The following is a 128,909-nucleotide window of genomic DNA, read 5'->3' on the forward strand; positions in this document are numbered from 1 at the left end:
TGTGCTGAGGTTGAGAAACCCTGGCTAGATATATGAGTTGATTATGCTTACATCTTGAACTAGGACAGCAAGATGTGAAAACTCTGGAATTAGACACAGCTGGATTCAAATCTGAGCTCTTCCACTTACCCCACTCTGTGACCTTGTGCAAGTTTCTTAACCTCTCTGAGCCTTAGTTTCCTCAGCTAATAATCACTCTAATATACATACGTATGTATAATCATCTTATATATATATATATCTAAAATCATCTAATATATAATATGTGGCATAGTGACTGACATATAGTAAATATTCTAATATTAGATCACATAAACCTAGTTGATAATGATATCCTAATAAAAATAATAACTTAGAGGGTTTTTTTTTAAGTCAGGTTTATTGAGTTAATTTACTTAGGGTAAAATCATCCTTTTTTTAGTATACAGTTCAATGAGTTTTGACAAATGTACACAATTGTGTAACCACCAAACAATCATGATATTGAACAGTTTTATCACCCCCAATTTCCCTCATACCCCTTTGTACAAATTCCCCACCCCACTGATCTACTTTCTGTACCTATCGGGTTTTTTGGCTCTTTTAAAACATCATATAAATGGAATCGTAGAGCATGTAGCCTTTGAGTCTGATTTCTTTTGCTTACATAATGCTTTTGCAATTTATCTATGTTTTTGCACGCATCAGTAGCCTTGGTCCTTTATATTGCTGAGTAGTATTTCATTGTTTGGATGTGCCACAGTTTGTTTATCCATTTACCAATTGATGAACTTTTTCTTGTTGCCAATTTTTTGGTTATTATGAACACAGCTGCTGTGAACATTAGCATACAGGTATTTCTGTGGACATCGTTTTTATTTCCCTTGTAACTGACAAGTTTAATACCAGGAGTGAGGCTTCTGGGTGCTGTGGTAAGCGTATGTTTAACTTTGTAAGAAGCAGCCAAACTGTTTTCCAAAGTGACTGTGTCATTTTGCATTGCTGGTCTACAACCTGGCTAGCACGTGATGTTGTCAGTTTTTGTTTTGTTTTATAATTTAATTTTAGTTAGTCTCGAAAGTAGGTAGTGGTATCTTATTGTGTTTTTAATTTGCATTTTCCCTAATAACTAGCAATGTTGAGTTCCTTTGTTTTGACTTCATGCTTTAACATACAGATGATTTTGGGTGCTTTAAATCTCACATAAACTATATTAGCTGGGTAGAAATAAACAACATGTTTATACTGATGAGAATTAAATGCATGCCTTCTCTCCACCCCACCATCACCAAAGTGACTGCTTCCCCATTTCCCATAAGAAAAGAAATGTCTGGTTTTGTACACTCTAGCAACCCAGAGCTGCAGCCAATCTGCGTCATCCTCACTGTGTAATTAGAGGCTGGAGGTGCCCACGTGTCTCATTTTTAGGATGCTGTGGGCTACATTTGGCCCAGATTAGGTTATACTTTAGGCATTTCACTGCATATCTCCTTTTTCCCCTCAATGTTCTGGTTCTCAGAAGGCTCTTAAAAGAACAAACAGCTCAACTAACACACCACTGTAAAGCAATTATACTCCAATAAAGATGTTTAAAAAAAAAAGAACAAACAGCTCTGGGTTGGAGTGAAGAGTCTCCCTCTCTGAGGACAGTGGGGTGATAGAGACTTCCCTCAGGCACTCTCTCTAAGGCAGGAAAGGAAAGAAAAACAAGCCCCACCAGCCCTTGAGGGCGCAGTGTCTTAGGCTCAAACCCAGCCACAGCATGCTTCTTCATATGATAAAATCATCTGTCCACAAGAATTCTGTTTGTTTCACCAAGTGGACATTGTCCTGCCCTCCCTTCTTCTCACATGGAACCCATCACCATCACCACTTTTCCTTGCTCTCCTAGTTATGGTTGCCAGAGAAAATAGAGGATCCCCAGTTAAATTTGAATTTCAGATAAACAACACATAAATTTTCAGTATAAGTATACCCCACATAATATTTGGAGTCTTCTTCCACTGCCAATGTTGGAGGCACTAGCTTATTTTTATTAAGGGAGTCAAGGTCTTACTTGGGGAGAGAACCAAGAACGTACTTGATTTCTTTTTAGCCCTATGCTTGTTCTTCTCCCCCTCCAAGAGGCAGGGTATATAGACAACTACTTATTTTCTCCACCACTACATCAGTTAGGGGACTTCAGAAGCATAAAAGACCAGAGCCAGATGGCAATGACGTACTTTTCAGTAGCAATTCCTGTTTCAAAAAAAAAGAAAGCTCCTTCTGGGCTGGCTCTGTGTACAGTCAGATGAAAAACTGACCACCCCACTTGTTCAACACAGCATGGCTGGGGAAGGAAGCAGGCCAATCCTTATTAAAGGGTCACTTAAACTCATTTCTGGAATCAGCCTGATATAAATTCATTCATTTAATGTTAAACTTTTTGAGTCAGTGCACTGCTAGCAAACCCACTAAGAGTGAGCTTCTCCTGCAGAGAAAGGCACAAGCAACGTCAAACCCTTTAGCCTCTTGTATAAGGTTAACGGGAAAATATAAATATTTATAAATAAATATAAATAAAAGTAAATGGAATAAATGCTATTTTTAAAATAAGAGGAAAAAATGTATTGACTGCCTCCTATGTCCAAGTTCCCTACTTGCATTACCTGAATGCATCCAATTTTTTTTACTTAACATACTTGTGGGCTGGGTGTTACAAAATTCTGAATAGTTAAATAATTTCCCAAATGCTAGTGGAGTAGCTTGGATTTTTATTAGGATCAGTCTGATTCTAGAATTAGGTCTCCCTACTAATCCACGTAAGTCTGACAACCATAATTACCCGAGAGAAGGAAAGAGGAACTTCCCAGTGAAAATGCTTGGTAGTGTATGGGAATTCTCACAATGAATCAGCCCCACAGTACATGGCCTATGATTCCAACAGCCAAGCAGAACCCACGCAGGCAGCTTTGACAGTGACATGAAGGATGGGCTCCAGGTGCCGCGGCCGTGGATAATTTAAGCCCCTTCATTGGAGCTCCAGTGAAGGGCCAGGACTGGAGATTAGTGTCAAGTCATTGACACAAAGGGAAATAAAACTATCTTGTAACTTCCAGAGGCCAGGGCAGGGAGGAGATGAGGAATCCAGGCAAGCGGAGAAATCCAATCATGTTTCTAGCCACCAAAGCACCATGAGTGACTATGACTCTGAGGTAACGTCTGGGCCAACCACAGCTTGGTCCTGTGGCCTGGGACCTGTGTCCTCAGGTGTGATGCCAACAACAACAAGAGTTAACATTTACATGGCACTGTCCAGGTGCCAGGCTCTGCTCTAGGTGTTGCACAACTTTTAACCCATTCAATCATCACAATAACCCTTTGAGAAAAGTACTCTTATTATCTTCCTTTCATCCTTGAGGAAATGATGGCAGAGAGAGGTTACATAACTTGCCCAAGATCCCTCAGTGAGTAAGTGGCAGAACTGGAATTCAAACAGAACAGTCTGGCTCCAGAGCCTGTGCTCTTAACCATCACACCATACCACTGTGTGCTAAGCATCTGCACCTGTCCACGAGGCAGACCAAGGCAGTGCTGGTAAATTCTGAGGAAAGGATTGAAATTAGCAGCTGGGATCAGCTTTCCAAAGGAGGGCACTGAATATAGAGGAGAAAGTCAGTGGAGAAAACCACGGTGAAAGGAGGGATAGAGAAGGGAAAGCCACAGAGGTAGACAAAGAAGGAACAATCAGAGAGATGGGAAGGGAAGCAGGACTGTGCAAAGGCAGGGGAGCCCAAGGAGGACGAAGTTTCAGGAAGATAGGTCATCCACAGTGCCCAGTGCTGCAGAGAGATCAAGAAGGGTGGAGCCTGAGAAACAGACATTGGAATTGGCACTTTGAAGCTTGCGTTGATGAAGGTATGGGTTATTCTGTTTTGGTTTTTTTTGTGGTACGCGGGCCTCTCACTGTTGTGGCCTCTCCTGTTGTGGAGCACAGGCTCCGGACGCACAGGCTCAGCGGCCATGGCTCACGGGCCCAGCCGCTCTGCGGCACCTGGGAACTTCCCGGACCAGGGCATGAACCCATGTCCCCTGCATCAGCAGGCGGACTCTCAACCACTGTGCCACCAGGGAAGCCCGGTATGGGTTATTCTTGAAGGATACATACTTGGCTGCTGTAATAAAGGCCAAAATAACAGTGTGAAGCATACTTCCCCTTCATATAACAGTCCAGCATAAGCAGTTCCAGGCTAATACGGCCCACCATCTTATCTTGGTGCATGAGGTTTCTATCTCATGCATGAGGTTTCTCATTTTGAGCATGAGGTTTCTATCTCAGGTCTAAAAGTACGGTTCCTGTCATCCCTCCATAGTCTAGGCAGCATAAAGGTTAAAAGCTTCATAGAAAACGTACGCCTTCCTTTCAAGGGGATGGTCCAGAAGTTATGAACCTGGCAACACCTAGCTGCAAGGGAACCTGGAAAATGCAGTCTTTAGCTGGGAAGTTTGGTACTCAGCTAAAACTGATGGGTTCTATTTCTAAAGGAAGAAAAAGATGACACACATTGGGACACAACTCTCTACCACAGAGGTCACCAGTCACCTTTGCAGTTAGTTTCACCTAGTGGGCTGTAGGGAGTTCACAGGGAGAGGGTGGAGTGAATAGAGAGGAAGAAGGACCATGTGAGAAGATTAGTGGTCACTGGAAATAGAGAAAAGAGATGGAGTTTGAGGAGTAGCAGAATAGAAAGATGGTCTGTACAAAATGGGGGGAACTAGGTATGTTTATGGAGAGCAGAAAAAAATCAAGAGGGAAGAGAGAGACCAGATGCTGAAGAGATCAGCCTTGGACACTTCTTTCTTTGAAACAAGAGGGCAGGAGAAGACAGCGAGTAAAGATGTACATTTCAATGTGCAGAGTAGGGAAGCTGAACAAGCATGGGTTCATGTGGCCCTGACGCCAGCCATGTAGGTGAGATCATCCACCTCCATAACTGTGTGTTTCCAATTATGAAGGCTGCCGGGAGCTTACAAAACGTAAGGGTGATGCCTCATGTGCTTGACTACTGTCCTGTCGCCTGTCTCTCAGGGGGATGTAAGTAACTATGCACTATCTCTCTCCTACAGAGTTAGAAACCTACACAGAGCTCCTTCTCACCTGGAAAGCCAAATAGACACTGTGGATACAGAGATGGCCCCCAATATGTTAAATCAGTGAATAAATGAATGGGTGAATAAGCGAATGAACAAACACATTTCACGATTCCGAATAGTTGCATATGCCAAAACATTTAAATTCCTCTTCAAGCAGCGTAATTCCTTACAGGCTGACATTCGTCTCAACAGATTCCATTTCCAAACCTGCTTCCTTCTCCTCTAAAACATGAGAAGGATATGTCCCCTGGAATTTCTGAGATGTTGTGGATATTGTTAGGCAGTATCTATCCAGGTTTTTGTTTGCGCTGTTAGAGGAGCTTGTGAGGATCCACTCAGGCTGAATGTTGACTCCTTCCAGTTTAAAGAAATAGGACCAAAAATAGGCTGCTTTTTCCCCAAGAGGAAAATATCCTTCCATGGAAGTTTCCAATTGCCATAATGTCATATTGTTTCAGATGTCAGGCCAGCCATGTCAGAACTCAAGAATCCAGATATTTCAGACGAGGGAACTGCCCCTCTCCTCTCTCCCTCACCCTCAGTTTTTACAGTTAATTGTTCATCATCTCTACTTTGTATTTCAGGAGATTACTTCTAGGAAGATGGTGAAATTAACAGGAGAAAATCAGATCAGAAGTGGCCGTATCAGCCATCAAGTCCCCACAAAATCAGAAAGTCTTTCATCGTGAAGTTATTGTACGTGGTAATGTGTTGAGGACTAAACAAAATGACAAAGAGCTAGTGGCTGCTGCCTGCGCTGGTGTCAACATAGGTTCAGAAGCCTCCTGCTGTAGGATGGTCCCAACCACATGACCACTTGAGACCCTGCCCTGAGTTTTTTCTGAAACAAGCCCATTTTGTTGGTGAGTCACAGAACACCTTCACTGTAGAGGGAGAATCTCCAGGTTCAACTATTACAATTGCAGAAATTATAAGCAAGCAGAACGATTCCCTCACTTCTAATTACAATTCCTCTTTCGGGCTCCAACATGAGGAAACAGTGTGCTAGCTTTTATCCTCACCTCCAGATTGCCAGCTCCCCAAGCAGCCCTTACCTTCTGAAGGACAAAGCTGCCTCTGGTTTTCTACCCTTGGAAATCTCCCTTAACTTGTCTCTCTCCAAGACAAGACATTCTTTGAAGCATTCTTTAAAGCCCAGACTCTCTGGCACGAGACAGAAATAGGGGTGCAAGGGACGTGAACTAACTGTCCTCTTCCTTCTCCAGGAAAAGTGGCTTTTGGTGAATCTATTTAGGCGCCCCTCACCTCCTCCGTGCTCTCCTTGAACACTGAGCTTCCCACTGTTCTTGGCAGGGGACAGGGCACTAACACCAATACCCACTATTGGTCTCAATACCCCCTGCCTTCCAGATTACTCCACTAGCTCTGGGGGACTACCAGTCCTCCTGTATCACTTTTCTTTGACATCAGAGCCTCTGACTTCTCAGTCCACATGCCAGAGTGGCCAACAGGATTCTTCGTGCCCAGGGCACAGGGAGCACTGTCCTACCTTGCTTTTCCTTCTTTTGCATCTGTGACCTCCCTTTTCCCATACTACAAAGACATCACACAGAGCAGACCACACATTTTCAAGATGTTTACTAAAGAAAATTAAAGGAGTGATTGTACTAAAATTACAAAGTAGCATTTGTGTATAATCCTTGATTACAAATCAGTGCTAAATCCTGTCCATCCTTCTCTGATCACGCAGTTATAGTCACCCAAGATTTGTGCCTCTCCCAGGTCTATCTCAGACTATGCCAGAGTCCCCATGCTGACCCGGTCTCGGCCCGTCCTCCTCTTGTAATTACAGAGAAGCTAGACTGTGGTGGTCTTGTGTCTGAATCTTGCCACTTGATGCACCTGATATTTCATACCCTGTGTTTAGTCCTGGGTGTCATCATTTAAAAAGTATATTGACAGGGCTTCCCTGGTGGCGCAGTGGTTGAGAGTCTGCCTGCCGATGCAGGGGACACGGGTTTGTGCCCCGGTCCGGGAGGATCCCACATGCCGCGGAGCGGCTGGGCCCGTGAGCCATGGCCTCTGAGACTGCGCGTCCGGAGCCTGTGCTCCGCAACGGGAGAGGCCACAACAGTGAGAGGCCTGCGTACTGCAAAAAAACAAAACAAAACAAAACAAAACAAAAAGTACATTGACAAACTTGAGAGAACAACCAAGTGGTGAGGGATCTGAAAGCCATCTTACACCCAGAATGGTCAGAGAAACTGAGGACATGGGCTAGAGAAGAGAGGTCTTGGGGGGTGGACATGGCTGTCATAGAGACTGATGAGATACCTTTGCTGCTTTCAGCCCAACCCAAAGATGTGTCTTTCTTACACTAACTCAGCTGCACTAAAGGGGTGCAGACTGTTCTAGAAAACAGTGTTTCTTTATCTAAATTGTTCTAGCAGCAATGTTCCTTCCAGCAGAGATGTTCCACACAAGATTCGTGTGCTGGGTGAGGGCTGGCCTTCCAACTCCATAATTGTCTATTTCTGTGGAGAACACAGAGAGAGGGTCCAGAGGTTTTTGGTTACTATAATCCTGTTAAACCTTGCTGCCTGTTTGACACTAGACATCAGTCAGCTTTCACCTATTATTGTGAGCTTTTGAAATTCTGACACGCTCTCCAGGAGCTTAAAATATTCCCTTCTACAGGACGGCACAGCCTGCTAGCTTTAAATTTCAAACTTCAAAGCTGCTTTGGAAATAAAAATTTGCTTTTACAATTTTAAAGGTTTCTAGCCACAAGAAAGGTGACTTGAACTTTGGAAACTGGCTTTTGAAATGTACACCTATTGACCAATTTAGTGGTGAGCTTGGAAGTCCCTCTGCCAGCAGCCTGTTTAACTTACCTTTGTCCTCTGGTAGGTCAGCCCACCTCCCGTCTGGAGCAGACTACAGCAGTGGTTCCCAACTGGGCTGGGATTGGGTCAGGCATCGGTCATTTTTTAAAATTCTTTGGGTCATTCTAATGTGCAGCTAGGGGTGAGAAGTTCTGTTCTTGAAGGTTTGAGAATTGCCATTTTAAACCATGTTCCTCTCAGACATCATTTCAGAACAAGCCAGTTTGCTCACGTTCTAGAAACTTAACGGTGTTATCATATCGTAAAACACCATTCCGGAATCAGTGGATGAATTCTTTTTATCTGTTGTCCTGACTCTCAGAGGACCTCGTGCCTCAGGTCCACTAGACCCAACTATGATGGTGGAGTGAGAGTGGAGTGGAGGTTGAGGGATGTTTTTATGTTTCTAATGACAAACTTCCGGGGCGGGGCAGGGGAGGGTGCTCAAGCTACACTCACCTACAGGTGTTCTGAGAGTTTCTCTTGGGTGCCCCTTGCTAACACACAGCCTCCCCAGGCCCGAACAAAAAGATCTTTCTCTGAAGCTTCCACAGTCTCAGACAAGAGAGCATTGCTTTAAGGAGGCTTTTGACATGCTGATTCACAGCTGTTTATAGTCAAGAATAGCTACCCACTGGGGAAATCACATCTGTGCTGACTATTGGAATAAAACTGCCCACAGAAGTTGATGAGCCAGCAGACTCATCCTTTTGGATGCTGCTAGATCCCTGTCATCCCCGCACAAAAGTAAACTCTATGAAGGCACAGATCCCATGGGTCTTCTACACCCTTGTGACCTCAAAGCCTAGAACAACATCTGACATGCAGGGGGTGCTCAAGAAATGTATTCAATAGTTGTATAAATGGATAATAAATCAAATGTCAACCAGGGCCCAGAGAGAACGCCGGAGACTATCAATATTATGTAAAAATAAATGAGTAAAGGGACTTCCCTGGTTAAGAATCCGCCTGCCAATGCAGGGGACACGGGTTAAAGCCCTGGTCCAGGAAGATCCCATATGCTGTGAAGCAGCTAAGCCCGTGCACCACAACTACTGAGCCTGTGCTCTAGAGCCCATGAGCCACAACTACTGAGCCCACGTGCCACAGCTGCTGAAGCCTGCGTGCCTAGAGCCCATGCCCCACAGCAAGAGAAGCCACCGCAGTGAGAAGCCCGTGCACCGCAACGAAGAGTAGCCCCTGCTCGCGGCAACTGGAGAAAGCCCGCATGCAGCAACGAAGACCCAACGCAGCCAAAAAAAAAAAATTTTTTTCAATAAATTTATATAAATAAATAAATGAGTAAAATACTTATTTCCAGATTCTGGTTTCCCTAGAGCTTCACAGAAATCCTCAGATACTAGCAGAGGAAGACCTTCTGGACAACTTTACACATTAACTTAGGGAGGAACAGAGAAAGACGGCTCAACCTATATGAAGCCTTAGACCTACTTCTAAATGACCAGCCCAAACGCTCCCATTGCCAAGAGTTCCCCAACCTCCACCCCCTTCAGCCTGAGCATCAGGAAGCACCCCTCCACAGAGCTGCCTCCCCCAGCTCCGGGATTCCCTGATATTAGCCGTACTAACTAACCGACCCCACCCCCAGGGAGGGCCCCTCTCAAATCCACTCCTTGTGTCCCAGGTCTCAAGCCCGACCCCTCACACCCTTGCATAATTCCAGCTTTACCAATCATAGAACACCCTGCCCTGCCCAGCTGGGTGATGCATCACCAAGCCCTTTTCCTCCTCCTCAGAAGCAGTTTAGAAAATCTTTTTCAATTTGTTTTTTCAATTTTTTTTTTTTTGTGCCTCAAGAAATTAGAACTAGGCTTGTCCAGCCCTGCCAGTGTTAGCAATCATCTGCTGGAGAAGCATGCAAATTTGAGGGAAAAAAGCCAAGCAGCTGCATTCTCCCAATCCCCAGGGCCCTAGAACACACCCCATAGAGAGTATAAATCATTTCTTGGAATATGGAATGTGGGATTGAATGAAGAGATTCTGACCTAACCACCTTTCTCCTGGCCTCTCACATCATCCTCCCACCCCCAGAAGTAGCCTGGGCATAAAGGGAAGTGTTCACATCCATTGCTTTTGAGTTTCTGCGTGAGCCTGGCCACCGACCACGTGACTTGGCAGAGCCTAACAGTTTTCCCTGAGCCTCTGACTGGTACAATAAGGAATTTTTACTTTGAGGCTCAGTCAGCTTTCTGATGAAAAGAATTCACTATGTCTCAGTATAAGCACTGCCTGTATCAAAATGCACACATGGAAAAATCAGGTGCTTGCACTCAATAGTTCATGTGTTGGATCTCTTGTATTTATCACATTCTCTGGCTGAGATTCAAAATGAGGGATTAAATGCTGGTGACCTGGGAGCTAGCATCATCAGTGGCTCTAGAAAAGTCCCCTCTATGATGTATTATTTAGACTGGGAAGATTGTTCCCTATGGACCACACCTCTAACGATGTGCATCTTAAATGAAGAAGGAAATATTCAAGCAGCTCAATCTGTAACAATAACCTGTGATTGTTAACTGCAGTTTAATGCTTTAAGAAGAGCAGCGTTCCAATTTCTAATCAAGGGGGCATTGTTACTGATAATAATTATCCCCTCTGTGCTTATCCCTCTCTTTGAAAAATGCATCTTATACAGGGTGGAAAGTGATCACTTGTTTAGTAAACTTCACTCTGTCCACATTATCACCGACACTGGGAGGTTCACATAAATGAGATGCAGGGATTAGGACTGAGAGGCAGACATTACATTTAAAGTAGCACCTGGTTAGCAGCCGCCTGATGGAACTCTCCCCACCCCCAAAATACATGCAGACACAGAAAAAGATTAAAAACTCTAAGTCATCCAGGGATTTAAAAAATACTCATCTGACAAGCACTGAATAGTCACTGCTTTCAAGGAATTTCTGGTCTAGTCACTAAACCAAATTCTGTCTTAGTTAACTATTGCTGTGTTACAAATTACCCCCAAAACTTAGGGGCTTAAAACTTTAGTTTCTCACAGTTCCTGTGGGTCAGAGTCCAAGCATGGCTTAGCTGGGTCCCTACCTCTGGGCCTCTCTTCAGGCTCAACAAGACTCACTTCCTCCCTCACTCACATGGCTGTTGATGGGATTCAGCTCTTCACTGGTGGTTGGACTGAGGATTCCTTGGTTCCTTGAGACATGGGCTTCTCCACAGAGCTTATCACAACCTGGTAGCTTCTGAGGAGTTTTAATAATAAAACAGAATGGAGTAAACCTGGAGACAAGCAGGAATGTTCCAAATTCCCCACCCGTTCCCCACTCACAGCTGATTTGAGGAGTATCTTAAACGTTTCATGCCTACCCATCTGCATCTAGACATCCTTCTTGTTCCTTCCTTCACTGATTCATCCATTCAACTAATATTTGGGGGCTCTCTCTATGTGCCAAGAGCAATTTTAGGTAGTCGGAATACAGCAATGAATAAGACACATTTCCATTTCTTACGGAGTTTACGTTCTAGTAGAGAAAACAAATAACAAATAAATAAGAAATGTATAGTATATCAGAAGACAGGTGTTATAGAAAAGATAAGGTGGGCTAACTGGGAGAGGGAGTGATGAGGGCTGTGTATGCATGTGTGATTAGAGGTTATAATGTGACATTTGAGCAGAGAACTGATAGAAGGTAAAAGTCTTCGGGCGGCCGTGTGCTTGGCATATTCAAGGAAGAGCAGTAAAGTCAGTGGGACTGAAGCAAAGTCCGTGAGGCAGAGAATAGCAAGACAGAAGGTCAGAGGGCTGGTTGAATCATGGAAAGTAGTGGAGCTCACTGCACAATAATTTGAACGGCTTTGTAAGTCATTTTAAGACTTTGGGTTTTACTCTGATGTAGGAGACAGTGGGCAGATTTGGACAAGAGGAGTAACACGATTGGATGTAAGACCACTTGGTTGCTAGGTTTAAAAAGAAATGGTCTGTGGGGCAAGGTTGGAAGCTGGGAGACCAGTTACAAAACTATGGAAATCATCCAGGCAAAAGTAGTAAGAAGAGACTGGATTCTGGTTCTATTTTAAAGGTAGAATAAATAGGATTTAACAAAAGAATGAATTTTGGACGTGAGCAAAAAAAGAGGCATTAAGGACAACTTCAAAGTTTTTGGCCTGAGCAACTGGTGCCATTGATAGGGAAGAGGAGCACTGTGGGAGGAGTAAGATGGGGAAGGTTCAGAAATCAAGAATTCTGACAGGACCAGAACAAAGAATCCTAAAATTTATACAGACCCACAAAAGACCCTGAACAGCCAAAGCAATCTTCAGAAAAAAGAGCAAAGCTAGAGGTATCATGCTCCCTAACTTCAGATTATACTACAAAGCTACAGTAATCAAACCAGTATATACTGGCACAAAAACAGACACATAGATCAATGGAACATAATAGAGAGCCCAGGGGGTATTTCCTGGCAGTCCAGTGGTTAGGACTCTGTGCTTTCACTGCCAAGGGCCTGGGTTCAATCCCTGGTCGGGGAACTAAGATCCCGCAAGCCATGCAGCCTGGCCAATAAATAAATAAATAAATAAACATACAAACTCACACACCAGTGGTCAATTAATCTACAACAAAGGAGGCAAGAATACACAATGCAGAAAAGACACTCTTTTCAAGAAGTGGTGCTGGGAAAACTGGACAGCTACATGTAAAAAGCAAATTATAACATTTTCTCACACCATATACAAAAATAAAGTCAAAATGAATTTTAAAGACCAGAAACCATTAAATTCCTAGGAGAAAACATAGGCAGAACACTCTTTGACATAAATTATAGCAATATTTTTTTTGGATCTGTCTCCTAAGGCAAAGGAAACAAAAGCAAAAATAAACAAATGGGACTTAATTCAACTTAAAAGCTTCTGCATACCAAAGGAAACCATTGACAAAGTGAAAAGACAACTTGCTGAATGGGAGAAAATACTTGCAAATGACATGACTGATAAGGGGTTAATATCTAAAATATATAAACAGCTCATACAACTCAATATCAAAAATCCAAACAACCCGATTAAAAAATGGGCAGAAGACCTGAATAGACATTTTTCCAAAGATGACATAGGCAGCCAACAGGTACATGAAAAGATGCTCGACATCACTGATCATCAGAGAAATGTAAATCAAAACCACAGTGAGAGGCTTCCCTGGTGGCGCAGTGGTTGAGAGTCCGCCTGCCGATGCAGGGGACACGGGCTTGTGCCCCAGTCTGGGAAGATCCCACATGCCGCAGAGCGGCTGGGCCCATGCGCCATGGCCGCTGAGCCTGTGCGTCCGGAGCCTGTGCTCCGCAACAGGAGAGGCCACAACAGTGAGAGGCCCGCGTACCACAAAAAACAAACAAACAAACAAACAAAACCACAGTGACATATCACCTCACTTCGGTCAGAATAGGTATCATCAAAAACACCACAAATAATTAACACTGGTGAGGACATGGAGAAAAGGGAACACTTATACACTGTTGGTAGGAACATAAATTGGTATAGCCACTATGGAAAAGAGTACTGCGGTTCCTCAAAAAACTAAAAATAGAACTACCATATGATCCAGCAATTCCACTCCTGGGTATACATCTGAAAAAAACAAATATACTAATTCGAAAAGATGCATGCACCCCAATGTTCATAGCAGCATTATTTACAATTGCCAAGACATGGAAGCAACCTAAGTGTCCATCAACAGACAAATGGACAAAGAAGATGTGGTATATATATATATATATATATATATACATATATATATATATATATATATATATACACACAATGGAATACTACTCAGCCTTAAAAAAGAATGAAATAATGCCATTTGCAGCAACATGGATGGACCTAGAGGGTATTATGCTTAGCAAATTAAATCAGACAGACAAAGACAAATACTGTATGTTATCACTAATATGTGAACTCTAAAAAATAAAAGAAACAAATGAATATAATAAAACAGACTCACAGAAAAAGAAAACAAACTAGTGGATAGCAGTGGGGAGAGGGAAGGGGAGAGCAGTGAGACAAGGTTAGAGGATTAAGAGGTACAAACTATGATGCATAAAATAAATAAGCTACAAGGATATATTGCACAGCACAGGGAAATATAGCCATTATTTTATAATAACTTTAAATGGAGTACAATCTATAAAAATATTGAATCACTACGTTGTACACCTGAAACCAATATTGTAAATCAACTATACTTCAATTAAAGCAATAATAAAATAAAAATAAATAATTAATAAAAAGAATTCTGTTTCAAATATGTTAATTTGAGATGCCTATTAGACGCCCAGATGGACAACTGGATAAATGAGTCTGGAGTTCAGGGATTGATTCTGGGCTAGAGATGGAAATCTGGAGTCATCAGTTTATAGACATTAATTAAAGCCCTAAGAGTTGATAAATTCACTAGGAAGCTAGGGTAGATAGAAAAGAAAGATTCAAGAACTGAACCCTGGGACACTCTAACGTGGAGAGGGGGATGACGGGAAAAGTGCAAGTGGCTAGTAAGGTAGGAAGAGAATCAAGAAAAAGTGGTGTCCAGGAAAACAAATGAAGAAAGTATTCCAAGTTATTGAATCTTCTTTTAGTTTCTCTCAGTTTTTTCCAAATGCCCATGTGCATAAGAATCACTCTATGAAGCATCTAGACGATACCTTATTTGTTATTTTGTGGGAAATTTAAAAGATTTTCAAGGTAATTCTGACTTGGCTTGATTTTAGCCATAGGTGCTGACACAAGAATGTAACTGCGATGGAATGGGATCTACTGTAGGTCCCAGTGAGCTGGGAGGATTCTAACATACTATAAGGACAGAGGTAGTGTTTACTGGGGGTCAAGTATAAGGGTTTACTTCACTGAATTTTTTTTTGATAATTGCAATTTTAAAAACTTTTTATTATAGAGAATAGCAGATGTGCAAAATTAGGAAAATAGTCTAATGATATAATAGGCTCTGTGTTCCCATCACCCAGTTCAGCAATTACCAACTCATGGCCAATCTTGTTTCTTTTCTATTCCATTCACTATCCCCATACATTTTGAAACAGACTCCAAACATCATACCATTTCATCTACAAAAATACTTTTTTTCACATTAATACAATATCATTATCACCCGCAAGAAGTTAATGTAATTTCTTATTACAAAGAAATCCAATCAGTGCTCAAGTTTTCAATTGTTTGATAAATATCATGATTTTTTAATAGCTGGCAAATTTTTTGTGGAAGGGAGCAGGCAGAGTTTCCCACCATCTGGATTTTGATGATTGCATTCTCATGCTGGTGGTGCTGAAATGCTTAGCATGCTTCTCTATCCTCTGAATTTCCTATAAAAAGGAGTTGAATCTAGAGGCTTAATCAGGTTTGTTAGATTTTTTTTTGGCACGACTACCTTATAGGTGCTGCTGCTTTCTTCCACCAGGAGTCCCTTAATGTCTGGTTGCTCCTCTTTTTTGTGATGCTGGTGGCTGTTGATGGTCAAAGCCTAGATCCATTATCACATTGGGGATTGCAAAATGGTTCTAACTCTATCCATCCTTCTTCACTAACTAACTGTAATACTTCTATAAAGAGAAACTTCCCACAATCTGTATTTGGTTTCTCCATGATACAGTCCAAAAACGGAAAGGCACTATAATGCTTAATTTCTTATTTATCAATTTTAAAAATAATGAGTTGGTGTCTAGCATCCTCCCACAGAGACCAACTAGGGTATTGTGAATGCATGGATTTAATTATTTGAGTGTTTCAATCCACTGCAGTTATCCTCACTGATGCTCAAATTATCCATCACTGGCCAATGGAAGCCCCTTCACATAGGTTCCTGAATCCTTTTGATGTATAATCCTCACTATCTGGTGTGGCAAGATGTTCAGGTTTACCTTGTATATTTCCCATCCAGATCTAGAATCAGCCATTTCCCCTAGAAGCCCTGGTTCCTTTTAGTGGAAAAGGAATTGAAGTTGTTATGTACCATATAGGGTCACAGAATCAAAGAGCCAGGCGGTAGGTGTTGAAGGAGATGTCACTTCAGTGAGCAAAGCTATACTAGAGTCCTCTAGAACTCAGAATTTGACTGGGAACCATTCACACCAACCTCCTCTCAAGCTGTTGATCTAAGAAAAGGATGCTATTATCTCCCAAGCAGACAGTGTTGGGCCAAGCTGACGGCATTGTTTCATTCAATCCAAGTAAGTAAAAGGAGAAGAAAAATGGTGTCCGTGAAAAAATGCTACTAAATAAGGGAAAGGACAAGGGGAAGGGACAAATCCCTGAAAATGCAGACTGCTACAGGACACAGAAAGAAAATACTGTGAAATTATTTGGCATCCTCAATAAGGCGGAAGAAGAGATGTCTTTCAGAAAACATGAGCAGATAGTCACAGGATGAAAACAAGCTGAAAAGAAAAAGAACAAAATAAATAGAAAGGTAGATGCATGAGATAAAGAATTCTAAGGGAAAAATCATAAACACAAGGGCAAGAATATGATCAGACTCTACATCTATACATATAATACTGTTGTTTTCACCTAACAATATATGAGAAACATCTTTCCATATGTCATTAAATATTTTTTACCATAATATTCCTAATAACTGGACTGCATGGGTAATTCAACATATGAAGAGTCATACTCCATTGAACTTACCCTCTTGTGTTAGAAAATTAGGTGTTTTCCAAGTTTTTCTGCCATTCTGAGCAATGTGAAGATATACACATTCTTGTATATCTGCTCAATAAATAGTTATTTACTGAGCATCTAATGATTATTACTGGGCACATGCTGGGGTGCATGGTAGTGAAAGAGATGGACGCAGTTCCCATCTTCATGGACCTTGAAGCCCAACAGGGAAACAGGGCAATTAAGTAAGAAATTTCAACACTTTTGTGATAAATGGTAGAGAAATTGTATGGTAATAAGGAAGCACATGGCCGGGAAGCCTAACCTACTTTAGATTTTCCTGAGAAAGTGACATTTAATCTGAGACGTGACAAATGAGAGGAGCTAAGCTAAGAAAAGAATTGCAAATAATATTTTAGGGAGAAAGAACAACATGTGCAAAGGCCTGAATATGAGAAGAGCAGGACACACTCAAGATGAAAGAAATTCAGTGGCAGGTCACCAAGGGCCTTGTCACTGAAGGATGTTAAGCATGGGTGTTCCGTGGCCAGTTTTTTTTGCTCTAGAGGAAGCACCCTGGAGCACAATGGACATTGGATTAAAGTGTAGCATGACTCAAGGTAGGGAGGCCATTTAGGAAACTGTTCAATAGCCCAGGCAAGAAAGGGTGGTTAGCCAGAGAGGGTGCTGGCGGTGAGGACTCAAAGAAGCAAATGGACCTGGAAAATATTTAGGAGAGGCTGATTCATCTGATAGGGGTGGTAAGAGAGAGGGCAGTCAAAGCTGGATCCCAGGTTTTTGACTTCAGCAACCAGGTGGTGCCATTTACAAGTATCGGGAGAAAGAGATGAGAAAAATTATGAGTTTGGTTGGGTAATGTTGAGTTTGAGGCTCTTACAAAATCCCCAGATGGAAATAGCCAAAATGCAATTGGATATACAGATTTGCAGCTCAGGATCCCTTCTGAGATCTGGACTGGAATTCTAGATTTGGGATCCATCAGCATATGGGTTGTACTCAAAGGTTTGGGAGTGGTGGAGATCTTACAGAAAGAATATGTAGAGAGAGAAAGAAAAGCACCTAGGGCAGACCCTGAAGAACAGCGCCAACACTGAAGGGATAGGCAAAGGAAAAAGACACTTAGAAGGAAAAGCCAACAAGATAGAAGGAAAACCAGGGGAAAAAATGCAGCCTTATAGAAGCTGAGGAAAAAGCTTGTGTCAAGAGGAAGGGAGTGGCTAACAGCATCAAATATTTCCAAGAAGTTAAGAAAGACAAGGGCTTGTCCATCATCGGATGAATGGATAAAGAAGATGTGGCACATATATACAATGGAATATTACTCAGCCATAAAAAGAAACGAAACTGAGCTATTTGTAATGAGGTGGATAGACCTAGAGTCTGTCATACAGAGTGAAGTAAGTCAGAAAGAGAAAGACAAATACCGTATGCTAACACATATATATGGAATTAAAAAAAAAATGTCATGAAGAACCTAGGGGTAAAACGGGAATAAAGACACAGACCTACTTCAGAATGGACTTGAGGATATGGGGAGGGGGAAGGGTAAGCTGTGACAAAGCGAAAGAGAGGCATGGACATATATACACTACCAAACGTAAGGTAGATCGATAGTGGGAAGCAGCCGCAGAGCACAGGGAGATCAGCTCGGTGCTTTGTGACCGCCTGGAGGGGTGGGATGGGGAGGGTGGGAGGGAGGGAGATGCATGAGGGAAGGGATGTGGGAACAGATGTATATGTATGACTGATTCACTTTGTTATAAAGCAGAAACTAATAAAAAAAAAAAAAGTTAAAAAAAAAAAAAAGAAAGACAAGGGCTGAAAAGAGTACACTGCATTTAGTGACTACCTACGCGACATGACAAGAGCAGTGAGTGACAGGGGTGAGTTGGGCATGGTGACCAGATTTCACAGTAAAGAGTTATCTGAAGTTGAGGAAGCAGCCAATCTCTCATTTGACACTTGACCCAATTTGAGAATCACTGTCTTTTACTCAAGCAAGTTTAACTCATCTCCATTTATTTTCATAATAGTTTTATATGAGTTTGCTTCTTTCATTTTGTTCTTTGCTTTCTAGTTTTTATGTGTCCTTGCTCTTTCTTTTCTATTTTATTTTTTGCTGAGTAGACCATTGTGTTTACCATTATCTCATAAAATGAACTGGAGTGTAAACAGCCTGCTTTTAATTCTACTCAGTAGTGGAACCAGAATCTGAACCCAGGCGGAACCCAGTGGAACCAGAATTTGAACTCTGGGGTCCACAGTCTCAGCCACTGTGCTGTACGGCCTCTCTTGTGACCCCAAATATCCTAATACCCATAGAAAATTAACTTGCCCTTGAAAATAGTTACACCATAAGGGCAATAATTTCACTTGTAGAAATATACTTTAGAGAACTAATCAGAGAATTATGCACATAGGTATTCATTGCAGCATTATTTATAACAAAATGAATTTGCATAGGTTTTCCTTTTTTAAAAATAATATCCATCAGCTGTTCCTCTTCAGTGCTTATCTTTTTGTCTGTGTTAATAATTTTTGGTCTTGTATCTGAATTTTGGTTGTAAATTGATCACATCCCTTTAAATGCCGATTGAAAAAAATATTTACATTAAAATCTGTGCCCTGCGTGCTTCCTGAGCTGGCTGACTGTTTACAACACAGAACAAGACTTGACATATAAGGATGAAAGAGCTCCGAGTCCGTCTGAAGGAGGCAGAAGAGGCAGGCATTTTCTGGCATCAAAGCGGACATGTTTTAAGACCTGAGAAATTCGGTTCTAAGATGTCTGGCAATGAAGCAGAAAGAAACACAATAAAGTTACATAATTTCCATTGTCCAATAAGACAAAGAATTCAGAGTTAATTCTTTTGTGGAAGCAGTTTTTTCTGGGATCTAAAATCAAGCAGGTGTGGGAGGGTCTGAAGCCCCTACCCACCATCCTCTGGGCAGTTCAGGGGGAAGGGCTTGGTCAGTCCTTGCTATAATTATGCCAGAGGAAAATGACATTTTTCTGGGATTCCAATCTTTCCTTTATGACTGCTAATAAAGCTAATAATATATATATATATATATATATATATATAAATAAAATAAAATCAAGCAGGAATTTATGTGAATCTTCATATAATGGGTATTGAGGGACACTGAAGACTGGAACAGAGTTCCCCAAACCCTTGGAATTTCCTGAGCTACAAGAGGCATGAGAGCATCTTTTGTTGTAGTATTTGGTCGCTTGTCCTCAGTTTCTGAAATTACTTCAGAGCCATAAAGGTGAAATGGGTGTCTTGTTATTCGTAACAAGTCTCTTTCAACCACAACTGACTTTATGTTAATGAGGCAACTTTTGGAAAGCACCTAAAGATGGGGGGCTGGCTACCAGAGGAGCCAACCTCATGATTAGAGGGTTGAAAGTTTCAGTCCTACTCCCTGACGGCTGGAGACTGAGTTCAATCACCAATGACCAATAATTTAATCAATCATGCTTGTGTAACGAAGCCTCCATAAAAACCCAAAGGACAGGGCTCGGAGAGCTTTGGGGTTGGTGAACACATGGAGATGGCGGGAGATGGAGAGGGCAAGGAAGCTCTGAGCCCTTTCCCATGCCTTGCCCTGGGCATCTCTTCCATCTGGCTGTTCCTTTCATAATAAACTGGTGATCTAGTAAGTAAAATGTTTCTCTGAGTTCTGCGAGCAAATTGATTGAACCCAAAGTGGGGGTTATTAGAACCTCCAATCTATAGCCAGTAGGTCAGAAGTACAGATAACTGGATTTGCGACTGGCACGGGCGGGGCGGGAGACGTCTTGCGGGACTGAGCCCTTAACCTGTGGGATCTGGCACTATCTCCAGGTGGACAGTGTCAGAATTGAATTGAATCGTAGGACACCCAGCTGGTGGGGGAGAATTGCCTGTGGGGAAACACACGCCCACATCCACCCTCCGACACACATTGGGACTGGGTGCTCAGACCCCTTACTATCTTTGAACAGTTTATAAAGAAATCCTGTTAAACCCATTGGCCTGGAGGGCTCTCTATGAACTTGCATAAAAGCACATGGCAAGATATCCTCTCCTAACCTGGGGAAGGTATCTATGCAAACTGATGAGAGTGGGGTCTGGGTATTTTGGCTTCTGGTCATATTTGTGTCTTCCTCTCATCCGGGGAGCTCTACCACCAGCAAGGCGCTTTCAGATCCCATGCTTTTTCAGCTTTGCCATGAAAGCACCCTCACGCGAATACGAGTTGGAGGTGGGTGAGAAGATGTTGTAGCCCAAAAAGGCCAGCTGTAAGCTAAAATGTGTTTGAAGATTTGCAATTTATATTTAAAATCCATGCGAATTACAGTCTGTTTCATAATGTGTTATAGGTAAAAATGTGTCCCCCGCCCTTAAAACTTCTAACAAAATTGGTGCTCCAGGAAGATGGGCTGTTTTTGTCTTATCTGAGTATCCCTTGGCCAGCTGCCTTGGACCTCCCCACTCCCACAGATACACCATTATTTTAATTTGATGTTGGGCCAGTGCTTTCAGAGTCTAGATTAGTAAACTGCTCTTTTCCAGTATTAGATGTCTTGGAACAGAACATCATGTATTCTTCTAAAGTACAGAAAAGAGGGTCTATATAAGCTCTGGTTGACAGGTTTTGTGTTTTGTTTTTTTTTAAGTGACATTAGGTGGTGAACATGAATGAATTGGACTTACTGCTCAGCCACTGTTTTACACAGGCACAAACATCCAGTGACCACATTAGGCAAGGACCAACACACTTCTCAAGAAGGATCTTTTAATCTCTAGCATTCATGATCGTAACCTACCTGAAATCCTAGGGGGGAGATGCCTGGGTGGTGGACACTTGGCGAGGCTAATCTCACTAGAAAAATGAGGCACTAAGGAGAGGTTTGAAATCTCCAACCTGCCACTCTGTGAGAGCAAGCACACTCTAAGAATTTTGCACGTCGAGTCTTTTTTCTTATAAGCTCATTCCTATTCAGTTGGCCCTTTCTCTGCCTAGGACTCCTGGATCTTACAAGCCTAGGGTTAGCTAAAGCAACCCTGCAGGGAGGGGTGTTGTGCAAATCCTCTAGATGGATTTAGGGATGAGCTGGGCCATCATATGTGTTTATGGAAGGCCTGAGATCATTCAGAAAAAGATGTATTCTCTGGAAATTGGAGGCCACAAGCTCCAAGAGCAAGACTCATAGAGTGCAGGCCAGGGGTAGGCCAGTAGGCATCTGGAAAGCTCCGTCGAACAAGGAAGAAAATATTTCATTGTGGACAAGTATCTAAAGCAGATGCTGGCCACCTCTTCCATAGAAGAACCTCAGAATGGTCTCAGCAGTACAGCTATTTTAAGAAAAATGTCCTCTCAACTACAATGAGATATCATCTCACACCAGTCAGAATGGCCATCATCAAAAAATCTAGAAACAATAAATGCTGGAGAGGGTGTGGAGAAAAGGGAACACTCTTGCACTGCTGGTGGGAATGTGAATTGGTCCAGCCACTATGGAGAACAGTATGGAGGTTCCTTAAAAAACTACAAATAGAACTACCATATGACCCAAAAATCTCACTACTGGGCATATACCCTGAGGAAACCATAATTCAAAAAGAGTCATGTACCAAAATGTTCATAGCAGCCCTATTTACAATAGCCCAGAGATGGAAACAACCGAAGTGTCCATCATCGGATGAATGTAAAGAAGATGTGGCACATATATACAATGGAATATTACTCAGCCATAAAAAGAAACGAAATTGAGCTATTTGTAATGAGGTGGATAGATCTAGAGTCTGTCATACAGAGTGAAGTAAGTCAGAAAGAGAAAGACAAATACCGTATGCTAACACATATATATGGAATTTAAGAAGAAAAATAATGTCATGAAGAACCTAGGGGTAAGACAGGAATAAAGACACAGACCTACTAGAGAATGGACCTGAGGATATGGGGAGGGGGAAAGGTAAGCTGTGACAAAGCAAAAGAGAGGCATGGACATATATACACTACCAAACGTAAGGTAGATAGCTAGTGGGAAGCAGCCGCATAGCACAGGGAGATCAGCTCGGTGCTTTGTGACCACCTAGAGGGGTGGGATAGGGAGAGTGGGAAGGAGGGAGATGCAAGGAGGGGATATGGGAACATATGTATATGTATAACTGATTCATTTTGTTATAAAGCAGAAACTAACACACCATTGTTAAGCAATTATACTCCAATAAAGATGTAAAAAAAAAAAAAAAAGAAAAATGTCCTCTCAATGAACTAGCAAAATGAGTAAGCTACAAATTAGATCCCTAAAGAGCTAACAGATAGAACTGTTTGGTACCACTTTTAAAGAGTCATTTAAATACTGGCAAAACCAATATTTGAGACTACATGTGTTGGCCAATGGGAAGACCCAGAGGAGGTAAGGTCGGGTATTCCTTCCTCTAGAGGCCTCCTTGTTGGTTGGCGTGGCTGCATTTCTCTACAGAAAGCTACAGTCCTGCTTGAAGCCCTCCTACAGCTACAGCTCTCACCAAATTCTGGCAACTCCTCCCTCCCCTGCCTCTTCAGGCTTGGGGGTAGTAATGCTGGCTTGAGGTGTTTCGCCATCCTTCGCTGGTTTCTGCTAAGGCTGCCCAAGCCTTTGTGGATGGACCCTTCATTAAACTCTCCTCAATTCCCCTTTTGCCTATGTCATCTTTCCCCTGCTGGACCCTGACCCACACACGGTCCTCACTCCAGGGCCAGACTGATGAAGGTGTCACCATCTAGAACCTGTCTGGGAAAAGAACACAGTGGCGTGTACCTTGTTCTTAAGGGCTTCTTCCTAGAAATGACACGTGACACTTCTGTCCATTCTTCATAAGCCAAAGCAAATCACAGGTGTATTAGTTATCAATTGCCATATAACAAATAACCCCAAAACTCAGTAGCTAAAAACAATGAACATTTGTGATCTCATGTAGACTCTGAGGGTCAGGAATCTGTGAGCCGATTAGTTGGGTGGTTGTGGCCCCAGGTCTCACACGAGGCTGCAGGCATTTGGAGGCTGGACAGGGGCTGGAGGATCTGCTTGCAAGGCATCTCACTCACACGTCTGGCAGCTTAGGACTGGTTGTTGGCAGGAGGCCTCGGGTCCTTACCACATAAAACTCTCTAAAGTACTCCTTGAGTGTTCTCATGACATGGCAGCTGGCTTCCCCTGGAATGAGCAAGTCAACAGAGAGTCCAAGAAGAAGCCACAAAACCTTTAAGGACCTAGTCTCAGAAATCAGAGACTTCTAAGTGAGTCATTAACTCCAGCCCATGCTCTATGGGCAAAGCTAAGCTCCACCTCCTAAAGGGGGGAGTATCAAAGAACATGTGGATTTTTAAAAACCACTTCACAAGCCTACACCTAACTTCAAAGCAAAAGACGTGGCTGGGAGACGAAGCATAAACATTTGGTGTGTAGTACTAATGTTTGGAAGAATCCTAGGAGATTTCATTGGCCACTTAAGAGTTCAACAAGATCTCGATCCGAGGTTTACTGCTGTGTTTATGAGTCTTTACTATATGAAACTTGGGGTTATGGTGTTGAAAATATAATTTGAACCCAATCCAGGAATCCCTTGGAATGGGGAAGCCCAGCATCCAGACTTCCTTGAAATGATGTCATTCCCAGGACTAATCCCCTCTGGGAAGAAGAGCTTCTTCACTTAAAATGAAGCCCGAGGCAGGCGGGAGTGGGGAATCCACTTTTCTCTATGATCCTCATTGTTCCGACCTTGGGGCCAAGGAGGTGTCCACCCTGTGGAACTGGGAGGACTGGGGTCAGAAAGAGGGGCCTCTCTGTGTCCATTGCTCATGTGTATGGCCTAAGCTTTTGGTCAAACCTGTTGGAATGGGCTAGTCTTGTCTCAGCGGTCCAGACCATGAGAGTAGGCGATGTATCCACACTTGGGTCAGAGCATCAAGGGGAAAGAGTGCATGGGAGGCAGGAGTAGCTGAAGAGAGCCACATGGTCCAGCCCCCTCCCCAACAAGAGAGTCTGTCTCATGAGCAAACCTAGAAATTCTGGGTTGTATCCTATTAATGTATCCAGCATTTTGTTACTACCAGCTACCCCCAATCTGCCTGACCTCACAACCAGAGCTGTCAACACAGCAGCCCAAGAATCCAGGCAATGTGAAGATCTTGGCCCATGAGTGCCAAAGTCATATCTGTGAGGGAGGTGTAGTCATTTCCAGACCCAAGGCCTGAGGCAGACAGAGATGGAAGACACCTCCAGACCAGGACAAGAGATCCAGAAGGGTCGGAGATACTTGCTCTATCTGTTGGATCTGAGGCCCTGCAGGGAAATGAAAACTACCTTCCCCAGGATCTGGGAGAAATTTCTGGTGAGCCTCTCCCCGCTGCAAAGCAAGGTCACAGGAACAAACATCCTGCACACCACCTAGTGCTCTGCCTGCTCTACACTGTGGCCTTTGGACCACAGGGTTGTGGCAGAGTTCCAACCGGGCCCAGGGTTTGCTGTGGCCACAATCATTGATTGTACCTGTATGAGGAACAAGCACGGTTTGTAGCCAACTGAACTTTCTTTTGTCTCCCACTAGCCTTTAAATTTTATTCAGTGGGTAAAACTTTTCTTCTGCCACAGGATGAAAATTCAGCAGGCCTCATGATTTTTCGTGGGCTCAGTTTTAGGGAAGAGAGAGCCTCGCAGTTACTTTAGGTCGGAAAGTCACTCTTGTTCTGCACTTATATATTAGTCGGTCTTCACTCTTCATTTAAAGGAGCCTTGTTCCTCTCTGCCAGCCAAGGCTTGCAGTTGGCACTGCCACCTCTAGGAAAGGCTGCTTCTTCCTCCAACCCGATCCCTTCTCCTCCCCACCCCACAGCGGCTGTTTCCATCATCACCAGGTGAGGGAGAGGGCGGCAGATGAGGTAAGGTCACACGCCACTAGGCTAGACAGCGTGGTACTCTCTGGGTTGGTAGAGAATTCAAGATGACTTTCAATTGCAGGTACTTTTGTGGATTGCTCCAAGACTCCCACCCCTAGGTCTTTCTCCTACGGTTCCCTTCCCCCGTGATTCATCTGTATCCTAAATGGTCACTGGCGACACCTTTCGTTCCAGCTTCCTGCTGCTTGGGCCCCACAGCCTCTCCCCTCTGCTCGGCCCACTTCTGATCCACGGGAAGCACTCACAATCCCCTTAGTTCTAATGAAGTCCCAGGTGATCCTAAGACACCAGCCAGGTTCTGGCTCTGCCTCAAAGACCCAAGTCAGCACATCTCTCTGTCATCCCCCAGAGAAAGGAATCAGACCCTGGGCCCCTATTCACCCCTCAACTCCAGAGGTCTTGTGGCCACTGTCTCCAAAGGTGGCCGCCACAAATTTCTCCCTTCCCTTTATGTGCGTGTCCACTCAGCTATCAAGAAGTAGAATCTATTACCCCACCCCCTTAAGTGTGGACTAGCCTGTGACTGCTTAACCAATAGCACAGCTGGAAGTGACTCAGCCAGTTCTGGACCCATTCTTTAAGAAGACTAGCACCTTCCCTTTCTTCCCTGTTGGTACCTGCATCCATGCTGTGAGGAAGCCCAGGCAGCCACATGGAGGAGAACCGAGCCCCTCAGCCAACAATCCCAGCTGACCTCCCAGTCATCAGATAGCACCAACTTGCCAACCAGATGACCGAGCCATTTGGAGCACAGACAAATGTCCCCACTGAGCCTGGTCTAAATTGTAAAAATGTGAACAAATCAGTGATTATTGTTTTAAGACACTAGTTTTTAGGGTGGTTTGTTTTGCAGCAATAGGTAACTGAAACGCTTTGCAAGTTCTCCAAGTAGCCCCGTGGAAGCCTTTCTCACTAAGTTTGAGGTGAAGTAGATGGCAGGATGGGGGATTCAGCATGGCAACACATCTCTCCAAGGAAATCTCTTTGCAAATCACCCACTCTCCACACACTCTAACCCATTTTCATATCCCTGATCTGTCTGAGGAGTTTAAAATTTCCTTTATAAGGTCAAAGTGTATGGGAATTCTGTCTGACACTCACACAGATGTCTACTACTGTTCATATTAATTCCTCAGTTAAAGCTGCGGCTCAAAGAACCTCACGTTCAGATTCTGTGGCACTGGGTCCAGGACTGGCTGGGACAGACACTGACAGTGGGAGTCTTCAAGCAGACGGATGGAACAGTGATTTTAAAGAAATTTTTTTAGCCAGGAAATCCTGGCAGAGTCCTATTTGGAGGTCCAAATGAGTCAAAAGCTATGCTGTAGTTGAAGAGGGAGGGGGACGTCCAAGCTGGGCCAGGGGACCCCTCCTTGCTCCTATCCCCCTAAAGCAACATAAATGGCCTGGGGTCTGCAGAGAACAATTTGAACACCACTCGTGTAAGGCAACCAGCTTGGGCTTCGGAGCAGGTGAACATCTCTGCACCTCGGTTTCTTCATCTGCGAAATGTGGAAGATGACAATGCCTGCCTCACTGTTTTTAGGAGAATTTGATGAGCCCAAGAGTGCAAGCACATCTGCTCTTACGTGGTAATCCACAATGTCTCTGCTTTCATTTTGATTCAAGTCTCAACTCAACAGTAGAGAGCCCTACGCAGCACCCCAGGCCTCTGCAGATCGTCACTCTGTGGGACAACCGAAGCCCCTCTTCTGGAGAGTGGCCTGGTAAGGGAGGGGTTAACCATGGTTTCCCTCCCCCACAGGATAAAATTCAGGCCAGAGAAAGGCTGAGGTGACTGGGAGGATCACAGAATTGCTGGGGTGCCCTGAGGCCTTTTCAGCGCCCCACATGGTGACCCAGGAACTCCTCCCTCACAACCACTGTTGGGAGCTTGCTGCATGCTAGGCAGATGCTAAGTGCTTTCCCTGCGCTGTTTCACTTAATCCCCACAACGACCCCACGATGCAGATACTATGACCCTGTTTTACAGGTTAGAAAACTGAGGTTCATAAATGTTAAACCAGTAATCCCCAAGTTTGGCTGACCATCAGAATAACTGGGGAGCTCTTAAAATGCACATTCCTAGGGCCCCACCTCACAACAACAAAACCAGAACTCAGTTCTTTAGGGTCCAAGGTCTCACACCTATCCAGTGGGAAGACGGGGCTGGGAATAGGGGGATGCAATGGAGGCGGCTAGAGCCAGGGTGCACCAGAGAGTCAGGCCCTCTTACAATCTTTCCGAAGGTGACCCCAGCCTCACTGTAGGCCCACCCACTGCAAAGCCAGAATTGGAACGCAGGCCACACTCTTAGCCATGAAGCTGCCATGCTACCATCCCAGGATCCCCTAGGGCAGAACTTCATAAACGTGAAGATGCATCAGAGCCACCAGGAGGGTGCTGACCCCACCAGCTGCGTGGAGTTTGTGATTCAGTAGGTCTGGGGTGGGGCTGAGAACTTGGATTTCTAAGTTTCCAGGTGATGCTGATGCAGCTGGTCCAGGCTCCACACTTGGAGGTCCACTGCCTTAAGGTGGAAGGAGGAGCCAGCACCTAGAGCAACAGGTGATTCTCTAGATTTCTTTTCTAAGGGTCTGGGATGAAGGGCTCTGAGCAGCCTGGATGCCCCACTCTGCAACCCCAAGGTACACATACCCCAAGCTGGATGAATTCCCCCATCTCTCCTGCACACAAGCACCTTGATGCCAGGCATCGCAAGCTGCTCCTTGTCTCAATAAGGAACAGTATCCTGAGGAAAGGGTCTACAATTTGCCAGTGCAGAGAAGTCAGGCCCTACCTGGGTCAGGACTGATGGGATCTCTGGTTTCCGACCACTCCGCATGGACCCCATCCATCCACGCGGGGGCTTCTGGCATGGTGGTGCTCATGTGTGTTTCTGTGCTTTTTGCAGCTCCGCATTTACCGCTGACCAAGAAAAGAAGAACCGATTTAAAGTTCTTAGGCTCTCACCGCTCCCTCATTGAGTAATTGTCCTGAGAGCAGTTGCAGACATTAGCACTAATTACTTAATTTAATTTTATGTGCTCCTTGTTAGGGTCCCAAATTCAATCTACTAATTAATGGCAGCTCACATGCAAATGAGTGGAATTCACAGTCCCCAGACTTCATGGTTTTGGTTTTGGTTTTTACAACAGCCCTACAGCCCATAAGCTAGCACTGGATATTTCCTTCTCATCCTCAAAAAAACTCTTTCTGATTCATTAAGCATCTAATTGCACAGCTCTTGAGGGACCTTTCTACCAAAAATGAATATCAGCATCCAGTGGGCCTTGGCCCCTTCATCACTCCCACCCCCACCAACTGCAGACTCACCCACCCCCGCAGCTCCCCTCAGTGCCCTGACTTAACTGACCTGTTCCTGACCCCTGACCCCTATCTGTTCCTCCCAATTTTTTCACTCGAACCCAGGCTCATTAGGGTTTGGGCTAAGAGCCCTACGTTGGGCGTCAGGACATGTGGGCCCCGCCTACTGACCAGCCGGCTGCAGTTTTCGCACCTAAATACAGGAGCAACAGGATGGTAGTTTCTGCTGAAGGAAATGGGAGGTGCTGCTGAGAAGAGAAATCTAGGGCTGTTATGAACTTAGGACTGGGGGAGGAAGTCCTTCCTCCGGGGGTTTTGGAACTCGGCTTGGAGATGTCGGGAGGGCAGGAAGCAGCTCTGGGGGTGGCCAGTGTGGGTGTGAAGCGCAGGGGGGATTCACAGCATCACTGGGCGGCCATTTCATTTTTGCTGGCGGCTGCAGTGAGGGACAGCCTCCAGCTTCCAGGGGGACCCAAAGAGCCCCTGGAGGATCCAGAGCTGTGGGGAGAACTAGCCCAGGCTGGACATAAGCTGTGTGGAGAAGCTCAAAGAGCTCTATCTCTGAAACACCATCGCCACGGGAGCCCAGGCCAGCCCCAGCTGACCATAACCTGCAGAGAGAGCCCTGAGAAACAGCTGTGGCCTTGGAGGCAAGCCACACGGAGAATGGTCCTTTTGCCTCTTTATCTTCTCAGACATGAAGTGACCACAACCGGGAATCACTCAGGGTCTCTAGACTCACTATCGGGAGGACACCTTTTTTTAAGCTTTACTGAGGTAAAATTGAACAATAATGGGAGACATTCTTAATAAGATGTATGTTGGGAGCTTGGAATCGCTTATTTGGGCCTTAAAAAATAGTTCCTTATTTTCATCCAAGTTGGTAAAGCAAGACATCTGGTTATTTGAGAGAACTATCCTGTCTTAGTCCATTCAGGCTGCTGTGACATCATACCACACACTAGGTAGCTGATAAGCAAGAGAAATTTCTCACAGTTCTGGAGGCTGGAAGTCCAAGATCAGGTGTCAGCAGGCTCAGGTTGTGGTAAGAGCCCTCTTCCAGGTGCCAATTCCTTCTGGGCCCTCATATGGTAGAAAGGACGAGAGAGCTCTGTGGGTTCTCTTTTATAAGAGCACTAATTTCGTTCCTGAGGGGTCCACCCTCAGGACCAAAGACCTCGCTTCTTAATACCATCAGGCTGGGCATCAGGATTTCAACATATGAATCTGGGGGGAAATGAACACTCAGACCATAGCGTAGCCTGATCCCTACGGGCCCATCAGCAGTGATGTTCCATGATTCCATGAGCTATCCCCATTCCTTACTCACCTGAACAATAGCCAACAGTACTGAACACTTAGCCCAGTGTGCCAGGCACTGTGCTAAGCACTTGACATGCATTATTGTACCAAATACAACATTTCTGCACAGGAGGGGCTATACTTATGCCCACCTTGCACCAAGGAAACCAAGTCTCATCAAACTCAAGTAACTTACCCCAAATCACAGAACTTGTAAAAGGTGGAGCTTAGAGCTCCACTCCTGGCTGCTTCTCCAGCATCAGTCCCACCCAGAGGTCCCTAACTCCTGTGACAGTCAGGAACTCACTCTGCCTGTGGAGCAGAGAGACCCTCCCCCAAGCATGAGGACAGGGCACTGGGAGCAGTCAGATTGCAGCAAGGGACACTGCTGAGGTGGGCTTGGAGTTCAACCCTGGACCATCTAGGCAGAACCCACGTGTGGCAGAATGTTAAAAAAAAATAAATGCTTTTGCTGTTCTATTTCTGTTGAAGGATAGACGCAGCTAGACAATGCAAATGTGTGCTTGTTCAAGGGGTTTGAAAGAGATGCTGCTAGGCAAGAGGGGGAAAGCAGCAAGAAAAGCCCTCGTGCTTGTTCAGGAACTCTAAAAGGAAAGTATACAACCCTGTTTCCTTTTTGTTTTTAAAGGAGGCAGAAAAATCTCAAACCATGACTGGGAGATTGACAAAATGAGAGGGGTTTGTGGACTCTTAGATCAGAAAGAGGCACATCTTCCCTCACAAGCTGGATAGGTGGAAGGGTGGGTGGTTGGATGGTGAGTTGAGAATTCTCTCCAAAACCGGGACTATCCCAATCCCCAGGAGGGCTTTCGGGCCACCAAGTTCCCCTCTCTAATATCCTTGCCCCAGATTCTGATAGGCTCTCCCAGCTGAGGATGGCCCCAAAGCCTAGATTACTGCTACGGGTGGAGAATGCAGGGGGAAGAAGCAGCAAGGAGTGGGCGGAAAGCCAGGGAGATGAGTTAGGAGCGGAGATTTCCCCCTGAGGAATCATACTGATGAAATCTAGGCTAGAAAGGTCCACGTTCAAAGGTCTGTTTACTTTATTATCGTTTTACCCCGAGGAATGTGCCTGTTGGGTTAATGTTTATTTTATTGAATAATCTAGTTTTAGGCATGTCAATGACAGTCAGTGCTACTTTATAGGAAGAAAATGCAGTTTGTGGCTGATTTCGTATCTCCACCAAGAGGTCCTTCCTGGGCCCATTGGCTCTACTGCCACCTGGTGGTGGATTCCTTTAGCGCGGGGCTGGCCATTTGGGTTGCAGACCAGAACCCCAGTCCAGGGTTGGAATCCTGGCTCCGCTCACCCAGAGCAGGATGACCAGTCCGACAGAGTTCCCCTCTGAATTTCAATTTCCACATCTTAAAGTGGAGACCGTAATACCGGCTTTTGGGGAATTTTGTGATGATCCAATGAGTTAATGTATGTGTAGTGCCTAGTGCAGAGTAAATGTTTAACAAACTGTTCATTAGTCGTATTGGGAAAGAACTTGATATCCCCGTAGGGTTCTGTTCTCTTCATTTCCATTCTGACTCGAGTGAAGCTATGGAAGGCACGGCCCCCGCATTGGTGGCTGAATCAGAGGCTGAGAGATGTTGGCATGTTGGGCCAAATCTAACAGGGGAAATGTAACAGGAATAAAGTTATAAATTATATTTATTGTCCACCAAGTGTCCACAAATGTGGGGGATGCCTAGCTGACAAAACAAGACCAGGCCTAAAACACTGAGAGATTTTTTTTTTTCTGTACGTGGGCCTCTCACTGCTGTGGCCTCTCCCGTTTTGGAGCACAGGCTCCGGACACACAGGCTCAGCGGCCATGGTCCACGGGCCCAGCCACTCCGCGGTATGTGGGATCTTCCCGGACCGGGGCACGAACCCGTGTCCCCTGCATCAACAGGTGGACTCTCAACCACTGCACCACCAGGGAAGCTCACACTGAGAGATTTTAAGAACACACAGCTCAACCACAACCAACTGGGTGACTCCACACTGAAAACTCTAATTTGATCAACAGCCGTGAAGGAGCAACAGATATGACAAGACTTTAAAACGTTCACACACCCTGACCTCTTAATTCCACTACTAGGACTCTACCCAGAGAGAGTTGTACACAAAGATGCTCATTACAGTGAAAAATTAAAAACAATAAATGTCCAATAATAGAGGACTAGTTAATTAAACTGTGGCTTACCCATATGTTGTCCTTCAAAACTTAAGGGGAAAACCTCATCATATAAATTGGGGTGTGGAATATAATTAGAACTAGAGGATCATAACATATTGATAAAAAGTTTCAATTAAATGAAGATAAAAATTAGAAGACTTCATGCACCTAATGAGACAGCTTCAAATTGTATAAGGCATAAATTGACAAAACTATCAGGAGAAATCGACAAGTTCAACATTGAAGTAGGAGATTTTAATACACCTCTTTGAGTAGTTGATCAAGCAGACAAAAAAAAAAAAATCAGTAAGGAAGAAGGGTTGAACCCCACAATTTAGAAGCTTAATAAGAACCCTGCATAGTACACTGCACCATACAGCTGAAGAAAACGTGTCCTTTTCAAATGCAGACTTGACCACACACACAGAGAAACCAGCAATATCAGTACTTGATGCTATATTCTAAGACTGGTGAGGATAGGGAGCCAGATGCTCTTTGTTCGGAACTCAGAGAAGATCTCCCACAGGAGGTTATGGCTAAGATGAGTTTGTGAAGACAGTTCTCCAGATAAATAAGATGGGGCTGGGAACTGAGCCTGCCTCAGGCAGAAGTCGCCAGTCCGAGGGTCCTGAGGCAAGAAAAAGCAAGTGAGCTCAGGGAACTACAGAGAGCATCCCTTGGTGTCTGTAATACCAAGCTCTCTTAGTCAGCCTGCTTCCAGGCAGAGGCTCTCTCATGAATATCCAGGCCCCACCAAAAGCTATGGTTCAGTTTCCGCCTCTAACAAGAGACGGGGGTCTTCAGTTACCTCCAAGTCGGGGCATGTCCCCCAGAGAGAAACATGAGCTGGGCCCGAAAAGGAGCCGTCCAGAGCTCAGGTGTCAGGCAGGCTTGGTGAGCTCACCACGAGCGGGAAGGTCATAGGACTCAGAGGCTCCGCCAACCACCAAAGAAGCTCTCTGTCCATCCCCTACGGGGACCCCTAAAGAGCCTTAGAGGCCTGCAGGCTGGGCCAAGCAAAGTGGGCGCCAAGACTTCCAGGCCTGGTCCAACCCAGCTATGTGACCCAGATCACCCTTCGTCCTCTGGGGCTCAGGCCACCTGTTAAACACAGGTATCACTGGCCTCCTGCCCACCCCACCAAGGTGTCACATACACAGGCTCAGGTTTAGGAGGGAACTCGAGGTGTTTGCAACAGTAACTGTCCAAAGCCCCTGCGTGGTGGAAAGCCAGTGTTCATCCCAAACATTCATTCAGCCAACTGCTTTCCCGTGTCCTCCCCACAAACCACTCTCCATGTGCCCCCCTGACCTGGTGTGGGACCTCGCCTTATCCACCTCTCAGTCCCCGTCCCTGGCTACTCAGCAGGTGGTGAGATGTGATAGCCAAGAGAGGTTTGGGCAAGCCACTCAGGCCTTTTAGCTCAAGAGACAAATATGAAGGGAGAATACAGGAAGGAATTTGGGAATCTGCTGTGTGACTGTGAGCAAGTCACTTCCCTTCTCTGGTCATGTCTCCTCATTTTTAAAAAGAGGGGAAATCATCTCTAAGCTCATTTCTTGTTGAAGATTCTGGGATCCTATCATTGAAAGAACTAGGTCTATTTCAAGGGTTAGTTGAGCAAATTCTTAATCAGAGGATATTGACTTACCAGGGCTGCTGAGAGGTGGAAGGAATCAGAAGTGGGGCTCGCTGAGCCACAGACCGGGAATTAGACCTCACAAGGGGCTGTTACCGAACCAGGTACCAGATTCGTTCTGAGCCCCACACAGCAAGCCAAAATGCTGAGACGCTGAGGTTTACAGCAACGACGGCGCTTATTCACAAGGCAGCCAAGCAGAAGGGAGAACACGCCTCACACCTGCCTTCCCACGGACAAGGGGCTCGGGGCATTTATGAGATAGAAATAAAGACACCTGGCGGCCCGAGGTGTGGGGAACAGGAGAAAAAAGGTGACTGGAAAAAGGTGAGGTAATCCACGTTCTGCGCAGGAGGAACGAAGCCACCGGCATCAACACGTTGAAAAATGGAAGCGCTTAGCTCCACCTGAGGGCGGAGTTTCCGGCCCTCTGACGTCAAAAGGTCAGCGAGTGGACACTCGCGCATGCCCAGTTGAAAGGTCGGTAGTCCGTCCAGTCTCAGGACACGTCCAGTCTCAGGACCAGCTCCGCTCAGACTAGACGCAGCTGACTCCAAGTTCCCGGAAAGCAAGTCGGGCAAAAACGTTATTATTTTGGCTACGTGCTGCGTGGAGGACGTGCAAGCTTTTCCTAGACAACCTTGACTAGTGAAGGCAGGTGAAATGGATTTTTGACTAATGGTTACCCACGGTCTCACGGCTGCCACCAGGACTTGGGGCAATAGGTCCACTGTTCTTCAGTCATCCCCACCTGCCTGAATCAACACAGGGGGAACACTGGTGTTTCTATCAGGCCTGACCAACATTTCTGATATGCTAATAAGTCCTAAGAGAAGCCAGTCCTTCACGTGTGTGCATGTGTGTATCTATAGATACCTATAGAGATACATATATGTAGAGAAACTTGTGATCTCTCTCTCTTCATAAATATACGAATATATAGTGAATCAAGAAAAGCAGAATTAGGAATTCCCTGGCAGCCCAGTGATTAAGACTCCGTGCTTCCACTGTAGGGGGCACGGATTCCATCTCTGGTCGGGGAACTAAGATCCGGCAAGATGCGCAGCGTGACCAAAAAAAAAAAAAAAAGAAAAGAAAAGTAGAATTATGTGATAAAATGTAGGTTTGGTTCTTGAGCATCTTTGGGGGTGTAAGGGAAACAGGGAAAATACACCGGTTCACAGTGGTGATCTTCAGCTTGCTGATGGGAACTTGTGGTGCCTCAACACCAGCAATGAGCAGCCTTCCTGTATCCTGCTTAATCTGGGCCAACCTCTGGAGGGTCATACTTATTTCTGGGTCCTAAGTTTTGAGAAGGATACTTCAAACCAGAGGCTCCCATGTAATATCAGCTCAAGTGGGGTGGAGTCTGGAAAGCACTGAGTGATGGTTGAAAGAACTGGGCATTCAGAGCCTGGACAGGAGCAGACGGGGGGGAATGTAGTAAAGGCACACACAAAGGCAAGGGATATATAGGTTAGCATAGAAATAGAGTTGAGTTTTTACCAAAATGTAAGTAGAAAGAAGAAAGATTAGTTACAATGGCCACGATCATATCCGCACATAGAGTTTCATCCTTGCGTCTCCTTTCATCCAGCCTGCTCTCCTCAGTGACTTTGTTCATTCCATCTATCTCCTAATGTCTCCCAAACCCATCTTCAGCCAAGATTGCTCCAGAGCTTCATACTTGTACATCCAACTCCCTCCTGGTCACCTTGACCTGGATGTTCTCATGCATACCAAGCTCTACATGTCCTGAAGTGAACTCTTCTCCACATCCATGACCATATTGGGAAGGGCGTCAACTTTTATGGGCTGCATTTTCACCAACCACATCTGGAAGGCAAGGGAGGGTATGGAATGTGTCGTTTATAACTAAATGGTAAATGGTTACCATTTCCATTTGCCTCTATCCTTAGAATGAGGTGTTTCCAACTTGGTTGCTCATCGGAGTCACCTGGGACATTTCTAGAAAATGCAGATTTTTTTCAAGGCCCCACCCAAAACTCCATGAATCAGAATCCCAAGAATTTTAACTTTTTTTTCTTTCAAATTTTGACTCCCACTAATGAGATCAACGAAAGTCCATTATGTTAATTAACAAGTCATAAATTTCACCACTGAAAATTCATTTCTCACATTTATTACAGTCAGTAGGAAAGATCAGGAATTGATTTCGAGGGAATGAATGCCTTGGCTCTTATCACCACTTTTAACCAGAAAACACACCTCTCAACCATTCTCTTGAAATTTATCAACTCTGGGAAGCATTATCCGCTTGATGCCTCCAGAGGGAATCTACCCTTCATTTGGCCTCTCTGAGCATCAGGTGGTTGATTGCACAGTATTAATTTGTTCTCACAATAATTCTGTTCTTTGGAGAAACTCTTTTTTTTTTGCGGTACGCGGCCCTCTCACTGTTGTGGCCTCTCCCGTTGCGGGGCACAGGCTCTGGACGTGCAGGCTCAGAGGCCGTGGCTCACGGGCCCAGCCACTCCGCGGCATGTGGGATCTTCACGGACCGGGGCACGAACCCGTTTCCCCTACATCAACAGGTGGACTCTCAACCACTGCGCCACCAGGGAAGCCCTGGAGAAACTCTTAAATCACTCTCTCTCTCCCTCTCTCTGCCCTGCCCCCCACCAAACTGGCAGCTCAGGAGTAGGGAAAGAAGAGGCAGGGCAGCCAGGGAGGTCCTAACCTCCACGTTGGCCCACACCAATTTTCAGTGGGCTCCCATACTGCCCCTTGGCCTGGGGATGGCTCTGAGTTTCCGGCCTCAGATATCTGACAAGAATCTGTCATTTTGTAGCCTCGATGTGCTGCTGGCTACCTTTCTGTACTTTTGATAGCTTTCCCCTTTGAACAAGCAAAATATGGCTATGCTCACCTTGTGGGCAGGGGTGGGGGGTGGGGATGAGTAAAATGTAGGCAGTTCTAAATGGTAGGTCATTGCCAAATTATTTTAAAACCAGCATGGGAATGTAATTAGACATGAATGTGCTAGAATATACCTCCATTCCTGCATCAGCCACTCCCTGGGTTACACACTCTGCTTCCCACTCTCAATCCCTTTTTTTTTTTTTTCTGATTTCCCCTACATTTCACAACACAAAGTTTATTAGCAAAATCATATATTTAATATATTCTGGGCCCTAGACTCTTATCAGATATATCATTTGCAAATATCTTCTCCTATTCTGTGGATTATATTTTCACTTTCTTGAATAGTCATAAATTTAGCTTTTGATAAAATCTTGCTTTCAGACAAATCTATAGATACAGTTAACTTAAATTTGTTACTTGGTATTACATACAGAATGGACGGACAACAAGGTCCTATTGCATGGCAGAGGGAACTGTATCCAGTATCTTATGATAAGCCATAATGGAAAAGAATATAAAAAAGAGTGTATATATTGGGCTTCCCTGGTGGCGCAGTGGTTGAGAGTCCACCTGCCGATGCAGGGGACACGGGTTCATGCCCTGGTCTGGGAAGATCCCACATGCCGCGGAGCGGCTGGGCCCGTGAGCCATGGCCACTGAGCCTGTGCGTCTGGAGCCTGTGCTCCGCAACGGGAAAGGCCACAACAGTGAGAGGCCCGCATACCACAAAAAAAAAAAAAAAAAAAGTGTATATATATGTATAACTGAGTCACTTTGCTATACAGAAGAAATTAACACAACATTGTAAATCAACTATACTTCAATAAAAAAAAGAAACAGACTCACAGATATAGAGAACAAACTAGTGGTTACCAGTGGGGAGAGGCAAGATAGAGGTAGAGGATTAAGAGGCACAACCATTAAGTATAAAATAAATAAGCTACAAGGATATATTGTACAGCACAGGGAATATAGCCAGTATTAATAACTTTAAATGGAGTATAATTTTTAAAAATTGTTAATCACTATATTGTACACCTGAAACTTTCATAATATGGTAAATCAACTATACTCAATAAAAAAAGAAAAAGAAAAACAAAACAAAAATTTGTTAGTTGGTTTTTGAAAAAAATTCTCTATAAATTTAGATATAATAGTATTCCTTATAAAAATTTACTTCATTGTATTAACACATATTCAAATTATCAGATAAATATTTCTTATAGAATGTGGCCTGAACAAAAAAGAAGAAAGCCTAAGTTGTGATGGGACAGTTACTTCTGGTTTTGTCACGCGATGCAGGTTGTCATGGAGGGTCTATCAGATTCAGCGGGAAGTGGAAGGTCAAGGGGCACCGCTGTCAGGCTGCATTCTTTCTTATTTCACCCAAGAAGTCATAGGTCTGCTCTGAAATGTCGAAAGGTTCATGGAGCCCCGCTGGCGACAGCAGAGCCTGGAGGGCGCCCTCGTTTTCTTGGTTTTGCTTGAGGAAGTCGGCGATGACCTTCCATCGGGCAGCCTCGGTCTCCTCCTCTGCCCACCTGAACGGGGGCAGGAGGGCGGAGTGGAGGAGGGGGAGCGCACGGTCGTGGTAAACCAGGAGGAACACGGCCTTCAGGAGCTCCTTGTCTCTCTTCTCTGATCTTTTTAATGTACTATCTTTCTCAGCCCAGGAACTCCTGAGTGCATCCATTATATCAGGCTGCTCCAGGAGCTTGGGGAAGGTGGCCAGCACTGGATTCCTAATTAAATCAGCACTGTGCATGTTCATCCTGTCTTTCAGGGGCACCTCTCCAAGAATCTGTTGATAAAATATCAACAAATGAATGGAGCACATACTTCCAATTAATGTTTCCGGCAGTAGACTTAGCATGTTCCTTGATCTTCTGTTCAAAGATCTCAGTTTTACTAGAAGTTGAGGCTGCCTTCTCACTGTCATCACCTGATGGAAAACACTACCATGTGCTCTTCTGGATACTGAAGGGTCCACTTAACACCTTTTTCATAAGGGGTGCCTCCATTCACGATGAGTTCAAGAGGCATGGACATATATACACTACCAAACGTAAGGTAGATCGATAGTGGGAAGCAGCCGCAGAGCACAGGGAGATCAGCTCGGTGCTTTGTGATCGCCTGGAGGGGTGGGATGGGGAGGGTGGGAGGGAGGGAGATGCATGAGGGAAGGGATGTGGGAACAGATGTATATGTACGACTGATTCACTTTGTTATAAAGCAGAAACTAATAAAAAAAAATAAAAATAAATAAAAATAAATAAAAAGATGAGTTCATAAGTTTTTGCTGGAATAGGAATTCCACTGGCATCAAAAAGTTTAAGAAACACCCAGCCACAACTTAATTCTCCTCTTTCACCAGTTGAATTGTGAATATAAGAAATTCCAAGTTCAAATAATATTCCAAGAGCTGGAGAAGAAGAATTGGACCTGATGAAACAGTCACCATCAAGTAAGCAGGGCAAGATGCCAGTAACCTGGGAGAAAAGGTCTATGTTTTGGGTTTCTTAGGTTGCCATGTGGCCCTGACTGTATGAATGTTGCTCAGAACCTTATTGCCGTCAAACAGACAGAAGCGCACGTGTCTGCTCAGAACCTGGATGCTCACTCCTGGAAGAGGAATCATCTTAGAGCTCCAGAGGGTCAGACTCAAGGAAACACGATTTGGTCTTGACCTAACAGAGCCCGTTTTAGCATCCCACATTAGATCTCTGAAGGCCAGTTGTGAAGTAGTGAGCTCTGGTTATAAGAAGTAACTTGCTCGAAATTGATTCCCTTGCTCTAGAAGCTGGAAGAGGGTGGAAGGCCTGAACCCGGCAGGAATAGCTCCCATCGTGGTCAATACGTCAACGGTGTTAATCTGCTCTGAGATGGCTTTTCGGACAGCACTCCAATGAGAATCCGGTCTTTGTTTAACTTCTGTTCCTTCTGCCGTTTCATCCCCTCCATCTACATCTGCTTCACTAGACTCCTGGCCTTCTTCTTTATTATAGGGCTCCAAGTACGTTCTGGGAATAAGACCTTTGTTTCCTTTGGCATTCTTAGCCATCCACCAACCATCAGGGTTTTTTTCAATTATAAGGAGAATTTCCCCTTTCTTAAATGTAAGGTCTCCGACTTGCTGAGCTGTAAAATCTCCAACAACAATGTATTCTCCACTTGTGGCTTCTTCTTCTTCTTCTTTTTCCTCTTCTTCTTCTTCTTCTTCTTCTCCTTCTCCTTCTTCTTCATCTTCTTCAGCAGAATTGTCATCGTCCTCTCCTTCAGTAAGCACCCCAGTTTCAGTGACATTTTCTCTACTTATGGACACAGCAAGTTCCTGCAGTTGGTGGGTAAGCTTATCCAAAAGATTGTGTTCCTCCTCTTTCGTCTGACTGTAACTCCCAACAGGGGCAGGTTCATCAGCCTGTGAGAGAATATAAGTTTTGCTTAATTTTTGAAGAGCATTTTTATTTTCATCTATTGCCTGTTTTAATTGGATACATCTTTGGTAAATATCTCGCCTTTTACTGGCTTCTAGAGCTCCTTTCAATCGACTCTCAGAAAGCAAATCATCAACCTGCTGCTTCAGCTCCTGATTGCGACGCTGCAGGGACCGGAGGGGATCACGCTGTTGCCTCGCCAGCATCTCCTTCGCCTCGGCCTCAATCCCTTTTTGACCAGTGCTGCAGCAGGAGGCTCAGCCAGAGCCGCTATATGAAAATCCTCACAGGGCAACCCTCTCATAAATAATCAAGAGCTGACTTTTCCTTATGAACACATGCTCAAACTGTAATTAGAACATGAAGTTCACTCAACGTCATTGGAAATACACTATGTACCATTTTATGTAGGATATAAACTTTATTTTGAAAAATTCCCACCAAATTTATCTTACAGAAGTACTCTTACATGAGCATAAAGATGAGGATATTCATTGCATCATTTACAATGGTCCCAGACTGGAACCCACTCTAATTTCCACCAATGTGAGGCTAATAAATTATGGTCTATATGGAATACCACATGGCCAAAAAGAGATAGAGGTATATGTATTGACATGGAGCCCTCTTCGAGCTATAGTAAGTATGCATGGTATGCTCCCCTTTGTGTGTGTGCAGGGGTGTATACACATGCGTGTGACAATTTCTGGAAGGATACACAGGAACCCAACAAGAGTGGTTACCTCTGTGGAGAGGAACAGGGAGACTGAGGGATGGGAAATGAGAGAGAACGACACAACTTTTCATGTATAGGCCTTTAGCACCATTCTAAAAAAATTTTTAAACATCTCCATATATTAACTTAAAAAACATTTTAACATTCTCTTGAAATGTCAAATATGAATTTCACAATCTACAAGAAACTTTGATATGTCCTTTAACATTTACATTTATAATACTATGGGATCCTTGATTTTAATACAGTCTTTGATTTGACCTCTTTTACTTCCCTGGGTGGGGATGGGGAAACAAAATTTGGCTTTTTCTTTTTTTGCCTTTATGTGCCTATGGTGTATTCTCTGCCTTTTTCTCTGCTTATTATATATTAGGAGGAAGAAGGAATTATTTTTACATTTTTATTACACATATTCTGAATTAGCTACTGCCTCACACTATTTCTCCTTTCTTCATCTTGTCACATAAAGGAGCGCAGCATTTGCACCCCAAGCAGTGTTTCTAACATGCAGTGTACCTCACTGTGGTTACTGGAAACCATCACTTTAAGACATTATCTATTAATAAGTGGGGAGGGGCAGCTGTGGACACTGCCCTTTCATTTCAGTATGCTGTAGCCATATTTTGCTGAGAGCCTAATTCCTGATACTTATTTGTTTTAATCTTCTGACTTTAATTTTAGTTAAAATTCTTTTGGGAGCCACATTTGGAGGGAAGATGTGTGGTTTTGTCACTTTCATTACCCATGTCCATATTCATTCCCAGTGTATTATGCTGTCTAGTACATGTACCAACTTTTTTTTTTAATTGGTGTATAGTTGATTTACTATGCTATGCCAATCTCTGCTGTACAGCAAAGTGACTCAGTTACACACATTTTTTTTTTTTTTTTTTTGCAGTACGTGGGCCTCTCACTGTTGTGGCCTCTCCCGCTGCGGAGCACAGGCTCCGGACGCACAGGCTCAGCGGCCACGGCCCACGGGTCCAGCCGCTCCGCGGCATGTGGGATCCTCCCGGACCAGGGCACGAACCCGCGTCCCCTGCATCGGCAGGCGGACCCTCAACCACTGCGCCACCAGGGAAGCCCCACATATTCTTTTTTTTTTAATATCCTTTCCCATTATGGTTTATCCCAGGAGACTGGATATAGTTCCCTGTGCTATACAGTAGGACCTTGTTTATCCATTCTAAATGTAATAGTTTGCACCTACCAACCCCAAACTCCCAGTCCATCCTTCTCCATCCTCCCCTCCCCCTTGGCAACCACAAGTCTGATCTGTGTGTCTGTGAGTCTGTTTCTGTTTTGCAGGTAAATACATTTGTGCCATATTTTAGACTCCACATAAAAGTGATATCATATGATATTTGTCTTTCTCTTTCTGACTTACTTCACTAAGTATGATAATCTCCAGTTGCATCCATATTGCTGCAAATGGCATTATTTCATTCTATTTTATGGCTGAGTAGTATTCCATTGGTATACCTGTAGTACATGTACCAGCTTTGATAAAGTTCCTATTGGGCCATGTTGTCTGAGGTAGTGATTACTGTTATTTTTCTTTTGGTTGCAAAGCAGTTTGGTGTATAGTGATATCTTTTCACAAATATTACTCCTATCATCAGCAGGTATTTAATTAACTATTAATTAAAAATTAAATAGTATATACTTATATTCAACTTCCTGTGATAAACCATAATGGAAAAGAATATGAAAAAGAATGTATATATAACTGAATCACTTTGCTGTACAGTACAAATTAACACAACATTGTAAATCAACTATACTTCAATAAAATAAATTAAAAAAAATTAAATAGTACTTAAAGGTATATGATATAAAATAAAATAAGATGGGATAGTGAGTGAGAGTATGCATGAAATGTGATTGGCCACGTCAGTAATTGTTGGGGCTGGATGAAGGGTACATGGAGATTCACTGTATTTTTCTCTACACTTCTGAATATGTTTGAGAATTTCCATAATAAAATGTTAAAAGGTTTATGATATAAAATAGCTGCCCCTTGCCTCACTTCCACCTATTCCCCATTCCTCAGTCCCTTCAATTCTTTTTGCCATTTCTTTGGACATTTATCTTCCTATGTCTTAACAATGCTTCTGGTACTATGTCGTGATTTATCAAGACATACTAGATGAGTATTGGCTCTCTTAACCTCCCCTCCCAAACAACTGCTATAGTTGTTAGCACCATGTTTGGATAAGCTGATTGTCCTATTTCCATTATTATAATCATGTAAATATTTTAACTTCAGAGCCAGGTAGTATATTCTGATTATGATTCTCTTCTTACAAAACATTTCTTTTTCTCCTGAGTATTTTAATAGACTTGTTTTTATTGCTTAGTTTTCTTTCTAGCTATGGCTAAAACATCCCACTTCAATAGCCTCCAAATACAACATTCCACACTTGTCAAATCTATACAGAAGCCTATAATTCCAACTTTTCCCAGGTGTTCTGCCTCCTGGAGCTCCCCATCTCTAGCTCACCTTTGGACAGTGCCTTCCCAGGACTCCTTCTGACCTTATCCTTGGCGTACCTGTCATCTCCCTTCTATGCTGGATCTTCTTTTTCTGTATCCCATGTTGTCCTGATTTTTCATCAATGCTCCTGCTTTGGTGAACCACATCCTTCAATAGCTGCTTTTTTTTTTTTTTTTTTTCACATCTTGGACTATAAATGCTTTACAATGTTGTGTTAGTTTCTGCTTTATAACAAAGTGAATCAGCTAAACGTATACATATATCCCCATATCCCCTCACTCTTGTGTCTCCCTCCCACCCTCCCTATCCCACCCTCTAGGTGGTCACAAAGCACTGAGCTGATCTCCCTGTGCTATGCAGCAGTTTCCCACTACCCATCCATTTTACATTTGGTAGTATAGATACGTCAATGCTACTCTCTCACTTCATCCCAGCTTCCCCTTCCCCCCGCCACCCTGTGCCCTCAAGTCTGTTCTCTACATCTGCGTCTTTATTCCTGTCCTGCCACTAAGTTCATCAGTACTGCTTTTTAAAATTCCATATATATGTGTTAGCACATGGCATTTGTTTTTCTCTTTCTGACTTACTTCACTCTGTATGACAGATTCTAGGCCCATCCACCTCACTGCAAATAACTCAATTTCATTCCTTTTTATGGCTGAGTAATATTCCATTGTATGTATGTGCCACATCTTCTTTATCCATTCATCTGTCGATGGACACTTATGTTGCTTCCATGTCCTGGCTATTGTAAATAGAGCTGCAATGAACATTGTCCTACATGTATATTTTTGAATTATGGTTTTCTCAGGGTATATGCCCAGTAGTGGGATTGCTGGGTCATGTGGTAGTTCTATTTTTAGTTCTTTAAGGAACCTCCATACTGTTCTCCATAGTGGCTGTATCAATCTACATTTCCACCAACAGTGAAGGACGGCTCCCTTTTCTCCACACCCTCTCCAGCATTTGTTGTTTGTAGATTTTTTGATGATGGCCATTATGACCGGTGTGAGCTGACACCTCACTGTGGTTTTGATTTGCATTTCTCTAATGATTAATGATGTTGAGCATCTTTTCATGCATTTGTTGGCCATCTGTATGTCTTCTTTGGAGGAATGTCTATTTAGGTCTTCTGCCCATTTTTGGATTGGGTTGTTTGTTTTTTTGATATTGAGCTGCATGAGCTGCTTGTATATTTTGGAGATTAATCCTTTGTCGGTTGCTTCATTTGCAAATATTTTCTCCTATTTGGAGGGTTGTCTTTTCGTCTTGTTTATGGTTTTCGTTGCTGTGCAAAAGCTTTTAAGTTTCATTAGGTCCCATTTGTTTATTTTTGTTTTTATTTCCATTACTCTAGGAGCTGGGTCAAAAAGGATCTTGCTGTGATTTATGTCATAGAGTGTTCTGCCTATGTTTTCCTCTAAGAGTTTTATAGTGCCCGGTCTTACATGTAGGTCTCTAATCCATTTTGAGTTTATTTTTGTGTATGGTGTTAGGGAGTGTTCTAATTTCATTCTTTTACATGTAGCTGTCCAGTTTTCCCAGCACCACTTATTGAAGAGACTGTCTTTTCTCCATTGTATATCCTTGCCTCCTTTGTCATAGATTAGTTGACCATAGGTGCGTGGGTTTATCTCTGGGCTTTCTATTTTGTTCCATTGATCTATGTTTCTGTTTTTGTGCCAATACCATATTGTCTTGATTACTGTAGCTTTGTAGTATAGTCTGAAGTCAGGGAGCTGGATTCCTCCAGCTCTGTGTTTTTCCCTCAAGACTGCTTTGGCTATTTGGGGTCTTTTGTGTCTCCATACAAATTTTAAGATTTTTTGTTCTAGTTCCGTAAAAAATGCCATTGGTAGTTTGATAGGGATTGCATTGAATCTGTAGATTGCTTTGGGTAGTATAGTCATTTTCACAATATTGATTCTTCCAATCCAAGAACATGGTATATCTCTCCATCTGTTGGTATCATCTTTAATTTCTTTCATCAGTGTCTTATAGTTTTCTGCATACAGGTCTTTTGTCTCCCTAGGTAGGTTTATTCCTAGGTATTTTATTCTTTTTGTTGCAGTGGTAAATGGGAGTGTTTCCTTAATTTCTCTTTCAGATTTTTCATCATTAGTGTATAGGAATGCAAGAGATTTCTGTGCATTAATTTTGTATCCTGCAACTTTACCAAATTCATTGATTAGCTCTAGTAGTTTTCTGGTGGCATTTTTAGGATTCTCTATGTATAGTATCATGTCATCTGCAAACAGTGACAGTTTTACTTCTTCTTTTCCAATTTGTATTCCTTTTATTTCTTTTTCTTCTCTGATTGCTGTGGCTAGGACTTCCAAAACTATGCTGAATAACAGTGGTGAGAGTGGACATCCTTGTCTTGTTCCTGATCTTAGAGGAAATGCTTTCAGTTTTTCACCATTGAGAATGATGTTTGCTGTGGGTTTATCGTATATGGCCTTTATTATGTTGAGGTAGGTTCCCTCTATGCCCACTTTCTGGAGAGGTTTTATCATAAATCGGCATTGAATTTTGTCAAAAGCTTTTTCTGCATCTAGAGATGATCATATGGTTTTTATTCTTCAATTTGTTACTATGGTATATCACATTGATTAATTTGTGTATATTGAAGGATCCTTGCATCCCTGGGATAAATCCGACTTGATCATGGTGTATGATCCTTTTAATGTGTTGTTGGATTCTGTTTGCTAGTATTTTGTTGAGGATTTTTGCATCTATATTCATCAGTGATACTGGACTGTAATTTTCTTTTTTTGTAGTATCTTTGTCTGGTTTTGGTATCAGGGTGATGGTGGCCTCATAGAATGAGTTTGGGAGTGTTCCTTCCTCTGCAGTTTTTGGAAGAATTTGAGAAGGATGGGTGTTAGCTCTTCTCTAAATGTTTGATAGAATTCACCTGTGAAGCCATCTGGTCCTGGACTTTTGTTTGTTGGAAGATTTTTAATCACAGTTTCAATTTCATTACTTGTGATTGGTCTGTTCATATTTTCTATGAGGATTTTTGCATCTATATTAATCAGTGATACTGGACTGTAATTTTCTTTTTTTGTAGTATCTTTGTCTGGTTTTGGTATCAGGGTGATGGTGGCCTCATAGAATGAGTTTGGGAGTGTTCCTTCCTCTGCAGTTTTTGGAAGAGTTTGAGAAGGATGGGTGTTAGCTCTTCTCTAAATGTTTGATAGAATTCACCTGTGAAGCCATCTGGTCCTGGACTTTTGTTTGTTGGAAGATTTTTAATCACAGTTTCAATTTCATTACTTGTGATTGGTCTGTTCATATTTTCTATTTCTTCCTGGTTCAGTCTTGGAAGGTTATACCTTTCCAAGAATTTGTCCATTTCTTCCAGGTTGTCCATTTTATTGGCATAGAGTTGCTTGTAGTAGTCTCTTAGGATGCTTTGTATTTCTGTGGTGTCTGTTGTAACTTCTCCTTTTTCATTTCTAATTTTATTGATTTGAGTCCTCTCCCTCTTTTTCTTGATGAGTCTGGCTAATGGTTTATCAATTTTGTTTATCTTCTCAAAGAACCAGCTTTTATTGATCTTTGCTATTTCATTTATTTCTGACCTGATCTTTATGATTTCTTTCCTTCTGCTAACTTTGGGTTTTGTTTGTTCTTCTTTCTCTAGTTCCTTTAGGTGTACGGTTAGATTGTTTGAGATTTTTCTTGTTTCTTGAGGTAGGCTTGTATAGCTATAATCTTCCCTCTTAGAACTACTTTTGCTGCATCCCATAGGTTTTGGATCATCATGTTTTGTCATTTGTCCTTCTAGAGAACTTTTAATTTCAGTTATTGTGTTGTTCATCACAGTTTGTTTGCTCTTTAGTTCTTCTAGATCCTTGTTAAATGTTTCTTGTATTTTCTCCATTCTGTTTCTGAGATTTTGGATCATCTTTACTACCATTACTCTGAATTCTTTTTCAGGTAGATTGCCTATTTCATCTTCATTTATTTGGTCTTGTAGGTTTTTACCTTGCTCCTTCGTCTGTAACATATTTTTTTGTCATTGCATTTTTTTTTGATGGGCGGGGGGCTGTATTCCTATCTTACTGGTTGTTTGGCCTGAGGCATCCACACTAGAGTTTGCAGATAGTTGGATAGAGCTGGGTCTGGGTGCTGAGATGAGGACCTCTGGGAGGCCTCACTCCAATTAATATTCCCTGGGGTCTGAGGTTCTCTGTTAGTCCAGCAGTTTGGACTCAGAGCTCCCACCACAGAAGCTCAGGCCCAACCTCTGGCCTGGGAACCAAGATCCCACAAAAAGTCTGGTGTGGAAAAGAAAAAAAGAAGAAAAAAGGAGCAATACAATAACAAAGAATAAAAAACAAAATAAAATTAGAAAGCTAAAAAATATATTAGGAAAAATAAAAATATAATTGAAACAACTGCAACAAGGTAAAATAAAACCAGAACAGAAAAAAAAGGGGGGGGGGGGGGCGGGAACAAGCCAAAAGGAGCAGAAAAATAACAAAGTATAAAGAATAAAATAAAATTAGAAAAATAAAAGATTAGAAAAAATAAAAATATAAATGAGTCAACAACAATGAATTAACAAGGTAAAACAACCCCAGTCTAAAAGAGGAAAAAAGAAAAAAAAAAAAGAAAAGCCTTGGCTATGGGGGGTGGAGTTTAGGTGGGGGGGTAACTGAGGCAGGGGCGGGGTTTAGGGTGGGTGGGACCTAGGCGGGTGGGGGGTGACCTTTGAGCATGGGGCGGGGCCTAGGCTCAGGACCTAAGCAGCCGGAAAAGCCCTTGGGGTGGCGGGGGTGGGGGTGGGGGTGGGGGGGCGGGCTTAGGCAGGGCAATGTTTAAGTGTGGGCGGGGCCTCTGCTTAGGACCTGCGCCAAAGCGGATAGGCAGCATGTCCAAAGGAGGGCCTCTGGAGTGTGGAGTTCTGGAGTTTGGACGTAGGGCCCTGCGTGAGGGTGTGTGGGTGGCGTTTAGGCCCAGCACAGTTGGAGGGGGTCTCAGAGGGGGTCTCCGAGTGTAGAGGTAGGGCCCTGGGTGCAGGTGTAGGGGCGGAGCTTGGGCTCTGTGCAGCAGGAGGGAGGCTCCAAGGGCAGAGGATTAGGCCCGGGAGCCCAACAGGCTCCCCAGTGCCTAAGGGGACAGGGAAAGCACTGGCCCCGTTCCCTTCCATCCCTTTGCACCCCTCCCCCACTGTCTCCCCCAGGGTCTCCCCCATCCCTGCTGGACCCCTAACTGTGGGTGGGTCCCGCTGGGTGTAGGAACTCCTCTCCACCAGCCACCTGTCGGGGTACCGGTCCCATAGGTCCGGCCTTTGCTTTTGCTCCCCATCCCTCCCTCCCACTCCCTCAGGACCCGTGGGCAGAGGATCAGGCCTGGGATCTCAGCAGACTCCCGGGGGCCCAAGTGGGCAGGGGAAACCTGGCCACGCTCCCTTTTGATCCTCTGCCCTCCCAATGGTCCAATTTCCCCCTTTGGAAGTGGGATCCCTTCCCCTCCTCCAGCCACCCCTCAGGGGCGCCAGTCCTGCCCTGCCTCCACTTCTCCTCCCCCTCACTCCGCCCCACCCCGCCTGTCCTACCCAGTTGCTGGGGGTTCCTCCCATCCCCTTAGGTGTCTGTGGTCCCCCGCCGGTGCCTGGTAGGTGCCCTAGTTGTGCCGAGAGGCGAATTCCGCATCCTCCTAGTCTGCCACCTTGACTCCGCCCCTCCAATAGCTCCTTGAGACAGAGTGTATAGGAAGAGAACTTTTTGAGACTGCATATCCAAAAATGTCTTTGTTCTGCCTCACACTGGATTGACAGTTTGGCTGTCAAGTTGGAAATAATTTTTCTCCAGAATTCTGAAGGAATTACTCTATTCTCTTCTGGCATCCAAGAAATTTTGCTATTGAGAAGCCTGATGCTGTTCTGATGGCAATTTTTTGTATATTAAATGTTTTCCTGGCGACTTTTATTCATCTGAAATTTCATGGTAATGTGCAATGGTGGTCTCCTAAGCATATGGAGAAAGGGTCAGGACCCGGGCATCTAACTGCTCTTGGTATATAGACTTTCCACCAGCCCCTCCCCCGACCCAACTCCACACTTGTTCCTTCTTACCAGTGTACCTGTTTCCTCTAATTCCTGAGTCTTTCTCGGATTCTGCTGTGCAAATTTGCTTTCTCATTAGTAGCCCCAGCTATAGGCACGTAAGTTTGAGTTGCCACCGTTTTGCTTAGTCAATTAATACTCCTCCATCTTTTTCTCTTCCAAAATTTTGTGAACATTTCTTGTACACAGTTTCTCTTCTGTTTCCTTTGTCCTTAACGGTACTCAAAAAAAAATTTTTTTTCCTTACTTCCATTTTAGAGGAATTTTGAGAAGGTACAAAGATAAACCCAAAGTATAGTCTAAATCACTATAGTATTTAATAGGAAATCTTCTACAATATTTGATGAAAGCCTCATTAATGTTATTTTTGTTATATTATTGAATTTCCATCTTAATTTCTGCATAATTATCCATATACTCATCTTTATCATTAAAGCTTAACATAAAATTTGCTTTTGATATAAACTTGCAAACTTGAAATTGTACTAAGAAATTGGTATTACCTAATTCCCTCCTTTCCTTCCCTTTTTTTGTATAACTGCTGAATTTTTGTATATTTTCTGAATAACTGTACCAAAATAGATGTTTGGCCAGGCCACTGGCTTAATAGCTAGTAATATTCCACCTTATATAAATATATATATTTCGTTAACACCTCACTACTCGAAGTGTGACCAGTAGCACTGACAGTATCTGGGAACTAGTTAGAAATGCAGACTCTGAGGCTCCACTCTATCAAATCAGAATCTGTGTTTTAACTAGATCCCCACGTGACTCACAAACACATTAAAGTTGGAAAACTAATCTAGTATTTCACCATAGCGTGCCCCTCTCTCAGGTTTCCCCTTCTTGCTCCCATTCCCAGAAGTACCCAAGACATTTTCCTTTCAAATGTCTTACAACTTGAGTATGATGAAAGTTACCTTTTCTATCCCTCCCCCATCCTCACGGGTCTGTCCCAGAGGGTCTCCTCCAGGTCTCTGCTCCTCTGAAAGGGAAAAGCCTCGAAAAGTACACACTCTAGAGCCATGTTACTTGGGTTCATTTAAACTCCAGCTCTAGTAGTTACTAGCTGTGGGACCTTGGGCAAGCACATCACTGCACTGTGCCTCAGTTTCAGGTGTAGTAGTAATAAGGATTTAATGCACGTTAGCTATCATCCTCTGAAATCAAGGCCTTAACAACTGAGTATTTAGGAATTTCTCCATATCTTCTGCTGATGGTGCTTCTATCACACAGGTGTGTGAAAGGATGTTTTATTCATTTGGACTTTTGCTACTGAATCAACTGGTTCCACCTTCATCTGGGTATGATTTTATAAATGTTTGCTGAATCAACAGATTCCCCAAACCTTTTGGACTTGTGGAGTGCCCAGGAAGTGAACATACTTCCTGTTAGAGCTTTAAGAATGAGGGATCCATCTTCTTCAAGGTTCAACAAATATTCTGAGAAAAATGAGCACAGGGAACAATAGGGGAGGGAGATAGGTGAAGGGAGAAAGCCAGACGAATTTCAGCATTGGTGGGAGGAGAGGGGGAAATGGGGACAGATATTGTCTAGAAGGCAATTGTCTAGTGATGGACTTAACTTTCCCAACATTAAGTATGATGGTAGCTGGAGGTTTTCCACAGATGCCCTTTATCAGACTGTTTCCTTCTATTCTTAGTTTCCTGAGAGTTTTATCATGAATCAGTGTTGAATCTTGTCAAATGCTTTGTCTACATGTATTGAAATGATCATGAAGTATTTCCTTTATTCTGTTAATATGGTGGTTATAGTTATTGACTCTTTTAAACTAACCTTTCATTCTGCAATAAACTCTACTTGCTCATAAGGTATTATGCTCTTTACATATTGCTGGATTCAATTAGCTAATAGTTTAATGATTTTTGCATCTATGTTCATGTTATATATTGATATGTCACTTTCTTTCCTTGAAATGTCTTTTGCCAGTTTTGGTATTAGAGTAATACTTATTCTCATTTTTTCAAAAAATTGGTAAAAGTATTCCCTTTTCCCTATTTTCTGAAAATTTATGTAGAATTAAAGCTTTTCTTCCTTAAATATTTGATAGAATTCACCAATAAAGCTGTGTGGACCTGAAGTTCTTTTGCAGGAAAATTTCTGATAATAAATTTCTTTGATATAAGGCTATTTACATTTTCTGTCTCATATCAGTTTTAGTAAGCTATTATTTTTCAAGAAATTTGATGACTTCATCTAATTTATTAGTTAAAATTTGTCCACTATTATCCTTTTAATGACTGTAAGATCTATAATAATATCCTCAATTTCATTTCTGATAGGGATAATCTGTGCTTTTTATTTTTCCACCGAGTTTTTGCTAGAGGTTTAACTTTATTACTCTTCTCAAAGAACCAACTTTTGGCTGTGTTAACTCTATGATTTACCTGTTTTCAGTATCACTGATTTTTGCTCTTACTTTTAATATTTCTTTCTTCTACTTACTTGAAATTTATTTATTTATTTATCTATCTATCTATCTATCTATCTATTTATTTATTTATTTAATTTTGGCTGCATCGGGTCTTCATTGCTGCGCGCGGGCTCTCTCTAGCTGTGGTGAGCAGGGGCTACTCTTCGTTGCGGTGTGTGGGCTTCTCATTGCAGTGGCTTCTCATTGCAAAGCATGGGTTCTAGACGTTCGGGCTTCAGTAGCTGTGACGTGTGAGCTTGGTAGTTGTGGCTCGTGGGCTCTAGAGTGCAGGCTCAGTAGTTGTGGCACACGGGCTTAGCTGCTCTGTGGTATGTGGGATCTTCCCAGACCAGGGATTGAACCTGTGTCCCCTGCATTGGCAGGTGGATTCTTAACCACCGCACCACCAGGGAAGTCCTTACTTTTTATTTAATTTGCTCCTTTCCCCCCAGTCCCTTCCTTCCTTTCAAACGTATAAATATTTAAAGCTATATAATTTAGGAAGCAAGTACAATTTTTCTGATTTGGCCTTTTGTTATTTTATTTTTTGGGGTTCCTAAACCTTGAAAGAAACTCCTAAATCTTTTTAGGGAAAAATTTTCAGGAGAATCAGTAAATTCTACCCTGGAGGAGAGTAAGCATATATATCTAAAAAATGATTATAAGGCTATAAAAAGCCTAGCATTCCTCTTACATAACTCTTGGTTTTTCATTCCATTCCAAGCTGGGTGTGTGTTTATTCTAAAGATGCTTGAATTTTAAGAACCCCCAGTTCCTTTGTTGGATGCTATGCTGTAATTACCAGTGACTCATTCATCAAGTTTTTGGATGTAAATGAAGGCTAGGTATGACTTCAGTTAATTTTAATCCTTTGACCACACTAACTGCATCACCAGTACACTGTCAAGATGAAATTTTCCTCTGTTACTAAGTATTTACATTTATGTAATGAGTCTTCTTTTTTTAGTTATTGCTTATATTATCTTTTTATATTTATCTTTGGAGATCTAACTCACCCTTTAAGTAGTTCATTTTGAGTTCTGGTTTTTAAATACAGAGAAGTGTTAATGCATATAGATTTTCTTTATACTTATTATGAATAGTACTAAAAATGATTTGCATCATAAAATTTCATTAAGAGTTCTTTTTTAAGGAATTATTGTGCTATCAAATGAAACTTTTTCAAAATCAACCCATCAAGAAATTCCTACTTAAAATATACGTACAACCAAGTGAATATTTGTATATTTCAGAGAAGATCATCTTTTAAACATAGGTATCAGTGGCCTTTTCAAATTAAGTTAGCTAGTAGAAAAAAAAATTTAATACATTTTATATTTAGTCTAAGGTTAGGCTGGAAGAAAAGGCTTTTGATTTTTAAAGGCCAAGCTACTTTATTTCATGAGCCAAGAAATGATACAATTCAATGGAATGAAATGTGTACCTATCAAGATGACTTTTGCTTCTAACAATTTTATCTTTTGAAAAAAAAAAAAGGTAGAATTTTTAAAAATCGTACATCATTTCAGCATCTTATTTTTTAAAAACCCAACATTTTGGCATAAGACAAATTTATACAATTAAACGCTTCAAAATATAATATGGCATATATTATTTTTCCATAGGGCATCAGATACTAATAGGTACAGGCCACTTTGTTAAAATAACAAAAATCATATGAAAATCAACACAATACTTCATTTATTTATTGTATAAGTTTGGCAAAGAGCACAAAACTTCAGCAACATTTTAAACATGTAAAAAAGTCAAATGCTGAACAGTACTGGAAATCTTTTTTTACATAATTAGTAATAATGAGTACACATGTAGGGTTCTGCAAAGCTAGCAAAATTCCAAGGGTGCTTGGCTTCTGAACATATACCACAAAAACACACACACAAAAGCAATATAATTTATCTTTACAAAAATTACAGCCAAGCAATAAAAAAGGATGTTAATAATGAAGATACTAACACGTATGTTCACTACATATATCTTATACAATAAAATGCTACACTTTGTACCCTGAAAAGCCATGTGTAGAGAGCCAAGCAGAGTCAATTTAGGCTCATCACTGAGGTTAAGAATTATCTGAGAATTTAATGCTTGTATGTAACATACTCAATGAAACCCTGCTATATACCAATTCCTAGATCACAACAATGTATTTTACTATATATCTGAGAAGTTGTGTCTTCTTTGTTGGCAGTGTAAAATTTTTGACTAGTATCAAAATTCTGGTAAAACACACATTGAAGGCATTTTCTAGTGTATGCAATGTTTGGGGGCATTAAAGAATGTGGGAGAAATTCTTAGATTCCACACTAAGTTTCTGCTGAGGTTTGTCAAACCAAACAGCTCAACTATAAGGCAAGGAAAATTAACCCCCTATAACAGATTAGTGGGTCTTACCAAATAAAGATAAGAATTCAATCTTAGGAAAAAACTCCCTACATAAGCAGATCTGAAACAGCAGGCACTAAAACAAACATCTAAAAATTACCTAACATCTTGATATTCAGTCATTGGTTCAGAAGCCTGACAATTTGTTGGTATATTTTATCTAATTAACATTTTTAGAATCAGCACCAGTCCCCAAAACCTCAAATTATAATATTTAATCTTCATTAAAATACACCCTTTTGTGCTATATTAACACTACAATCAAATTAAAGAAAGCTGAATTTACTCAACTTATTATATATTTTTGTGTATACTGGTAGCAACTTAAATTTTTTTATTTACTTGTGCTTCTGTGTTGGGGCACTTTGATTGAAGAGAAACTCATTTCACAGGATTACATCTTGCTAAAGCATTCCTTAGCATTGGTCCAAACTTGAATTCCCTTTAAAAACAAACAAATCAAAACAAAAACAAAAACAAAAACAAAAACCCTTTAAAATGTGATTTTGGAAGGATTCTGAAAGCCCAAGTATTTGGCTTACTGGTATGCTAAGTTTTACTTTTTGGAATAATTAACAAGTCCAGCAAATAGGACACTTCTTCTGGCAATAGCTAATATAAGTCAATGTCAAATACTTTTGAAAAAAGTAATAGAATCATTTGTATGAGCCTATCTTCAAAACAGAAAGAACTCCTACAACTTCTTTTTGAAAAACTCATTTACTCTATTCATATCATTTCTATTTATAAACCAAACAAGTTCTGTAATATTTGAAACAAAAGAAAAAACTTATTAGTCTAACAATATAAATTAATGAATTATTAATTTATGAGTCTAATAATATTTTGATAATTAAGTACTAAGTTATTAATTCCCTTTCAATGGTTATAGCAGGCAATTTGGCAAAAAACTAATATGCTATGATATAACATGCTTAAACAAAAATGCATGTTTGAAACTGGGGAAAAAATGCATGTTTGTAAAAATGTAACAGTAAAATCTAGAAAGTGGTAGAAATAAAGGTATGTTTTCAATAAACAAGATATATATTTGCCAATAACTGCTAATATATGAAGAAAGAATATTTTCTTTAATATTTAAACATTTAAGTTTGTCAATATTTATTGAGGCTTCAAACAATAGGAAAAAAAATTAATCTTTTTAGCTTTTCTTCCTCCCTGATGGAATACAAAAAAAAAAAAAAAAAAAACCCCACAAAAATCTTTAAAAATGTCCCTGATTGCCTGGATAAAGTAGTATCTAATGGAGTATTTGTTAGTAGAATGGATATGATAGATCTCATGTGCACTGTCCTAGTAAGACATCCATAAGACAGCAAATGAAAAATCAAAAGCTACACACTAGCACATATAATGCAATCCTGTTTTTGTGGGAAAGGAAAGTGTATATTTTCTAAATGACTGTATATGTACAAATGAGTCTGAAAAGATAAACATGAAGATGTAACGTGTTGAGTTTTCAAAAAGGGATTTGGGGAAGGAGGAGGAGAATTTTTACTTAATATGCTTCTGGCTTATTTGAAATTTTTACAATGAGCATATATGTTATTTTTATGATAATTTTTTTAATTTAAAAAGATAAAATAACTTGAAATATAGAGATACCCACATTTACCCAAAAAAGCTGATGTTAATCTTGACTTTTCATACTTAATTTTAAGTTTCTAAAGAAAATAGCACTGTAGATCTTCAAATATAAGAATCTACTCCACTTAGGCAAGAAAATAAAACATGAAACACTGTAACACTGTTCCTAAAAAATAAGGTAAACATACACTCTTACTAATCTCATGTGAGTAAACTCTTGTTTACTCTAGTTATTATCTTAGGATACACCAGATACCCAACAGTGTGTCCGCACATACCTACAGTAATATCTTGTTTATCCAGAGATTACTTTTTAGCACCCCTCAACCCGCTCACCCTGAGCAAAGTGGCAGGGGGAAAGTCCTTTGAGCCATTACACAAAATCTGCATTCTTGGAAAAGAAGTAAATGGGAGATCACAGGAACCTATTAATGAATCTTTTATAGGAATAAAACAAAACAAAACCAACTCTAAAAACCTTTGTGTTTCAGACCACCGAAGAGTTAAAAAGGCAGATTAGAAAGACGGTAAACGTGAAGCAGCAGGAGGAGCTGATGGGATGACAGCAGCAGAAACAAAAACACCCCAAACTACAATATATTCAACCATCAGCATTTGCAGATTGAACAGTCATGGTTTTAACTTCTCTCAAGTGACCCCAAAGATCTACAACATGAATTAACTTACAATTTCATTGAGGCATAACTATAAATTTGGCCCAGTGACTAATGTGTGAGTCTGCTGTTTCTGTCCCAAAACATCTTTGTTGTCTACTGCTATTTCTCGTTATACAAGTAAAAAAGGCTAAGAAAGTGACGGTTCCAAGCCAGAAAATACAAACTTTGGATAAATTAAAGCATAAGAGTGTTTGTTTGAGTGTGATTTTTTTCCCTCTAAGAATGTCTTAATAAATATGGGAATCTATCTTACTATGTGATATACTGAGATAAAGCATGTTAAATCGCTCAATAAATTGCGAAGTGCTAGAGAAATGTAAAGCGCTGGGACTGACTGGTGGTCACACAGGCAGATCCTGGGTTATGAAGAAGAGGTTAAGGAATATTTTGTATTTTGTTCTTACAACAGCGTTTTAGAAAGATCTCCATCACTGCCAAAACATTTATTTTAACCAGAATAAGCTTCAACGTCCATGCCTTCTACTGAGATGTCAACTACGTGAAGGGTTTACTCTGACAACAAACCATATTGCAGCCACAGTTTCCCAAAATAACGCTGAAACCATTTTCCAGTCGAAGTATGTATCACTGTTAGGAATGGTACTGTACTGCCCTGTCCAAGGGCAGTAACTCTAGGACATATAACCAAAGTAATGTTGTTAGTACATATTTTCACATACAAGTTATAAACGGGGCATACAAATTTGGAACTTTAGATGAGTAGAGACTCAGTGATTGATATTTTGATTATGACCCTTCTTTCAAAATTAAGTAGAGAAACTGGGAAACATTCTGGAAGAGGAGAAGAATGGACTTTAAAAATGGAAATGATAAATACTTTGTCCAAATAAGAAACCGATTTTAAAGAAATTTGCAGGCATTTCTGAATATACTTGTACCTTCACTGAAACCAAAACCTACCTTCTTGCACATACTGATCTGCATGACTGCATAGCTTATGAGGGCCTCCTTTAAATCATGGTTCTTTTGTTCTTTGAAGCGTTCAATATCAGCCCAAGCATTTTTGACAAATTCTCTGAAATAAAAGGTATAGTCATTACTATTATTCTTATTTAAATTAAGTAAACTACATATTGTAAATCTGAATAACCACTTCTCATTTGAGTTGGGTTTTTGTCTATATAGAGGAAAAAGCTATCGCGTGTATAAGATAGTTCTATTTTTCCCTTCCTAAAAATTACAGTGGGAGAAAAAGCATACAGTCATACACTCATCTACATTTTAATAATCTTTATTTTGCCACAAGAATTCCAGCTTCAAATTATTCCCATAAAACAGATGTAAATGGCTCCCTGAACCAGCTCATAAGCCTAACAGATGCCACATGAAGTTGCCTTCCTGGGGTCACTGGAAAACATACATTCTTTTCAACAAGATGGATTATGTATCACATTTATCATGTGCTTACTTTAAATGACAACTAGAGTTTTAAAAATTCTGAGAGCAATTTGTCTTTTTTTTTTTTTTTGGCTGCACCGCCTGGCATGCGGAACTTCCCTGACCAGGGATCGAACCCACACACCCTGCAGTGGAAGTGCGGAATCTTAACCACTGTTTTTTTAACTCTATTCATGAGAGTTTAGTTTGACTTACTTGATGCCAGAAGTTCTAAAAATTAACAAAATCACCTCCAAATCAGTGATACACTCTTGGTCTGCCTTGGTCTACTCAACAACTATCAGATGAAAACAACAATAAAAAACAACAATATGAAAAATGAGCCCAAACAGACCTTTGAGAACTGAATTTCTAAAAATATTTATGGAATAATTACATTCCAAGCCCTATGCAAGGTGTTGGGACATAAAGATGAAAGAGACATAGTCACTGACTTTGAAGGGTTTGTAATTTAGCCAGGGACAGTCACACTGTACAACCAACCACCCAATACAAAACTGCCATGCAACAGTGGCATGAACCAAGTGCTATGACAGCCTGTGAGGATAAGAGAAAGCTTCACAAGAGAAGTAATGCAAAAGCTTGGCAGTGGAGAATGATCAGGCTTTTAAGTGACAGAAAAGGGCAGACGGAATGTGAAAAGGATAGAAATCATGAAAAGTACAGGAAAATAATATTATGAAGCTTAGATACTTTCTTCTTCCTCTTTCCCTGACACTAAAACAACTGTTTCTATGCAACATGATTTTTGATTCCTCAAATTTCTTAGGAATACTCAATCACTGCATTTTAGAAGAACAGGTTACATCCAGGGACACTGGTGAAGCTGGGAATGGTTATAAACAATCTGTCACAGAGTCTACATGCCTAGTCATGTTAAAACACCACAGCATTTTTACCTGCCTTCCTGATTTTTAGACTTAAGTTGTTGTTCTCCTTCATTTATTTGTTCTTCTAGCACCTTTATTCTGGCTTCTCTCTGCTCTGGAGTTTCTTGACCAAAGAGCTTGGTAGTCATTCCCTTCAGAGAAAATGTTCTCACGTTCTAAAATGAAATAGAAACATTTGAATGGATAAACAACACACATACACTGAAATATTATTCAGCCTTAAAAAGGAAGGAAATTCTGACACATGCTACACAACATGGATGAACCTTGAGGACATTGTGGTAAGTGAAATAAGCCAGTCACAAAAAGACAAATACTATATGAGTCTACTTATATGAGGTATCCAAAGTAGTGAAATTCACAGAGACAGAAAGTAGAATGGTGACTGCCAGGGGCTGGGTGGAGAGGGAAACTGACAGTTGATATTTAATAGGTATAGAGTTTCAATTTTGCAAGATGAAAACAGTTCTGCAGGTTGGTTACACAACAATGTAAATGTACTTACTATTATTGACCTTTACCATTAAAAATGGTTAAGGGCTTCCCTGGTGGCGCAGTGGTTGAGAGTCCGCCTGCTGATGCAGGGGACATGGGTTCGTTCCCCGGTCCGGGAAGATCCCACATGCCGCAGAGCGGCTGGGCCCGTGAGCCATGCCCGCGGGGCCCGTGAGCCATGCCCGCTGGGCCCGTGCGTCCGGAGCCTGTGCTCCGCGACGGGAGAGGCCACAACAGTGAGAGCCCCGCGTATAGAAAAAATAAAAATTAAAATTAAAAAATAAAAATTAAAAAAAATAAAAATAAAAATGGTTAAGATAATAGATCATATGTTCTGGATATTTTACCACAATTATTTTTTTTTTAAAAGGGGAAATAGCCATTTCCTCCCTAGCTCAGATAGAAAACACCACAAGCCTTACAACTAGGGGGCTACTAATAAGATTTCTAACACTGGAAAATGTGGAAGCATCAAAAAGGGAAAAATTTTAACTGAGCTTCTTCATCATATGGAAAACTTCTAGGTGAAGTATTAGGCAAGTTATTTCTTTATGTTAGTGATCATATTTTTTCTAATTACTCTGTGATATAAAAAATAGATAACAGGCAACAGTGAAAATAAACTAAAGAAACTATTTAAAATCTGTGTAACTCACACTAAAACTTGGTATCTATTAGTAAAACAGGATGCCTAAATCCAAGCCTCAAGCTTTACCATTTCCTCATTCTCCGGAGTTTACTGAGGGAAACACATTTAGGAGTAGAGAACCCAGCTCCCTGAAAATGGACTGGGAATTTCCCCTGGATTTTAAAAATAAATCAAGACAGTGTGTACCTGTTTCATGGGCAGAGGTCTTTTCCCACATATCTCTATGTGGGTAGCCCACAAGCACTTTCACAAGTAAAGTACTTGTTAACTATGAAATGATTCATAAATGGTGGCATTGTCACTGCTTCTTTACTTCCAGATTGTGTGCTCTCACCATGACAGCTTTTTTATTCCAATGAAATAGCTGGACAGTATAAAGCTGATTATAAAAAGGATCTAAGTCCAATACAATAAGATAAGGAATTTTCTTCACAAGTATTCACTGTAAGCATTCAAGAATAAAGTACACAAAAAGCTCCCTGTTAGGAAAGAGGCACTGATTCTAAAAGGGCAAAGTTTTTCAAAGTTAACTAAAATTTCTATAATATACCAGGTAAAATTAAACCTGGCAAAGGTTATTATTTCAATCCCAAAGAATAATGTTTTTTCACTTGGACTTAATCAGAAAAGAGATGGTTCTTATTACACACAGCAATGTTGGCAAAATTTCTTACAACACTATATAATACGTGTTTTAATGGCTTACATCCTTTTATATCAAGATCACAAACAAAAGAATTATAAAGTTGCCCACAAATTATTTCCCTGTGAAAGCTACGGGCATCCTGCAGCCCATTCCACTTAAGGTTTGCTATAATAATACCAGAGACCTAAATGGAAAACCACTCACCCCAGTTGCTAGTTCCTCACACTGCTGCTTCTTGGATGCTAAGTCCTGAGCAGCCATCTCCAAATCATACTGCATAAGTTCATGTTTCCTGCACACAGCCCTAGGGATGAAAGAAAGTGCTGCCATTTAATTTTTGTGGCTTCTCCATTAATATGTTAAAAAAATTTTTTTCAGGGGTAAAGGGGAGGCATTCACGTCTTACTACAGTCAGAACTTTTATATACAGAATTTTCAAGTTTAAAATGTAGTAACCCAACATTAAAAATTTAATCTAGCAGAACCTAAGCATAAAAACTTTATATATACTTAAAACAAAAAAGGTTGTTTTCCAGATACTTGCAACACTTTTTTCAATAAACATACCATTATCACATACATTTAAAAAAAGCCTTTGTATAACATAGGAACTAATGCTATAATCTCACATAACAACTGAGTATTGTTTAAAAAGACATTATCTCAAAGCTTTCTTCTTTTTATTTAGAAACGTCTATTAGTTTTTATTTTCCTAAAAGTAATCCATGCTCACTGAAAAGATAAAAAAGGATTCTAATACAGGAATGCACAAAATAAGTTTCAAGAACGCTCTCTTTTCCCCAGTTCCACTATCCAGACATAATTCATGTTAATAGATAGTATATATCGTTCCAAATTTTACCTAGGCATTTACAAATACACATATCCACCCACCCCTAGTAATTCTACATCTTTTCTTTGTCAACTATTTATATACCAAAGACACATATGTTTCTGTATCAATACACATTAATCTTTTCTATAACTTTTAAGAGCTGCAGAGAATTCCACTGTGTTCAGCAACTTTCTTTTGGTCTGTAACTTGAAAACACCTTGGTGTAACTTTTTTTTTTTTTTTTTTGGCTGCGTTGGGTCTTCATTGCTGCGCGTGGGCTTTCTCTAGTTGCGGTGAGCGGGAACTACTCTTCGTTGTGGTGCATGGGCTTCAGTAGTTGTGGCACGTGGGCTTAGTTGCTCTGCAGCATGTGGGATCTTCCCGGACCAGGGCTCGAACCCGTGTCCCCTGCATTGGCAGGTGGATTCTTAACCACTGCGCCACCAGGGAAGTCCTTGGTGTAACTTCTTACTACTCAAAACTCTAGAAGGAAAAAGGCTAACAATGTGATGTTTTCATACCAGCTACTGAACAACTAAAGGAATATTGCTCCTCTGTTTTATAAACACAATTCTTAGGCTGATTTTAAAAGTGATAGGGGACCGTTGGTAGTGCCAAGACTCATCAGGACATGCAGACGGTCTCTCGCTGCCTGGTGTGGGGTTTGCCATGGGCTAGCAGCCGCCCACTTCCAGTTGGCTTTTTACTGAGTTATGAGGTGCCCGGTGTGGGGCACCAGTCCAACTGGGGCGCTGCTCCTCGCCGGGCCAAACTACTTAGCTGTACTTTTCAACTTCGAAAGTTGACAGGAGCGACAGCAGAGTTGTTGCCTCTTTGAAGCGATAACTTCTCTGTGCTAGTCTATCAGATGAACAGCATTTACTGTTTAACTATTCCCACTGTATACTGTGCCAGGCTTTCTTAATGGAAGTTTGTTTTATTACTGTGTCCAGAATGATGAAGTTTTCGAAAGAAAAGTTACCAATTGAATTGACGATATGCTGCCCAGTTGCTACTGGACTAGGATAAAATTGATTAAAACGTAAACGGTATTAAGTCGCTATATTACTTAAAGTAACCTTTATATCAAAATAAAACGTTTTGACTTTAATTTCAAAAACCTTCATAATACTAATGAAAATAAGTTACTGACATTTGTTGAAAGAATATTGGTTTGAGAGATTTGCAGCTTATCTAACTGTGCCTTGCAAAAAATTAAATTTGTCCACCGTGATTACTTAAATTTTGTATAGGTTCCTTTCAATTCCATGGCTCTCCTGTAATATTAGTGATGATGTAAAGCGAGCTTTTGTACTTGTTTCCTAGTAAGATTCCTTTATTTTTCTAGAACTTTATTAAAACCAGGGAGCTCTGTTGGCAGTTACCCTTTTTGACATGGATTATGTTACCTTGTGCTCTGGCTTTCTGTTTGTGTCCTGCTTCCCTACCATATTACAAGTGTTGAAAGGGCAGTGATCTAATAGATTACCTTGCCTTTCCATCTCCTCATGGCTTCCTATAAGGATCACTTGAGCTAGGAAAGTGACTGGAATTAAGGCAGTAAAGTTCTTGAAGCAGTTGTTAAAACAGAAAGTAGGGGGCAGGCAGAAACCATTTTCTTCTATGTATTATATGTATAACTGGACAAGATGATAGAAAGTAGTTTTAAAATCAAAGATGGGAAAATCGGAGAAAATTGCCATTCCCCACAGCCAGCTTGTTCATGGTATACACTTGTGTGAACAACCAAAGATAAACAGACAGAAAAGCAAATGTAACTTACCCCTAACCAAGATCACCTCTGCAAAAAGAAATGAAAATAACTTTTGGCAGGATTCTGTTTCATCTGATATAATTCAGAAGCAGGTAAAAAAGCCTTTTAAAAATACTGAGAATATTAAAAATAAGCATTTGAAGAAATCATCATTTCTAACTGAAGTGAGCCAAAAGAAGAATTATGCTGGGGTAAAGTTTAGTGATCCACTTTCTCCTAGTGTTCTTCCAAAGCCTCCTAGCACTGGATGGGAAGCACCATTGAAAATTCCAACCAAAATAGGGAGTTGATGGCAGTACACTTTAAAACTCTCCTAAAAGTTCAAACTTAGATCTCAGATTTCAGTATGTATGTAAAACATAGCTTTTCCAAAATCCCTGGACTCTTGAAAAGCAGTGGTACAGAAATGGCAAATTACCTTGCTGCAATATACAAGGGCAAAAGGTGAGTTTAAAAAATTACAAACAGCTTGTATTATATTTTATATTTTGTAAATACTGTATACCATGTATTATGTGTATATTGTTCATACTTGAGAGGTACATTATAGTTTTGTTATGAAAGTATGCATTTTGCCCTGCCCAAATGGTAGGTGTTTTGTATATATACAGTGGAGAAATTTTAAGCGTGCTAAGGCACGTGAAAGACCAATTTATTTGCACAAGGTACTGAGATATTTTTTCAAGAAACAGCTGTCGAATCTCAAGGTGAAGATCTCAGTGTGAACAGTTTACTAATGCACTACTACAGTTTAAATCTGTGGCACAATCATTGTAAACATGGGGTTTGTCTATGTTTCTCTAAATTGATTTCTGCCTTCTAATCTGTAATTACCGGAAAACTCCTATTCCCATTTTTACCAAACTTAATTTCTGGTTTTTGGTTTATATCCATTCAAATTTAAAATTTTAATGCCAACAAAATCGGTTGTAATCAAATTTTAAAATAATAATAATTTGGCCCCCCAAAAAGTGATAGGAAAACAATTCATTTTTCTAAACTGGACTATCTCCCAAAGAATTGTTTGGCTCTGTAGAAGATACTATAAAAAGAGAAGACAAAGTCCTGACATTAAGAAGTTTTACAACCTTTACTAAGGAGATAAAATATGCAGGTATGGGAAAAATTACAGAATTTAAATGGTAATATACAACCTAGAGACAGATTATGCTACACACTCTCAATCTGTACTTTGCTTCCAATCTTAAAACTGGAAAAAGTAGAACAACATACAAACAGACCTGAAGTCTGAGACTAACAGGTTTTATCAACATAATGCTTCAAGCAGAGGGCTCATCTCAGCTATGTCTAGCACTCTGTAACACACAGGAATACAATGAGACCTCATTCAATATCTGGGGGAATTAACTCATTTAAAAATCTTTATTTTAGAGTAGCACATGAGTGGTGACCAGCCACAGGGCTGTATCTGGAACAATGTCTTATACTTACCTCAGTGCTTCTGCATAAAAAAGGTACTCCTTTAACTGATCTGCATAATGTTCTTCATCTTCTAAAATATCATCAATAGAAGACGCATACCTATTTAAAAAACATTGCAAATGTATATCTCAGAAATAACTAAATTTCCTTGTCAACTGCATTATTATGAACTTTCATCAAATCTTTAACTGTGGTCATTTTTAAGTCTTTTGTCATTTACAGACAGTTCTGGGTGTACTCTGATGCTTTTGCAAATATGTTCCTATAAAAGGGTTTCATCTTCAAGGAATTCATGAAAAAGACTCTGACAAGTACAGGTTTCTGATAACTGACTATACTGCTGAACTGAATGAATAAGCATTTTCAGAACTCTAATGGAAAACTGATGAACTCATAAAATTGCTAACAAAAGATCAAGATAAAAAAATTAATTACATGGGACTGAGTGAACTGATGAGGATGATTATAATTTTTGTGACTTTCTGTTTGAATAAAAAAAATGTGATGTAAAAAAAATTAAATAAATAAAAATAAATAAAAATAAAAAAATAAAAAACATTGCATAGAGTAACCTTTATCAGGACACAAAGTATTGAAGTTCTAAAGAAGGGCTATTCAAAGCGTGGTCCACAGACCATTTGCTACCCGTGAGTGACAAAAGCAAGTACAGAAAGTGAGAATAAGCATTTAGAAACATTTATAACAACTTTTTAAAATTGAAGTACAGTTGATTTACAATATTATGTTAGTTTCAGGTGTACAGCAAAGTGATTCAGTTATATATATATATTTCGTTCAGATTTTCCATTATAGTTTATTATAAGATACTGAATATAGTTCCCTGTGCTATACAGTAAACCCTTGTTGCTTACCTATTTTATGTACAGTAGTTTGTATCTGTTAATCCCACACTCCTAATTTATCCCTCCCCCCTACAGCAATCTTTAATTACCGTGACAATTGTATTTTATTTACCTAAATGTTTTGATCAGCAAGGTCTTAGAAATAGAAAAACAAAGCAAACAAAAAACGGTCCTTCATAAGGTAGCTTAAGAAGCACTGTAATATCTTTTGTTCAAATATATTACAAAAAGGGCTACAAAATCTGTAGAAAGAGTAAGAGTTTAGTATAATTGGTACATTAGTGTTCCTGGTAGCAACTACATACAGTAATGCCAAAAAGCTACAAAAGGAAAAGTCGAGCAGATAAAGATTACAGAAAATTTTAAAAGCCTTATTTTATTCTAATTCTCAATAGCAACCTCTGCTTTGATCTGGACAAGCCCTTCACTGTCGTGCCACTCTTGTTCCTTCCTGGCCTTGAGTCTTTCCTTGCACAGAAATGTGATGGCTTTCCACACTACTCCAGATCCTTCCATACGTATCTCAACACCTCTAGAAATCTTCCCAGACTTCTTTAGTCCTAGTCATCACTCTACTTCTGATCTCTCATCAAAAACTGAGGACTTAAATTGTATCAAAGAAATGTCTCTAGTGCTGGTTTTCTCTGATCACATTATAAATTCCCTAAGGACATGGGCTATGTCATTTACTACTTCTGTATGGTATAAGAAGCATCCTTTTTTCAAATCAATTCTGATTCCCTAGCATGGGCATAAAAGAAAAATATATTTTATGTCTCCAAGTCCACTTCCTGTAGACAAGTAAACAAGTTTACTGAATTCTAAAAACAAACAAAAAATCTACCTTAATGCTCACTGAAAAGTGATGCGTTTACAGTATTGATAAAAGTAGGCAAAATATGTATTCTGTAAATATAAATTTACATTTGTTAGAGTGTGGAATTTCCCCTATGTGACTGAAAGACATCTTGAGAATCACTGTTAAGAGTAGGAAAAACTGACTTTAGTTCATCAATCTACAATTCTGGAAAAGTTAATGTTAAGAAAACAAAAAAGAAGATAGGTGGCTGGTGGCTTGAAGATAGGAAACATAGTGTAGGGATAAGCAGCACATCTTTGGGTAGAAAAGGGTAAATGGTAAAGATTTTTTAGATATCATTACTAAAATTAATTTTATTTAACATTTTAAATAAACCAAGTAAAGGGATAATCCCAAATTCTTGCAAATACTAAAAATGTCCAGTCAACAGAATGCAGGAAGACTTAACAAAATGGTTGAAAAGCAGCTGGTCAGCTTATATAACAGCCCCCCCAAAAATAATACTTAGATAAAATAAATATATTTTTGTCTTTTTATTATTCGGTTGTAGTAGTTCTTTATATATTATGGTTGGAAATGTTTACTCCCAGTGTGTGGCTTGCCTCTTCATTATCTTAATGGTGTGTTTGTGGTAAAATATAATGTAAAATTCACCTTTTTAACAATTTATTGGTGTACAGTTCAGTGGCAGTAAGCACATTCATATGGTTGTGCAACCATTACCACCATTCATCTCCAGAACTTTTTTTTTTTTTTTTTTGTGATACGAGGGCCTCTCACTGTTGTGGCCTCTCCCGTTGCGGAGCACAGGCTCCAGACGCGCAGGCCCAGCAGCCATGGCTCACGGGCCCAGCAGCTCCGCGGCACGTGGGATCCTCCCGGACCGGGGCACGAACCCGTATCCCCTGCATCGGCAGGCGGACTCCCAACCACTGCGCCACCAGGGAAGCCCCCCAGAACTTTTTATCTTCCCCAACTGAAACTGTACTCCCACATTCCTTCCACTTCCAATGGTGTCTTTTGATAAGCAAAATTTTTAATTTTGATGAAGAACAATTTACCATTTTAAAAATATTTTTTTCTTTTCATATTCGCTTTAAAAAATCTTTGCTTACTCGAAGGTTGCAACAATATTCTCCTACGTTTTCTACTAAAACCTGCAATTTTAGCCTTCACATTTATGTGTATCATCCAAATTGAATTAGTTTTTATGTAAGGTGTGAGATATGGCTCAAGGTTCATTTTTTTCCCATGAAGATATCCAGTTATTCCAGAACCATTTCTTGAAATGAACTATGTAAATGTGGATCTATTTCTGGACTCCATCCTATTCCACTGATCTCTTTATCTCAATACCTCCTGATAACTATAGCTGTATACTAAGTCTTGAAATCAGGTAATATATTCCAGGCTTGTTCTTTTTCAAGACTGTTTTGGCTATTCTACGTTCTTTGAATTTACATATAAATTTTAGAATCAGCTTATCAATTTCTATTAAAAAGTCACTGGAGTTTTGACTGGGACTGTGATTTAGGAAGAATGGTCATATTAACACTACTGAGTCTTCCAATCAATCTATGAACATGGTTTAATCTCACCATTTATTTAGGTCTTTACTTTCTCCCAGCAATGTTTACATATAAAGTTTTCAGTGTAGAGGTCTTTCACATATTTCATTAAATTAATCTGTAAGTATTCTGTTTTGATGCTATTATAAATGGCATTTTTAAGTTTTTATTTTCCAATTGTTACTAGTATGTAAAAACAACTTTTTTAATATATTCATTGTGTATCATGCCTTCTCATTAAATTCAGCTATTCCATAATATTTTCGGTTGATTCTTTATGATTTTCTAAATAAAAGATCCTGTTAACTGCAAATAAAGAGAGTTTTACTTCTTCCTTTCTAAGATGTATGCCCCTTATTTGATTTTCTTGTCTTACTGCACTGACCAGGACCTCTACTACCATTTTTACTAGTTGTGGTGGAAGCAGACATCCTTGCCTTGTTCCTGATTTTAGGAGAAAACACCAATATTTCACTATTAAGTACAGTATTACCTGTAAGTTTTAGACTGAGGAAATTCTTTATATTCCTAGTTTGATGAAAATTTTTACTGTGAATAGACGTTGACATGCTTTTTCTACATGTACTGAAATGAACACATGGGTTTTCTTCTTTACTCTGCTAATATGTGAACTGAACTGAAAGATTTTTGAATGTTAAATTAATCTTGCATTCCTGAGATAAACTTCTTTAAGTCAAATCTATATACAGAGAGCACAATATAAATGCCAGCAAACTTTATAAAAACAGAAGAACAGAAGAACCACTAACACTTCACCACTAATGTCACCTCAGGTTCTACCTTAAATTCTCTGGGTACTTACACATCCATATGATGACCAGCACTCTGCAGTCCATCACCCATTTCTTTTTCTATGGCACTCCACTCACTAAGAAGAAGAAGATAAAACCAAAAACATCATGAATTAGATACGGAATATTATTAAATGGACTCTTTTACAAGGTTGTTTTCTAGCTAGCTTTTAAACAATGTATGGTATCTATTTTGGATTTATTTTCTGTGACTCAAATATGCTCCTTTCCCCGAAGTTTAACAACTAAATGCAAGTGGAGGCTTTAAAATATTAGTTCAAAAGTTTGTATCTGCTGCTGTTAAGTGCAAAGCAAGTATCATACAAAACAGTTTCTGCTTACAGACAACTTTCTCAGCTAGGGTGCCTATTTAAATCAACTGTGGTGCTTTTAGAAACTATGAATGCTTACCCTGCTCTTGATCTACTCAATTAGAATCTCGGGGATAGAGCTGAGGCATGCATATTTTTAATTACTACATGGATGAGTCTGATAAACACACATGATTACATGTCACTATCTTAATAGGTAACAGAAAAAGACAACTGTACAGAAATACTAGGTATACCATAAAGCTTTGATAACTTGCACTAAAGTTGCATGACAAAGTCTACTTAAAACCACAGATCATTTTGTTGTCATTTCAGTGAAATTCTTGAAATAAAAATTACTTTTTATGGAAGATGCATATGTATATTATAATAAAGGGGGAATAAATCTATAATCCTAAATACTAGGAGATGACATAATTTGATATATTTCCTTCTAGTTCTTTTTATTTACTCATTTTAATATGGCTGAGATCATACGGTATACGCAATTTTGTATTATGCTTTTTCTATTAATAGTATTTCCCCACATTATTAAAATAACTTGTTCTCAGCACTATTTCAGATGGCAACTCATAATTTTTTAACCATTTTCCTGACCATTCAAGGTTGTTTACAATTTTTCTGCTATGTATAATAAATAGCTTCAATTGCATATATCATAAAAGGGAAAAAATTAAAACACTATCATTCTGTTAATCTGTAGTTTTTATACACTGTTCTTGAAATATCAGATTATACGCTTATAATACTAGAACAGTAAAACCACACATGGTTTTTAAAACTGTCAAGGAAGGAAAACAAACATAAATAAACATATCTCCTTCTGACAAGTTTTACTCATATGTTTACCCTCAAAATAGTAATAGCAACAGTTAGCCTTTTTTTAGTGCTTTGCTGTTTATAAAATGAATTTTTAACATCTCTAGCTATATTATCTAAAGCCACACTTCCAATGCCTACAAGACAATTCTGCTTTTATATACCTCTGTCACTTCAAATTCAACTACCTAAAGCCCAGCTCTTCACATGAAAAACAAAGTCTAGGGGTTTTGGCAGATTACAGGCATAACTAGCCAAATTTGTAATGTAGCAATCACAGTTAATGCAGCTATAGGTCACGTCAACAGAATTAATGGACAGTCCAGATCAACTATCTATTGGATGTTCCACAGGTACTTCATCCATCTGATCTTTGAGCACCTTTTAATGTGCTACCAACTCAAGGTCAATATAACCAAATTTAATTCTTTTGTTTACGAGACTAAAAACTAGTTCAAGAAAGGTAAGACTTACACTTAATCATCTATTTACTCCTATTAAGTCGTTTAGTACCTGATAAATACTTGGCATTTATAGGTTGTAGGTAGAATGAACCGATAAATGAATAAATGTGAGGAGGGAAACATGTACTGGGTTCTAAGTATCAGCCACTACTAGGCACAAGACCTCTCCCCTCAAGATATACATAGTCTAGCCCTTGACTACTCAAACTGTGGTCTATGAACAGCATCACCTGGAACTTGTTGGAAATGCATACTTGCAGGACTCATTCCAGATCTACCGACTCAGAATATTCATTTTAACAGTTCTCCAGGTGACTTGTATGCCTATTACAATTTAAGAAGCATCTGCTAAACAAAAGGTTCTAACTGAGGTCCAGGTATATGCCGAGGATTGGAACTAGAAAATGTTAACCAGTTTAGAGAGGGAGGGGAGGGAGAGGAGGGAGAGGAGGGAGAAGAGGGAGAAGAGGGAGAGGAGGGAGAGGAGGGAGAGGAGGGAGAGGAGGGAGAGGAGGGAGAGGAGGGATCCATTAACAAGGAACTATTAAAGTATAGAAGGAGGGACTTCCCTGGTAGCACAGTGGTTAATAACCCTCCTGCCAATGCAGGGGACATGGGTTCAATCCCTGGTCCGGGAAGATTCCACACGCTGCAGAGCAACTAAGCCTGTGTGCCACAACTACTGAGCCTGAGCTCTAGAACCCGCATGCCACAACTACTGAAGCCTGCATGCCCTAAAGCCTGTGAGCCACAACTACTGAGACCACGTGCCACAACTACTGAAGCCCGCATGCTCTAGGGCCTGCATACCTCCAACTACTGAACCTGTGTGCTGCAACTACTGAAGCCTGCATGCCTAGAGCCCATGCTCCACAACAAGAGAAGCCACAGCAATGAGAAGCCTGCGCACCGCAATGAAGAGTAGCCCTTGCTCGCCGGAACTAGAGAAAAGTCCGCACGCAGCAACAAAGACCCAACGCAGCCAAAAAATAAAATAAATAAGTAGAATAAAAAGTATAGAAGGATTTAGCATCAACTTTGTAAGAGGCATAATTGCTATCATAAAGTACTTAATGGGTGGATAACTGTCACAGATGAACCAGATCAAAGAGGGTAATAAATCTTTTGTAGCATCTGATGAAGACTATGGACCTTTTCCACTAAGGAGGGAAAATCACAAACAAAATTTTGCATGTAATTTCAGAGACTTCATGGATTAAAGACCTAAATGTAAGACAGGAAATCATAAAACTCCTAGAAGAAAATACAGGCAGAGCACTGTGACATAAGTCGTAGCACTTTCTTTGGATCTGTCTCCTAAAGCAACGGAAACAAAAGCAAAAACAAACAAATGAGATCTAATTCAACTTAAACACTTTTGCACAGCAAAGGAAACCATCAACAAAATGAAAAGACAGTCTATGCAATGGGAGAAAATAGCTGCAAATGATATGACTGATAATATCCAAAATACATAAATAGCTCATACAACTCAGTATCAAAAAAACCAAACTCAATTAAAAAATGGACTGAAGACCTGAATAGACATTTTTCCAAAGACATACAGATGCTCAGTACTACTAATCACCACAGAAATGCAAATCAAAACCACAACGAGGGACTTCCCTGGTGGCACAGTGGTTAAGAATCTACCTGTCAAAGCAGGGGACACAGGTTTGAGCCCTGGTCCCACATGCCGCGGAGCAACTAAGCCCATGTGCCACAACTACTGAAGCCCGCGTGCCTAGAGCCTGTGCTCCGCAACAAGAGAAGCCACCAGAATGAGAAGCCTGCGCACCGCAACAAAGAGTAGCCCCCGCTCACCACAACCAGAGAAAGCCGGCGTGCAGCAACGAAGACCCAACACAGCCAAAATTAAATAAATAAACTTATTTTTTTAAAAAGATTATTAAAAAAAAAAACCCACAATGAGATACCACCTCACACCTGTCAGAATGGCTATCATCAAAAAGAGCACAAACACCCAATGTTGGCAAGGACGTGGAGAAAGGGAAACCTTGTACACTTGTTGGTGGGAATGTAAACAGGTGCAGCCACCGTGGAAAACAGTATGGAGAGCCCTCAAAAAACTAAAAACAAAACTACCATATGATCCAGCAATTCTGTTGCCGGAGGGTAGGTTCTTGTTTTGTCACAGAAATAATTCAGAGACGAGACACAGAGGCCAAGTAAGCGAAGTGAAGATTCATTGAGCAACAGTATACTCTCAGGAGGGAGAGCTGGCAAGCTCAGAAGAGCAGCTGCCCTGAGCTCCTTTTGGCAAGCTGGTTATATGGGGTGTGAAAATGGGTGGAATATTCATCAAGGAGGGAGGGACTTTGGGGTAACTTCCTGGCTTTCATCCAAGTTCCACCTTTCTGAGAGGAGGGGCTGTTTTTGTCCTTGGTCTTCTCAGATCTGCCATGGTGTCAGGTGCATGATGGGTACTGCTCTGGCTGCAATGTTAATTCTATTGTAATGAGGGCATAATGAGCAAAAAGTTACATTCAGACATAAGAGGTTCCCACCTTTCTTTGCCTCTAGGACCCTGTCATTGCAAGATGTATGTTTCCTGTCATATGACCCATGCCTCTCTTCTCTGCTCGTATCTGGCTAACTGCCTGCTCTAACAATTCCACTCCTGGGTTATAAATATGAAGAAAATGAAAACACTGACTCGAAAAGATACATGCACCCCAATGTTCACAGCAGCATTATTTACAATTTCCAAGATATGGAAGAAACCTAACAGATGTCAACAGGCGAATGGATAAAGAAGTGTGGTATATATATGTGCATGTATATACAGATACACATACACACACACACACACACAAAATGGAATATTACTCAGCCACAAAAAAGAATGAAATTTTGCCATCTGCAACAACATGGATGGACTTGGAGGGTATTATGCTTAGTGAAATAAATAAGACAGAGAACTGTATGTTATCACTTATACATGGAATCTAAAAAAAAAAACTAGTGAATATAATAAAAAGAAACAGACTCACAGATATAGAGAACAAATAAGTGGTTACCAGTGGGAAGAGGGAAGGAGGGAGGGGCAAGATAGGGATAGGAAATTAAGAGGTACAAACTATTATGTGTAAAATAAACAAGCTATAAGGATACACTGTACAGCACAGGGAATATAGCCAATATTTCATAATAACTATAAATAATTTCAGAGACTTCAGAGAACCTGAAGTCCATCCTTATCTCCTAGCTTAAGGAATCTGAACTATAAAACCACAAAGGTCCTTCCTGCTCTAGTATTTTACAGTTCCATTAAGAAAGAAAGGAAAGAACTCCAAGAATGCTCAAGGGTCAAGACTCTGGAAAGGAATAAAAATATTATTACAACAAAAATAGAGGTACAGAACTAAATTTAGTTGCCCAGTCTGGTGTTCATCAGGGATAGAGGCGTGGGAGGGAAAGTCTCCAGCCCCAGGCAAGTCTGTAGTAATAAGTTTAATTTGTTTATACTTCCGTATATCATTTCATTTAAACAAAGTTCCATGCTAAAAAAGGGTTTGGAAATCACTCTCCCCATTTAACCCCACAATTGAACAGATATTTAAAATCGGGCTCAGAGATCTAACATGGTTTACTCAAAAGTCAGGCATCCAACGAGAGGCAAAGCTGAGATTAGAATCAACTGCCGTCAGAGTGTTCTACCTACTCATACCAACCTTCACTTTCTTTTTTTGGCTTTCTTAATCAAAAGAGCTCTTTAGGGAATTCCCTGGCGGTCTAGTGGTTAGGGTTCCGCACTGCAGGGTACACGGGTTCAGTCCCTGGTCACGGAACTAAGATCCCACAAGCTGCATGTTACGGCCAAAAGAAAAAAAAAAAGAGCTCTTCACCACCACTCATCAACCATATGACCAAAAAGTAAAAAATAAATTATAGAATCCTTCAACAAAATACATCCTGTGCATCTTTGAGCTCTGAGGTATATGACAAGGTTTGCATATCCCTGATCATGTTTACACATGACTCTTTGAAAAAATTTGCTTTTGCAGTTTCCTGGAATCCCTTGAAAGGAATTATACCAACTGAATCTGGGAAAGATGTTTTTCCTTGGTTGCTTCTATATGGATTCACAATCTATGAATTAAGATGAGTATTTAAAAATGTTCAATTAACAGAATATAACATTTTAGGCTATTAGCTCCTGACAGCTTTCATTAGCTTCAAAAACTTAATTACTGGCACTTAAAACTCTCTTTTTTCTAAGTCTTTTGCAGAGTGAATCCCGCCTATGTATTGTAAAAAATAAACAGAAACCTCAATTAAATAGAGTTGGAAGACCAAAAGGGGGAGCTCTCATGTCCTGTGTCCACAGCAGAGTCCAAGAAGAAGAAGAAAGATTCCTCTTCTTTCCTGGCCAGGTCTCAGCCCATGAAAAGCCACGGAGACTCTTTGTTTACTCTAGCCCTCCCAACTTCCTTTTCCTCTCTATGAAAGCCTTCTCCTTCCCTTGCCCTGTGGGAACTTGCAGGAGCCTTGCCATCGTTGCAGCCTGGAACTGCAATTCTCTGCTAATCTTTGCTGGAGAAATATCTGGCAGTCTATTTGTTTCAAGTCAACAGTGTTTGGTCCAATTCTTGACAGGAAGATCTTAAAAGTTCCTGAAACTAGTGAACATATAGACAAGTCCTATAAGCACCTACATGGAATGACCCTTTGGCCTGTCCTAAATTGAATCAGGTGCTATATCCAGGAGGAAGCTGCAAAAAGCCTAGGAACTCAAGAAGAGCAAAAAATGAACTCCCATACTCTAAAAAACAAAGACAAAAACAAAAAAACCCAGCAACACGCAACATGAACATATTACAAAAATCTTCCCTGTTTCTTCTCTGTGCATCTAATTCCTGCTCATTTCTTACTCACAAATAAGTTTAAGTCTTGTCACCTTTCCTTCCCTCTTTGACAGTCCTTTTCCACTCATAGCTCAATCTTTTTTCTTAATCCATTCTCTCACTTCAATCTCTAATTTAGCAAAAAGGCATAACTTTACAAAGTTATCGGATATATATAGAAAACATTTAAATTGAGACAAAGCTGATGAAATCGGCTTTATATTTCTTCCCCTCTCAAATTCCAAACCAAAGAACAGAAACACATTAAACTTTTTTCCAATTATGTGACTCTCAAGCTCTGGATTTTTTCATTACTCTTTTTTTTGGCTGCGCCGCGAGGCTTGCGGGATCTTAATCCCCAGGCCCCGCCAGTGAAAATGCGAGTCCTAACCACTGGACCTCCAGGGAATTCCCTGGATTTTTTCATGACTCTTATGGTCAGTGTAGTGCCACTGACCATAAGAGTAATGAATAAATAAAAAGGAAACAAAAAGAAAAGATAAAAAACACTCACTACCAATTGGTACTGCTCTGCAATCCTTTCCCACATTCCTAAATGATACCCTCATCAGTGCTTCTCAAACTGGGATATTTCATCTTGGATATCTGAAGCCATCTAAGCATGGCACAGTTTTTCTGAAGAACGAATTTTAAGTTTGAGGTAGGGTAAGTTATATATATACTTAAATAACCGTGGATGCTCTACAGAGTAAAATGTAAAATTTGAATAAACTGACAGAACTCAAGTTTTTCTGAAGAACGAATTTTAAGTTTGAGGCAGGGTAAGTTATATATATACTTAAATAATCATGGATGCTCTACAGAGTAAAATGTAAAATTTGAATAAACTGACAGAACTCAAGTCTTCAAAGAGATTCTGCACTTGCCGCAGCTGCTTCCAGCCAATCCCCCACGGAGCTGGTAAGGGGAGATAAAGGAGGGTATGCAGTAGGATCAGTTTAAGAACTCTCCTCTCCATTAGTCTGAGACAGACGGCCCTATATCACTCCCCTCAAGCTTCCTAACCACAGAATCACCCCACCTGTTCTCAGCAGAGACACCTGCTTTACTGAGACAGGGGCCAGCTAAAGTGGCCTCCTGCCACATACTGCTCCCCTCCTTTAAGACAGCTCTGTGCCTTCCTCTCTACCTTCTCTCCCATCCACCCTCCTACCCTTGCTCCCCCTGCAAAAAACCACCACCACCACCACAAAGAGGCCCTATACCCCTTCAAGAATAACCTCAGAGACTTTTCTTAACAGACTTACCAGTAACTTGCTGTCTTTCCTTCCTTAACCCTTTCCTGTCATTCCTAGGACCACTGCATTATATCACTCAAACCAAACTGCTCTCCAAATTAACACTGAAGATTTACCCACCCATTTTCCCCCTTTTCGACTAAATTCAATTCCTCTACAGTATAACTCCAACTTCTTGAAGTGCTCCCTTCACTTGCTTGACACTGCACACTCCTCATCAATTTCCCAATGTCTCTCTCACATTCTTTTTCTTTGCCTGACCCCTGAACACAGATATTCCCCAAGGTTCCGTCCTTGAGTCTCTCACAGACTTACCCTAACCCTCTAACGTTATCACCTTAACCCTACATTAAATATCATTCTATTAGGATGTAACTTTTATATACAACTCATATTCTCACCAGCCTCTTACAGTGCCGATCCAAATTTCCAATTGCTTAATAGAAATCTTTAAATCAAATGCAATCTATTCAAAACAGAACACTTTAATTCATTCCTCAAACCTGTTATTTTTCCTACATTCTCTATCACAATCCTCCTAATCATTCAGCTGCCTGCAAATTAAATTTTGGTATCTTTAGCACCTACCACGGTAGCAGGAGCTCAACAGATGTGTGCTGAATGACTGAAAGAATCAATTGATAAATCTTGTCATTTATGTCTCCTTAATAGTCCCTACAGGCAATTGCTCTGGTTCAGGCTCTTGATCACCTGCTTAAATTACCTTAACCACCTGTGGTCTCCTTGGCTCACTTTTTATGAAATATTTTAGATGTAAAATGGCTTTCTGTTAATTTACTGAGTTAGCAGAAAGGCGAATCTGTATAATATTTATCATGAGACATTAATGCAAATAATTTTCTTTACAATTTGATTCAGTCAAGTGACCTTTTATCCACTTGCCTCTCAAATTAACACAAGTCCATTTATTATTTACAATAAATGTACTACTTTTGAGAGTGTCTGATTTATGTTAATTATCATATGAGCATATTCCCAAGCTTAACTAGAGTCCCAGTTTGAGTAGTATTCTTAAAATCAGGGCTGACTCACGCATAGATCTAAAAGCAGGTAAGTCGCACATCATGCAGCTGACTTGAATACGATTTGCCTTTCTTCCCATTATTCCTGTTTAGACATATACTCCTATCCTAGTTATGAAGAGTCTACATGTTTACAATATTAATATGCTTCTCTTCATTAAAAAACATCATATAATGCTGATATTGTCCCATCTTGCATTTGATCAACCAAGACATATGGGATAACCTGTTACTCAAATTAAGTAAATATGTAGCCATATCTCACACCTGACATTCAAATAAATTTCATATGAATCAAAAATTTATAAAACCACAAAAATGTAGAAGAAATGAAAAATCTATTTTTTTATAATCCATATTGGGGAAGACCTTATTAAGATATACACAAAAGTCAGAAGCTATTACTTTATAAAGGGGAAAATCTAACCACTTACATGTTAACCGAATTTAACAAATTGAGTATTTCTGTGAATCAAAAACTACCAGAAGGGCTTCGCTGGAGGTGCAGTGGTTAAGAATCCACCTACCAATGCAGGGGACACGGGTTCGAGCCCTGGTCCACATGCCACGGAACAACTCAGCCCATGCGCCACAACTACTGAGCCTGCGCTCTAGAGCCCATGAGCCACAACTACTGAGCCCACGTGCTGCAACTACTGAAGCCCGCACACCTAGAGCCCGTGCTCCTCACAAGAGAAGCCACTGCAATGAGAAGCCCGCGCACCACAACGAAGAGTGGCCCCGGCTCACCGCAAGTAGAGGAAGGCCGCACATTGCAATGAAGATCCAATGCAGTCAAAAAATTAAAAAAAAAAAAAAAAGCCCCATACAGTTATTTACTGATAACAATATATATTGGAGAGCTGTTTTTAAGTAAAAAAAAAAAAAAAGCAAAGTAAAACAAGTGAACATAGCAATGTATAAAACATGCTCCCTTTCCATGTTTAAAAAAACGGGGGGTGGAAGGGGGACTTCTCTGGTGGTCCAGTGGTTAAGAATCTGTCTTGCAATGCAGGGGATGCCTGCTCGATCCCTGGTCAGGGAACTAAGATCCCACACACCGAGGGGCAACTGAGCCCGTCCGCTGCAACTACTGAGCCCACGCGCCACAATTACAGAGCCCACACACTCTGGAGCCTGTGCGCCACAACTAGAGAGAAGCCCACGTGCCACAACTAGAGAGAGAAGCCTGTGCGCTGCAATGAAAGATCCCGTGTGCCACAACTAAGACCCGACGCAGCCGAAAAATAAATAAATATATTTTTTTAAAGGGGGGAGGGAGAAATGCATTTGTTTGTGTGTTAATATATACATTTATGGTGCTACATGTTACTAGAAGGATACAAAAGTAACTCAGAAACTGCTATTAGTTGCCTCAGAGGAGGAGACCAGGGTGGTTGGCAGGCAGGAGGGAAGAGACTTTTCACTATATAAGTTTTTGTTTCTGTTGAATTTTGTGCTATATGAATGTCTTACCTATTCAAATATGTTAAATGAATTCTTTTGATTAATTCAATCAAAAGGACTTAGAACATTAGCAAGGACATTTTTCTTACAAGAAGATTTGGATAATTAACTTCTAAAATGTCACAACTAAAATAATTAACACACACAAAAATTCACAAAAGAAAAAGCTCAAAAATAACCAAGATATGCAAGTTATCTACACAAGTAAATATTCTAATTTACACTAATATTACCTCAAGACTGAAAAACCCATCTTGCAAAAGCCTTCAGAAATTATAAAGTGACACAAAGAAAGAAAAGAAAAAGAAAACCACTAACTCTGTATGACAGTGATTTCCAAAGGAATCTTCTTGGGCATTCTGCCAAGAAAGTAAAAGACACCGATCACTGCTTCAGAGCAGTTTATCTTTTATCTGCTCAATATATTAGACTCCCTTATTATTTTTTATTTAAACAAAGGCTTTACAGTGAAAAGTTTGAAGACTACTACTACAGGACATCATTTAAAAAATAATCTTTTGCTTTCCAGAATCATATATTTTCAAGAATTATAGTTCTTAGGCAAAAAGCTAATTAGAGCTAGCTGTTGTTTATTATAAAAGTTTGCATAATGCTTACCTGAAAACTCGCCCATAATTCCCATGTACTTTATATACACCATACAGTCGGTCTGCTACTCTCTGGAATAAATATTCGAAAGAAATTGCTATGAAGTCAAAGTTACATAAAGATTACTTAAAAAAAAGATTTTATCCTCATTTAAAATACATATATATATATATATATATACACACACACACACACATGCTTAGCACAATAACCTTGAAAAATATGGAAAACAAGCTTAAATCTCCCAAAGTTTCATCATGGGGAGAAAAAACACCTAGTGTTGTCATATTTATGTAATAGCTTTCATATTTCTTCACACATATATATTTTTTTAATTAACGTTTTAAAATTTCCTATACCAAGAGTGCTAATATTTTTAACCAGCAGGTTACTATTACTTTTATTTATTTATTTTATACATTTGTTTATTTATTTATTTATTTATTATTTATGGCTGTGTTAGGTCTTCGTTGCTGCACGTGGGCCTTCTCTAGTTGTGGCGAGCAGGGGCTACTCTTTGCTGTGGTGCGCGGGTTTCTCACTGCGGTGTCTTCTCTTGTTGCAGAGCATGGGCTCTAGGCACGTGTGCTTCATTAGTTGCAGTATGCGGGTTCTAGGGCACGTGGGCTCAGTAGTTATGGCTCGCAGGCTCTAGAGCGCAGCCTCAGTAGTTGTGGTGCACAGGCTTAGCTGCTCATGCGGGATCTTCCCAGACCAGGGACTAAATTGGCAGGCAGATTCTTAACAACTGCATTGCCAGGGAAGCCTCAATATTACTTTTAATAGATACCACTTTAAAAAAAATTTATTTATATACTTATTTATTTTGGCTGCACTGGGTCTTAGTTGCGGCATGCGGGATCTTTTAGTTGTGGCATGCAGCTTCTTAGTTGCGGCATGAGGACTCAGTTGCAGCATGCGGACTTCTTAGCTGCAGCATGCATGTGGGATATCTAGTTCGCCGACCAGGGATCAAACCCAGGCCCCTGCATTGGGAGCACAGAGTCTTACCCACTGGAGCACCAGGGAAGTCCCCCCATTTAAAAAATTTTTTTATTTATTTTATTTTATTTATTTGGCTGCGCCAGGTCTTAGTTGCAGCATGCAGGATCTTTTAGTTGCGGCATGTGGGATCTAGTTCCCTGAGCAGGGATCAAACCCAGGCCCCATGTATTGGGAGCGCAGAGTCTTAACCACTGGACCACCAGGGAAGTCCCCTGATACCACTTTAAAAAGGTGCATAAAATTCCACCTAGTGGTGTGTAAAATATATAAGCATTCCTTGTCAGATAGTTAGTTATCCCTAATTTTTTCAGTATTATAAATAATGGTGAAATAAGCATCTCTGAGAGTACAACTTTTTCCAAATTTCAGATTATTTCCTTAAGATAAAGTCCCCAAAGGGGAATTTACCAAGGGAAAGAATATAAACATTTTCAATTGTATTGACAGTTTTATGTATAAACATTGCACACATGCAATATACTTCTTTTTTTTTGTTTTTGGCTGCGTTGGGTCTTTGTTGCTGCTGCACGTGGGCTTTCTCTAGTCGCGGCGAGCAGGGGCTACTCTTTGCTGTGGTGCGCGGGCTTCTCATTGCAGTAGCTTCTCTTGTTGCAGAGCACGCGCTCTAGGCACGTATGTTTCAGTAGTTGCAGCACGTGGGTTCTAGGGCACGTGGGCCCAGTAGTTATGGCTCACGGGCTCTAGAGCACAGCCTCAGTAGTTGTGGCGCACAGGCTTATTTGCTCATGCAGGATCTTCCCAGACCAGGATTGAACCTGTGTCCCCTGAATTGGCAGGAGGATTCTTAACCCCTGCACCACCAGGGAAGTTCCCAGGCAATATACCTCTGTGCTACTTTATCAAGTTAATGCCTTCTAACCAACTAACATTAGGTATTTTAATAACAGTAGAATTACAGTTTAGGTCACTGAGATAAAATATGTACTGCCTAGAGACTTCCCTCGTGGTCCAGTGGTAAAGAATCTGCCTTCCAATGAAGGGGACGTGGGTTCTATCCCTGGTTGGGGAACTAGGATCCCATGTGCCATGGGGCAACTAAGCCCACGTGCCACAACTACTGAGCCCAAGTGCCTCAACTAGAGAGCCCTCATGCTGCAAACTACAGAGCCCATGCACCACTACTAGAGAAAGAAAAAAAACCCCACGCACCACAACTAGAGAGAAGCCCACGTGCCACAACGAAGAGCCCAAGTGCTGCAACTAAGACCCAATGCAGCCAAACATTAAAAATAAATAAATAAAATAAATATTTTTTAAAACTACAAAAAAAATGTACTGTCTAGCCATTCATACAAATTTTACAAAAGACAAAACAAAACACCATATGCAGTAATCTCCTTTACTTTCCCCCAAAGTATTATGGACATGAACTAGAAGATCAAAAGTCAATCCCACATAAAACCCTAAAAAAGAAATCCTAGTATATAATTTCCAAATGTAAACCCTGAATTTACATTCAACCCCTCTAGTTCCTTACTCAAACATGAGTAATTTGAGGAATTAGGCATTAACCATACAATAATTCTTAAACCTTTCAATACTTCAGCTTAAACTGAATGAACCACATTGTAAAAACCTGGAGCAGGCGTAGGAGGATCATAAAATGTTTTCCATCTCTCCTTGACCTGCTAGACTAGAGGGCAGCACACTACAGGTCTGCAGCTTGTTTTTGTAGTCTTATTGGAACACAGTCATACTCACTCATATTAGCGCTGTCTATGGCTGCTTTCATAGCAGGGTTGAATAGCTTCAACAGGGACCACATGGCCCAAACAGCTGAAAATATTTACTATCTGGCCTTCGGAAAAAGTTTGCCGACCCCTGTACTAGACTCCACTTTCAGGATAAAGTTCATAGTCTTTACTATGCTTGAAACTTTCCAGGGCTGTCCACAGACCTCTAAACTAATTTCTCTGGGATGTTATTTCCCAATTATTTTTTGAGAGCCCTATAGAGTGTCAAAGGTTGGTTGGTTGTTTAAAGTGGTTCCATTGTCAAGTAAGTTTGGGAAATACTGAGATTAAAACGTTTAACAGGTTTTTTTTCTGCAAGACTTTTTTGAACTTTAACACGATATACGAATCAGGACTATTGAAAGAGAGTTGGTTTGCTGTAGGGAACATGTTACAGGACGGGCATTCAAAGAATATAAAACAGAAAATGTCACTCTAGAGTACTAACTTTTGCAGATCCTCGTACATTTTTTTTTTTTTTTGGCTGCACTGCATGGCATGCAGGATCTTAGTTCCCCAAACAGGGGGTGAACCCTGCCCCATGCAGTGGAAATGCGGAGTCTTAACCACTGGACCACCAGGGAAATCCCTAGATCCTTGTACTTTTAAAGATCAAACGTCCTCCTGACAGCTGAGCATTTTATCATCTATCTACGATATTAAGTATAGAAGAGAGGGAAAGAACTTGTTAAATAACCACATAAGAATAAAAACTAGAACAACTTAGATACAAAATGCATACACAAAATAAATGTTCAAAGAAAGTTTCTGAATCCCTGGTATTTAAGGGTTTTTTTCCTTTAAATTTTATTACTCCTGGCAGCTGCTACAAAAGGAACTTTTACCATGATAATTAGAGCTCCGGAAAATACTCTGGTCCATAGAACATGACAAAAAGAGGCAAGAGTTCTCATACTCCAGAAAGGTGAGCAACCACACAAGGAACTACTCTATTGGTGAATGAGGCAACAAAGAGCCACTCAGCAGTTGTTACTGGACCAGCAATGTTTCTGGCATGAACTACTCATGGAAACAAATTGTTCTAGCCAACCGGAACATGAGATGATTGGTACCTAGATCATCAGGCAGTGAGAAAAAACATGAAGCGAGGAAAAATGATAAACTATAGACCAAAAAATATCATTTCTAGAGAAAAGTAAAGACAAAAATGGCAGGTAAATAAATCATGAATTATTAAAACCTGAAACCAGATTAATTCAGTGCTCGTTGGTAAGCAAGACTCATGGTGCCAGGTAAAGGGGGCTATACACAATGATTTAGTCTACACTGCCACTCAATTTCAATTCTGTTGAAAAGCCTTTCTTTTTGAAAAGTGATCATCTGACAACTGACAGGGGAGGACTGACACCTAGCAAATAATATGACAACAGAAGAAATTTGACAGACTCATCTTATCATCCTCTCCAGTTCTGGATCATTTGCAACTATGGTAAGAATGTCTTCTCTATCCTCACTGAAGTAGTAGGGGATTAAATGTTAAAAAGGACACAAAGTCTTACGACAGTCTATTAGATGATCTTATTTTAAATATCTGGACACATAGCTTTTCTTTTGAATTATCTCCTAAGGAGGCAATGATTATGAGATTTAGGACTCCTGATACTACTGCCAAAATCTTTCCCAAAGGAACTGTATGTAATACTTTACACAATGCCGCTGTCACCAAATATTTCACAAACACTAGATATGACCATATTTATATATGACTACAAATTAAATGTTAAATAGTGCCTCAATAATTTCAATTTACATTTTTAGAGTATTAGCAAAGTTAAACATTCCTCCCTCCCTTTTAAATTTGATTTCCCCTAGAGAGGCAGCAAATATGGTTGTAGGAAGTAAGGGATTTGGAGTAAGACAAATGTGAATTCAAATTCCAGCTCCTGGGACTTCCCTGGTGGTCCAGTGGTTAAGAATATGCCTTCCAATGCAGGGGACGTGGGTTCAATCCCAGGTTAGGGAACTAAGATCCCACATGCCAAGGGACCACACATAGAAAGAAGCCCATAAGCCACAACAAAGAGCCGGCATGCCACAACAAAAGATTCCACATGCTGCAACGAAGATCCGGTGCTGCAACTAAGACCCGGTGCAGCCAAAATAAATAAATAAATATTAAAAAAAAAAAATTCCAGCTCCTTCTTACTTTAGGGTTTGACTTTTGAGAATTTATTAAACTACTCTTAGCCTTAGTATTATATCATTCTCTCGGAAATGTGGAAATGAACCTCATCATATGACTCTGAGGATTAAAGAAGATGACATTTGTAAGGTTCCTGGCAATAAGCAAGGTGGCTCAGTGAAAATCAATTCTCTCCTCCCTCAATCTACCTGAATTCACGTCCTCTGTCAATATATCATTTGTAGGTGGTTAAGAGCATGGGTTCTGGAGTCAGACAAAGGTTTAAATTCTGGCTTCATCATATCTATTTATAGTATAATATTAGGCAAGTTACTTAACTTCATTTGCCTCTGCTTCCTAATCTATAAAATGGGGACAGTTACAGCACCTACCTTCAAAGGGCTACTATCAGAATTAGGTAAGAATAACACAATATGCTTGGCTGATATACAACAGTAAACAAATATTAGATTAGCATTATTTTCCTTTTGTCTTAGTTTACAAAACACAGATTATCTCATCTGAGCCTCACAACTCTATGAATAACACACTCATTCATATAACAAATATTTATGTAGTACCTACTATGTGCCAGGCAGATATTCCCATTTTCCAGCAAAGAAAACAAACTCTGAAAGGTTAGTGGATTTGCCTGAAGAACCTGGTAAATGCCAGAGACAAGTTCTAAATCCAGCTCCTCTCAGTCTAAGGTCACCTGCCCTTTCTGGTTGTTCTGTTTTGACGTCTTAAATATTAACTCTTTAACCTGTTAGTCATTTATTTTTTTGCCTTTTCTACTTTCAAAAGAATTCTCCTTGTCAGAAAAGATCGTCAAATAATTCTATTTTCTCTTCATCTGTTAACAATTCATAATCTGTCTCAAACAGTGTCTGAGCCTTCTTCTCCTGACACTCTGAATGCTACAAAAAAGCCCTCACTGTGGTGATTTCTGTGTTGTTTGCAGGCTTCTGTCAGTGTTGGGCTCTAACCTTCCATTTTTAACTGTTATGTCACTGTCTATGACTAAACAGCCTTTCTCCTAATTTTAGAACCATCAAGATTTTAGCTATTCTGTATTTTCCATTGGCATTTATCTCATTTATAGAGTCAGAATTTCAATTTCACTCACAGAACAAGTGCTGCCTTTCCTTTGAAGAGCTCAAGCTGTCTTTTATGTCAATTAAGTTTCTGAAGCCTGTTTTCATAAAGTTTAGGGTAAATATATCAATACCCAGAATTCTCTTACTTGTGTATTGTAAGCTCTCTGATGACAAGGTCATTTTTCTTTAAAGGTCACATTTCTTTTTTTTTTTTTTAATTTTATTTATTTATTTTTGGCTGCATTGGGTCTTCATTGCTGTGCACAGGCTTTCTCTAGTTGCGGCGAGCGGGGGCTACTCTTTGTGCGGTGTGCGGGCTTCTCACTGCGGTGGCCTCTCCTGTTGTGGAGCACGGGCTCCAGGCGCGCAGGCTTCAGTAGTTGTGGCACATGGGCTCAGTAGTTGTGGCTCACGGGCTCTAGAGCGCAGGCTCAATAGTTGTGGCACAGGGGCTTAGCTGCTCCGCAGCATGTGGGATCCTCCCAGACCAGGGCTTGAACCCGTGTCCCCTGCATTGGCAGGCGGATTCCCAACCACTGCGCCACCAGGGAAGCCCTAAAGGTCACATTTCTTGTCAAATATACATTACTAACCAGTTCTCCCTGGCTGGTTATAATTAAATTCAAGAAGTAATTTATGTTATTGCTTTTTAAGATTTTTTAAACATAAAACTGTCAGCACATACCTCCATTTATTCATCCATTCAGTGAATATGTAGTGGGTGCCTACTCTGAGTCAGGCATTATTCTAGGGATTTGACAGTGAGAAAACAAATTCCTGCTCTTGGGAGCTCACATACACTAGTAGAGGAGATAATTAACAAATGAGTACAGAATACAATGTCAGTGTTGCTATGAAGACAACAGTGATGACAGAAAATGACAGGAAATGATAGAAAACTGCATTGTATTTTATATAGGTTGCTCAGGAAAGATGATTTCTCTCAGGGGGCATTTGGGCCAATAACTGAATGACAAAAAGAGAACAGGCCATGAGAGGTTCTTGAGAGCGGGGCATGGGGGAAGAATGGTACAGGCACAGGAAAGAGCAAATAAAAGCCCTAGGGCAGAAGCAAGCTTGGCATGGTTGAAAGTAGTTAGAAGGACAACAGGGCTGAAGTGGAATGTACAAAAAATAAAAAGGAACATGGGGGGCTTCCCTGGTGGTGCAGTGGTTAAGAATCCGCCTGCCAATGTAGGAGACATGGGTTCGAGCCTGGTCCGGGAAGATCCCACATGCCGCGGAGCAACTAAGCCCGTGCGCCACAGCTACTGAGCCTGTGTTCTAGGGCCCACGAGCCACAATGACTGAGCCCACGTGCCACAACTACTGAAGCCCGTGTGCCTAGAGGCCCTGCTCCCAACAAGAGAAGCCACCACAATGAGAAGCCTGCGCACCACAACGAAGAGTAGACCCCACTCACCGCAACTAGAGAAAAGCTCGTGTGCAGCAACGAAGACCCAACACAGCCCAAAATAAAATAAATAAGTTAATTTAAAAAAAAAGAGAGAGGAACATAAAAACAGTTGTGTGAGAGACTCAAAATTTTTCTTTAACATCACAGTTAAATTTTTTTTTTTTTTAGATGTTGGGGTAGGAGTTTATTAATTTATTTTATTTATTTTTGCTGTGTTGGGTCTTCGTTTCTGTGCCAGGGCTTTCTCTAGTTGCGGCAAGCGGGGGCCACTCTTCATCGCGGTGCGCGGGCCTCTCACTATCGTGGCCTCTCTTGCTGCGGAGCACAGGCTCCAGACGCGCGGGCTCAGCAGTTGTGGCTCACGGGCTTAGTTGCACCGTGGCATGTGGGATCTTCCCAGACCAGGGCTTGAACCCGTGTCCCCCGCATTAGCAGGCAGATTCTCAACCACTGTGCCACCAGGGAAGCCCCACAGTTAAATTTTGTCATGATCTTTAAAGATTATTAACTATTAATCATACTCAAAAATATACTTTCAGCAGAAAATCAGATATAATCACTATCCTATCTTGACTTTTGACAATTTTCTTACTTGCTTTATGAGAGCAATCACCCATACCTTCTTGCAGGCTAGATGATCTGTAGCACAGTTTCACAACAATGACAATTATTTCCTCCCTCCTTTAGATCTCACTCAAATTTACTACCTATGCTTCATGGATTTTCTGAGTGTTTAACTGTTAAACTTTGTTCAATTCACTCCTCATCTCTACTATTTCTGATAAATCTGATTATGGCTGGTTTTTCTGCCTTGTCCCTTAGCTTCTTCTGGATGTGAAGGACTGCTTGAGAACATCTCAATATCTGGGGTTAGTCCTGTGACTGCTTAATGGTGTACCCCTGCCTGCCCAAGACTCTCAGAACTGTTAAGCTCCCTGCTACATGATGCTTTCTACAGGGTGTCCCCCTGCCCTTTGGTTGAAGGCCTTTAAGGAGGATACGGCATTCATAATCAGCCAGACTTCTAATTTGAGTAGATTCTCCAAGTTTTCTGGCACAGAAGACAAAGCAGTATGAAGTGTTCTTCCAGTCTTCTGGGATGTCTCTGTCCCCACCTCCACTTTCCACAAGAACTGCTGCCTAATTTGTTTAGGTAACTTCAAAGCAGCTAAGGGCCTAGAAATTTTAGCTCATTAATTCACAAGTCCTTTCCAATACCCAGTTCTTGACTCTACCCTAATAATTCTCACAGGTAACTTTTCTTTTCATAGAAAGTATCTCACAATTTTTTTAATAAGTCCTATAGTATTCTGAATGGTTACACAGATTGGGCCAATACAAGGATACTTCAGAAGGATTTATTTCCCTTGCTCTATTTTTTTTATACTTATGAAAATCTTCAAACATACAAAAAGCATAGAATAGTAAGATATACTCCCATTTCCCAATACTTACCTTCAACGATTATTATACAACCAATCTAGTTGCATCTAAAACTGCCCCCACTCTCCACTACTTACCAGCAGACTCTTTCATTAAAACAAATCCCAGATAATATATTTCATTTCAAGATGATTCTAATCAGCATAAGATATAATCCTAGACCTGGTAACCCAGCGTCTTTCAAAGCCTTTAAGGAGAGTTCTAAGGTTTCCTCTAGGTTACCCCAAAGGACCAGAGTGGATGACACAACATTTTTCAGGTACTACATTAATTTACCCAAAAATATTTTTCTCGCATGTCTGTTACAGCCAAACTGTACAGCTAAGTACAATCATTATTCGTAGATTTCTAGTCCCTTTTGTCAGAGCAGACCATTACCCTACATAAATTTAGTTAGTATAATTTAAGAGCACACAGAATGGCCTAACACAGTGTTAACTATTCAGCAACCTTAAAAAAAAAAACCTTGAAAGAATAGGATATTATATGTAGATCTAAAATCCCACACTTAATTATATTCCAACAGTGAAATGGTAGGCCCTTTGATAAGATGTCAAAACAACCATATACAGACTACAGAGCAAACTATAGGCTAAAATTCTTCAAGTTATTTATGCCAGAAAACATTTCACATTTTTTAAAAAAATGCAATTTAGGTGATGAACACACCAAATTTGAATATAAAAATCAGTTATTCATCATAAATATCTTCCATTACTTAAAAGCGTTAACGATTAAATGAGAAGCACTTCCTTTTTTTTTTTTTTTTTTTGCGGTACGTGGGCCTCTCACCGCTGTGGCCTCTCCTGCCGCGGAGCACAGGGTCCAGATGCGCAGGCCCAGCGGCCATGGCTCACGGGCCCAGCCAATCCGTGGCATGTGGGATCCTCCTGGACCGGGGCACGAACCCGTGTCCCCAGCATCGGCAGGTGGACTCTCAACCACTGTGCCACCAGGGAAGCCCAAGCACTTCCTTTTTAACGTCTGTCAAAAAGTTCTTGGGGACCACTTACAGCTCTGACTCGAAGAAGATGTGAGATGACAGACTGTAGTTCATCACTGTAGTGTTTTAGTTCTGTAAACCTCCTGAAACAGGAAACAAAACATCATTTTTCTCATGAAAAGTCAAAAACTGAAAGACAAAACAGTAGTTCCTGAGAATAATAAAACTGATTCTATTTAACTATTTGCTAGCCTTAAACATTTACACACTGATGCAAACTCAGAAAGTTCTAAAACAAAATAACCATATTTTCTCTAGATATTTTTAAAGCCAAGAAAAGATTTCATAACTTACACTGTGGAACTGAGATAGAGATAATATTTGTTGGTTTGAAAACAAAAAAACAGGAGAAAATTTATGGTGCTAAAAAAATCTTATGGTGCAACCATAAACTCATTGTCTCTACCCTTAATCTTCATGCTGCTCAGTAATCTTTGTTTCTATAATCTGATATCTGTCGTTCTCCATAAGACCTGAAACTTTATTACCACCGTTCTTCCAGCAATGTAACACCTGACCTCACCCTCCTCAAAAATTTGTTTCCCTGACATCAGTGTTAATTTCTCATGATTTTCCTTTTACTCTCTGGTCATTCCTAAAGTCTCCTTTGTAGGACTCACTCCCTTCCCTCATCTCTTATACCGCCAACTTTAGTGTGCAAAGGACCCCTGAAGTGTTTGCTAAGAACACTACTGAGGGCCTCTCAGTAAAAGAGGGCATGAGTAACCACCACAACTGTACACAGGAATAAATTCAGGAATCTGAATTTATAACAAACTCACTCACAGGATTCAGATGCTGGCAATCCTCAGATTACACTTTGGAAAACGCCCTTCAAGCACTGGCTTCTTTAGGATTCAGCCCTAGGTCCTCACCCATCTTACAACCAATCTTTAAATCTACACACTCTATATGACTTATTCACAAAGCTTCACAATTATGATCTACATGCTGCTGAACTCCAAATATGCAACTCCAGCCCAAATCTCTCCTAAAAGCCATATCTATGAAGCCAACTAACTAGCAGACATTTGTACTTGTTTACATATCCAAAGCTCTACTTATCTTCCCCTATCCCATCAAATCTCTCTCCTCTATTCCCTAGCAGTTTAAACAATGAAACCTAGGTGCCACCTGTATTTCCTTCTCCTCTCTTTCATCCCATACATTCTACCAATCACTCAGTCTACCCCCTAAATATTAGCCAAATATTGCCACAAAAAAGTAGAGACTCAAGGTCCTCCTCCTCACAGCTTTTAACAGTCTAGTTTGAATAAAAATAAACATGCATGAAGAGGTATCATTTGAAACCTCTGAAACAGTCTTTCTGGTTTTCTAGATTTTAAGAAAGAACAGAATTAAAGTATTTTAGTGATATAAACTATTTCAGTAATGGTATGAATAATAATTAATCTATTGGGCCAGATAGACCTAGAACAGAGATTCTGTATATTAAAAATTTGTTACAACAATGACTGATACAGATAATTCTCTTATCTAAAACTTAAGGCAAACAAATTCTATTACTAATTATACATTAATTATATACTTGAACAAGAACTTAGGAGCAAAAAACTGCCTTGTTTATGTTATTGGTCATATCATATTTAAAATTCTATATATAATATAGAATATTAAATAAAATTTAGCAATCTAGAAAAGCTGGTAGGTCAGAAAAGGGAAGACAAACATTCAGTTGACAAAATATTTTTCATTAAATTAAAAAACATTCAACTGACAAAACAATAATATTAAATATTAATTTAAAAACTGTCTCATCTACATGCTCCTCTAATGAATGTACATTCACCAATGTCATAAACTTTGCTGCTTAGGTTTTCCAAAGCTTTTTTTGGAGGGTGACATAATTTAGTTCTTAACCTAGAGAACATCTCATATACCATGGATGTCATTATAACCCTTATAAAAACCTCAGTGGAACCTTAAATGCATATTACAAAGCAAAAGCCTTTCTGAAGATGCTCCGTATTGTATGATACAACATTCTGGAAAAGGCAAAACTATGGGAACAGTAAAAAGATCAGTGGTTGCCAGGGCTATGGGGAGGGAAGGATAAATAGGCAGAGCAAAGAGATTTTTAGGGCAGTGAAAATACTTTTTATGATACTATAATGACACATACCTGTCATTATACATTAGTCAAAACCCATATAACACCAAGAGTAAACCCTAATGTAAACTATGGACTTCGAGAGGGTAACAATGAGTCAATGTAGGTTCATCAATCATAACAAATGTACCACTTTGGTAAGGGATAATAGGGGCGGCTCTGTATTTCTAGGGGCAGCTGTGTAAGTGTAGGGGCAGAGGGTACCTGGGAGCTCTGTACTTTCCACTTAATTTTGCTGGGAACCTAAAACTACTCTAAGAAATAAAGTCTATTAAAAAAATAAAATAAAAACCTCAATGGTTACCATCACAATTTCTTAATTACCAAACTTTAAAATATTTATTTATATTTTATATTCAAAATGTATACTAAAAACCAGAGGCACAATGTTAATGTGTTATGGTTTATAAAGTCCAGCACAATAGGCTATCAGACTATGCAAACTTGGCCTTTGTCTGCTAAGAATTCACACTATGTAGAAGTTAATGCTGAAGGCCTGACTAGAGAAATTCTAACAGACCTCATAAACTTGGTCACCAAATATGGAAAAGCCTCATCTACCTAAGCACAATTCTACCTGGAAAGTATAGCTGAAGCAAGCTTCAGGTAAAGGTCCATATAATGAACAGCCTGAATTATCCACCAAATTCAGAGAATGAACAATACCAAATCTTAAATACCTAGATCCCACCCTAAGGAAAGTTATTTCTGAATACACCAGCTTTCTTTAATATAGAAATGCTCTCACAAATACCAAAGTGACACTGATGAAGTCAGGTAATTGTCATATAAATACATCTCCACGAAATTATTATACTAGTATGCAACTGTCTATCAAGTTTTTTTGCTATTCAAAGTAGATAGTTTATTATTAAAATAAATAATATATTATCTTGAGTTTTGTACATATCTGACAAGCCAAGTCTAATAAGAAAAACTATTTTATATGAAATTAAAATTATTTTTCTCATTTTTCTGATACCTTAAACAACACTTAATAAATCCTTCTAGGAAAAAGCAGTGGTTTAATTTTCTAAAACTTCAGTTACTTACAACCTTAATCCCAATTAAATTACCAAATTTCAAAATCAGTTTTAGACTGTAAAAGGATTTCACTAACGTGAATTACTATTTAAAATATTTAGCAAATAAAGTGCATACATTCAGAAATGAAAAATTAAATAGATTGATAGGCACCATTCAAAACAACATTGTAACTGTTATTAAAACAAAACCTTACTTGTCTGGGTTTTTCACTCTGAATGTTGCATTAAGCGCTTTTAACCTGGAGTCTGCCTGGAAAAAATAATTTATTCACTTAATACAATTACATTTCAGGGTATAAATCCAAACAGTTTTATTTTCCCTTTAGAATTAAGATGCTCAAGTACAGTTTTCTTCATATCATTTGTGTCAAACACATTAAACATACCCCAAAAGACAGCTTAGTAGTTATTTTTTAAAACACTACAAAAATATTTATAAATTAAACTGAACACATGGCATTCAGTAATACCAAAGTAAAACAACTGTAAACACCAACACACTAGCAACCATATAGCTCTGCATTATTATAACAGAATACGTCATGTGAAAAAAGTAGTTTACTTTTTCTCTAAATCAAGAAAAACAATGATCTGTATATATAAACTAAATAAAACTACTGCTTTGAAGCCTGTGCATTACTGAGAGTCGTTCTCAGGTGGAATGTAAACCAAATGTACATTGGTTTTTCTCATTTTCATAATCAGTATTTTAGAAAATAAAGAAATATGGAAATGCCTGTACTAAATTAAAACTAGCTAGATGAGGACTTCCCTGGTGGTACAGGTTTGATCCCTGGTCAGGGAACTAAGATCCCACATGCCTTGAGGTGCGGCCAAAAAAAACCCAAGCTAGATGACATCAAATTAATTCCTTTCTAGCTGGCAGGAAATGTTACAACTTTTTAACTACCTTTACTTATTTCTAGATATTTCAACACAACTATTTAACTACCTTTACTTATTTCTACCCTAACTTATTTCAAAGGAGAGACAGAAGGATCAACATGAAATAATAATTTCATTGTATAAATTTATACTTAATATAGCCAAATCCTGTCCTCTTACCGTATGTTCTCATTAAAATAAAAAAAATTATAAATAAATAAATAAATATATATATATATATATATATATATATATATTTTTTTTTTTTTTTTCTGACCAAGTCACAAAAATGATACAGTTCATAAAAGGTAGCTTAATCAGTAATCAATTTCATGATGTGGTTTGGTTTTGAAAATCCCAATCGGCTTGAATATTTTATGTTATTCCAACTTATAAGCCCTAATTACAAATACTCCCAAAATAATAAACAAACAAAAGCAAAACTACTAGGGCTCCCCAGATTACATGGCTAAAGAAATAAAAACAAATGCAATAAATACACCACTCCATAAACCCAGCCTCCTAAACCTTCAGACCAAAAGCAATTCAAAGAGCTATCAAGAATATCTAAAGCTTAATTTGTCATTGAATTCAGGGGATTCTCTTATTTCTAAAATGGGTATTTTATCAATTCTTGACCTTTCTTACATCTCAAGGGCAAAGGAGCTAATGCATGTGAAAGTCCTTACAATTAAAGCAACTATGAATTTAAGGCATATAATATTACTCTCTTATGTTCTTTATGTGAATTCAAATCACTAAACATCAACGTGTTAATGACTTTATAGTCACATGCAAATGAGATTCTTTAAATAAGGATGAAATTACATAAAAACCATCAGTAAAAAAGAAAATTTTCATGTGTATCTTTTCTGAATCTCATACTTAATACTACCAATTAATTTATTTTTTACTTTTAATATTACCATTTTACCACTATAGAAGGCATATAAAATGTAAACCATCACCATCCTAACCTTTGCTTACCAAGCATTGTCAGGTCAGTCCATCACAACACCCCACTCAATCTGCTCATCATTTCACAAGATTCCATAAGAGAAATTGCCTAAAATGTCATCAAATCAGAAACTTCTCCCCAAAGCTAACTCTCTAAACACCTACCTAGGCTGTTCCAAACCTGACGGTTACCATTCATCCATCTTATCAGGTTCCCCACTAAATATCTAAAGAAGCCCTTACATAATTGTTTCATGCCATCCTACTTTATCTCTTTTAATACAGCACTATCTGAAATCCCCTGAGTTGTTTTCTTGTTTCCTAGCTGTCCACTAGAATATAAGAGCCACAAGAAAAGCACAATGTGAATGGGGCTCCTAGAGTTGCACAATGGCTGCCATGGCAATACTTTAATCTTCTTTGTTCATTCCTGTATCCCCAATGCCTCCCAAAGCCTGGCACAAGAAAAACATGCAATAAGTATTGGCTGAATGAAAAAAATAACCCCGACTATTCTACAGCCCCAACTTAACTTCCTTTCCCATGTTCTTTAATCCCCACCTCTCCTTCCCTTTCCAATTACTATTACATACTTTACTTTCCTTGTCCTAGACCTTGTCTTTCCTTTATTTCATTTTCAGGTTCTTATCTTCCCCCAAACCTCGCCTAGTAAACCATTACCAGCTTGCCCTCTAACATTCTTCCTTTACCCGCTAGGTTGACTCCATTGCAGGTTTCTCACTATTCAGGTCTCAGCTCAAATGTTCTCTCTTCAACCATGTGATGCAGTTTGCCCAGGACAGTCCTGGCTTACACCTGTTGTCCCTAATCTAATTATTAGCAGACCCCCTTTTTATTCTCAAAAGTGTCCCCATTTGAACAATAAATTTTATTGTCACCTATCTCAAAATAACCCCTAGAAAAAAATCCCTGTTGTCATACTCTCTCACAGTAATGACTGTTTTACTTTATATCAACTATAACTTTCAAAGTATCTTAAATAAATGTAAACTTAAAGTCTCCAACTACTACAATACAAGCTCCATAAGAACATGGAGATAATGAATGTTTCCAGCGTATTCGCTGTTGTATCCACAGCACCTAGAAGAGTACCTGACAGTCTGTAGGCACCCAGCATTTGGAATCTCCAGGATTAATAGAGATCCTAAAGGCCCAGATCTTCTCTCTGGCAGTCCCTGCTCCAAGCAACAGACAGGGTTCTGGATTCTTCTGAGTCAGCCTAAATTCATTTAAGGTTTGGGCATATGGATGACACTTACTTTCATGTAAGTAACTTACTGAGAGAACTGAGTTAAAATGATATCACTTTAAACTAAAGTATTGGGTGGAGGACCTCCCTGGTGGCACAGTGGTTAAGAATCTGCCTGCCAATGCAGGAGACATGGGTTCGAGCCCTGGTCCGGGAAGATCCCACATGCCACAAAGCAACTAAGACTGTGCGCCACAACTACTGAGCCTGCGCTCTAGAGCCCGCGAGCCACTACTGAGCCCGCGAGCCACAACTACTGAAGCCTGCATGCCTAGAGCCTGTTCTGTGCAACAAAGAGAAGCCACCACAATGAGAAGCCCTCACACTGCAACAAAGAGTAGCCCCTGCTTGCCGCAATTAGAGAAAGCCTGCGCACAGCAACAAAGAGCCAACGCAGCCAAAAATAAAAATTAATTAAAAAAAAGGGAACTGAAAACAGACAAAAACCATATGATTTTTTAAATAAATAAATAAATAAATAAATAAAGTATTGGGTGGGCCAAAAGTTTCATTTGGTTTTTTCCGTAAGATGGCTCTAGTAGCACTTAGCCGTCTTTAACTTCATTCGAAACAATTTTGTTAGACTGTATGTGACGGCTGTCATATCAGCAAGCATTTAAAAAAGACTTAACAAAATTAGTGAATTTTTGTGTAGCAATTTTAATACTGAAGGTGGAAGAAAAAAAGCATTTTCGGCATATTATGCTTTATTATTTCAAGAAAGGTAAAAACGCAACTGAAACGCACAGAAAGATTTGTGCAGTGTATGGAGAAGGTGCTGTGACTAATCGAACGTGTCAAAAGTGGTTTGCAAAGTTTCGTGCTGGAGATTTCTTGCTGGACAGTGCTCCACGGTCGGGTAGACCAGTTCAAGTAGATAGCGATCAAATTGAAACAATAATTGAGAACAATCAACATTATACCACCATTAAGTCACTTCCTCGAGTTCCTCATCTAAAAAACTGGAATAATACTAAACTAACCTCAAAGGTACTGAGGCAACTGTCAGCAAAAAAACATAACCGTGTATTAGAGTACAGTACTTAAGCACATAGTAAACATTTAATGTTAATGATATTCAGATAAGATACTGCTTTAGGTTCTAACTTTTTTTTCTTTCTTTTTTTTTTTTTTACCAATTTTGATAATCTTCTAAAATTATCTTCCCTAAAAATATTCTTATCTGTCATCTTACAGCAATGGTTCTTAAGTTTTAGGCTCGTGGGAATCAATGTCTGGAATGAACTCTAGGATTCAGTATTTTGAACAAACAATCCCAGCAAATTGAGACTCATGAAGCCAGCTGACCACATTTCAAGAAACACTGAATTAAAAAAAAATTTTTTTAATCAAAAAACTAGTTCCACGCTAAAAAAAAAGAAGAAACGCTGAATTATGAGTACTCAGCCAGCAATTCAACCTTTTCTTGAAGCCTCAAGGTAACCACTATAAACAACTAATACTGAATCCACCTGTGACACAATGAAGCCCTAGGGGTTACATAGGTGTGTGGGGATTTGGCCCCATGCCAGAGGCCTCCATACTGCAGCGTCTGACTCTCAGATCATTGTTTTCCTTTACTAGCAGGCTCAGCTGTCAATTTCACTATTGTAACAGTGGGCCTGTCTCCGGCAGTATTCACTTTTAGACCTCTTAAATTTTCTTCTAATATGTTGTAGCCTAGAAAACAGATAGCCAAGTTTATTTGAATAACTATAATAAAATTAAATGGGGGGCTTCCCTGGTGGCGCAGTGGTTGAGAGTCCGCCTGCCGATGCAGGAGACACGGGTTCGGGACATGGGTTCGTGCCCCGGTCTGGGAGGATCCTGCATTCCACGGAGCGGTTGGGCCCGTGAGCCATGGCCGCTAAGCCTGCGCGTCCAGAGCCTGTGCTCCGCAGCGGGAGAGGCCACAGCAGTGACAGGCCCGCGTACCGCAAAAAAAAAAAAAAAATTAAGTGGGTACTATCTGAAAGGACCAAAGTATATCTGTAAGTACTATCGTAAGTTATGTTACATCCATTTGAACATCTCAGAAGTCAGTTCTAAATCCCCCCTTTCAACTGTGATTGGGTTTGTTGTAACTACCAAATACATGACCTCCACATAAGAGAAGTGTGTGTCTTTCTCTATCTCTCGGACAACCTCACATATGTTTGTATGTATGCATGCATATATGTGTGTGTATGTGTAGCCCTAAAAGGTCCCATTTCACTTCCCTGGTGGCACAGTGGTTAAGACTCCATGCTCCCAACGCAGGGAGCACAAGTTTATTCCCTGGTCAGGGAACTAGATCCCACGTGCAAGCCACAACTAAGAGTTCACATGACACAACTAAGGGGCCGGCGAGCCGCAACTGAGGAGCCCGTGAGACACAACTAAGGAGCTCACGGGCCACAGCTAAGGAGCCCATATGCCACAACTAAGACCCAGCACAACCAAATAAATAAATAAATATTTTTTTTAAAAAACCTGCTTCATTAAAAAAAAGTCGCAATTCCTTGCATGGGTCTCTAAATTCTCCCCATACATTTTATGTCTGGTCCATTTCATTTAAATTCTGACTTTTCAAATTATTGTGTACAGAGTATTACCTTTCAAAGATTTTATGAAAGTGAAACTAAGATTTCACCATAAGGCTACCCAAATACAAAACATTGTATCTAAACACTTAAATAGCACCTACACACAAGATTCAAAGCACTCTGGAAAGAGCATAGTCTATATGGGTGGAGAAATTTAGGAGTTTTCTCAAGTCCACCCAAGTTATGGCCAAAAACTGAGTTAAGGACAAACAACTGATAACTAGTTACTAAACTAATGACTAAATCAATGATGAAAATTTTTTAAATTTTCTTTTTATATAAAGAGACATCACTAAAAAATATATATATTTTAGTTTGCTCTTTTCTTTATTACTAGCTCCCAAGAAATCTTGGACTAGTTCTCAGAAAATTCTATCAAAATATAAATAATTTTTTAAAGTTTAGAGTTATTTCAAACCATCTCTAAACCAAAATTCCAGTATTCTCTGAGCACCATAATGAATTATAGCCAAGAATATACTAATTTTTTCATGTTATCTGCCAACAATATATTTATATGTTAAAATTGGTTTATGACAGAATTAGATACTTGATTATATTTTCTGTGCAGACAAAAATTTTTCTCTTCCTTGTCTTTTTATGTTAAAATTAAAATACCTATATACCAATGCATAAATCTCTAGGGGGTGTTCTTAAAATTACTGTAAAGACATTTTGTTCTTGCTGCCTAGACCTACTGAATTCTGTTACTGCATTATCATGTGAATTGTTTATCAATTTATATATTATATCAATTTATATTACTTTTTCTTCTTACCTATTCGGCTTACACAAGAGATGAAAACTTAAAAAAATTTGCAAGCACCAGTGTTAAATTACTTTTGGGAACAAGAGGGAGAGCAGACTGGAGTTAGGGTGGCCATCTTATAACCAACATGCTCTTTAATTTTTAGATAACAGTTCCATTCCCAGACACTAATTCTAATGACCAAATATGAAAAGCTGTCAAAATCTAATTAGGCCTGTATTACTAACAGATGCTAATACAAAATGAATCCTACACACTCAAAACTGGCCATGTCCCAGTAGAGAGAAGAAGCATGACTGATGGTTCTTCTTCTAGTCTGCTAAGATTGGAAAACCCAAGATCAATTCTTCAGAAGTGTCTTTCCTATTTAATAGAGTGAGCAATTATGGGGGCACCACTGATAGTGGCAGTGATAAGAACAGAGGGAAGAAAAAAATATACAATGTATAATAAGACTAAACTGTGGGAAAAATCTATAGCCTGTATCTAAATACTGCTTCAAAATCTTCTTTCCCAATAGAATTAAACTCATAAATATGCCCATTATAGTCTCACTATTAACAAAAATTACACCAATCAAAAATAAACTGCATTGTTTCTTTAAAAACTTTACCAATGATATTAGATGCAAAGCCAATTTCCAACATTTGCTCATTCAATAAACAGCAAGTACCCATTAAGTGCATGGCACTGTGCTAGGAACTGTAAAGGAACGTAACAAATTATTTCATACAATTATCCTTACCTTCAGCTGAAATCCAGTTTCATTCACAGTCTCCTTCCAGTTACCTTCCTAAAAATTAAAGTTAATTTTAAATATCATTGCAAAATAGCCCGTAAGGAATATTCCAAATTAAATACCTATTGTTCTGTTCTTCTTTCAGGGGAGATGGGAGAGAAAGGTTAAAAAATAATTCCTTTCACTGCAAAATTAAACATACAATCCAGATTCCAAAAGATTACCAAAGATGGACCCAAGATTTTATAGACCTGGGCTTCAAAAAACTAAAGGCTAACTCTGATACCATTTAAGTGATACCAAAAAGTACCATCTTTAGTATCTTTAAGTATAAAAACGTTAGCCAAAAGAATGATGTAATTTACTTTGGAAATTCAAAACAGAACAAACCATGAAATGCATATAAATTAACAAAGCTGCTCCAAAAGGATCATTAAGAATAAGCATTCCACAATTAAAAATTTAAAAAATCCCAAGTCAAATGAATTTTTTTAAAAGACCAAATAAAAGAAAAGTACCTGTGTTAAAAACAAATAGAAGATTTTGTCTCTACAAAGGATGGGATGTGAAGCAACTCTCAAGAGGAAGTTTTCTAAACCAATTCGACGTCTTTCCACAAAATCCGGGTCCATGTTGTCAGCAGAGAGTTTATGCCAAACAAATTCTGCCTAGATAAACAAAACCACCATGAAGAATAGTCTCAATGCTAAATACTTCTGAACTATACTGCCATTTCACTTCTTACCCTTTTTTCTGGTAAAGGTGGCACAACAATATGCGGATAGTAAACTAAAAGGTAGTTTCTCAACAACTCAAATTCACTATACCGCCTCCATAGTGAGTCTGTTAGGACACTCTGACCATCAATATGTTCAACTGACCTGAAAAAGACAGAATAAGATTTATAGTGTTTTTTAAAAATACAAATGCATGCACACGACCTCCTTTAAAACTGATAACTCCATTTACTGAATGCTTATGAACCAGACACTGAGTAGAGAATTTTTCATGTATTACTTAATCCCTACAACAAACCTGGTGAAGCAGGGATTACTGTCCCCATTTCACAGATGAGGAAGCAGCTGCACAGTATATGCTCTTCCTACAATCACAAAGATCTGTGGGTGGAGCACTCAGATCCATCTGATTCCCAAGCCTTCACTCCTAACCACTTTCTTCTGTTATAGAAAACCTATTGAACTCAAGAGAAATAGTCATATTAGGAACATTCTAAAAGCCTCAATATAAAATAATTTGGTTAATGTATAACAGCTGGCTTTCCAATATAGTAAAGTCTGGCTTAGCCAGTGTTTCATTAAAGAAAAAGTATTCTTCACTGCCACAATGAGAGGACAACTCCTGCCACGATGAGGGAATAATATTCATGCCAAAGACGATGACACCAAAAAAACCCTCGATTCAACGTTATAAATGAATCAGATGCATCCAAGTACCAGAAAAAATCCACAAAAGCAAAATGTCAATTAACTCTGAAACAGTGGGGGGAAGGGATGTAAAAATTCAATTCTAGTCTTATCTTTAATATAAAGAGCTGCAGGCAATGCCATGTCTCATCCATATAAAAGTTCAAGTTGGGAGAAAGCTGGGTAAAATCACATAAAGAATATTTGAAATTATTATTATTATTATTATTGGGTTTTTTTTTTTTTTTTTTTTTTTTTTGCGGTACGCGGGCATCTCACTGCTGTGGCCTCTCCCGTTACAGAGCACAGGCTCCGGATGCGCAGGCTCAGCGGCCATGGCCACGGGCCCAGCTGCTCCGCGGCACGTGGGATCTTCCCAGACCAGGGCACGAACCCGTGCCCCCTGCATCGGCAGGCGGACTCTCAACCACTGCGCCACCAGGGAAGCCCTGAAATTATTTTGACTATTTACAATTTCTGCTAGCATAATCACTGTTAGAAAACATTAGTCTTCTAAACATTATCAGAACCTTCCCATTTTCTAATTGTTTGCTTGAAAATAACTTACAGGCCCTCCAAGAAACACACATATAACCGAAGTGTGCATCTGTACATTATGGCATAAAGGCACAGAGGCTAAATCAGTCTTAGAATAAAGTAAAGTCTTGAGAAGATATATATACTGTGTCATGCTCAACACAAGCATTTTAATAATAAATAAATAAAATAATTTATTATTATTTATTATAATAAAAAATAATTTTTATATTAAGTTTGCCACTAAATTTATTCATTGCATTATATATTAGAAAAGGAAACATAATAGAAAGGAAACAAAAAAGGAAGCATAATATGAAATTCAAAATGTACAAATGGCTTCCACGGCAAAGATATAGGATTATTAAATCATAATTCATTTTAAAGAGTTGACCTAACCATTAGCTATGACTAATACTATTCTAACTCAGATTTTCAACTTCAGCTGAAAAAATGTCTTGGGTTAGTATCAAGTTTCAAATTATTTAAAATCATGACCAACAGAACCCACATCTTGCTAATAAGCAGATAAATATAGCCTATAAGCAGTATACCTAAAGGCTGTTAGAAGACCTTTTACAAGTTGATTTTGTTTTGTTTTGTTTTAAAGGCCACGAAAGGCAGGGTCTAATAACTGGAAACCACCTAAAAGCATAGAGAAGACTTTATTTGGACCACAAAACTACCCATTTATCCAATCATTTAACAAATACTTAATAGCACATAATTGGTTTTACATGCAACATTTAATTTAACCCTCACAATAAAGTAGATAGGATCATCAGCCCTGTTTTACAAATTAGAGGAATTAAGTGAAGACATCATATAGCCTCCCAAGACAACGAGGCATTCTTACCTATTACTACGTACTGTATACTTTATTTTAAAAGGGTTCATACTCTATGAACAGGAAAGCATAAAAACCTCTGGAGAAATTAAAATCAATGACTTTAGCCTTATTCATTCTTAGCCTATTAAACTGTAACACTATAGGCAATTGCTAAATGGACTTTCTACTTGTGTCCAAAGAGTAGGTAGATAAGCTATATGTTAAAGTTCAACTTTTAGTCAATATCAAGGCTCAATAATACTCATACTGTCCAAGACTATCTGAATAATACTGAATTACAGCAAGAATCCTACATGATTAAATAAATAAATTCCAGGTTTCTGTGGTTCTTGAATGAAAGTTAGCCTTACGGGTACAGTACTTTCAAAATAATCTATCCAAAAGCAGTATTTCTCAAAGTGGATATGAACATGATGTGGGCTAGGCAAGAATTTAAGAGAGGGAAAACACAAATCATAAAAGAAAAAAGACAGATAAATTTAACTATCTTAAAATGTAAAGACTTTATACTTGATAAAACTATGGTCCATGGTCCATATGCTTCAAAAACACCTGGAGGGGCTTCCCTGGTGGCGCAGTGGTTGAGGGTCCGCCTGCCGATGCAGGGGACACGGGTTCGTGCCCTGGTCCGGGAAGATCCCACATGCCGCGGAGCGGCTGGGCCCGTGAGCCATGGCTGCTGAGCCTGCGCATCCGGAGCCTGTGCCCCGCAACGGAGAGGCCACAGCAGTAAGAGGCCTGCGTACCGCAAAAAAAAAAAAAAAAAAAAAAAAACACCTGGAATTTTGCTTAAAATGTGTCAATTCCTGGACCCCACCCAAAACTCTGCAGCTTAAAATTTCCAAGTGATTCCTATACATTTTAAAGTTTGAGAATCACTGTTTTAAAATAAATGAAATACAATTGTGAAAGTCAACTCAATAATCCTTTTGTGCACCACACATTTACTGATGATCCACTTAAATATTTATCCAGAGTCTAGCTATATCACTCGTGTATGGTCACTTCTAACTCCAAGTTTCAAATTATAATACTCTATTCATTTCAGTCAAGAGTAAACTATAAATCATTCCAGATTATTCAAATCAAGAGTCTCTTCCAGGGCTTCCCTGGTGGCACAGTGGTTGAGAGTCCGCCTGCCGATGCAGGGGACACGGGTTTGTGTCCGGTCCAGGAAGATCCCACATGCCGTGGAGCAGCTGGGCCCGTGAGCCACGACTACTGAGCCTGCGCGTCTGGAGCCTGTGCTCCGCAACAAGAGGCCGCGATAGTGAGAGGCCCGTGCACCGCGATGAAGAGTGGCCCCCGCTTGCCACAACTAGAGAAAGCCCTCGCACAGAAATGAAGACGCAACATAGCAAAAATAAATAAATAATAAATAAATAAATAAAATAAAATATCCTTTTCAGTTTTAAATTTAAGAATTTACTTAGAAAGCTAGGGCCACGAATTTCTAAAGTATGATTTATTTATTTAGGCTGCACTGGGTCTTAGTTGCGGCATGCAGAACCTTTAGTTGTGGCACGCAAATTCTTAGCTGCAGCATGACTGTGGGATCTAGGTCTCTGACCAGGGATCAAACCTGGGCCCCCTGCATTGGGAGCTCAGAGTGTTAGCCACTAGACCACCAGGGCAGTCCCCTAAAGTATGATTTTTTAAAGTGGCTAATTTAACTTAAAAAAAAAAAAAACTCTCTCATGGGACCATAATTTTTTTAAATTACCTTAAAAAATCTCTCTGATACATACATGTATATATGCATGCCCCCAAACAACCTATTTTTTAAAAGATCCACCTTAGCTCTTTTCCCAAAATTCCTATCGTACACAAATTTTCTCTTCTTTTTGGAAGATTCTTTTTTTCTTTTCTTGTTTTGTTTTCTTTGCTTGTTGTGTGTGTATGTATGTGTGTGTGTAAGAAGGAAGACTATACTTAAAGAAAGGATTTTCAGAATTATTTGTAAACTAAATAAACTTCACCATGATTTTAACTTTAATTTCGGGTAGAACCACAGACCTGGAGAAAACCCTGAAAATGGCACAGGGTTCAGCCCTAAGGCTAGCTTGGTGACGGTGTGGTAAAGCCAATGAAAATGACTAAAAACAACTTTTAATGTATTCACATTAAAACATGGTTGTAACACTTTATCAACTAGGTCTGGGAGTTCTATTATTTTATTTTAGAAGCTATCAGAAAGTTCTCTCATATCTACTTGTTTTATTTATTTATTTATTTTATTTATTTATTTTTTTCTGCCGTGCCACACAGCATGCAGGATCTTAGTTCCCTGACCAGGGTTCAAACCCACGCCCCCTGCACCGGCAGGTGGATTCTTAACCACTGCACCACCAGGGAAGTCCCCCCTCTACTTGTTTTAATTGAAAGTATTTCTGCTCAGTCCACAGAGAGAAAAGACCTTGTCAGTATAGTCTTTACATAAACTGTTTATAATTGGCAAAATAGAGTCTTCCCTTGCTTTGCTCTAGACAAAACCATCTAATTCCTTTAACTTCTTCCTTATGAGGTAAGACTTTTCTGGTGAGTTGTGATTACTCCATGAGCTACTTTATCTTCTTTTTTTTTTTTTCGATTACACCATGATTTATTTTATCTTTTCAATTTTACCCCAAGGTCTAAAGCTCCAGTCTCAATCAATTTTTAACTGACCTTCATTTCTCGCCCAAAAAAAAGATTAAAAATGGGGAATTCCCTGGGAGTCCAGTGGTTAGGACTCCATGCTTCCACTGCAGGGGTCATGGGTTCCATCCCTGGTCAGGGAACTAAGGTCCTGCATGCTGCACAGCTGGCAGGGGCAAAGGGGGGATTTCTCTGTAACTCCCAACTCTCCTAAACTGACTTAGACTGTATTCTCTCCTCCTAGACTTCTTTGTTAACCATCTCCACTTACATAAGTCCACTTCATACTTCATACACCCCTGAGAACCTGGTATCTTTTCCCAAAATCACAAAAGGGTTGTATCTAACAACAAGAACTCCACTAAAGCATGTGTCAAGTAACATTCCAGATCCCAAAAGTATTCCATAACCTTCCCTCTCCCTCCAAAACAAGTACATTAGAACTTAGCTACTAAGAGTACCAGAATAAAAGACACACCTGTTAACCTGTTAAAAAGTAAAACAACAGCAAAAATCCCTAAAAAGACAATAACCTGTAAACAATTGCATTATACAACAGAATTTGCATCAATAGCTACCAAAGCTTTTTCTATCTAAACCTAGGCCTAATTCTCATCACTCACCTTGTTTCAATGAGGTAAGCAGTATATGTTTCTTGCATGTTCATGGCATTCCTCCCAGTTCGCTTTTCTGCTTCTGAAACACTAATTTCTATCTTCTTCAACCAAAAATTATTTTCCATCATCTGAATAAAAACAGTGGAAGAAGAACAACAAAAAACCTTTAAAATTATATTGAAAATACCCTAGCTATTTTAATAAAATCCATTATTAGTACATATTTTGGGCTACTTTTTTATATCTCTTAAGTTGCTAGGGGTTGCTAAGTTATATCAGCAAATGCCATGCCTCTTTTTATCAGCATACTGTAGCACATTAAAATTTTCCAGAACCTATTTTAACAAGTGCAATATTAATTATTAAAATGTAGGCAAGATTATAAGAGAAAAAAATTAAAATTAAATGTAGACATTTCACACAGTAACCAAGAAAAAACCTATATAGAAATACACATGAAAAAATCTAAAAACACTATATACAAAGACAAATGATGCTCAATACTGATATCTAATCTTTTTAAAATATTTATTTATTTATTTGGCTGTGTCGGGTCTTCATTGAGGCATGTGGGATCTTTTGTTGAGGTGCTCATTGTGGCGTGCAGGCCCCTCCTAGCGGTGCACGGGCTCTTCCTTGCGATGCACAGGCTTCTCTCTAGTTTTGGCGAGCAGGTTTTCTCTCTCTCGTTGTCGCATGGGCTCCAGAGCACGTGGGCTCTGTAGTTCACAGCACGCAGGCTAAGTTGAGGGGCGCAAGCTCAGCAGTTGTGGTGCACAGGCTTAGTTGCCCCGCATCCCCTGTACTGGAAGGCAGACTCTTTACCACTGGACCACCACGGAAGTCCCTGATATCTAATCTTTTTATTTTACCAAAGTCAAATCTCTATCTCAAATATAAAATACTACATATATGGCAAAATGTGAGATTTTTAGCAGGCACGTTAAAAAAAAAAAAGCAGGAGTCGTCACATATTTAACCACAAATTTGCCTAAACTTTTTTTTTTTTTAATTTATTTTTGGCTGTATTGGGTCTTCACTGCTGTGTGCGGGCTTTCTCTAGTTGCAGCGAGCAGGGGCTACTCTTTGTTGCGGTGCCCGGGCTTCTCACTGATGTGGCTTCTCTTTGTTGTGGAGCATGGGCTCTAGGTGCGCGGGCTTCAGCAGTTGTGGCATACGGGCTCAGTAGTTGTGGCTCGCAGACTCTAGAGCGCAGGCTCAGTAGTTGCGGCGCACAGGCTTAGTTGCTCCGTGGCATGTGGGAGCTTCCTGGACCAGGGCTTGAACCCGTGTCCCCTGCATTGGCAGGTGGATTCTTAACCACTGCGCCACCAGGGAAGTCCCTGCCTAAACTTCTTGGCAGTGATTAACAGGCTCCACTGTGAGACAGCAGGTTTTCCTTTTTTAAAAAAATATTGCTTTTGTTTATTTATTCATTTTTTAATTGAAGTATAGTTGATTCACAAACTTGTTTTAGTTTCTGGTGTACAGCAAAGTGATACAGTTATATATATATATTCTTTTCCATATTCTTTTCCACTATGGTTTATTAGAGAATAATGAATATAGTTCCCTGTGTTATATACAGTAGGACCTTGTTTATCTGAGACAGCAGGTTTTAAGAACAGGAGACTTCTTTCTTTTCTGCTAGATCATCCCCAGGCCTGTATCAAAGCACCGAAGAAAATGACAAAGATATCACAGGTGGTTCATAGGCTCTTTCTGTAGAAGTGTGCCACTGAAGAAGGGTCTTGAATATATCCAAAGTAACTCCAAGTTTAAACAAGAAAGACACACTGAGACCATGGATAACTGCTATGCTTTGGTTTTTTTCTCCCTTGCTCACTTTTAAAGTTCAGTGGGTTTTAATTAAAAACTCTGTACTATATTATAACCTGGATTAGTCTGTGAAGAAGAGATATAAGTAAAAAGATGGATACACCAAAAGTTTAAAGAAAAAGATGCATGCAGTAGAACCCATGATGATACTCTACACAGAAAATTAAACCTGTGTACTATGAAGAGAAAATAAGCTATGTGACAGTACACAAAATTAAATCAGTGATGAATAAAGATGACACACCTTAGGACGTACCGCCAAAAATGTTAAAGAAAATTGGAGGAGGTAAAAATGCTAAAAGAAGGACAAAGAAGTAAGAGCCAACCCAAAACAAAACAAAAACAAAAACAAAAACCACTCTGCTGTCAAACAAGACACTTTTATAAAATATAAGTTTTATGTTTATGTACTAAAAGAGAAAATAAGATAGAAGAAAATCATTCAATTAAAAGAAAGCTCAAAAAATTACATAAGCACAAACCACTCAACATCAGGGTTATGAAGCCCTCACTGGTTGAGATTATACATATAAAAAATTTGGGCCCACAGCCAAGCACTATTTACCATCACATACTCCAGTGAAAAATTCTCTGAATTCTGGAAGCACATAACTGATAAAGCAAATTATTTCCCAGCCAAAAATATAATGCATGTGAGTCATAAATTTACCCCATTATGCCATTCAATTACACAGAAGGAAAAAGTAAAAGAATAAAATCAACTGTCATAAAAACTAAAGACTGGCATACAAAAATACCAGCAGGGTTTGGTAGATGATATAAAATTGCTTATCCTGTCACACTAAAGTACAAACAATGCCAAGAATAACACAACTAATACCATAATTGTTAAAAGGACACATTCAAAATATTGAGAAATGGATAAACTTGATAACTGGAAGATGGGACTGGGAGTGTGTTTTAAAGAGAGACATAATATATATATATATTTTTTAAATTGAAGTATAGTTGATTTATAATGTGTGCTAGGGAGACATGACATTTTAGATGTATTGAAAGTGGACTTCTCATTAAAGAACATCACTAAAGAGTGATGCTACACTCACATCTTACACTTATACTCAAAGGAATAACATCCCAAATGTAGATGCTTGATATGTGAATCACTACTTTCTACCTAACGTAAGACCAAATAAATATAGAAGATGGACATATTTAAAAGGCTGATGAAATTCTTTATTTCCAATTCAGTGAGTAAAAATGAATATAATCTATTTTAAGTTTTAAAAATGTTGCAAACAGTGAAACAGTACAAGCAAGCATAAAACAGATAACAGTGATAAAAGGAACAATAAGAAACTATTAATTCAATAACTGAATATTTACTGAGTATTGATCAATACAATGACAGTCATTAGGAATGGGAAGATAACTGATAAAAGGTGCCTGAGTTCAGTGGTTCACTGCTTGCCTGAGGAATTCTCACCATCTAGCAGCTAATGTTCATCTGTGGCGTTCTTTAGGATTAAAGACAAAATGAAGACAAATGACAACTTTAATATAACAACTTTCAGGATTGTAGATGAAAAGAGTTGGTGTATCTATAGCATTCATTTAGTTAATCTTATTTAAATCACACAAGAAAGAAAATATATCACATTCACTGTTATACTACAAATTATGCGGAAAAGATAAAATTAAAAGAAAACAGGCCAAAAACCAAAATACAGGCAGATGGAGGTGAGCATGGAGCTAACTCAGAAGAGAAAGAATGTAAAGAAAGAAAAATAAATAGCAAAAAATAAAATAGAATTCTAGGCTGTAAAACTGACACTGCAAAAAAATCAAAACAGTAAGATGGTAAGCTCTCCCAGAATGGTAGTGAAAAAAAGACCTGCAAAAAGTGAAAATGATGAAAGATGATTTAAAAAAAAGGAAAACTAAGAACCAATGCTTAAATAATAGAAGTTCTTGAAGAAGAAATCAGAAGAAACAGAACAGAGATAATAATCTGTATAACTAAAAAGGAAACCAACAAAAATCCTTTCTGGATTGAAAAAATTTTTTCTACGGCTCCAAACTGAAAGGCATGTGGTCCATGTATAATGATTTAGAAAATTAAATATCTTCAGCATAAAGAAAAAAATCCTAGATCATTCCAATAGATGCAGAAAAAGCTTTCAACAAAATTCAATACCCACTTATGATAAAAATCCTCCAGAAAGTAGGCGAGAAGGAACCTCCCTCAACATAATAAAGGCCACATATGACAAACCCACAGCAAACATCGTTCTCAATGGTGAAAAACTGAAAGCATTTCCTCTAAGATCAGGAATAAGACAAGGTTGCCCACTCTCACCACTATTATTCAACATAGTTTTGGAAGTTTTAGCCACAGCAATCAGAGAAGAAAAAGAAATAAAAGGAATCCAAATCGGAAAAGAAGAAGTAAAACTGTCACTGTTTGCAGATGACATGATACTATACATAGAGAATCCTAAAGATGCTACCAGAAAACTACTAGAGCTAATCAATGAATTTGGTAAAGGAGCAGGATACAAAATTAATGTACAGAAATCTCTTGCATTCCTATACACTAATGATGAAAAATCTGAAAGAGAAATTAAGGAAACCCTCCCATTTATCATTGCAACAAAAAGAATAAAATATCTAGGAATAAAACTACCTAAGGAGACAAAAGACCTGTATGCAGAAAATGATAAGACACTGATGAAAGAAATTAAAGATGATACCAACAGATGGAGAGATATACCATGTTCTTGGATTGGAAGAATCAATATTGTGAAGATGACTATACTACCCAAAGCAATCTACAGATTCAATGCAATCCCTATCAAACTACCAATGGCATTTTTCACAGAACTAGAACAAAAAGGCTTAAAATTTGTATGGAGACACAAAAGACCCCGAATAGCCAAAGCAATCTTGAGAAAGAAAAACGGAGCTGGAGGAATCAGGCTCCCGGACTTCAGACTATACTACAAAGCTACAGTAATCAAGACAGTATGGTACTGGCAGAAAAACAGAAATGTAGATCAATGGAACAAGATAGAAAGCCCAGAGATAAACCCATGCACGTATGGTCACCTTATTTTTCATAAAGGAGGCAAGAATATACAATGGAGAAAAGACAGCCTCTTCAGTAAGTGGTGCTGGTAAAACTGGACAGCTACATGTAAAAGAATGAAATTAGAACACTCCCTAACACCATACACAAAAATAAACTCCAAATGGATTAAAGACCTAAATATAAGGCCAGACACTATAAAACTCTTAGAGGAAAACATAGGCAGAACACTCTGACATAAATCACAGCAAGATCCTTTTTGACCCACCTCCTAGAGAAATGGAAATAAAAACGAAAAAAACCCCAAATGGGACCTAATGAAACTTAAAAGGTTTTGCACAGCAAAGGAAACCATAAGCAAGACAAAAAGACAAGCCACAGAATGGGAGAAAATATTTGCAAACAAAGCAACTGACAAAGGATTAATCTCCAAAATTTACAAGCAGCTCATGCAGCTCCATATCAAAAAAACAAACAACCCAATCCAAAAATGGGCAGAAGACCTAAACAGATATTTCTCCAAAGAAGATATACAGATTGCCAACAAACACATGAAAGGATGCTCAACATCACTAACCATTGGAGGAATGCAAAATCAAAACTACAATGAGGTATCACCTCACACCGGTCAGAATGGCCATCATCAAAAAACTACAAACAATAAATGCTGGAGAGGGTGTGGAGAAAAGGGAACCCTCTTCCACTGTTGGTGGGAATGTAAATTGATACAGCCACTATGGAGAACAGTATGGAGCTTCTTTAAAAAACTAAAAATAGAACTACCACACGACCCAGCAATCCTAGTACTGGGCATATACCCTGAGAAAACCATAATTCAAAAAGAGTCATGTACCACAATATTCACTGCAGCTCTATTTACAATAGCCAGGACATGGAAGCAACTTAAGTGTCCATCAACAGATGAATGGATAAAGAAGATGTGGCACACATATACAATGGAATATTACTCAGCCATAAAAAGAAACGAAACTGAGTTATTTGTAGTGAGGTGGATGAGCCTGGAGTCTATCATACAGAGTGAAATAAGTCAGAAAGAGAAAAACAAATACCATATGCTAACACATATATATGGAATCTAAAAAAAAAAAAAAAGGTTCTTAAGAACCTAGGGGCAGGACAGGAATAAAGATGCAGATGCAGAGAATGCACTTGAGGACATGGGGAGGGGGATGGGTAAGCTGGGACAAAGTGAGAGAGTGGCATGGACATATATACGGTACCAAATGTAAAATAGCTAGCTAGTGGGAAGCAGCTGCATAGCACAGGGAGATCAGCTTGGTGCTTTGTGACCACCTAGAGGGGTGGGATAGGGAGGGTGGGAGGGAGACGCAAGAGGGAGGGGATATGGGGATATATGTATACATATAGCTGATTTACTCTGTTACACAGCAGAAACTAACACAACATTGTAAAGCAATTATACTCCAATAAAGATGTTAAAAAAATCCTAAGATTAAGGTAGAAAAATAAAAAACAAGACCACTATAAAAGAATAAAGACCAGATTTGTCCTAGATTTCACAATAATAAAGTCCAAATGACAAAGAAGCACCACGCATACAGGACACGCTTGAAATATTATAAAACATACTAACATATTGTTCCTTGAAAAATACTTTACCCCAGCAGGGTTTTTTTTTGTAGAAACTGATACTCTGTTCCTAAAACTTATAAGGAAATACAAAGGACCTAGAATAGCCAAAACAATTTTGAAAAATAACAAGTTGCAGGACCTACACTATTCAAAATTTATTAAAAAGCTAAACTAATCAAGACAGTGAGGTACTGGTGGTACAGACACAGAGATCAATGGATCAATGGAACAGAACTGAGAACGCAGAAATAAACCCTTACATTTAAGATCAACTGATTTTAATAAACACACCAAGGCAAGTCAACAGCGAATGGAGAGTCTTTTCAACATACAGTGCAGGGACAACTGAATAGCCACAGGCAAAAAAAAAAAAAAAAAATAGACCCTTTACTCACACGGTACACAGAAATTAACTCAAAATGACTTACATACTCAGATATAAAAGCTAAAACTGGGCTTCCCTGGTGGCGCAGTGGTTGGGAGTCCGCCTGCCGATGCAGGGGACGCGGGTTCGTGCCCCGGTCCGGGACGATCCCACATGCTGCGGAGCAGCTAGGCCCATAAGCCATGGCCACTGGGCCTGCGCATCCGGAGCCTGTGCTCTGCAACGGAAGAGGCCACAACAGTGAGAGGCCCGCGTACCGCAAAAGGAAAAAAAAAAAAAGCTAAAACTGGGGAATTCCCTGGTGGTCCAGTGGTTAGGACTCTGCACTTTCACTGTCGAGGGCCCAGGTTCAATCCCTGGTCGGGGAACTAACATCCTGCAAGCCGCTCGGCATGGCCAAAAAAAAGCTAAAACTGAAATTTCTAGAAGAAAACAAAGGAGAAAATCATTGTGATCTTGGGATAAGCAAAGAGTTCTTAGACACAATACCAAAACCACAACCCATAAAAGAAAAACATTTGATATACTGGACTTTGTCAAAATTAAAAATTTTTGCTCTTGTAAAGACACCATTAAGAAAAAGAAAAAAGCCACAGCCTAGGGGAAAAAAAAATCTGCAAATCTCATTAACTGATTAAAAAAAGAAAAAACTTGTATCTAGAATACCTGAACAACACGTATATACAACTCAGTAAAAAGGAAAACCACCCAATTTTAAACTAAGCAAAAGATCTGAATAGAATTTCACCAGAGAAGATATACAAATGGCAATAAGCACATGAAAAGATGCTCAACACCAGTAGTCATTAGAAAAATGCAAATTAAAACCATTTCACACCCACTAGAATGGCCATAATCAGAAAGATAGACAATGCCAAGTGCTGGCAAGGATGTGGAGAAATGTGAGCCTCATAATTGCTGGTGGTAATGTTAAATGGTATAGCCACTTGGGAAAACAGTGGCAGTTTCTTAAAAAGTAAACATAAACTTACCATATAACCCAGCAATTATGCTAGTCTAACTCAAGAGAACTGTAAACATATATCCCCACAAAGACTTGCACAGGAATAAATATTCATCATAGCAGTAATATTCATAATAGCTAAAAACTGAAAATAACCCCACTTCCATCAAATGGTGAATACACAAAATGTGATATATCTATACAATCGACTATTATTCAGTAACAAAAAGAAATGACTAATACATGTTATTATATGGATGAACCTCAAAAACATTATAAGGCGGCAGACTCAAAAGACAACAGAGTGTACGATTCCATTTATATGAAATATCCCAAAGACAAATTTATAAAGAAAGCAGACAGTGGTTGCCTAGGGCTAAGGGTGGGAAGGGGGATTAACTACAAAGGGGAATGAAGGAATTTGGGGGAATGACAGAAATGTTCTAAAACTAGGTTGCAGTGATGGTTGTGCAACTCTGCAAATTTACTAAAAATTACTGAACTTATATACTTATAATGACTGAATTTTACGGTATATAAATTATACCTTAATAAAGTTTAAAAAATAAAATAAAATCCATGAGTCCATAATGAAACAGCCAAATAAACAGAAATTTTGATGAGGAACAAGATATTTTCATAGTTTCAAAGTACGTCCCCACAAAAAGAGATCAGATTTGTGGTACCAGAGGTGCGGTATGGGGGAAAAAAGAACTGGATGAAAGCAGTCAAAAGGTACAAACATCCAGTTATAAGATAAATAAGTGCTACAGATGGAACATACAACATGATAAATATAATTAACACTGCTGTATGTTATTTATGAGGGTTGTTTTCTTTTCTTTTTTTTTTGGCTGCGTTGGGTCTTCCTTGCTGCACGTGGGCTTTCTCTAGTTGCTGCAAGCAGGGGCTTCTCTTGTTGCAGAGCGCAGCCTCTAAGCGCACGGGCTTCCGTAGTTGCAGCACGCAGGCTCAACAGTTGCGGCATGCGGGCCCCTAGAGTGCACGGGCTTCAGTAGTTGTGGCGGGTGGGCTCAGTAGTCGTGGCTCACGGGCTTAGTTACTCTACGGCATGTGGGATCTTCCCAGACCAGGGCTCAAACCCGTGTCCCTTGCATTGGCAGGCAGAGCCTTAACCACCGCACCACCAGAGAAGCCCCTATGAGAGTCGTTAAGAGAGTAAATCCTATGAGTTCTCATCACAAGAAAAAAAAAATTCTTTTCTATTTATTAAGTTTTCTATCTATATGAGCTGATGGATGTTCATTTCATGAAGACTGCAAGTCAAATCATTATGCTGTATGCCTTAAATATATATAGTGCTGTATGCCAATTATATCTCAATAAAACTGGAAGAAAAAAATTATGTCCACAAAAAATTAATTACAAAGGGAAAAAGAGTAACTTTATATTGGAGAAGACTGGCAGAAAAAGTGACCAAACCTAATCGTGTGCAAGCTGGTAAGAAGCAATTAGAAGAACACAGCATCATTTTAGTGGCAATTTCTGCCAAAGCAGCATAACCTGAATCTAATCATGAGAAAACATCAGGCAAACTCAAACTGAAGGGACTTCCCTGGTGGCGCAGTGGTTGAGAATCCGCATGCCAATGCAAGAGACACGGGTTCGAGCCCTGGTCTGGGAAGATCCCACATGCCGCGGAGCAACTAAGCCCGTGTGCCACAACTACTGAGCCTGCGTTCTAGAGCACGCAAGCCACAACTACTGAGCCCGTGTGCCACAACTACTGAAGCCCGCATGCCACAACTACTGAAGCCCGCGTGCCTAGAGCCCATGCTCCGCAACAAGAGAAACGACTGCACTGCAACGAAGAGTAGCCCCCACTTGCCGCAACTCGAGAAAGCCCACGCACAGCAACGAAGACCCAATGCAGCCAAAAATAATAATAATAATAAATTAATTTAAAAAAGAAGAGAGAAATATAAGAGGGCACTACGTGAAGTAATGGTTAAGTATTGTTTCCTGAAACAACGCTTATGTATACAAGTATATGTATACTGACTATGATGTAAAAATGTATTTTGTACTGTGAGTCACCTTCAAAAAAAATCTGAGAGCTGCTGAGGTAGAAAATGAGGAAAACATTCTTGAGAATGACTTAATTATCTGCTACTAAACTGATAAATTCTGTAACTATGCCTACACATTTTCTTTTCCTTTTTCATGTTATCTTCACCCACAAATGCCTCAAACCTTCCCCACAGTTCTGGCCTCCTCCACTCAGCTCTGTGCTGCCAATCTGTGAAGGTGCTAATTGTGTATAGGCATTTTCAAGCATCGGTTGCTCAAAGCAGTCTTAGCAGCGACCAGCACTGCTAGGCCTAGACCCCTCTCCCGACAAAAATCATTATGAACCCCTCAGGCAGTGGTTCTTCTCTGAGCAAATACTGTTAACTGCCAACTCAATGGAATCTTCCAGCCTAAAAAAGTATTTTTACATCCATTCCCTTGCTATTTCCTCTCTCTTCTGCCAGGACTAATTACTACTCTCTTGGAGACTGAATTCATCTCTCATTTTTCATATTCTAAACTACTTTAAATAAAACTGACAATACTTAAAAAAAATACACTCTTCCTTATAAGGAAAAAGTATGAAAAGAAAGGAGACTTCTAATTAGACAATGGAAAGGAAGAGGATGAAGACTCACAGAAAGAAAAATAAAAGAATACAGAAAAAGAGTTTACAACAGAATTTAAAGAATCTTAATTAGTGACGTTTAAAACCAGAAAAGATCTGCAACCCGTAGACAGTGCTTGTTTCCACTACCCCTAGGTGTAGGGCAACTGGTACAACTTCCTCTCCAGCCAAAATGTGCAGTGAAAAATAAGGCTGATGAGGCTTTTTGCCATCTCTGCCCACTATCTGCATAGGTATCTTTGTGGTGAAAAACTGATTGATAAATCAACACATCGTTTAGACCTCTTTTTCTTCTTAACATAACAACTTAATCTTAACTAAAGGAAAAAATTTTAAGTACAGTATTTTACAATTTACAAGACTATTTTTAACTTTTTTTTTGGAATGAAGCTGCATGCCTTAATGAACAAAGCACTGATATCAACGCCAGGCAGACCTGGGCTCAAATCCCAGCCATGCCACTGACTAGCTTGTGACTTTGGCCAAATCACTTCTTTCTGAGCCTCTGCTTCCTCATCTTTATATGTCTTTTGGGGGTAATTCTGAAAATTAAATGAAAAGTAGAGCCTTACTGTGCCTAGCACAAACAACAAATGTAACTTACATGTCTGCCCAGACCACATACCTATCTACCAGTAACAGTAGCAGCCTGGCTGTGGTTACTGCAATACTTCTCAACTGGGGATGGACTGGAGTGGAAGAGGGGATATGAAGAGGGAAAACGAGTAGACCTTCTAAGGAGGAGACTGGGGAATCTTTTAGGAGGAGGGGACAACATACACAGTACATGTGAATGTGTGTTTTTAAACTCCTGGTGATTCTGAAATATTTGTCCAAATGGCTTATATCTCTATAAATTACTAAATTACAGAGTTGTTTGAGGAAACTCTTAAGTTTGGGCAATAACGAATGGTCTTCTGCAACACATATTTACTGAAGCGTCAGGTAATACTGTGTAACTACAACTTTTACTGTATGATGGCATATTTGGGTTTTCAAATATCTTAAACTGAACACATAGGTTTTTTTTTAATGAGATATTTATAATCACTTTTAAATAAACATAAATGGATTTTATACTATAGTTGCAACTTCATATTAGTTAATTAAGTATCCAAAGGCTTTCACAAAAAAATTACCAAAATGTTCGTCATAATCAAAATTAAACTCATGATGTAGCTAACAAAAGATATGACTCTTACCTTTTGAAACAATCTAAAATTGCTTTAACACATATCCACAAGACTGGCAAATAATTTAAAGTCTGAAAATATTAAGTGTTGATAAGGACAGAGAGCATGAGGCACTACCAATGGGAATACAAATTGGTATATTCACTCTAAAAACCAATTTGGCACTACCTACTACCATATATTCTATGCTACCACCCTATAATCCAGCAATTCCACTGTTAAGTTTATATGAGACATTTGCGCCAAGAATATGCAGGAAGAAGTTCATGGTAGTAGAAACTTTTAGAAATAGCAAGAATCTTTTAACAACGCCAGTGTCTGTAAACAGAAGAAAAGAGAAATCAACTGTAGAATATCTATAAAATGGCATACTATAGAGCCATGAGTATAAATGAACTAAGCTACATTTTCAATGAATCCCCAAAACATCATAGAGCAAAGAAAGGAAGTCATAGTAAAACTAGTCCACTTATATAAATTTCAAAATCAAGTAAAACTAAACAACATATTGTTTAGGGACACTTACCATAAGATTATTTTTAAAAAGCTAGAGAATTGTTAACACAAAATTCAGAATATAGATTACTTCAGTGGTGGAGGGAGTGGATGTAACCCAGGAGAATATATGGAGGCTTCAAAGGAACTGATAATTATTTTGTGAGACCCTTCTCTGCATTAATGGTATACTTCACGATAAAAGTTTCTTCCTTCCTTTCTTCCCTCCTTCCTTCCTTCCTCCCTCCCTCCCTTCCTTTCTTTTTAAGAGAACAGAAAAACTAAGTCACAGATGGGAACCTTCATTAAAAAAGCAAATCACTTAAGAGCCAAGTTTATGCACTACAGAATACACACACTTCTCTCACATTTCGTATGAGATACTGACCTCTCCACAAATAATTCTAGAATTTGGGAAGAAATTAAATGAAAAACTTAAAATTCACCCATAAAAGTCTTCATGCTATCCTATATATCTCGACATTTCCCCCAAGTAGGCAAAAGGTTCAACTCCAATATTGAAGTTCCTAGCTAGTTAAATCTTTCTAGCTTCAGTCAGCAAACAACTTTAACTTTTCTTTATCCATTGACCATAAGGATGGGCCGTTTTGCATTAGCACTAACACCTGTTTCAGAAAAAAAGAAGCAAAATGGACGAGCAATGCACACTCTGATTAGGGTGATCTGATGAGAAGTACTCCATTGAGTTTCTGAATCGCTTCAGTTCAACCTGGTTTACCCATCCTGCATTATGCATGAAAACACTACGGAATGAAAGCAATTACAAACATAAAATAATGCATTTTCTCCTTTCCTCAAGCAAATGAAAATCACTAATTACCAACGGAGCTTCACAAAGCAGATACATGACACGTCTCCACTAGGAGATACAGCACGGACCCCAAATGAAGAAATTACAGTCAAATAAGGAGTTTTATTTAAAAATCTTTTTCACTTGTACTTTTTCATGACTCTAACACTTTGCTCCATCTCCTGAGGGTGACACCAAGCCAACCACCCTTACTGCCCCAGACTTGTTCTGCAAGTCCCCCATTCTCTTCCTTCTCAAACACCGCTGCCACTGCCCACGGTGCCCTCCGTTAAGCCTTCTCCTCCGCACAACCCCTTACAAGATGCCAGAAGCATCAGCGTTCCTCTTCAGGTCCAAACTCCCAGGCTCCCCGACCCTGAAAACCGCACCTACGCCAGCCTGGCGCTTCCCGGGCCCCATCTCCACGTCCGCCGAGCCGCACCCACAGAAAGCCCTCCGCTCCCTTCGCCGCGCCCCCTCCACCCTTCCAGTGGTCCTGCAGCGCCCGGCGCTCGCCCCCTACTCAGAACCCTCATTTCCCACTGAGCGTCCCCCCTGCCTCTGCACCTGTGGCCCGGCCTTTCCACCCAGCTTCCCAGTCACCGCGGGGCCTCTCGGCCGAGCCCACCGGCCCCGGCCAGGCTAGACCAGCCCAGACTTGCCCGCTAGGCCCCGACCCAGGCCTGGCGACCTCTGCCGCCTCTTCTACTCACCGTGCCGTCCCCGGGGCCCTCGTCCCGGGCCCCCTCCGCTTCCTCACCGACCACAGACTCCAGCCCACCGTCAGGGTGGCCCAGCGGCTCTAGGGGCGCAGGCTGCAAACGCCGCTCGGGGTCGGAAAGCGCCTGCTCCATAGCTGCGGTTCGGTACGGCGGACACAGTGCGCCTGCGCCGCTTCGCCCAGCCGAGCCCGCCCCTCCACCCGCGGCCGCTGCCAGGCCCCGCCCTCTGGGCATGTGGCCTCCCCACCCGGCCTGGCCTCGTTCGCGGCTGCTGCGGAGGCAGAGAGGGCTCCTGGGCGAGGGCTGAAATTGGGGATGGGGCTAGGAAAGAAGGGCGGACCTACAAGGGAAGTGGTCAGCTGCTAAGCCAGGCGACCCAGGAATCCGGGAGAACTGGTTGAGAGAGAGAAAGAGAGAAAGGCAAGAAGAAGGTTAAGATCAGAGTAGGTACTGGAACCATTCAGGTCGGTGATCACCTAAAGAAAATTGAAACTCAAAAGAAATCGGAGGTTGGGACTTCCCTAGTGGCGCAGTGGTTAAGAATCCGCCTGCCAGCGCAGGAGACACGGGTTTGAGCCCTGGTCCGACAAACTAAGTCCGTGAGCCACAACTACTCAGCCTGCGTTCTAGAGCCTGTGAGCCACAACTACTTAGACCTTGTGCCACTACTACTGAAGCCCGCGCACCTTAGAGCCGGGGCTGGGCAACAAGAGAAGCCACTGCAATGAGAAGCCCGCACACCGCAAGGAAGAGTAGCCCCTGATCGTGGCAACTAGAGAAAGCCCAGGCAGCAGCAAAGACCCAACGCAGCCAAAAATAAATAAATAAATAAAAAGAAATTGGAGGTCGCGATCTGACTTCTCCCTCTTGGCCTCTATCTTGCCTGCCATTATTGGTGCCATTCCTCGCCCCACCTACCCCCCCCCCCCACACACACACACCCGGAAAGATCTGAGCCGCATAAATTATTGTCAGCAGGTTGAGTAACACAATTAGCAAAAGGTAACACTTTTAAGTGTTTGAGAAAAGTTAAGCGCTTGACTGAAGCCATACTTGAGTTCTATCTTAAGTGTTTCTTGAAGCCCTGGAGATATCTGATAATTTTCTACAAACACCTCAGTTGAATTTTCGAACCTGCTTCCTAGACAAGCATTCACTATGGTACTCTGATGGGAAGCGCTCACTGGGTGTACCAGACTGTGGTACTTTGAAGTACCCTGTACACAAAGTCTGGTCATCGATTTTTCAAGGAGAGAAACTTATCTTTCTGCCCAAATAACTTGGCTGTTCAAAGCTGTGACACACAATTTTCTCCTCCTCCTGATACTTCCTCTGGCTTGGTAGCGATTTTTCCCATTCATCCCTAAAACCTCAAGTTATCATGTCCAAGTGCTATTATCACTTTGTTCAAAAATCGGTTATGACCTTTCTCATATTTTTTTTTTACAATTATTTACTTACATGTCGGTCTGCCCCAACTAGGCTTCAGACTCCTTTAAGGCAAGGACCCTATTTTATTATTTTTTTCTTACCAAACCTAGGACATTTACTCAATAAATGTTTTAAGGCATTTAATCAGTTTTTCAGGGAATATCTGCGCTAGGCAAATTCTCAGGAATTTTTTTTTTCTTAGTTCCACCACGAGGGGTTGAACCCGGGTCCTTGGCAGTGAGAGTACGGAGTCCTAACCACTGGACCACCAGGGAATTCCCAGGAACCATTTTTAAATCAGAAGACTATTTTATTAATTTATTATATGAGAAATAGATATCTTCTTTCCAGGGACAGATTTGTATCTGTTATCCTGTGCCCTTTTCCCAGTTTTGAGATACCCAGGAAACTAAGTCCTAGAGCCATTGGGATAAGTGCTCTGTGCTGGTGACTTGAGCATCTCACCCTGCAGTGAGTAGTGTTAGAAAACAATATTCAACTGAGTAAACTTTGAAGATCTTGTTGGCTTTATTCAACAATTCATGGAGCAGGCAGCATCCCATGTAGCAGATAGAAAGGCGTTCCAATGAGCTGTACAAAATGAAAAACTTTTATAGGAGGGAATGGGGGCAAGGAAGTTATACTAGCAAAAAGTGGATTGGCTGTGGCAAGGACACTTTCCTTTAGGGGACGGCAGGGCTCTAACGAACAGATTACCTCACTAGTGCTGACCAAGTAGTTCCTGGTTGACTGGTTTAAGATTCCATTTGGGGAGAGCTGAAACTATAATTAAGTTAAATATTAAGTCCCGGTTGGTGATGTGTGGTTAGCATAAGTGACTCCATTTGGGGCCTGCTGTCTTGTTTTAAACAACTGGAACAAGGAAAAGGACCCGTAGCTTTACAAAGCAATCACCTGAGAGGAGGCCACAGTGCTATCTGTGGTTTCTAAAAAAAAAAAAACAAAGAAAATACTAAAACAGGGCTTCCCTGGTGGCGCAGTGGTTGAGAGTCCGCCTGCCGATGCAGGGGACACGGGTTCGTGCCCCGGTCTGGGAGGATCCCACATGCCGCGGAGCGGCTGGCCCCGTGAGCCATGGCCGCTGGGCCTGCGCGTCCGGAGCCTGTGCTCCGCAGGGGGAGAGGCCACAACAGTGAGAGGCCCGCCTACCACAAAAAAAAAAGAAAAGAAAATACTAAAACAGAGTAGGGACATCTGTTTCCCCTTCATTCACACCTCTTTCTTTGTGTGGAAAAAAAAATTCAAGACTGCCTTTGAGGGGCTTCCCTGGTGGCGCAGTGGTTAAGAATCCGCCTGCCAATGCAGGGGACACGGGTTCAAGCCCTGGTCCGGAAAGATCCCACATGCCGCGGAGCAACTAAGCCAGTGCGCCACAACTACTGAGCCTGTGCCCTAGAGCCCTCGAGCCACAACTACTGAGCCCACGCGCCACAACTACTGAAGGCTGCGTGCCTAGAGCCCGTGCTCTGCAACAAGAGAAGCCACCGCAATGAGAAGTCCATGCACCACAACGAGAGTAGCCCCTGCTCGCCACAACTAGAGAAAGCCCGCGTGCAGCAACAGAGACCCAACAAAGGGCTTCCCTGGTGGCTCAGTGGTTGAGAGTCCACCTGCCGATGCAGGGGACACGGGTTCGTGCCCCGGTCCGGGAAGATCCCACATGCCGCAGAGCGGCTGGGCCCGTGAGCCATGGCTGTTGAGCCTGCGCTTCTGGAGCCTGTGCTCTGCAACGGGAGAGGCCACAACAGTGAAAGCCCCACGTACCACAAAAACAAACAAAAAAACAAACAAACAAAAAAAGGACCCAACACAGCCAAAAATAAATAAATAAATAAGTTAAGAAAAAAATACAATATCTAACAAGATATTTTTAAAAAAAGACTGCCTTTGATATCCATTTTAAGTCATTCACCTGATATAACTTTGTTCCTGTATCTTAAGAGATGGCCTTGAAGAAACCAAATTTGAAAAATCAAAGGGGTGTTGAAGTGTCTAAAATAAGGATAAAAAGGATTGAATGTTCATTTCCCCTTACCTCATATACATATAATACATGTTCATTGTGGGACAATTAGAAGATAGTTATGTAAAAAAATAAAAGCTATCCATGCTCCCACACCCAGAGATAAACACTTCACATTTAACATATATCCATTTAAATATCATGCACATATATAATAAAAATAGAACCACACTACAATGCTAATTTATAATTTATTTTATTCACTTAGTACAGTAAGAACACCTCTCCATGCAATTAAATATATTTCTACAGAATCTTCTTAAAGGCTACACTTTTGTGAAAAATTGTAAAAAATTTTGTATTGTAAAAAATTACTATAACTTATTTAATCTTATAATCCTCAATAGTTATAATTTGATTCTAAGCTTGACTTTTACAAACAACACTGCAGTGACCATCCTTGTATATAACATCTTTGAGTACCCAACCAGTTATTTCCTTAGGCTAAATAGGCATTGGAAGATTTATGGAAAATTTCACTTAAGCTCTGATAGTACCTGAGGAATTATCTCTGCTCTATTACAAAATAATATATTTCTTAAAAATTTATATTTGTGGGACTTCCCTGGTGGTTCAGTGGTTGGGACTCCTCGCTCCCAATGCAGGGGGACCAGGTTCGATCCCTGGTCAGGGAACTAGATCCTGCAAAAAAAAGAGATCCCAAACGCGGCAGCGAGGATCGAACATGCCGCAGCTAAGACCTGGCATAGCCAAATATTTTTTTTAATTATTAAAAAAATTGATATTTTTATCCACTAGATAATACATCTTACCCTTGGGGCTGCCTATAAGCTAACTTTTTTTTTTTTTTTTCTAGCCGGCTGCTCCACCCAGCTTGCAGGATCTTAGTCCCCCGACCAGGGACTGAACCCGGGTCCCTGGCAGTGAGAGCACCAAGTCCTAATCACTGGACCACCAGGGAATTCCCAAGAAATTCTTTTTAATAAGGAGACAAAACTAGTGTTTATGTTAAGAGCCTGGGGTGGGAGAAGAAATGGTATCTCGAGCTTTTTAATGGGTCCATCTTTTGGACACCCTACCTTGAAGTTTTTATGTGCTTGGCACTTTACATACATTTTCATGAAATGCCCCTGCAAGGCAGGCATTATTTTCCCCATTTCACAGAGGAAGAAGCAGGCTTGGGTAATATTTGACAAGGTCACATAGCCAGCAAATAAGGGGAAGACCTGAGATTCAAACCCAGATTTATAAGATACCCAGTATCCAAGCTCTTGGGCCATGCTGCTCTGGATGGGGGAGAGGAAGGAGAGATTCTTCTGGAAAAGGAGGCAATTGGCAGAAATCGAGGGTTCATTCCTCACCTGAAAACACAGAGAGAATCACATTTCCTTGGATTATGAAGGCAAAGTCACTTCACTGGCTAAAGTCTGGGAAAGCCCAAAGCCAACTCCATGAAGATTTCCAATACAGATGCTCTCTGTTCTTCTGATTCAGACAGGAGAAGGATACCCACTCCAGCACCCCCTTGGGGGAGGGCCTCAATGGGAAAAGTCTCAGGAGCAGGGGTGACCGGCCAGGGCGGCTCTAAGGTTGAGTCGCCTTCTGGGTGGACCCATTCCCCACCTCATCCAGCCAGAGGAACTTCAGTCTCTTATATCTGAATAGCATGATTTAGGCTTCCATTTTGTCATGAGTTTAACAAATATTTACTGAGCTCCTGTGTTAGCCTAGAAACTCCATGAAACACCCATTCTCTGCTCCCCATCATCCAGGTTCTGTCTCCCTTCCCCAGGATTCTCCTCCTGTGTCTGGCTGGCCCCCCAGGGTCTGGGAAGGTCATGTTCTTGCTCTGAAACTACACCCTTCGCCTTGACCAGCAACCAGCCCCAACCCTACCCTGTCTCTCATTTTAGTGTCGGTGTGGGTGACATCTGCTTCATGTGTTTTGAAGATGTATATTAGGTACATACACACTCATGACTGTTATGACTTTCTAATGGAATTGATATTTTATCATTGTGAAGCGTCTCCATCTTTCTGTTGATACTCTTTTTCTTAAAGCCCATTTTGTCTGATATCAGTATGGCCACACCAGCTATATAGTGCTTATTGTTTTGTTCGCATGGTAGATCTTTTTCCATTTTGTTATCTTCAACCTATCTGTGTCTTTATTTAAAGTTTCTCTTATAGACAGTATAAGTGGAGGGGCGAGAGGAAGGCTGCATTTGTGAGAAAATTTAAATTACCATCAATCAGTTTAAAACATTTATGTCTTGCGTGGAATCTTCTACTTGGAACTTCTGGTATCATTTGCCCCATGCTGTGTGGACTGCCACACGGGGAACGCTTTGCTGCCACTTACCAGAGGCACAGCCCTCCTAAGGGGGATCCTATTCTTCAGCCAACTGGCCAACCACCCCTCAGAGAGCAGCGGTTCCCAGGGTAGCAAAGCAAGGGGAGGGGCATGGCTGTGAATGTGGACACTCAGGAGCAGGATTAAGTGAGGGCAGGACACAGGAGAAAGGGAGCAGCATCTGGGATCTTACCTCTGCCTGAGAAGCATCCTGTCCAACACACGTTCAGAAAGGTGAGCAAGAAACAGGCAAGAGATGTAAGCTTTTGTGACTGATGACCTTTGGGTAGCTTTTAAATTGTTTCTTCCTAAACTATTTTGCCCTTTTTATTGAATCTATAGAACAATAAAGGACTTTCCAAATATGAGGAATAAATGTAAGTAAGTAAATTTATACTGAATGTACTTTGCCCTGTGTTTAGACTGGTTGTTTTCTCAACTTGGGATTTTTCCATGACCTCCTTCCCACATACTCATTAACCCTCTTCATTGAAGGCTGGCTTTTTTCTGTTCTGGCACTTCTCATCTTGTTTACTAGCTCTGTCTGTCTCCTCTTCTAGGCTAATGACCTCAGCAGTAAGAATGGGGTGGGACATGCCTCATGTCTCTGTGTCCCCTGCACTCAGCATATAGGTCTGCTGAACTAGTGAATGAGTGGGAGGGGCACAGCATACAAGACAAAACAAGCAAACAAATAATAGCAAACCACACTTTTACTTATGAAACCCAGCCAGGCCTGCTTACCCTAGCTCTCACTGTACCAAGCAGGCCAAAAGAAAGCCCTTCCTCCTCCAGCTTCTGCAGGCAACTCCTCACACAGGAATTCTCCCTGAAACTGCAAGGAAGGGGGGAGGTAAGCATGGTAGAATGGTTACGGTGGAATGGTGGCCAGTGCTGTCTCCTCTTGCATCCCTTCCCCAATCCCAAGGTGGGCCCTCCTCCCTAGCCCCTTCCCCATGGGCTTGGTGCTGTGAGGACCCCAGCTTGGTCCCTGATAATCATTTCCTTGAGATTGAGAAGCAAGCAGCAGGAGTCACTGTGTCCCTTTCTGTAGCTGGGCCCTAATCAGTCAGATCTCTGCTTCTACCAGGCGTGTCTCTGAGCCGCCCTACCATCCTCACCTCTCCCCTTTTAGGAAGGAAAAGCGCTGACACTGCAGAGATCTGAGTTAACTGATTAATCCCAGAAACCACCAACTTCAGCCCTGAGGGGAATGGCAGAGGAGGGTTTTTTTCCTGTATAAATAACCCAAACTGGAGATCATAGGTAAGATATTATCTCAGAGGTCCTCTAATCCAACCCCTTCATTTTTCTGATGAGGACAGAGAAGCCCAGAGAGGCAGTTCAACTTGCCCACAGTCACTGCTAACAACCAGTTAGTAGCAGAAGGTGGTTGGGACACAGCTCTGGTCCCAAACTCTGATTGAGGGGCAGAGAGTGCCTGATTCAGCTTCTTCTGAAGGCCAGGTGAGCTCTCTCACGGGAACAGCCATTTCCTTGCCTGGAGGGTTGGAGGAGGGGGAGTTTTTTCTTTTCCACTTGAGGAGGGATGAGGTGCTGGGGACACAGCCACAGGTATCTATCAGCCAGTGAATGAATGAACAAATTGTGGTATATTCCAAACAATGAATTCCTATTCAGCAATAAAAAAGAATAAACTATTGATACACGAACCAAAATGGATAAATCGCAGAATAATTATATTGAATGGAATAAGCCAGACGCCCTCCCAAAAGACCATATTGTTTGTTTATATAAAATTCTAGAAAACTCGAACTAATTTATGTGACATAAAGCAGATTAGTGAGGTAGTGGGTTGAATGGTGATCTCCAAAAATGGTGATTGGTGACGTCCTGATTTCTGAACCTTTGAATGTTACTTTACTTAGAAAAAGCGTCTTTGCAAATGTAATTAAGGATATTGAGATGAGATCATCATCTTGGATTATCCTGGTGGGCCTTAAATCCAGTGTCAAGTGTCCTTATAAGAGGATACCAATACAAGTAGTCCCTGGATATGGGAAAGAGGTGGAGAGAGGGGAGAGGTGGGAAGGAGAGATTACAAAGGGGTAAGAGTAAACTTTTGGGAATGATAAATATTTTCATTATCATGATTGTGATGATGTTTCATGGATGGAGACATACGTCAAAACTTGTCAAATTGTATACTTTGTTTTAAGTCCATTATACATTAACAAAACTGTTAAAAAGATGGAAGATCCATGGGTCTAAAACAAGATTCCACTCGCAATATTCTGGCTTTTTGGAAGTAGTCCACATAACATTGATATATGGTGCATTCTCAGAAAACTGATCATGAGATGAAACACCAACATATGAAGAACAGATGAATAACCCCAGAATATTAAAATTTGGAGAACTGATATATATATTAATATATAAAGTAATCAAATATATTAAGTACTGCAATGTATAAAACATTCTCATCTTATATGAACTTCATTAGAACTGAGACCAATGACATCCTTTTGGTGTCCCTCTTTGACTTCTTCTGTTTTTCATGATCTCTTATCTTCTCCAATTCCTGTTGTTGTTGCTTTTTTTCCCCCCCTTCTTATGTTTTGCTGGAGCATGTACTTTAATAGCTTCCAGAAAAGGAAATGCTGGCATAAAATTTTTTTGAAATCTTGCATGTCAGATTTGTCTTTTAGCTGGGGATAAAATTCTAGGCAAAATTGGAGGTATTGCTCTTTTGTCTTTTAGCATTCAGTGATGTTACTGAGAAATGCCATTCTCTTTTTACAATCTTCTCTTTATCCTTAGTGTTATGAAATTTCACCATGATGTGCTTTGGCTTGGGCTTTTATTTTTTCTTTATTGTGCAGGGTATTCATGGCATTTCAAATGGATTCACATCATTTACTCTAGGAAATTTTCATAAATATATACATACACATCATACACACAGATACATATATCAAAATAGTATCATCCCTTCCATTGGTTTTCTTTCCCTGGAATCCCCACTAGTTACATGTTAGACCTCCTGGATTGCTTCTCTCATTTCCGTATCATTTATCTCCTATTGTCCGTTGTTTATCCTTTTGTTCTATTTGCTGAGAGCTTTTTCTCACTTATCTTCTAGACCATGTATTGAGTATTTAATTTGAACTATCATATTTTAAATTTCCAAGACCTGTGCTTGTTCTCTGAACAGTCCATTTTAAAAATAGCATTTTGTTCATGTTTCATGGAAGCAATATCATCT

General features: G+C 40.2%; 2 protein-coding genes across 2 annotated transcripts; both read right to left on the reverse strand.

Annotated features, from left to right (window-relative positions):
• Positions 1-38,262: 38,262 nt before the first annotated feature.
• Positions 38,263-40,648, reverse strand: LOC307053424 (nephrocystin-1-like; the record flags this gene model as incomplete). The annotated part of the gene is given in 5 exon segments (XM_079704818.1): positions 38,263-38,894; positions 38,897-38,930; positions 39,185-39,408; positions 39,411-39,657; positions 39,661-40,648. Coding segments are annotated over 5 exon segments (2,019 nt in total). The 5' UTR covers positions 40,543-40,648.
• Positions 40,649-54,882: 14,234 nt separating this feature from the next.
• On the reverse strand, positions 54,883-120,023 carry SNX4 (sorting nexin 4; the record flags this gene model as incomplete). The annotated part of the gene is made up of 14 exons (XM_079704819.1): positions 54,883-54,930; positions 57,695-57,809; positions 59,092-59,237; positions 61,077-61,176; positions 64,934-65,023; positions 68,999-69,064; positions 79,858-79,919; positions 89,724-89,796; positions 93,085-93,140; positions 100,102-100,149; positions 100,614-100,763; positions 100,841-100,976; positions 106,167-106,288; positions 119,883-120,023. 14 exons carry the CDS (start codon positions 120,021-120,023, stop codon positions 54,883-54,885), a joined length of 1,353 nt encoding a protein of 450 aa, XP_079560945.1.
• Between the last annotated feature and the right edge of the window lie 8,886 nt (positions 120,024-128,909).

The sequence above is a fragment of the Hyperoodon ampullatus genome, assembly GCF_949752795.1.
Source record: "Hyperoodon ampullatus genome assembly, chromosome: 5".
NCBI classification, from domain to species: domain Eukaryota; kingdom Metazoa; phylum Chordata; class Mammalia; order Artiodactyla; family Ziphiidae; genus Hyperoodon; species Hyperoodon ampullatus.